Genomic DNA, 144179 nt, shown 5'->3' with positions numbered 1-144179 from the left:
GCTGTCTTTCGGAATACTTAATGCAAATCCTATTGAATCGCGATTTTAAAAATCCGGGGATATGTTTATTAAGCTTGCCTTTGGTGAAATGAGTCATATGGGTCCTTACATGCAGCCTGCCCTTCCCGTCCCTCGCTCTAGCCACCGTAGTTTCCCCGCCATACACAAGAGGTGCAACTCGCTTACCTTGAGCCACCAGGGCGACCTTGTTTTCACTCGATACTTTCGCGGGCTTCTTCAATCCACCCCTTCAAAGTTTTTTTTTTTCTCGTGAAAATTATAATGTTAAATGAAGTAACATCGAGCTGCTTTATGTGTTTCGTGTGATGCTGATATTACGTGCATGTTCCTTAGGGTTTAATGATCACCCAGAAGCTTTTGTATTCCGACACAACTCAACTGATCGTTAAAACACACACACATAGCCGAGGATGGGGGAGGCAAGAATGGCTACCACCCAAGATTAAAATATCTTGTATCATATGTGCATACAACAGGCTATATGTTTACCTTTGCACAAGTATATTTTGTTTGTGTTTATGATTTGTCTTGACGGCAGAAACTTATACTTTAATTCTAAGAAGGGAGTTTTCAGACCAAAGCGGACAATAATTTTGTAGTTAATTAAAGCAAGACTGCTCAGCTATTGAAAACAAAAATTCTTGCGTCAATGTAATCATTATTTGTAAGTAAATCATATAGTAAATAAGGTGTGGACCCGTTCCACGCCTCAGCATGGAGCACAATATAAGGAAAAATAGCAACGGGTTCCCTCCCTCTATAGCTTATATGAAATAATTCAAGCTTTCTACCCTTATCTTTCTTTTTCTTCCGGTTTTAAACGCTGGACAATTGACGTTCTAAAGCGGCCATTCATCTCGAGGGCTTCGTCAGCCCCTGACACGTGTCTCACCATCGCCTTGACGTTTTCGTGGTCACGCTTAGCGACATCTGAAGCACCGACGCCGATCGTGGACACGTGCACCTTCATGACAAGTACTTGAGTGAAGTGAGGCCATTGTGCCGTCAACAGTTTGGGTGGGAGCCCAACGACGGCCCAGTACGGAGAGCTATTGTGGTATTTGCCTCACCAATGAAAAGTACGGCGGGTGAATAGAAAAAAAAAATGCAAGATGAGTTCTATTTAGGGCGTGGCATAACTCCTTCCATGTTCATTGAAGTGAACAGTATTTCCACCTCAATGCCAGTTTGGCGACAAGTTGCGCTTGTTTCAACTGTGACTCGCTCTGTTACCTCATGTATAAAACATGTCTGAAACTATTCTGTTATCTGCGACAATGTTGCAGGATAGCGGTTGGTTATAACTGTCGTCCGTCCTAATGGTGCTACATGTTGCCCACTGGTTTCTGTTGATTTTTTTTTTTTCATGTTCAAAGTTTCAATCAAGATGGAATCAAAAGCCACCTAAGTTGTGGTTCATTTGTTATAATGGCTCCCATATGTTACATTTAGCAACCAGTCAAGTTAAATTTTCTTTCTCGAAATTCACTGCATCTTAGAAGTAGTTTAATATAAAGTGCCGACAAATAATTATTTAAAAAACAGAGCTATTACCATTTCCGCTTAACTCTCATTAATATATTCATAAGAAAAAAAATGAGTTTGTTTTTCATACTGAATACTATTTTTGTGGTAACAACAACATCTTAATATTCCACCCCAACAGCTAATTTAGCCCTACATAGAGCTATTGAATGTTTTAAGGTAACATCTTAATTTTTTTTTAAATCGATCCATAAGTTAGATAATAATACTATTGATATCGTTAAAATAAAATACTTAAAAAAAACTTTTTAAAAAACCACGTTTTTCTTGTGGACTAAAAAGTAGAAAATAACTATTTACATACATTTGATGACAAAAAACGTGGGTACGTTCACCATCAAATTTCCCGACCCATCTGCCCGACCCACGTTTTTTGTCATTAAATGTATGTAAATAGTTATTTTCTACTTTTTAGTCCACAAGAAAAACGTGGTTTTTTAAAAAGTTTTTTTTAAGTATTTTATTTTCTCCTTTTTAGTCCGTTGCTACACATGAAAAACGTGTTTTTTAAAAAAAGTTTTTTATATAGTTTATTTTCTACTTTATCCAATGACTTGATTAAGTATGACTTGACTAAGTATTTATAAATACACGGACTAAAAATCTTGAGCGACCAGGATTCGAACCTGGGTTGTCGCGGCCACAACGCGAAGTACTAACCACTATACGATCACGGCCAGCGCGCTCACATCGATTGGGGCCGAAGTAACTGTGTCAATAGGCCTTCAGTCTTGTCGGTATCTTTAGAAATCATGTCCTCAATTTTATGGTCCGTAGGGCGTAATTAAATTAAGCTAATTACGGTCTCTAATTGCTAGTTTTTATGATTGCATCTGAAATTGTTAGGCGAAAGTAGCCTGCATGCCAAATTTCAGATCTATAGAGCAATCAGAAGTGGGCTAATTTTCGATGTCAATTTTAACAACAAACATCCAAACAACCAAACAAATAAACGCGAAGCTGAGTTAAGAAAAACGTGTTAATGACATTTGGTGTTGCTAATTTTATAAGAGTACACAAAACCGTTTGGTGAATCAGCTAACAGTAGTCCGGAAACTTAAATGGATGGACATTTATTTAGCTGAAGCCTAACCACACCTTCCTATTTTCATCTCTCTCACACACACATGCACCCACATACGCGAAACTCTGAAAATGGATTGGTCACACGTTTTGCTAGAGCCTTTGCTGATATAGAGTCGAGGGTGGCCCACAGCATGGACATTGGATGTCTTGCAAAAGTAAGGAGTAGTTTGGCGTCTTGTAAATGAAAACGTTTGGTCTAAATCTTGCGGTATAGCTACTCCCCTTGTTTTCTGCAACCAGCTTTAATCCAACCGTCGTCATCCCACATTTTTTAAACATTGGCTAGCGGCGATATTTTCTAGCTTCCAATATATTTCTTTTATCTTCTGTAACCTTAAAACTTTGGCTAGTGTTTGTAGTTTTGTCGAGCGTTAAAAAACACCACCGCCATCTATGCATAGAACATCTAATTACGCTGCATCTTACATAACATGTGGATTTGCGACTGCAATTGGTAAGTCCAAGTGGAGATAGCTACCATTGCCTACACAGGGGAGATAAGCTACTAAAGATTAACAATAACTTTGTTGCCACATTTTATAGGTCAAGTGCCAGCTCTAATACAGGGGCAGGGAGTGGAGAAAAGGATATCGCCAGGTCCGTAACGCCATGTAGTATCGGTGTGAAGCCGTAGTATCGGTGTCTATGGATTTTATTTAAAGGAAGGTATCGACATGACACGTAATCGTTTCGATCAATTATTTCGCTGCCTTTTCGTTTTAATTGATATTTGACCCTTGCAGTTTCTACGCTTCGCCGTACACACCCCACCACGATAAGAATCTCTTCATATTATGTTCTACTTTTATTTTTTAGCCCGTATTTTTCGCCCACCGCTTCCCTCCCCTGGAAGTGAAAGAAAAACTTGTCAATGAATGTATTACAAAGCCGATACACTCGAGGAGAGCGGCCCATTTTGATCGTCTGCTGATATGTGTGTGTCCCCTCCCGCTACCCATCAAAACTGTACCACAGTCTTCTTACAAAAAGCACGTTTTTTTTTCTTTCTTTTTAGTTGTGCAACCTCTCTGCTTGTATTGAACAACCCCCCGCCCTCCCCCCAACTCTAACACGTTTTCGAAAGTTATCGTTATATGGGAAGGGGAGAGGGGGGAATGGGTAGACACTGGTTTCTACCTTTACACGCTTTTCTTGTTGGTTAAAGCGTGTCTGAATGAATTAAATTATATGACCTTGACATTCAGTTAAAACGTCTTGGGCATCACCAGCTGCTATCGTGTGCTGTCGTTTGCTGACTTGTAAAAAAAAAAATTAGATCTAGGTGAGAGATGTCTGTTTTTCACGCGCGTGTTACAACGTTGTCGTTAATTTCATGTATCTAAGACAAAGATCGCTGTCTTTATTGCTGTTACAACATTTCGTTAATTTCATGTATCTAAGACAAAGATCGCTGTTTTTATTGCTGTTACTTCCATCTGTAATGGTCTAGAGATTGGAGACAGGATGTTTCGACTTTTCTTCAACAATAGTTTATGCAATAAGGCGAACTCATGTCGTCACATATCTCTATTCTAAAAGCTTTTCGGTTGTGTTTCTTGTTCTGCTGTGTAGAGTGTTATTTAAAGTACTTTTCAGACTAATATTTAAAGAAAACACTGTTCGTAGATCAGACTATGGTCTAGTAAAAACACATGGACGAATTCAGTCTATAGGTCCTTACCATCTGGGCTACACTTCGAATAGAAAGAAATCACTATCTCACCAAAATTTCTCTTCACCATGTGCGATGAAAAGTTGACTGAAAGTGTTTTTGGTATGCTTTAACAAAAACATATTAAGTAAATCTAGTCCTATATACTTTATGTACAGCAGTGGTTCTTAACCAGGTTTCGATCGAACGCCAGGGGCTCGGTTCGTCGGTGAGTCAGTCTCAGGGGTTCGGTGCGTCGGTGAGTCAGTCTCAGGGGTTTGGTGGAGGTCAAGACACACCCGACTTTAATGATCCATGGTCGGATTTTGTCAGTGAGGAATAGAGAACTATTAAGGAGGTTTCGGTGAATACCGGCTTCTCCGAAAAGGTTAAGAACCACTCATCTAGAGGTCGTGAGCCTACTATTGGAATGATGATTTAGAGAATAGGTGGGCCAACTGTTAGAATGATGATTTAGAGGATATGTACGTCTACTCTAAGCACGGTGGTTTAACGATTGTGTGCTATTGGAACCAGTCTTACCGCCTACTTCTAGCACCTGGGTCGTCAGGTCGTCACATGATGAAAGCCTGACTCACGTTGTCGATCCCAGCTTTCTTTGTTCCAGTTTTAACGTTGTTTTTCAACGCCACAAAGAAAACGGACTTGACCATCCTGATAATGAATTCTTTGATTCCGTCACCCCGTCGCTGTGTTAATAATTAGATTGTATTGATTCTCTGACTAGTCAGGGGTGGCCATTCACAATGGCAACAATGAACACCTGAAATACATTTGCTAAAACGTATTTCATCCGGTGAGTAAAAAGTGATTCATCATGACGTCATCGTATGCCTGTCATCAGTGTTTCTTTCAGACCTTTTTCTCCGGGGGTAGGGTGCACTGTCGTGTTTCACGTCTCTTGTACAATGAGTGGGAAGGGGGGTTAGGGTGCACTGTCGTGTTTCACGTCTCTTGTTCATTGAAGGGGGGGGGGGGGGGGTAAGGGTGCACTGTCGTGTTTCACGTCTCTTGTACAATGACTGGAGGTGTTTTAGGGTGCACTGTCGTGTTTCACGTCTCTTGTACAATGACTGGAGGTGTTTTAGGGTGCACTGTCGTGTTTCACGTCTCTTGTACAATGACTGGAGGTGTTTTAGGGTGCACTGTCGTGTTTCACGTCTCTTGTACAATGACTGGAGGTGTTTTAGGGTGCACTGTCGTATTTCACGTCTCTTGTACAATGACTGGAGGTGTTTTAGGGTGCACTGTCGTATTTCACGTCTCTTGTACAATGACTGGAGGTGTTTTAGGGTGCACTGTCGTATTTCACGTCTCTTGTACAATGACTGGAGGTGTTTTAGGGTGCACTGTCGTGTTTCACGTCTCTTGTACAATGACTGGAGGTGTTTTAGGGTGCACTGTCGTGTTTCACGTCTCTTGTACAATGACTGGAGGTGTTTTAGGGTGCACTGTCGTATTTCACGTCACTTGTACACTGACTGGAGGTGTTTTAGGGTGCACTGTCGTATTTCAACAAATCAAGTGTTAATGACCGTGGTGAGCGGAGATGATTAAACTGGGGGAGGGGGGGGGGGGGATCTAGCGTGGGAACTATTCTCATTCATCTCTCTAGTTCTATATTTTACATGTGTCGCTTACTCTGGTGTACGCCGTGGATTTTAGAACTTCATTTATTTTCTCTCAAACCTCCCCATTTACGCAGTATTGAAATTTCGAAAACAGATTGTTAATGGGCAAACATTGGTGGTTCTGTTTACATCAGTAGCATTCAAAGAAGTATTTTTAAAACACATAAAAAAATAATATTTAAAATAATGAAAGATTTTAATTTTGACGAGAAAACTAAACTTGAGGCTAAAGTTACGGCGCGAGAAAGCTTGATTGGACATAAAGACTTAGATTATGAATAATATATATATATATATATATATATATATATATATATATATATATATATATATATATATATATATATATATATATATATATATATATATATATATATATATATATATATATATATATATATATATATAACTGAAAACACAGTAATAAACGTACATTGGATGGTCTGTGTGTCCCCCTTTAAAAGTCATGTTTTATTGTTCTGTTATAGATCGCTGCTGGGTGATAAAAGCGAGTGAGAGGCCGCTGAGAGATAAAATATAACTACGTTTTTATGCAGACGTTATTGTTATCTCTTTTGTTATCTTTACATTTAACAAAGTTTACTTTTGAACCGAAAGTTGCTTGTGACTGAGTTTACAACTGCTCGAGTCAACTTAAGAATAAAATATTTATTTCCTAAAAAAAAAGCTTCTCCCATTCATTCGCTGGTATGTTATAATATTGCAACAGAGATTTTTTTACAAACACATTTCTGTTTTCACCAAAACTATCACTTTTCGTGATCATTGCCGTACTACTATCACCGAAATCTAAGTCAAAATTGTTAAATCGCTGAGCTTTGAATGTCTCCTAATACACATGTACAAATACATGTGTAAAAAAAACGTTATAGTAATAAGCCTTTACAGACTCTGCAAAATAGGAAAATAAATTTTCTCTCTTTATTGAAAGCATCTGTGGTCGAAATGCGTGACATTTCACGAGCGATCAATGCTTTTATCTAAGAACGCAAATTTATCTGATTTTCAGGCCATTTAAAAGTTAATATCTATTAAAAGTTTTTTTTTTAACTTGTTTTATTTTTCACTTTTCAGTAATTATTTCACTAAATGGTGTTGACATAACATATGACCAAACTATTTGCTTTAAAACCAGATCTCCAAAAGACAGTTATTTGCCCCTTCTTAGTCCGTGGTCGACGCTCAGACAAAAAAAAAAGCGGGAATAATCTCCCCTAAACTTTCACGTATATTCTTATACCCTCACCCTGCCTCCCCACCCCCACCCGTGAAAACAGCCGTCCGTGACGACAGTTTACAAACGACGATGAAAAGATCAAGCAGAACTTGTTACTTCCCCTACGTAGCGATATCGCCTGTTGCGCATGCTTTGAGAGCGAGGGAGGGTGAGGGTCAGCGTGCGTACGTGGTGGTGGTGTCCCACATGGTCCCACGTAGAAAATTATATATAGAGATAACACTTCGGGAGTATTCGGGACATGGACATGCTTTTTAATCAGTTTTTACATACTTAGCTTTTTTAAAATAGAATACAAATTACTAAAAATGTGACGGAAGGCAGAGAATTAAATCTTTTACTTATAGATCTATGTGAAATTCCGTTTATCTATCTGAAACAGTACTCAAGTTTTAGGCTTTTGAAAAACCAAAAGTAGAATAAGTTCCACTTCCTGTTACTGGATATTGCTGAAAAGTTGATACAGAACTATAAATTTAATATTCTACTTACATATGACATTTCATCAACCTAGCTATAATGGTACTCAAGTTATCGTGTTCCGAGACATACATACATACTTACATATACACACATATACACACATATATACATACAATCATACACACCCACAGACATACAGACAAAAATTGCAAAACTATATTTTTCCGACTCATGGAGGTGTAAAACGTCGAGATTTGTTGTGAATATCTGTTTCGATTTTTTGCACGATTGCAATACTTCCTATGCACTTCGTATACGAGATAGTAAAAAACTACCAGCCGTTAAAAACAGTTCATCGAACGATAGCTTTTAGAACAATCGCTAGAATATAATTTTCTCCTCTTTAATCAATGAAATTAGTAATCTTTTAATTAAATTTTAATTAGGGATCAAATGTCTATTAAGATTAAAATAAATGAGATATTCTTACATTGCCAAACTTATCTAGAAATCGCTGTATTAGAAGTGGGTCGAAACTGAGCTTTGCCACACATCCACAAATAATCAAACAAGCAGACATAGTAAACTAAAGAAAAGCTTTTAATACTATATATACTTGTGTTTGTAAATTTAGAATTGACCATTTTTCTGGGTCAAAATAAAAAACTAAAAAAATAAACCCAAAAATATCAATTAAGTCGTTGACGGCGTAGCAGGGTGGTAGAGTGCTCGGCTGCTAACACTAAGTCTCGAGTTTGTATCCCAAAAGTTAACTGTCTCATGATAATTCTTTTCATATGCGGCCATGGTCACAAAAACGGGTGAACTCTACTTCATTTGCTCCGTAGACCGCCTTGTTTGAGAGGATAACTTAATATAAAGAAAACAACAATTTTCTTCTTTTTAGTGTATTTAAAAGTGAGCTATTACAAATGCTTTTAAAGTCAGTATTTTTTCGTTCTGCTTTTTAGTATCTAAAGATTTTAATGGTTAGTTTAATTACATTGAAAATAATATTTCATTGGTTTTTTTTTGTGTGTGTGTGTCGGAGATGCACTTATCTACAAAGTTTTAAACAATTGGCTCCATCAGAAATGAATGGAAAGTGAGTTCTGGTGCATGAGTTTGACCTTGAGCTTACGGACACTGTGAAGTCCATAGGTTGTTAAAACAATGAACGTATCATACACGCCGTTAGCCTCGCCGAAGTAAAACCTACTCGATGAAGTGTTGTACGTCAGACTTGCTGTCAGTGAGCCTTGTTCATTGATGGATGGCGGAGTCCAATCGTGGGAAAATATTTGACCATCAGCATTCGTTTGGCGGTGTTTACCTAGGTACATTTAGGCGGTAGGTTATAACAACCTATGTTATCTCAGGTTAATATTCATAGCTTGTATGTTTTGTCAACCTGGGACTTCAGATTGCATAACATTTTAATTTTTTTTTTGGTACTTGGATAGTTAGCATTTTAATAGCTAATAGGGGAACTCGGGAAATTTTAATTACAAGTCAAATAAACTGGCCATCCTACGGAATTTCGCACTTCTAATTTGAGTAAAACAAACTAATTTGAGTAAAACAAACGTAAAAAACAACTTTATAATGAGATACACTGAAAGTAATAAAAATGAATAAAAATTTCTTACTTTTATAAAAGCATTGGACGCTAAAATGAATAAGAGATTTCAGAAGCAATCTATACTTTTATTGATTTAAGCAAATGTTGTATATTTATTTATTTCGGTGCGTTTAAAAGCTTATTGTTGAAACGTTTTATATATTTGTTTAATTTTCTACTTTTTAGTAATTCTTTGTAAAATTAAGCGACACTACTTGTAGAAGTATTTTGCTTAACCCGATCAGTGGCTCGTCTAAAAGGCAGAATCTGCCCCTTCTTATTAACTCCCGTGAAAATTTGTTAACACGCTGATCTAGTATTCTCTTGAGATTAATTAATTCTGTTATCTCCCTTTTCAGTATTGAATATACAAAATGTATATTAATTTTTTATTACTAATTTAATATATAATTAAACTAAAAACTAGATATTTTTGCATTGTCATATCACCCACCAAAGACAAGCATGTTTTAAGAGTTTGAACGAAACCGCCGCATTAGAACTGGGTTACAAGATTCGCCACAAACAGGCATTGAGTACTAAAGCTTCTAATAAAAAATAACTGGCTTTACTCGATCTAGTCACCCAAAGACCTGGTGTTGAAAACACAAGAGATGACAATAGCCACCTCAACTATTACTAGTGCAGTACTACTAACACACATGAGCCAACAAGACGTGTCACTTTACTGTTACAACGAAGCCATGATTTCAACAAAGACGTGCCGATGCATGTGTCTTGATGGTTCAACTAGGTAATAAATTAAATTCTTTTAAAAGGACATACAGGTGGCAGTGCACTGCAGTCACAACAACTGGTATATACAAACATGTATATACATATACCTAATAATGATAGATAGATAGATAGATAGATAGATAGATAGATAGATAGATAGATAGATAGATAGATAGATAGATAGATAGATAGATAGGTAGGTAGGTAGGTAGGTAGGTAGGTAGGTAGGTAGGTAGGTAGGTAGGTAGGTAGGTAGGTAGGCAGGCAGGCAGGCAGGCAGGCAGGCAGGCAGATAGATAGATAGATAGATAGATAGATAGATAGATAGATAGATAGATAGATAGCTATGTAGGTAGGTAGGTAGGCAGGCAGACAGACAGATAGATAGATAGATAGATAGATAGATAGATAGATAGATAGATAGATAGATAGATAGATAGATAGATAGATAGATAGATAGGTAGGTAGGTAGGTAGGTAGGTAGGTAGGTAGGTAGGTAGGTAGGTAGGTAGGTAGGTAGGTAGGCAGGCAGGCAGGCAGATAGATAGATAGATAGATAGATAGATAGATAGATAGATAGATAGATAGATAGATAGATAGCTATGTAGGTAGGTAGGTAGGCAGGCAGGCAGGCAGACAGATAGATAGATAGATAGATAGATAGATAGATAGATAGATAGATAGATAGATAGATAGATAGATAGATAGATAGATAGATAGATAGATAGATAGATAGATAGATAGATAGATAGATAGATATTATGATGGTCCTTATTTTCGAAATTTTGATTTTTTTTAATGGGGCACCTCTAATTGGGTTCTATTTTGTGAAATAAAAACTTCAGTTAAATTTTTATTTTGGATCGGGTTATATTTGAGGGTCACTACTTGAGTCATCATATATTCGCATACATTTATCAAATAACATGTTTTTATTATTAAACCCAGTTGAGATTGTAGAAAAGTTCAAGAAATCATAAAATAATATAAAATGTGATCAGCATATATTTTTCCCATTACTTTCGGTTTTGAAAAACAATGTCATATATTAATCTTTTTTATTTTTTATTTATTTATTTTATTTTTTTATAAACCAAATAAAATTGTGTTTCTGTTGAACTTGGTTAATACTATTCTTATTCTTGGTGAGTATAGAAGTGCTATTTTTAGAAAATTATATCGTTGTTATTTAAATCTTTTAAATCTTTCAAAGATGATGACTAGCGTTATTCATTTTTCGAAAATAAAAATAAGATAAGTAGCTATAGGCAAACAAGTTTTTGTCTGATTATAAGCGGTATTAACCGTTTGTTTTACACAATTGCTATCAAAATATCGATATGATGTTGTTATAATTATGACGTGACAAAATAATCTCTCCAGACAATAGAGTTTTTTGACAAACGGACACCGGACAATACTCTAAATAGATCACCCACATTAACAAAATACACAAAAGGAGCTAAGTATACGGCGGGACCTAAAGTACGGAAGAAGCTTAATGTAATGCGAGTTCTAGCGAGAGTAAATTGGTAGGGATTCTTAATGCTGTGGTAGTGTTGATTGAAATAAGGCACTTATCACCATTTGAGCCGGTAGATTTGTCATGGCTTTGAAATCATTCTGTTATTTGTTTAGTAGACAAACTAGTATGTGAGTGTTGTTACATATGTAACATTGTTACAAATGTATATGTTATGGCAATAAACATTGTTGCAAATGTATGTGGCTACAACAGTTCGTGCCAATATATATATATATATATATATATATATATATATATATATATATATATATATATATATATATATATATATATATATATATCAGTCAGTTATCTTTAAAGATTTTAGAACCATTTAAGTACACACACACATGTGCTTTTTACTTGCATCGCAGTGACTTATTATAAATGGATAGGATTTATTTATATAACGACTTAAATTTTGTATATAGTTGGCACTGTTTTTACTTTTTCACATAACGTGAATAAAATATTAAATACACGCACATTGCTAAAACATATTTAACGGATCAATATCAAATAATACTTTCGCTTAGATTAATAAAAAAATCGGATACATTTTAATAACAGTAGGGTAAAAAAAACTAATTAATTAAAATATTTTATAATTTTTCCAAGGGAGGTAATTTAAAAAGAAATTCAACTCACGCTAATTAAAAAAATTGTGAATGCAAACTCTGCGGACGTTCAAGAGGACATTATTGTTAGAATATTATAATTAGCATGTACCGTGGTAGGTAAAATACGGATATTTTAAATATTTCCTTTTGTTTATTTTATAGATACGTTGGGTATTATAGTCGTTTATCAAGTTGAATCTGGCGGTTCCGCCGGATGCAATTTAGCGCCCCAGGCTAGACTGTGAGCACTATGTGTTTATATTTGCATTTAAGTTGTGTTTATGTTTTTTTGCCTTTGTATTTGGTTTGTGTTTTCGTTTGTGTTGTGTTTGTGTTTTCTTTTGTGTTTGTGTTTAGTTTTGTTCTGTACCCAAGTTGGTACATTTAAAAAAAGATTCACCATGGAGGAGCACGGGTATGCAGCTAGTGTATATATATATATATATATATATATATATATATATATATATATATATATATATATATATATAATTGGACTGTATAATTAATCAATACTGTTTAAAAGTTCATAAATTCATTCACACCATGCACGTGGTGTGAATACTTGGTACAACGATTGGACGAAGGTGGAGGAGGGAGGCTGAGTCGATAAAATTAACCGAATCTAACTCTGTGACCCGAGAATCTTCCCTGAAAACAAATCCACAGCTGCATGGTCATGGTGGTAATATTGTTGGTTGAATAACTACATCTGCATACTTGCCCTTTTGATAGTGTTGTACTTGTAGACGAAATCTGCGTTCATTGTCAGGTTATTAAAGTTACAACGATTTTTGCCTAAATTGTTCTGTTTCTGTTTGATAAAAGTGAACTCGTCTTTTTCCTTTTGGATGTCGATACCTCGACCAGCCACACCTGATGGTGTTACCTCGACCAGCCACACCTGATGGTGTTACCTCGACCAGCCACACCTGATGGTGTTACCTCGACCAGCCACAGCTGATGGTGTTACCTCGACCAGCCTCACCTGATGGTGTTACCTCGACCAGCCACACCTGATGGTGTTACCTCGACCAGCCACACCTGATGGTGTTACCTCGACCAGCCACACCTGATGGTGTTACCTCGACCAGCCACACTTGATGGTGTTAACAACTTGATACCTCCCTTTAAATCTCACCGTGCACAACTGTCCTTGTTACCTTCTGTCACACCCACGGTGCCCGTCTAAATTATGCTGCGCAGTGCTAAGACTTTGAACACCTGTGTATTTCTCTCCCCCCCCCCACGTCTAGTAGGCCACACTGTTATATAGGTCTAGCAGGCCACATTGTAATGTGGGTCTAGTAGGCCACACTGTACTGTGGGTCTAGCAGGCCACACTGTTATGTGGGTCTAGTAGGCCACACTGTACTGTGGGTCTAGTAGGCCACACTGTACTGTGGGTCTAGTAGGCCACACTGTACTGTGGGTCTAGTAGGCCACGCTTATGTGGGTCTAGCAGGCCACACTGTACTGTGGGTCTAGCAGGCCACACTGTACTGTGGGTCTAGCAGGCCACACTGTACTGTGGGTCTAGCAGGCCACACTGTACCGTGGGTCTAGTAGGCCACACTGTACTGTGGGTCTAGTAGGCCACACTGTACTGTGGGTCTAGCAGGCCACACTGTACTGTGGGTCTAGCAGGCCACACTGTTATGTGGGTCTAGTAGGCCATAGAGTACTGTGGGTCTAGTAGGCCACACTGTACTGTGGGTCTAGCAGGCCACACTGTACTGTGGGTCTAGCAGGCCACACTGTACTGTGGGTCTAGTAGGCCACACTGTTATGTGGGTCTAGTAGGCCACACTGTACTGTGGGTCTAGTAGGCCACGCTTATGTGGGTCTAGCAGGCCACACTGTACTGTGGGTCTAGCAGGCCACACTGTACTGTGGGTCTAGCAGGCCACACTGTTATGTGGGTCTAGTAGGCCACACTGTACTGTGGGTCTAGTAGGCCACACTGTACTGTGGGTCTAGCAGGCCACACTGTACTGAGGGTCTAGCAGGTCACACTGTTATGTGGGTCTAGTAGGCCATAGAGTACTGTGGGTCTAGTAGGCCACACTGTACTGTGGGTCTAGTAGGCCACACTGTACTGTGGGTCTAGTAGGCCACACTGTACTGTGGGTCTAGCAGGCCACACTGTACTGTGGGTCTAGCAGGCCACACTGTTATGTGGGTCTAGCAGGCCACACTGTACTGTGGGTCTAGTAGGCCACACTGTACTGTGGGTCTAGTAGGCCATAGAGTACTGTGGGTCTAGTAGGCCACGCTTATGTGGGTCTAGTAGGCCACACTGTACTGTGGGTCTAGTAGGCCATAGAGTACTGTGGGTCTAGTAGGCCACGCTTATGTGGGTCTAGCAGGCCACACTGTACTGTGGGTCTAGTAGGCCATAGAGTACTGTGGGTCTAGTAGGCCACACTGTACTGTGGGTCTAGTAGGCCACGCTTATGTGGGTCTAGCAGGCCACACTGTACTGTGGGTCTAGTAGGCCACACTGTACTGTGGGTCTAGCAGGCCACACTGTACTGTGGGTCTAGCAGGCCACACTGTACTGTGGGTCTAGTAGGCCACACTGTACTGTGGGTCTAGCAGGCCACACTGTACTGTGGGTCTAGCAGGCCACACTGTACTGTGGGTCTAGTAGGCCATAGAGTACTGTGGGTCTAGTAGGCCACGCTTATGTGGGTCTAGTAGGCCACACTGTACTGTGGGTCTAGCAGGCCACACTGTACTGTGGGTCTAGCAGGCCACACTGTACTGTGGGTCTAGCAGGCCACACTGTACTGTGGGTCTAGCAGTGGGTCTAGCAGGCCACACTGTACTGTGGGTCTAGCAGGCCACACTGTACTGTGGGTCTAGTAGGCCACACTGTACTGTGGGTCTAGTAGGCCACACTGTACTGTGGGTCTAGCAGGCCACACTGTTATATGGGTCTAGCAGGCCACACTGTACTGTGGGTCTAGTAGGCCATAGAGTACTGTGGGTCTAGCAGGCCACACTGTACTGTGGGTCTAGTAGGCCATAGAGTACTGTGGGTCTAGTAGGCCACACTGTACTGTGGGTCTAGTAGGCCATAGAGTACTGTGGGTCTAGCAGGCCACACTGTACTGTGGGTCTAGTAGGCCATAGAGTACTGTGGGTCTAGTAGGCCATAGAGTACTGTGGGTCTAGCAGGCCACACTGTACTGTGGGTCTAGTAGGCCATAGAGTACTGTGGGTCTAGTAGGCCACGCTTATGTGGGTCTAGTAGGCCACACTGTACTGTGGGTCTAGTAGGCCATAGAGTACTGTGGGTCTAGTAGGCCACGCTTATGTGGGTCTAGCAGGCCACACTGTACTGTGGGTCTAGCAGGCCACACTGTACTGTGGGTCTAGTAGGCCACACTGTTATGTGGGTCTAGTAGGCCACACTGTACTGTGGGTCTAGTAGGCCACACTGTATTGTGTAAGCTGTCCTTAATCTTTAAATTTCTATCTAAACTAGACTTCGTTTCTATAGATACAGGATCTAGTTGCTTGAACCATCTGTGCCGGTCTGACCACTTCTGTACAACTAAATAAACCTTGTTGTTTTGAATTGATGAGAACCTTAAGTGGTGTGGATATATATTTTTATGACAGTTTTTGTTACAGCTGTAGTACTAATCACGATTAAACCTGTCATGATACATGGACTTCATTTAGTCAATGCAGGTGATTTAGGCACCACAGGGGTATAATAAGCGGCCCTCGTGTTATAAAGTATATGTTTCGTCTGATATGTATATCTGTATCTATGTTCGCAGATATATGGAAACCAGTATTTCTTTTTGACTGACAATAAAGATAAAATAAAAACGACATGCATTTAAAAGATATTGAAGTGTTTTTTTAGATGGATGGACAGATAGACCAAAATAGAAACTGTGTATTTGTGATTGACACACTCAAAGACAGAAGACAGAGCCTGAGTCTTAAAGTATGCAAGTTCAACAAACCGTGTTTGCGTTACGGTCTTGTTTACATTTACGAATTGGACAAGGGTCGCATGTTTGAAGCGAGGGTGGCATACTGCTAGCAGGCCACTCTTGTCAGCCACCTTGTGGAAGAAAAATACTACAGACCCAGTTTACCGTCTGATCAAAGGGACCACAAACTAAATCCTCCCGCCGTTTCTCTGGTTAATGCTGACCTTTTCACCAGTCTCATGGACCGCATTACACGCCAAGGACATTTTGTGTTTGCGCAGTTTTCTCTGGCGTGTTGATCAAGATATCGTCTTTTTTTACAGTCTAGTTTACCATGCGTATATTGGCCTATGTATATATATTTATATTGATTTATATGTACGGCAGCATAATTACTAGACCTACATTATTTTAACATATCCATTGTGTTACAACATTTTAAAGTTCTGTTGTTTTTTTTTAAATGGAAAAAGAAGATTGCCATTTACTGGCAAGTAATGACGTCACTTTGCGTAGATGGCCAGTTACTGGCAATTGATGACGTCACTTTGTGTGTGAAAATGGTCGATCGAAGTAATCGACAATCATGATTAGGTTGTAAAATAATGTAATGGCTAACATCAAAAACCAAAAAAAAAAGCTTTTGTAGCTGTTTTATTTCCACAAAGCTGTCTATACCCTGATATTATTACTTACTATAGGCTTTTAAATGGCATCCGCAGAGTTCAACGAGAAGCCCCCTCCCCCCCCCCAATCATTTTGTTGACAAGTATTTTTAAACGATGTGCCTTTGTTAATTTTGTCTTCAAGCTGCCTTATAAACTTTAAGAGTCAAAAGCTTGAAAACTTGAAAATTTAGTATTTTAAAAAAAAATTTAGAAAATTTGTAAATTCAGAGAACTTGATTTTTTTTTTTTTTTTTTTTTTTTTGCCATTTGAGGCTCCATTTATATTTATTTACATTAACGCGACATTTGAACCTGAAGTTTGACTTGAGTAAGACAAACTTGGACTGGCGATATCATAGATCGTGGACTTAAAAATGAAGCATAACCTTTTACTCTAAGCTTTTGCGGTAAATGTTTTTTAAGGGTCATCCATAAATGACGTCACGCTTTTTTTGACGAATTTTACCTCCCCCCTCCCCTCCGTCACACGTCGTCACAAAAAGTCAGACACCCCCCCCCCCCCTTAAAATGACGTCACACCTCAACCTACAACCCCCCTCAAAATTGCAGTTGAATTTTTTTTAAACATCGATATTTTTCCAAAATCTTGTCTAAACTATTACAATTTATTAAAACAGTTATCTAAAACGCGAAATAACGTCTAAAATTCGTTTTCTAACATTGCTTTTTTATAATGCAAAAATGTGACGTCGCAACATCTGAACCCCCCCCCCCTCCCCCTCATCACACATCGTCACAAAATTTTGGACCCCCCTCCCCCCCCCCTACGAGTGTGACGTCATTTATGGATGACCCCTTAATCAACTTCAACTTTTGAAGACAACGTGACTTTGTTTACATTTTCCGTGTGAAAATGAGAAAACACATAAAAAAAAAAGTATCCTTTTTTTTAAAAAATTGTTAAGTAACCGAAAATAGTAAACATGAAATACGTCCAATCGTCAGTCTTACAAAAACGACACGATTAAGTTTTTAAAAGAACGTCTATTTAAATACCACAGAGCTGGAGGTTTAAAATATTTAGAGTAAAGCCTCCTGCGAGACATTTTTGATATCACCAGAATCATTGGGTCATTTTTATTGATTAATCGGAATGTTTTCAATGTTTTTAACTAGCTATTTCTTATGTGAATGGGATAGGTGAGTTGTGTTCGGGCATGGGACGTTGTGTTGCCCCCGCTAGCTTGATGTCTATATATAGCTACAAAACTTGTCAATCTCTGAGACAACTGCCATGTTGAGTTTGACAAGAATGGATGGGGATGTTGACAAGAAGTATTTTTAAAGTCTTATTTTAAATGTTACGCTGATGGTTACAAGTTGAAGTTCCCACTGAACGTTAAGAAACTATCGTTTGGTATCGCTCTAGAATACTGCGTGAAGTATAAAAAGAACCTCACCCCTACAGTTCCAACAGCGTGCTTCTACTGTTTATCTCAGCTTCCGTTTTACTCTGGAGCTGTTTAAATTGTATTCATTAGATAACCTTGATTTAATTATCTTTGTTTTTGTTATTCTTGTCTTTCATTTCCTGTACATTCCTTGACGTTGATTGCGTCACAACATACCAGAGCATTTTTTCCCCGACCTTATAGTTTGTTTATGTAATGACGTAAGTAAACATATACTAGCCAGCCTGGCAAGTGTTAATGCCTTCAACGTCGCCAACTGATGTTCTTCTCTCAAATCGTAACATAACTGCACTGACTTCTTGATTTAACCTACTTTATCAATGTTTCAAATGGACACGATTTTTCTTGTATTTATTGCTTATTAAAAAGTCCATTTAGAATCTAGTAACGTGAGCAGGGCTAGAGGGTTTAAGGAGCCTTGTACATAAACTGTTCACTCAAGGAGAAATATGTTAAGAGCAGAAAACTGTTGCTTTTTCTCTGATTAATTTTATGTAACGTCGTAAATAAATGTTTGTAAGTGGCATTCCTACATTAATCTATTTGTATTTAAAGGCAGCAATGAGATCTAACCCCAGACATAAAAACTCACATATGTTTTCTAACCACAGACATAAAATCTTCCATGTTTTATAACATCATTCTTAAAATCTCACATGATATGTTTGTCTCCTCACAGAGGACATTCAAGTTGGTTGTCGTGAACTTCGTGCCAGACGTTACATCTCAGATGGTTTCTGTACATCAGAGACGCCCATCTTGGAGGTTGTGTGTACAGGCAATTGTTTACCTATAAAAGAATTAGAATGGTGAGTAATACAGGCAATTGTTTACCTATAAAAGAATTAGAATGGTGAGTAATACAGGCATTTGTTTACCTATAAAAGAATTAGAATGGTGAGTAATACAGGCAATTGTTTACCTATAAAAGAATTAGAATGGTGAGTAATACAGGCATTTGTTTACCTATAAAAGAATTAGAATGGTGAGTAATACAGTCAATTGTTTACCTATAAAAGAATTAGAATGGTGAGTAATACAGTCAATTGTTTACCTATAAAAGAATTAGAATGGTGAGTAATACTGTCAATTGTTTACCTATAAAAGAATTAGAATGGTGAGTAATACAGTCAATTGTTTACCTATAAAAGAATTAGAATGGTGAGTAATACAGTCAATTGTTTACCTATAAAAGAATTAGAATGGTGAGTAATACAGTCAATTGTTTATCTATAAAAGAATTAGAATGGTGAATAATACAGGCAATTGTTTACCTATAAAAGAGTTAGAGAGGAGAGATATACAGGCAATTTTATTATGACTTGTAACCTCTTTGTGCCGTTTAATTTTGTTTACTCCAGGTTTACTGCAAGTAATTTTTTTTTAATTTGTTCCAGGTATGCAGAGTTCATCAAGACTATTGGAACGCAAAAGCTTCAAAATTTCAATTGTGTGGATGATGTAGTGACCAAGAAGAAAGTCAAACTGTTATGTCAAGATGGCTCTCTTCGCGAGTACAGAATAAAAGTCGTCAAAAGCTGTAAATGTAAAAAAATCAAAAACATTCACAACCGGACCTCTCAACAAATAAAAGAAAAAAAGAAAAAAAAGAAAGCAGAAAAGGGTTCATGACATTCTAGAATTAGACGCTTAGCCTTTGCTTAAGCCAGTTCTTGACTTGCATGTAAATATTATAAATACTGCCTCGTCCACGTTCCAATGTTGCACACTACTTAGCTTGAGAATGGTTATGATTCAGTTATTTCACCATGATACTATTATGGCCAAGAAAAACTGTAACACTGTTATGGTCATATTACTACAACATTCCTGAGGCTATAGTGCTACAACATTCCTATGGCCATAATACTACAACATTCCTATGGCCATAGTACTACACGATTCCTGAGGCCGTAGTACTACAACATTCCTATGGCCATAATACTACAACATTCCTGGGGCTATAATACTACAACATTCCTATGGCCATAATACTACAACATTCCTATGACCATAATACTACAACATTCCTATGGCCATAATACTACAACATTCCTATGGCCATAATACTACAACATTCCTATGGCCATAATACTACAACATCTCTGAGGCCTTAATATTACAACATCTCTGAGGCCTTAATATTCCAACATGCCTGTGGCCATAAAATGTCAAAATTCCTGAGTCCATAATACTACAACAGTTGTGAGACTATAAAACTTCAATGTGCTAATAAGCTCAAATCCTTGGCCAACCACTTCCATATTTCTAAGGAAATACCTCAAGGTACATTTAGCACCAATAACACCAACTTGACTCATTTCCAATAACTTACAACACCAACTCACCAAATGCCAACAACACCAAATGCCAACAACACCAACTCACCAAATGCCAACAAAACAAACTCATCAAATGCCAACAACACAAACTCACCAAATGCCAACAACACCAACTCATCAAATGCCAACAACACAAACTCACCAAATGCCAACAACACCAACTCATCAAATGCCAACAACACAAACTCACCAAATGCCACCAACACCAACTGACACCTAATGACACCAATACCAACTGACCAGAGTGCGATATATACCATCTTGTTAACATAACCATACATTTCTCTTACATAAAAAAAAATCAAGCTCATCTCCCAGTTCTCTCCCTTGTTGGTTCAAGGAATATCCAGTTCTAAATGGCCCGCAGTCTTCTACATCAAGTAACGTGGGCTGACGTAAAAATCAGATGAAAAATGTTTTTAAACTTATCTGGACTGAAGTACCTAGACGGATAAACAGAAGAAGAAAAACTTTTGTTTCTTGGAAACTTGCGTGCCAAATTCTTTTTCTTCATTCCCCCAAAAAGGATACATCGAGGTTTTCTTTTGACAAAACGGGGCATTCATTTCTTTTTCTCAAGCTGGTCACTCTTTCGGGCAGCACTTAAGATGTACAGCACTTGCTAGGTTGCGAAGATCTGAAATATGTAGCTTAGATGTTAGCTCTACACTGCCATGTTCTCTAGTTTGGACCCAACATCGTGACGTCCCACACAAAGCATAGCGAGGTTTTTACTCCACACACCGGGTGTACCTGAGCTTGTGGTGATATACCTACCTGTAGGCAAACTGGCTAGATTTATACAGGTAGGCTATACAACACATACGTTACTCCAACAGTTAAAATTTGAATTATGACGTCGGCAGCTAAGCTCTGAACTATGACGTCAGTAGTAAGATGTTGAACTGAAACGCAAAAAGATCGGATTATATTTTTAACTGTTGGCCTGTGACGTCACATGAGCTATATGACGCGGACATCAGCAGGCAGGATATGTGAGATTTTGGCGGGTATGCTATGGCTACAAGAAGTCTGATAGGATCAGCACATTGTGAACGACAATAGAGCAGGAACGAAGGTTTCATAGACGGATGTGTTTCGGATTTGAGAGTAAGATGCGGAGAGGCGCTGAGACCTCGGCTACTAGATGGGCTAGACGTGTGTGACACTAGATGAGCACTGCTTTAAGATGGATCTGTGCTGCTTGTGTATGGACACTCAGAACCGTTCATCTTACATCGTTCTCACCAAGATATGAACAGCGCCTGTTATGTGTATGAGCATGTGTGTGACATAGTTTTTATGTATATTATTTATTGATTCCATGTTGATGGAAGAAGGCGTGCTTGTAGTCCCCGTGTTGTTTCTAGAGTTCCTGGCGATAGCAAGCACTACTTCCTTCTTTGTCTATGTTACTGCAGCTAATTTGTACCCATTTTTTTTTCAATTCCTTTTGCTAGTTTCGCTTGGTACACAGTATGATTGTAATCCAGTTTCTAAGCACATCAATGGGCATGTGTACATACTACACTTTGATGGATTCATATCGCCCCCACCGTCCCCTGCTCCCCTCGGAGCATGCAATTGCTACTCCACCACCGACCCACGGGACTGTAGTGGCCCACGGTAAGGGTAAGCGGTAGGGTTCGACATTTTGGAGCTGCTAAAAAAACGTTGAACTAATGGTCTCCAGGTTTGACCATTCCAGCAGATGTGCCAAAAATCTTTTTCTTGTTGCTTGTTGCAAACTCAAATGTTTACAGTTCTTATTGCCACATTATATATATATATATATATATATATATATATATATATATATATATATATATATATATATATATATATATATATATATATATGTCCAAAAAATGTCGCCAGCATAACTGTTTTTTAAAGAATCAATATTTTTACCAACAAAAATCAAGTGATGAAATGTGTATTATAAAAACGTTTCAGTTGTTTAGAGTGGTTAGGCTTAAAAAAAAACAACTGCTACTTGCAAACATGTAATACAGTGGAATCTCTTGTTGTTTTTATTTTAATTACACCCCCCCCCTGCTTTTTTTTCTCTCCTCCTTTCGTCGGTGGTTTGTGTCCTCCGTGCTTTTTGTCCTGGATTTCATCTAAGCTTAATGTTATTAACAATTTTATCATGTCTCAACCACCACAGCCATTGCTGCCTCTGTTGAACAATGCAGCTTCCCCCCCCCCCCCCATACTTTTATACTGCTGCCTCACCACCTCCTTCCCCGTTTCTCTGACTTAACAAATCGCCTGGAAGAGGTTTTTAGTCACCTGTTTCATACAACAGTGTCAAATTTTATCGAGCACAGTATTGATTCAATGGAAGCCTCGATAGCATGTTCGAGTGTAAGGAATAAAATATAAAGGATCCGTGTGGACAAACACATTACAAACCAGTTCCAATGGAACAATGGCACCTCCCAGCAGAGAGATTCCACTGTATGCTAGGGGGGGGGGGTTACTAAATATACTGTCGTCAGCTTTAAAACGGATTAGCAACTAGAAATATTTTGAATGAGTAAAAAGCTGATCTGGCATGTGTTTATGGATTAGCAACTAGAAATATTTTGAATGAGTAAAAAGCTGAATTGGCATGAGTTGATTAATGTTTTAAATACTGTGATGCTTTATGTTAAATCTTGTTTCATAGCACATTCCCTACTGTACAGAGTTATATAGAACCTGGAGACGTATATATGTACATTTTAACGCTTCTATGTTTAAGTCGATGTCTTAGTAATTTTTAACGCTATAAACATTTTTCTACAGGTTACACAATTAGCATTTACGTATAGTTTAATGTTCAAGCATAACTACAAGTATTAATATTCAGCACTATAACTGTAATATATTATAATAACTTGACAGATGATGCTGAAAAAGTGTAAAAATAAAAACTTAAATACAGGAAATACTAATAGGGTAATAGTGGTAGTATCACTTAGACTACTTAAAGATATCTAGTTTAAGTAGGTTCGACTATTATGGCATTTAATAAGGTTGTAAGTTACTAACAAAACGTGACCTAGTTAATGAAATGTAATTGTTTGAACAGTTACTGCCGTCTAAATAGATCCAAACCAAAGAAACACTGAATCACTGGAGCAGTAGATAAATAAACGTATCCTTGTTTTAAAAAAACGAAACGGTTTCATCTCTCTAAGATACAACTTCTGCCAAAGGTTGCTCCACCAGTGACGTCAGAGGGAGAAATCGTCCAGACATTTGTCCAGGTGTTCTCGGTGGGCTTCGACTGTATTACAATTTGAATATGTTGTACATGTGTTGTTTAGAATATGCTGATTCGTTGTGTGGATACTGGCAACTCATTTCTTTTATTAAAATATGAATTATTAAATGCATATGTGATTTGGTTTCTTGTATAGTTCGGTCTCAGTTGTTTGTGAGTTGGTTCTCTATCATTTAACTCCTGATTATTCGACTCTAATCGAATCCCCCAAAAATATGGTGGGATCCTTTTGTCGGGGCCATTTTGTCAACGGCTATCATAACGTTGGTTTTACTGATGAACATCCACCTTCAAGTCCACTGGTGTAAATCAAATGAAGACTTGTATTTCAACCCCTAACCTAATCTAACGGCTGCATCAAATAATTAAATAATCGTCATGTACTAAAACATCTAAGATCAAGAAAAATGTGCCAGACAGCGAGTGTTCCCCCCCCCCCCCGCAGACATGACCTCACAACTGTCCACCATGTTTTACCATGACCTAACGACCAGAGGCGTAGCGACCCTTCCCGGCGCCCGGAGACATACTTTCAATTTGGCGCCCCCCTCGGGAGCAAATTTTCGATTTGCACCCCCCCACCCCCTCAAACTTTCGATTTGCACCCCCCCTCAAACTTTCGATTTGCACCCCCCCCCTCAAACTTTCAATTTGGCGCCCCCCCCCTAAGGTCGGCGCCCGGGGACATATGCCCCGCCCCCTCGCTACGCCTCTGCTAACGACTGACCACCGTGTTTTACCATGACCTAACGACTGACCACCATGTTTTACCATGACCTAACGACTGACCACCATGTTTTACCATGACCTAACGACTGACCCCCGTGTTTTACCAAGACCTAACGACTGACCCCCGTGTTTTACCATGACCTAACGACTGACCACCATGTTTTACCATGACCTAACGACTGACCCCCGTGTTTTACCATGACCTAACGACTGACCATGTTTTACCATGACCTAACGACTGACCACCGTGTTTTACCATGACCTAACGACTGACCACCATGTTTTACCATGACCTAACGACTGACAATGTTTTACCATGACCTAACGACTGACCACCATGTTTTACCATGACCTAACGACTGACAATGTTTTACCATGACCTAACGACTGACCCCCGTGTTTTACCATGACCTAACGACTGACCCCCGTGTTTGTTTTACCATGACCTAACGACTGAACACCATGTTTTACCATGACCTAACGACTGAACACCATGTTTTACCATGACCTAACGACTGACCCCCGTGTTTTACCATGACCTAACGACTGACCATGTTTTACCATGACCTAACGACTGACCATGTTTTACCATGACCTAACGACTGACCATGTTTTACCATGACCTAACGACTGACCATGTTTTACCATGACCTAACGACTGACCATGTTTTACCATGACCTAACGACTGACCATGTTTTACCATGACCTAACGCCTAGCTTGGCCACCCTGTTTCCAGCCCACAGATTCTCAAATTTCCCCGCCATATTGACAACCACGGTTTACATCCAACCGGAAACGGATTATTGCGAGAATAAATTATGACATGGGCTATAAAAAGTGATGTTTTATGAAACGGGTTGTGAATGCAGTAAATAGTGGAACAAGCCTTGGCCTGGAAGATTGAATACATTAACCTGCGTTTTTTTAAAAACCACAGCGTGGAGGGTGGTGGTGTGGTTTGATACGTTCTAACAGTTGGACTTATCGCAGTCTAAAGGTTCTCAGCCAGCACTACGAGAACCCTAGTTGTGTCACTGTCAGCACTAAGAGAACCCTAGTTGTGTCACTGTCAGCACTAAGAGAACCCTAGTTGTGTTCGGCACAGAATAGCTTTGTTAAAGGATGTGAAACGTGTATTATGTTGCTAACAGTTAACAATTTGACTTACTTTATCACATATGGGGTCAACAGTACGGAAACATGGAGGGGGGGGGGGTTAGGTCTCGCATCCGGCATCTACCAACCCGTAGATCCGGCAGACACCAACCCGTAGATCCGACAGACACCAACCCGTAGATCCGGCAGAAACCAACCCGTAGATCCGGCAGACACCAACCCGTAGATCCGACAGACACCAACCCAACCCGTAGATCCGGCAGACACCAACCCGTAGATCCGGCATACACCAACCCGTAGATCCGGCAGACACCAACCCGTAGATCCGGCAGACACCAACCCGTAGATCCGGCAGACACCAACCCGTAGATCCGACAGACACCAACCCGTAGATCCGGCAGACACCAACCCGTAGATCCGGCAGACACCAACCCGTAGATCCGGCAGACACCAAACCGTAGATCCGGCAGACACCAACCCGTAGATCCGGCAGACACCAACCCGTAGATCCGACAGACACCAACCCGTAGATCCGGCAGACACCAAACCGTAGATCCGGCAGACACCAACCCGTAGATCCGGCAGACACCAACCCGTAGATCCGGCAGACACCAACCCGTAGATCCGGCAGACACCAAACCGTAGATCCGGCAGACACCAACCCGTAGATCCGGCAGACACCAACCCGTAGATCCGGCAGACACCAAACCGTAGATACGGCAGACACCAACCCGTAGATCCGGCAGACACCAACCCGTAGATCCGACAGACACCAACTAAATAAAAAAAACTATGATACCAACTCAACCTGCCCGCCCCCCTCCCCACACAACCTTTCTTATTGAATGCATCCTGTTGAAGGTTTCTATTGTCGATGTTGACTGAGATATCTCCAGCCACTATGGGTTCATCCAAAATGGTTGTATGAATAGCAAGTGGGTGAGGTCACTGGAGCGTGCAACGAGCCATTCACCCGTTGTCAGGGTGTTAAAAGCGCCCCACGGAGAAAAACAAAATGATGCGTCCTCTTTCATTTGAGTAGGTGCTTGTGGGATTCGGGTTCGCTTCTTGGTTCGGTGATAGTTTGTTAGTGGGCAAGGTGGGGTTCGGTCACAGTCACGTGCCTTGGTCAGTCATCTGGACGGGTTCATTGCTCAAGTTTTGGCTGGTGTAGTCTTCATTGCCTAATGCTGGTGTAGTCTTCATTGCCTAATGCCTGATATAGTCTTCATTGCCTAATGTCGGTGTAGTCTTCATTGCCTAATGTCGGTGTAGTCTTCATTGCCTAATGCCTGATATAGTCTTCATTGCCTAATGTTGGAGTAGTCTTCATTGCCTAATGCCTGATATAGTCTTCATTGCCTAATGTTGGAGTAGTCTTCATTGCCTAATGCCTGATATAGTCTTCATTGCCTAATGTTGGAGTAGTCTTCATTGCCTAATGCCTGATATAGTCTTCATTGCCTAATGCTGGTGTAGTCTTCATTGCCTAATGCTGGTGTAGTCTTCATTGCCTAATGCCTGATATAGTCTTCATTGCCTAATGTTGGAGTAGTCTTCATTGCCTAATGCCTGATATAGTCTTCATTGCCTAATGCTGGTGTAGTCTTCATTGCCTAATGCCTGATATAGTCTTCATTGCCTAATGCTGGAGTAGTCTTCATTGACTAATGCTGGAGTAGTCTTCATTGCCTAATGCTGGAGTAGTCTTCATTGCCTAATGCTGGAGTAGTCTTCATTGCCTAATGCTGGAGTAGTCTTCATTGCCTAATGCTGGAGTAGTCTTCATTGCCTAATGCTGGAGTAGTCTTCATTGCCTAATGCTGGTGTAGTCTTCATTGCCTAATGCTGGAGTAGTCTTCATTGCCTAATGCTGTTGTAGTCTTCATTGCCTAATGCTGGAGTAGTCTTCATTGCCTAATGCTGGAGTAATCTTCATTGCCTAATGCTGGTGTAGTCTTCATTGCCTAAAGCTGGTATAGTCTGCTGATGTACTATGCATTTCTCCAGTGCTCCAACCAGAAGCCCCTTTATTCATCTGCACCAGCAAAAATCTGCTGTAGCATATTAAATTATACTCAGCTCTGTCCCCTGGCTCTTCTAGTAGTAAGGAACACGTGTCAGAGACAGCCACACAGTGCAGTTTCCACAGTCCGCCCCCCTCCACGACCCCCACTAGGCGGTGTCGCCACGTCTTTATTATTTGATGCCAGAACGGAAGTACGCTTGGTTGGTTGAATAAGCAACAACGGCGCCCCCTAGCGAAAAAAAATTAGTTCATTTGTAAAAATTTGCAAGTTTCTCTAATAAATAATGTCGCGGTCTAGGCAACATCACCTCGACATTAAAGGTCTACTATCCAGGCACCCCCAGCTTACCATCCAGCCACCCCTGGTCTACCACCCAGCCACCCCTGGTCTACCACCCAGCCACCCCTGGTCTACCACCCAGCCACCCCTGGTCTACTACCCAGCCACCCCTGGTCTACCACCCAGCCACCCCTGGTCTACCACCCAGCCACCCCTAGCCCCCTCCCCACCCCTGGTCTACCACCCAGCCACCCCTGGTCTACCACCCAGCCACCCCTGGTCTACCACCCAGCCACCCCTAGCCCCCTTCCCACCCGATCTACCATCCACCACCTTGCTAGTCACCACTATGAACCCACCACACGACAACCCAGATCCAGATGTTGACGTTGTCCGACGGCTTTCCGCAACCTCTCCCCCCCCCCCCCACTTCTTCCACCACCCACACCCACCCCCTTCTACCACAACCTACTTCCCAAACCCCACATCCTGTACCGAGTCCTGAATCTCATTCATGCCCATTAGCTTCAAGCAGACACATTTACTCTCGATCAAATTCACAAACCGACATTTTCAGTACTCGATTTCTGACAGGACCGTATCGAGTTCCTGTGTACCCATGTCGCCCTCACCCCCCCCCCCCCTTTCTGGCCACTCCCAGATTTAGTCAAGAGCTGTTGGATAATGACATGGCCAGCTCAGCCTGGTTGAACCATTCAACGGATCTGAGAGCAGCGGTTGCGTCAAAATGAAACCAGAAAAAAATTGTCACAAACTTGCCATACTGTCAGAGCCACACAAAGTCACAAAATTGTCACAGTGTCATAAATTTGAGGCGTCACAAAGTTGTTATAGTTCGTACAATGTATTAATCCCCTCCTTCCCCCATTCTTCATCTTGGGTTACTCTTAACTTGGTGCACACATTGGAATATATTTTAAATTACAATTAAGTGGACACTAATTAACACAAAATCACATTGATACTTAGCGATAAAAAGTTTCATGGAATGCTAATAAAAAATTTGTATGGGACACATCAGATTCTATTCACCGGAAACATCACTTATACACCGGACAAAATACCCGGTCAAAATATCCAGAGGTAAACACATATTCGGGGACCCGACTATGGTCTATGGTAGGACAGTAGTCGTTGTTGGAAAATTCGGAGGACAATTTAATGTGCACGATAGGACATGTAGGACACTGCGGGGCGCAGCATGTGAGTCACTGTAGGACATTTTCTATATGACACGATATCTAGAGGCAGTTTCAGGACATTTTAAGTAGGACTTGCTGTCGACAGGTCATAGTAGGACATTTTCCGTAGGACACGCTGTCTACAGGTCATAGCAGGACATTGTCTGTGAACCCCGCTGTCTGCTGCACGGTGTCTGTTGGCGGGTCTATTGTCGTATTATCCGCCTGATATTTTTTCAACGTAAACATTACCGTCAAGCCTAGCGGAAACAATTTAAAGTAGTCGAGTACAACAGAGGTCATTGAATCAGGTGGGTAGTCGAATCCGCCCGGCAAACCTAGACACGGCGATATGCGCGCCACTCCAGTTGAAACGTACACTTACCTTTAAAATAGGTCAAACCGCAACAGGCTCTTTATGAATGGGGCTCGTACTGATAGCGCTGGCTATACCGTACAACTTGTTATTACGGTACAACTATATGTTTATTATTACCAAACTGACTTTTTTAACGCGGCAAGTCTAAGATTTTTAAAAATAAGGAAAACAGGAAGTTGGATAATCTTCACCTGCGTAGTTGGAGTATACTTGTAGTCTGTTGGTTGTTTAGTGTGTCCTCTGTTGGTTGTTTAGTGTGTCGTCTGTTGGTTGTTTAGTGTGTCGTCTGTTGGTTGTTTAGTGTGTCTCCTCTGTTGGTTGTTTAGTGTGTCCTCTTTTTGTTGTTTAGTGTGTCCTCTTTTGGTTGTTTAGTGTCTCCTCTGTTGGTTGTTTAGTGTCTCCTCTGTTGGTTGTTTAGTGTCTCCTCTGTTGGTTGTTTAGTGTGTCCTCTTTTGGTTGTTTAGTGTGTCCTCTTTTGGTTGTTTAGTGTGTCTCCTCTGTTGGTTGTTTAGTGTGTCCTCTGTTGGTTGTTTAGTGTGTCTCCTCTGTTGGTTATTTAGTGTCTCCTCTGTTGGTTGTTTAGTGTGTCCTCTTTTGGTTGTTTAGTGTGTCCTCTTTTGGTTGTTTAGTGTCTCCTCTGTTGGTTGTTTAGTGTGTCCTCTTTTGGTTGTTTAGTGTGTCTCCTCTGTTGGTTGTTTAGTGTGTCCTCTGTTGGTTGTTTAGTGTGTCTCCTCTGTTGGTTGTTTAGTGTGTCCTCTTTTGGTTGTTTAGTGTGTCTCCTCTGTTGGTTGTTTAGTGTGTCCTCTTTTGGTTGTTTAGTGTGTCCTCTTTTGGTTGTTTAGTGTGTCCTCTGTTGGTTGTTTAGTGTGTCTCCTCTGTTGGTTGTTTAGTGTGTCCTCTTTTGGTTGTTTAGTGTGTCCTCTTTTGGTTGTTTAGTGTGTCCTCTGTTGGTTGTTTAGTGTGTCTCCTCTGTTGGTTGTTTAGTGTGTCCTCTTTTGGTTGTTTAGTGTGTCCTCTTTTGGTTGTTTAGTGTGTCTCCTCTGTTGGTTGTTGAGTGTGTCCTCTTTTGGTTGTTTAGTGTGTCCTCTTTTGGTTGTTTAGTGTGTCCTCTTTTGGTTGTTTAGTGTGTCCTCTTTTGGTTGTTTAGTGTGTCCTCTGTTGGTTGTTTAGTGTGTCTCCTCTGTTGGTTGTTTAGTGTCTCCTCTGTTGGTTGTTTAGTGTGTCCTCTTTTGGTTGTTTAGTGTGTCTCTTCTGTTGGTTGTTTAGTGTGTCCTCTTTTGGTTGTTTAGTGTGTCCTCTTTTGGTTGTTTAGTGTGTCTCCTCTTTTGGTTGTTTAGTGTGTCTCCTCTGTTGGTTGTTTAGTGTGTCCTCTTTTGGTTGTTTAGTGTGTCCTCTTTTGGTTGTTTAGTGTGTCCTCTGTTGGTTGTTTAGTGTGTCTCCTCTTTTGGTTGTTTAGTGTGTCTCCTCTGTTGGTTGTTTAGTGTCTCCTCTGTTGGTTGTTTAGTGTGTCCTCTTTTGGTTGTTTAGTGTGTCTCCTCTGTTGGTTGTTTAGTGTGTCTCCTCTTTTGGTTGTTTAGTGTGTCCTCTTTTGGTTGTTTAGTGTGTCCTCTGTTGGTTGTTTAGTGTGTCTCCTCTTTTGGTTGTTTAGTGTGTCCTCTTTTGGTTGTTTAGTGTCTCCTCTGTTGGTTGTTTAGTGTGTCCTCTTTTGGTTGTTTAGTGTGTCTCCTCTGTTGGTTGTTTAGTGTCTCCTCTGTTGGTTGTTTAGTGTGTCCTCTTTTGGTTGTTTAGTGTGTCCTCTGTTGGTTGTTTAGTGTGTCTCCTCTGTTGGTTGTTTAGTGTGTCCTCTTTTGGTTGTTTAGTGTGTCCTCTGTTGGTTGTTTAGTGTGTCTCCTCTGTTGGTTGTTTAGTGTGTCCTCTTTTGGTTGTTTAGTGTGTCTCCTCTGTTGGTTGTTTAGTGTGTCCTCTTTTGGTTGTTTAGTGTGTCCTCTTTTGGTTGTTTAGTGTGTCTCCTCTGTTGGTTGTTTAATGTGTCCTCTTTTGGTTGTTTAGTGTGTCCTCTTTTGGTTGTTTAGTGTGTCCTCTGTTGGTTGTTTAGTGTGTCACCTCTGCTGGTTGTTTAGTGTGTCTCCTCTGCTGATTGTTTAGTGTGTCCTCTGTTGGTTGTTTAGTGTGTCATCTGTTGGTTGTTTAGTGTGTCACCTCTGTTGGTTGTTTAGTGTCTCCTCTGTTGGTTGTTTAGTGTGTCTCCTCTGTTGGTTGTTTACTGTGTCCTCTGTTGGTTGTTTAGTGTGTCACCTATGTTGGTTGTTTAGTGTGTCCTCTGTTGGTTGTTTAGTATGTCACCTCTGTTGGTTGTTTAGTGTGTCTCCTCTGTTGGTTGTTTAGTGTCTCCTCTGTTGGTTGTTTAGTGTGTCCTCTGTTGGTTGTTTAGTGTGTCACCTCTATTGGTTGTTTAGTGTGTCACCTCTGTTGGTTGTTTAGTGTCTCCTCTGTTGGTTGTTTAGTGTGTCCTCTGTTGGTTGTTTAGTGTGTCTCTTCTGTTGGTTGTTTAGTGTGTCCTCTGTTGGTTGTTTAGTGTGTCACCTATGTTGGTTGTTTAGTGTGTCCTCTGTTGGTTGTTTAGTATGTCACCTCTGTTGGTTGTTTAGATTGTCTCCTCTATTGGTTGTTTAGTGTGTCCTCTGTTGGTTGTTTAGTGTCTCCTCTGTTGGTTGTTTAGTGTGTCCTCTTTTGGTTGTTTAGTGTGTCCTCTGTTGGTTGTTTAGTGTGTCTCTTCTGCTGGTTGTTTAGTGTGTCCCCTTTGTTGGTTGTTTAGTGTGTCTCCTCTGTTGGTTGTTTAGTGTGTCTCCTCAGTTGGTTGTTTAGTGTGTCGTCTGTTGGTTGTTTAGTGTCTCCTCTGTTGGTTGTTTAGTGTGTCTCCTCTGTTGGTTGTTTAGTGTGTCTCCTCAGTTGGTTGTTTAGTGTGTCCTTTGTTGGTTGTTTACTGTCTCCTCTGTTGGTTGTTTAGTGTGTCTCCTCTGTTGGTTGTTTAGTGTGTCTCCTCTGTTGGTTGTTTAGTGTGTCCTCTGTTGGTTGTTTACTGTCTCCTCTGTTGGTTGTTTAGTGTGTCACCTCTGTTGGTTGTTTAGTGTGTCCTCTGTTAGTTTTTTAGTGTGTCTCCTCTGTTGGTTGTTTAGTGTGTCACCTCTGTTGGTTGTTTAGTGTGTCACCTCTGTTGGTTGTTTAGTGTGTCTCCTCTGTTGGTTGTTTAGTGTGTCTCCTCTGTTTGTTGTTTAGTGTGTCCTCTGTTGGTTGTTTAGTGTGTCTCCTCTGTTGGTTGTTTAGTGTGTGTCCCTTCTGAGAATCGGCGTGGTCGAGTCGGTAAAGCTGATGGTTGCTTAACCGAAACGTCTCGAGTTCGAACCTCTGGGCACATGAGGCTGGATAGCTGGGGACAGCCACTCTTCTAGGAGAGACAACTCCAAAATCAAACAACTGCTGCCTTGTAGTTTGTTCTTGGTTGGATGAGGCTATGGAAGCAAATCCAAAAAGAAAAGCATACATCTTGTCTGGCAGGTTTGATGTGCCATTAGGACATATCCACACGCTTGTGTTGAGTTCATGCGTGCTGTGACTACAGGACATATCAACACGCTTGTGTTGAGTTCATGCGTGCTAGTTGGGTGACTACAGGACATATCCACACGCTTGTAATGAGTTCATGCGCGCTGTGACTACAGGACATATCCACACGCTTGTGTTGAGTTCCTGCGTGCTAGTTGGGTGACTACAGGACATATCCACACGCTTGTGTTGAGTTCATGCGTGCTGTGACTACAGGACATATCCACACGCTTGTGTTGAGTTCATGCGTGCTGTGACTACAGGACATATCCACACGCTAGTGTTGAGTTCATGCGTGCTAGTTGGGTGACTACAGGACATATCCACACGCTTGTGTTGAGTTCATGCGTGCTGTGACTACAGGACATATCCACACGCTTGTGTTGAGTTCATGCGTGCTAGTTGGGTGACTACAGGACATATCCACACGCTTGTGTTGAGTTCATGCGTGCTGTGACTACAGGACATATCCACACGCTTGTGTTGAGTTCATGCGTGCTAGTTGGGTGACTACAGGACATATCCACACGCTTGTGTTGAGTTCATGCGTGCTGTGACTACAGGACATATCCACACGCTTGTGTTGAGTTCATGCGTGCTAGTTGGGTGACTATAGGACATATCCACACGCTTGTGTTGAGTTCATGCGAGCTAGTTGGGTGACTACAGGACATATCCACACGCTTGTGTTGAGTTCATGCGAGCTAGTTGGGTGACTACAGGACATATCCACACGCTTGTGTTGAGTTCATGCGTGCTGTGACTACAGGACATATCCACACGCTTGTGTTGAGTTCCTGCGTGCTAGTTGGGTGACTACAGGACATATCCACACGCTTGTGTTGAGTTCATGGGTGCTGTGACTACAGGACATATCCACACGCTTGTGTTGAGTTCATGCGTGCTAGTTGGGTGACTACAGGACATATCCACACGCTTGTGTTGAGTTCATGCGTGCTGTGACTACAGGACATATCCACACGCTTGTGTTGAGTTCCTGCGTGCTAGTTGGGTGACTACAGGACATATCCACACGCTTTTGTTGAGTTCATGCGTGCTGTGACTACAGGACATATCCACACGCTTGTGTTGAGTTCATGCGTGCTAGTTGGGTGACTACAGGACATATCCACACGCTTTTGTTGAGTTCATGCGTGCTAGTTGGGTGACTACAGGACATATCCACACGCTTTTGTTGAGTTCATGCGTGCTGTGACTACAGGACATATCCACACGCTTGTGTTGAGTTCATGCGTGCTAGTTGGGTGACTACAGGACATATCCACACGCTTTTGTTGAGTTCATGCGTGCTGTGACTACAGGACATATCCACACGCTTGTGTTGAGTTCATGCGTGCTAGTTGGGTGACTACAGGACATATCCACACGCTTGTGTTGAGTTCATGCGTGACTACAGGACATATCCACACGCTTGTGTTGAGTTCATGCGTGCTGTGACTACAGGACATATCCACACGCTTGTGTTGAGTTCATGCGTGCTGTGACTACAGGACATATCCACACGCTTGTGTTGAGTTCATGCGTGACTACAGGACATATCCACACGCTTTTGTTGAGTTCATGCGTGCTGTGACTACAGGACATATCCACACGCTTTTGTTGAGTTCATGCGAGCTAGTTGGGTGACTACAGGACATATCCACACGCTTTTGTTGAGTTCATGCGTGCTGTGACTACAGGACATATCCACACGCTTGTGTTGAGTTCATGCGTGCGGTGACTACAGGACATATCCACACGCTTGTGTTGAGTTCAAGCATGCTAGTTGGGTGACTATAGGACATATCCACACGCTTGTGTTGAGTTCATGCGTGCTGTGACTACAGGACATATCCACACGCTTTTGTTGAGTTCATGCGTGCTAGTTGGGTGACTACAGGACATATCCACACGCTTGTGTTGAGTTCATGCGTGCTGTGACTACAGGACATATCCACACGCTTTTGTTGAGTTCATGCGTGCTGTGACTACAGGACATATCCACACGCTTGTGTTGAGTTCATGCGAGCTAGTTGGGTGACTACAGGACATATCCACACGCTTTTGTTGAGTTCATGCGTGCTGTGACTACAGGACATATCCACACGCTTGTGTTGAGTTCATGCGTGCTAGTTGGGTGACTACAGGACATATCCACACGCTTTTGTTGAGTTCATGCGTGCTGTGACTACAGGACATATCCACACGCTTGTGTTGAGTTCATGCGTGCTAGTTGGGTGACTACAGGACATATCCACACGCTTGTGTTGAGTTCATGCGTGCTGTGACTACAGGACATATCCACACGCTTGTGTTGAGTTCATGCGTGCTAGTTGGGTGACTACAGGACATATCCACACGCTTGTGTTGAGTTCATGCGTGCTAGTTGGGTGACTACAGGACATATCCACACGCTTGTGTTGAGTTCATGCGTGCTGTGACTACAGGACATATCCACACGCTTGTGTTGAGTTCATGCGTGCTGTGACTACAGGACATATCCACACGCTTGTGTTGAGTTCATGCGTGCTGTGACTACAGGACATATCCACACGCTTGTGTTGAGTTCATGCGTGCTAGTTGGGTGACTACAGGACATATCCACACGCTTGTGTTGAGTTCATGCGTGACTACAGGACATATCCACACGCTTTTGTTGAGTTCATGCTTGCTAGTTGGGTGACTACAGGACATATCCACACGCTTGTGTTGAGTTCATGCGTGCTGTGACTACAGGACATATCCACACGCTTGTGTTGAGTTCATGCGTGCTGTGACTACAGGACATATCCACACGCTTGTGTTGAGTTCATGCGTGCTGTGACTACAGGACATATCCACACGCTTGTGTTAAGTTCATGCGTGCTAGTTGGGTGACTACAGGACATATCCACACGCTTGTGTTGAGTTCATGCGTGCTGTGACTACAGGACATATCCACACGCTTGTGTTGAGTTCATGCGTGCTGTGACTACAGGACATATCCACACGCTTTTGTTGAGTTCATGCGTGCTAGTTGGGTGACTACAGGACATATCCACACGCTTGTGTTGAGTTCATGCGTGCTGTGACTACAGGACATATCCACACGCTTGTGTTGAGTTCCTGCGTGCTAGTTGGGTGACTACAGGACATATCCACACGCTTTTGTTGAGTTCATGCGTGCTGTGACTACAGGACATATCCACACGCTTGTGTTGAGTTCATGCGTGCTGTGACTACAGGACATATCCACACGCTTTTGTTGAGTTCATGCGTGCTGTGACTACAGGACATATCCACACGCTTGTGTTGAGTTCATGCGAGCTAGTTGGGTGACTACAGGACATATCCACACGCTTTTGTTGAGTTCATGCGTGCTGTGACTACAGGACATATCCACACGCTTGTGTTGAGTTCATGCGTGCTAGTTGGGTGACTACAGGACATATCCACACGCTTTTGTTGAGTTCATGCGTGCTGTGACTACAGGACATATCCACACGCTTGTGTTGAGTTCATGCGTGCTAGTTGGGTGACTACAGGACATATCCACACGCTTGTGTTGAGTTCATGCGTGCTAGTTGGGTGACTATAGGACATATCCACACGCTTGTGTTGAGTTCATGCGTGCTGTGACTACAGGACATATCCACACGCTTGTGTTGAGTTCATGCGTGCTAGTTGGGTGACTACAGGACATATCCACACGCTTGTGTTGAGTTCATGCGTGCTGTGACTACAGGACATATCCACACGCTTGTGTTGAGTTCATGCGTGCTGTGACTACAGGACATATCCACACGCTTTTGTTGAGTTCATGCGTGCTAGTTGGGTGACTACATGACATATCCACACGCTTGTGTTGAGTTCATGCGTGCTGAGACTACAGGACATATCCACACGCTTTTGTTGAGTTCATGCGTGCTGTGACTACAGGACATATCCACACGCTTGTGTTGAGTTCATGCGTGCTAGTTGGGTGACTACAGGACATATCCACACGCTTGTGTTGAGTTCATGCGTGCTGTGACTACAGGACATATCCACACGCTTGTGTTGAGTTCATGCGTGCTGTGACTACAGGACATATCCACACGCTTGTGTTGAGTTCATGCGTGCTAGTTGGGTGACTACAGGACATATCCACACGCTTGTGTTGAGTTCATGCGTGCTGTGACTACAGGACATATCCACACGCTTTTGTTGAGTTCATGCGTGCTAGTTGGGTGACTACAGGACATATCCACACGCTTGTGTTGAGTTCATGCGTGCTGTGACTACAGGACATATCCACACGCTTGTGTTGAGTTCATGCGTGCTGTGACTACAGGACATATCCACACGCTTTTGTTGAGTTCATGCGTGCTAGTTGGGTGACTACAGGACATATCCACACGCTTGTGTTGAGTTCATGCGTGCTAGTTGGGTGACTACAGGACATATCCACACGCTTGTGTTGAGTTCATGCGTGCTAGTTGGGTGACTACAGGACATATCCACACGCTTGTGTTGAGTTCATGCGTGCTGTGACTACAGGACATATCCACACGCTTGTGTTGAGTTCATGCGTGCTGTGACTACAGGACATATCCACACGCTTGTGTTGAGTTCATGCGTGCTAGTTGGGTGACTACAGGACATATCCACACGCTTGTGTTGAGTTCATGCGTGCTGTGACTACAGGACATATCCACACGCTTGTGTTGAGTTCATGCGTGCTAGTTGGGTGACTACAGGACATATCCACACGCTTGTGTTGAGTTCATGCGTGCTGTGACTACAGGACATATCCACACGCTTGTGTTGAGTTCATGCGTGCTGTGACTACAGGACATATCCACACGCTTGTTTTGAGTTCATGCGTGCTAGTTGGGTGACTACAGGACATATCCACACGCTTGTGTTGAGTTCATGCGTGCTGTGACTACAGGACATATCCACACGCTTGTGTTGAGTTCCTGCGTGCTAGTTGGGTGACTACAGGACATATCCACACGCTTGTGTTGAGTTCATGCGTGCTGTGACTACAGGACATATCCACACGCTTGTGTTGAGTTCATGCGTGCTGTGACTACAGGACATATCCACACGCTTGTGTTGAGTTCCTGCGTGCTAGTTGGGTGACTACAGGACATATCCACACGCTTGTGTAGAGTTCATGCGTGCTAGTTGGGTGACTACAGGACATATCCACACGCTTGTGTTGAGTTCCTGCGTGCTGTGACTACAGGACATATCCACACGCTTGTGTTGAGTTCATGCGTGCTGTGACTACAGGACATATCCACACGCTTGTGTTGAGTTCATGCGTGCTGTGACTACAGTACATATCCACACGCTTGTGTTGAGTTCATGCGTGACTACAGGACATATCCACACGCTTGTGTTGAGTTCATGCGTGCTAGTTGGGTGACTACAGGACATATCCACACGCTTGTGTTGAGTTCATGCGTGCTGTGACTACAGGACATATCCACACGCTTGTGTTGAGTTCCTGCGTGCTAGTTGGGTGACTACAGGACATATCCACACGCTTTTGTTGAGTTCATGCGTGCTGTGACTACAGGACATATCCACACGCTTGTGTTGAGTTCATGCGTGCTGTGACTACAGGACATATCCACACGCTTGTGTTGAGTTCATGCGTGCTAGTTGGGTGACTACAGGACATATCCACACGCTTGTGTTGAGTTCATGCGTGCTGTGACTACAGGACATATCCACACGCTTTTGTTGAGTTCATGCATGCTGTGACTACAGGACATATCCACACGCTTGTGTTGAGTTCATGCGTGCTAGTTGGGTGACTACAGGACATATCCACACGCTTGTGTTGAGTTCATGCGTGCTGTGACTACAGGACATATCCACACGCTTTTGTTGAGTTCATGCGTGCTGTGACTACAGGACATATCCACACGCTTGTGTTGAGTTCATGCGTGACTACAGGACATATCCACACGCTTTTGTTGAGTTCATGCGTGCTGTGACTACAGGACATATCCACACGCTTGTGTTGAGTTCATGCGTGCTGTGACTACAGGACATATCCACACGCTTGTGTTGAGTTCCTGCGTGCTGTGACTACAGGACATATCCACACGCTTGTGTTGAGTTCATGCGTGCTGTGACTACAGGACATATCCACACGCTTGTGTTGAGTTCATGCGTGCTGTGACTACAGGACATATCCACACGCTTGTGTTGAGTTCATGCGTGCTGTGACTACAGGACATATCCACACGCTTGTGTTGAGTTCCTGCGTGCTAGTTGGGTGACTACAGGACATATCCACACGCTTGTGTTGAGTTCATGCGTGCTGTGACTACAGGACATATCCACACGCTTGTGTTGAGTTCATGCCTGCTAGCTGGGTGACTACAGGACATATCCACATGCTTGTGTTGAGTTCCTGCGTGCTAGTTGGGTGACTACAGGACATATCCACACGCTTTTGTTGAGTTCATGCGTGCTGTGACTACAGGACATATCCACACGCTTGTGTTGAGTTCATGCGTGCTGTGACTACAGGACATATCCACACGCTTGTGTTGAGTTCATGCGTGCTGTGACTACAGGACATATCCACACGCTTTTGTTGAGTTCATGCGTGCTGTGACTACAGGACATATCCACACGCTTTTGTTGAGTTCATGCGTGCTGTGACTACAGGACATATCCACACGCTTGTGTTGAGTTCATGCGTGCTAGTTGGGTGACTACAGGACATATCCACACGCTTTTGTTGAGTTCATGCGTGCTAGTTGGGTGACTACAGGACATATCCACACGCTTGTGTTGAGTTCATGCGTGCTGTGACTACAGGACATATCCACACGCTTTTGTTGAGTTCATGCGTGCTGTGACTACAGGACATATCCACACGCTTGTGTTGAGTTCATGCGTGACTACAGGACATATCCACACGCTTGTGTTGAGTTCATGCGTGCTAGTTGGGTGACTACAGGACATATCCACACGCTTGTGTTGAGTTCATGCGTGCTAGTTGGGTTACTACAGGACATATCCACACGCTTGTGTTGAGTTCATGCGTGCTGTGACTACAGGACATATCCACACGCTTTTGTTGAGTTCATGCGTGCTGTGACTACAGGACATATCCACACGCTTGTGTTGAGTTCATGCGTGACTACAGGACATATCCACACGCTTTTGTTGAGTTCATGCGTGCTGTGACTACAGGACATATCCACACGCTTGTGTTGAGTTCATGCGTGCTGTGACTACAGGACATATCCACACGCTTTTGTTGAGTTCATGCGTGCTGTGACTACAGGACATATCCACACGCTTGTGTTGAGTTCATGCGTGACTACAGGACATATCCACACGCTTTTGTTGAGTTCATGCGTGCTGTGACTACAGGACATATCCACACGCTTGTGTTGAGTTCATGCGTGCTGTGACTACAGGACATATCCACACGCTTGTGTTGAGTTCATGCGTGCTGTGACTACAGGACATATCCACACGCTTGTGTTGAGTTCATGCGTGCTGTGACTACAGGACATATCCACACGCTTGTGTTGAGTTCATGCGTGCTGTGACTACAGGACATATCCACACGCTTGTGTTGAGTTCCTGCGTGATTGTTGGGTGACTACAGGACATATCCACACGCTTGTGTTGAGTTCATGCGTGCTGTGACTACAGGACATATCCACACGCTTTTGTTGAGTTCATGCGTGCTAGTTGGGTGACTACAGGACATATCCACACGCTTTTGTTGAGTTCATGCGTGCTGTGACTACAGGACATATCCACACGCTTGTGTTAAGTTCATGCGTGCTAGTTGGGTGACTACAGGACATATCCACACGCTTGTGTTGAGTTCATGCGTGCTGTGACTACAGGACATATCCACACGCTTGTGTTGAGTTCATGCGTGCTAGTTGGGTGACTACAGGACATATCCACACGCTTGTGTTGAGTTCATGCGTGCTGTGACTACAGGACATATCCACACGCTTGTGTTGAGTTCATGCGTGCTAGTTGGGTGACTACAGGACATATCCACACGCTTGTGTTGAGTTCATGCGTGCTGTGACTACAGGACATATCCACACGCTTGTGTTGAGTTCATGCGTGCTGTGACTACAGGACATATCCACACGCTTGTTTTGAGTTCATGCGTGCTAGTTGGGTGACTACAGGACATATCCACACGCTTGTGTTGAGTTCATGCGTGCTGTGACTACAGGACATATCCACACGCTTGTGTTGAGTTCCTGCGTGCTAGTTGGGTGACTACAGGACATATCCACACGCTTGTGTTGAGTTCATGCGTGCTGTGACTACAGGACATATCCACACGCTTGTGTTGAGTTCATGCGTGACTACAGGACATATCCACACGCTTGTGTTGAGTTCATGCGTGCTAGTTGGGTGACTACAGGACATATCCACACGCTTGTGTTGAGTTCCTGCGTGCTAGTTGGGTGACTACAGGACATATCCACACGCTTGTGTTGAGTTCATGCGTGCTAGTTGGGTGACTACAGGACATATCCACACGCTTGTGTTGAGTTCATGCGTGCTGTGACTACAGGACATATCCACACGCTTGTGTTGAGTTCATGCGTGCTAGTTGGGTGACTACAGGACATATCCACACGCTTGTGTTGAGTTCATGCGTGCTGTGACTACAGGACATATCCACACGCTTGTGTTGAGTTCATGCGTGCTAGTTGGGTGACTACAGGACATATCCACACGCTTGTGTTGAGTTCATGCGTGCTAGTTGGGTGACTACAGGACATATCCACACGCTTGTGTTGAGTTCATGCGTGCTGTGACTACAGGACATATCCACACGCTTGTGTTGAGTTCATGCGTGCTAGTTGGGTGACTACAGGACATATCCACACGCTTGTGTTGAGTTCATGCGTGCTGTGACTACAGGACATATCCACACGCTTGTGTTGAGTTCATGCGTGCTAGTTGGGTGACTACAGGACATATCCACACGCTTGTGTTGAGTTCCTGCGTGCTAGTTGGGTGACTACAGGACATATCCACACGCTTTTGTTGAGTTCATGCGTGCTGTGACTACAGGACATATCCACAAGCTTGTGTTGAGTTCATGCGTGCTAGTTGGGTGACTACAGGACATATCCACACGCTTGTGTTGAGTTCATGCGTGCTAGTTGGGTGACTACAGGACATATCCACACGCTTTTGTTGAGTTCATGCGTGCTGTGACTACAGGACATATCCACACGCTTGTGTTGAGTTCATGCGTGCTAGTTGGGTGACTACAGGACATATCCACACGCTTTTGTTGAGTTCATGCGTGCTGTGACTACAGGACATATCCACACGCTTGTGTTGAGTTCATGCGTGCTGTGACTACAGGACATATCCACACGCTTGTGTTGAGTTCCTGCGTGCTAGTTGGGTGACTACAGGACATATCCACACGCTTGTGTTGAGTTCATGCGTGCTAGTTGGGTGACTACAGGACATATCCACACGCTTGTGTTGAGTTCATGCGTGCTAGTTGGGTGACTACAGGACATATCCACACGCTTTTGTTGAGTTCATGCGTGCTGTGACTACAGGACATATCCACACGCTTTTGTTGAGTTCATGCGTGCTGTGACTACAGGACATATCCACACGCTTGTGTTGAGTTCATGCGTGCTAGTTGGGTGACTACAGGACATATCCACACGCTTGTGTTGAGTTCATGCGTGCTAGTTGGGTGACTACAGGACATATCCACACGCTTTTGTTGAGTTCATGCGTGCTGTGACTACAGGACATATCCACACGCTTGTGTTGAGTTCATGCGTGCTAGTTGGGTGACTACAGGACATATCCACACGCTTTTGTTGAGTTCATGCGTGCTGTGACTACAGGACATATCTATAATAGATTGACGACAGAAGCCTGTGGTTGTATATAACACGTTTAATTGGGTCTAACTACCTCATGATGGTAACACCAGAGAGGACGGAAGGAAGTACCCAAGGGACATCACTCAAGATAACAATATTATAAATATAACTAATACAGAAGAGTGAGTTCCCTTGACCTCACAATTATTTCAATCTATTACATCCCTTTACCCTTAGAACACAATAACACATCTCTCAATAGAACAATTGATAGTATCCTAAAATCACCAATTATATTGTAACATGAACATTATGGTAGATTACATCCTTACAAACAATGCACAATATGCCACAACATAATCAAAATACAAAACAATAATGTCAAAGTCCTTTTGACCTTTAGAATCATAGGTCTAACTTATTTGGGACCTTGATTGTCCTGTTTGACCTTCTCAGTGGCTTCTGATTTGGTGACTCAATATTCTGACCATCTGGATTCTCTATCTCAGGAGGTCTAGGATTTAAATCATTAACTCCAGAATTTACATTTTCTGACTCCAGACAACTTGGTTCACTCATATCAACAGAACTTGGTTGTGGAACAACTGAGTTGGTGTGAACTGTTCAGATTTGGTGGGATTGATAGATTCACACTTATTATCTGCACAAGTTATTTTTAACTTTATAAGACACAGGTCCTGTACATTGAACAATTTGACCTGATATCCATTTTTCCTTTCTCCCATAATTTCTTAGATACACATTCTTATTAACACCAAATTCTCTTTCAATGAATGTCTTGTCATGATTTAATGGAACTATTTTTGAATTGGCATCTGAAAGTATTATGCTGTTATTCAGATCCTTAACTGACATAGATTTCTTTGATTGATCAATTTCCTCAGGTAATCTGATAGTGCTTTCCTGGTAATCAAAAATACTGTTTAAAAGTAATATTCTGGACCATATCACTTTGCAACTGTGATCCAGTATTTGAAGTGGGTGTATTAAATTGCAAAAATCTTTTTCTTCTTTTGATGTTACCCTTTTAGTTTCTGTAAGTGCTAATGATGTTAGCAAAGTTGTTTGATGATCACATTCCTTCTTACTTAAAGCATTCTCTTTAAAACATTTGAAATTGCCATATCATCATAATCATTTATTAAGTTACAAATACTTTGTTTAGGCAACTCTGACTGATAATGGACTGCATCTTCTCCATCTTTTATATTATCTTCACAAAGGGTTTTATTTCTTATTTAATATGGCTTTAAGTCATCATTCACAGACTCTTCAGGCCAACCATTCTTACAGTACTCATATACTTTTATTAAGCACTCATCTTTTTGTGTTTCTCTTTTAATATCATTCACATTTATATTGGAGTTATCCATGATAGTGAAGAGAACAAATACATCTTCTGGTACATAGCTCAGGCTTTGGTTTTTTAAAGGTAATCTACTAAGACTATCTGCACTATTCTCAGATCCAGGTTTGTATTTCAATTCATAATTGTATGCAGTTAGTGTGATAGCCCATCTTTGAATTCTTGGTGAGGCATGCTCAGGTAGGGTTTTGTTTTCTCCAAATAAACCTAGCAATGGTTTATGATCTGTAAAGATGGTGAACTTCCTACCAAACAGAAACTTATGAAATTTCTTAACACCAAAAATGATGCCTAAGCCTTCCCTATCTAACTGAGAATAATTTTTCTCAGCCTGGTTCAAAGATCTACTGGCAAAAGCAATGGGTCTGTCACCCTTCTCATCCATGTGGGACAAGACTGCTCCTACACCATCTGGTGAAGCATCACATGTTAATATAAGTCTTTTCCCTGGGTCATAGTGAGTTAGTAAGGTGTCAGCAGACAAAGCCTCTTTTGCTGTATTAAAAGCAGCTTCTTGTTGTTTACCCCAGTGCCAAGTTGCATTTTTCTGTAGCAGCTTGTACAGTGGTGATAGTTTACCAGACAGATTCCCTATGAACTTTGCATAGTAATTTATCAAGCCCAAAAAAGCTCTTAGTTGTTGGGTATTTTCAGGTTTGGGTGCTTCTTTAATGGCTTTTGTTTTCTCAGGTTGAGGTCTGATGCCTTGTTTGCTTAATATATAACCAAGAAAACTAATTTCTGTCAGCATGAATTGACATTTATCTTTGTTTATCTTTAAACCTTTTTCACCAACAATTTTCAAGACTTTATCTAGTGTTTTAAGATGTTCAGTGTCATTCTTACCAGTTATGTACACATTGTCAAAGTACACACAAACATTTGGAATGTCCTTAAAAATACTGTCCATGACAGCTTGGAAAATTCCAGGGCTGGATGATATGCCAAAACATAGTCTTTCATATTGGTAGAGTCCTTTATGAGTGTTTATTGTCGTATAGACTTTTGAATCTGGATGCAGTTCTAGTTGAGTGTAAGCATGACTAAAGTCTAATTCAGTGAATTTGTCTCCTCCTGCCAAATTCAAAGAAATTTCCTCAATGTTAGGTATAGGGTACCTATTTAGCTCTATTTGCTTATTCAGTGTAGTTTTATAATCTCCACAAATTCTTATAGAACCATCCTTCTTTAACACTGGCACAATGGGTGTCGCCCAATCGGAATAGTCTACCTTCTTTATAATGCCATTAGATTCCAATCTACTTAGCTCATTTTCAATTTTATTCCTCATTGCATAAGGTGGAACTCTAGCTTTGCAGTATCTTGGATTTGTATCTTTAATGCTTAACTTCACTGTTCTATCATTTAGTAAACCTGAATTACCAAAAACACATTTATTTTCAGATATAACTTTATCTAGTGAAGTAAGACTAGATTCTTTTACATTCTTCAATGAACAAATACTCTCCCAATTTAACTTAAGATCACTTAACCAGTTCCTACCTAGTAATGGCGGTCCATTTCCTTCAACCACAAGAAGAGGAAGTTTAACACTTTGACCATTATAACTTACATGAACCATACACTCTCCTATTACCGGAACATTGTCACCAGTGTATGTTGTTAGACACTTGTGACATGGCTGTAGAGGCACTGATCCTCCTGTGACAGCGTCAAAATCTTTCTTTGTTATGACTGTTAGAGATGCTCCAGTGTCAAGTTGGAAGCTTATGCTCTTACCGTTGATATTAACTTGTACATTGATGGGAGCATGACTTATTGATTTCACAGAGAACAGGTTGAAATCCGGCTGCGAATCAGTTTGAGCATTTTCACAGGTAGAGTGGTTCATTGGTTGGGTTAGGTAGTCTTGGTGAGAGTTAACATAGTGCTGCTTTTGGTTGCGGTACTGTCTTGACTGGCTAGATTTAGCAACAGACGAAGACTTTGCAAAGCAGGCCTTGGCAATGTGACCTTGCTTACCGCACTTATAACAAGTTGCAGACTTGAACTTGCACCGATGAGATGCATGGGGACCTTTGCATCGATGACATTTTTGATAATTATTACTAGATTTAGATCTAGGATTTGAACGAGCAGGCTGTTTAGCATAAGTTGGAATGCTCTGATGGGGTTGATGTTTATTGACTAACCTGCTGTTTACTGCATGGATCTCTGAAGGTGCTAAAGATCTCGCCGCATCTGATGACTGCTGGATTGAAGTTGCAAGTTGTATTGCTTTTTCCAATTTTAGATCTGTCTCGAGCAGCAACTTTCTTTGAATATCAGGGCTGTTTACACCTGTCACAAACTTTTCACATAATCTGTCAGACAGCGTGTCTCCGAATTCACAAAATTCACTTAAATGACGTAAAGCAGCAACATATTCTGATATTGACTCGTTTGGTTGACGAGTCCTACTGTCAAATCTAGCTCTACATAAAAACTTTGATGGGGTAGGCGCATGGTGGTCTGTTAGCAATTTGCTCAGCTCGTTAAAGCTCTTGGTAGTTAGACTGGCTGGTGCGCATAAGTCTTTTAGTAGCCTAAATTGTTGAGGCCCTATGACTGTTAACAAAACAGCTCTCTTTTTGGCTTCTATCGTCACGTCGTTAGCTTCTAGGTAAAAGCTTAACCTCTCTAGGTAATCTTGAATGATTTCATCATTCGCATCAAATTGATTTATTTGGCCATACAGCGCCATTATTCTAGAAATAATTAGCTAATAAGCTCTAGCAAACCTCTTTTTTGCGTAATTAGGTGCTCTTTCTAGTAGATGTTTATCCTTCGTCGCCAGTTATAATAGATTGACGACAGAAGCCTGTGGTTGTATATAACACGTTTAATTGGGTCTAACTACAGCACGATGGTAACACCAGAGAGGACGGAAGGAAGTACACAAGGGACATCACTCAAGATAACAATATTATAAATATAACTAATACAGAAGAGTGAGTTCCCTTGACCTCACAATTATTTCAATCTATTACAATATCCACACGCTTTTGTTGAGTTCATGCGTGCTAGTTGGGTGACTACAGGACATATCCACACGCTTGTGTTGAGTTCATGCGTGCTGTGACTACAGGACATATCCACACGCTTGTGTTGAGTTCATGCGTTCTTGTTGGGTGACTACAGGACATATCCACACGCTTTTGTTGAGTTCATGCGTGCTGTGACTACAGGACATATCCACACGCTTGTGTTGAGTTCATGCGTGCTGTGACTACAGGACATATCCACACGCTTTTGTTGAGTTCATGCGTGCTAGTTGGGTGACTACAGGACATATCCACACGCTTGTGTTGAGTTCATGCGTGCTGTGACTACAGGACATATCCACACGCTTGTGTTGAGTTCATGCGTGCTGTGACTACAGGACATATCCACACGCTTGTGTTGAGTTCATGCATGCTAGTTGGGTGACTATAGGACATATCCACACGCTTGTGTTGAGTTCCTGCGTGCTGTGACTACAGGACATATCCACACGCTTGTGTTGAGTTCATGCGTGCTAGTTGGGTGACTACAGGACATATCCACACGCTTGTGTTGAGTTCATGCGTGCTGTGACTACAGGACATATCCACACGCTTGTGTTGAGTTCATGCGTGCTGTGACTACAGGACATATCCACACGCTTTTGTTGAGTTCATGCGTGCTAGTTGGGTGACTACAGGACATATCCACACGCTTGTGTTGAGTTCAAGCATGCTAGTTGGGTGACTATAGGACATATCCACACGCTTGTGTTGAGTTCATGCGTGCTAGTTGGGTGACTACAGGACATATCCACACGCTTGTGTTGAGTTCATGCGTGCTGTGACTACAGGACATATCCACACGCTTGTGTTGAGTTCATGCGTGCTAGTTGGGTGACTACAGGACATATCCACACGCTTGTGTTGAGTTCATGCGTGCTGTGACTACAGGACATATCCACACGCTTGTGTTGAGTTCATGCGTGCTGTGACTACAGGACATATCCACACGCTTGTGTTGAGTTCATGCATGCTAGTTGGGTGACTATAGGACATATCCACACGCTTGTGTTGAGTTCATGCGTGCTGTGACTACAGGACATATCCACACGCTTGTGTTGAGTTCATGCGTGCTGTGACTACAGGACATATCCACACGCTTGTGTTGAGTTCATGCGTGCTAGTTGGGTGACTACAGGACATATCCACACGCTTGTGTTGAGTTCATGCGTGCTGTGACTACAGGACATATCCACACGCTTGTGTTGAGTTCCTGCGTGCTAGTTGGGTGACTACAGGACATATCCACACGCTTTTGTTGAGTTCATGCGTGCTGTGACTACAGGACATATCCACACGCTTGTGTTGAGTTCATGCGTGCTAGTTGGGTGACTACAGGACATGCTGACTTTTGATACTTTCTGTATTCAAATAAACACTTTAAAAATACTGAATTATATTGATACATCATTTAGGTGTGTGGAAATAGTGAGGAATTTCAAGTGTGGGATCGGCAGTTCACCCATAGGTGTGTGGGAAGAGGTGGGGGGGGGTTAAACTTTTTTAAAAGTGTGGGGGGGGGGGGGGGGGGGAGGTTGTCTGCTGTGAGAATCTGAACATGCAGGGAGCAAGATTCACACACGCAGGGAACAAGATTCACATGGGCAGGGAACAAGATTCACATGGGCAGGGAACAAGATTCACATGGGCAGGGAACAAGATTCACATGGGCAGGGAACAAGATAGTTACAATCGATACGCTCTGTTGGGCAAAGGACAGTTGGAAAATCAATACGTTACAGATATTGTCTATCGATTACTTATCGATCATGTTGCAAATAATGGCTGACTATATGAGGTTAGCACCAGTAGAGGCCTCAAATAATGGCTGACTATATGAGGTTAGCACCAGTAGAGGCCTCATATGATGGCTGACTATATGAGCACCAGTAGAGGCCTCAAATAATGGCTGACTGTATGAGGTTAGCACCAGTAGAGGCCTCAAATAATGGCTGACTATATGAGGTTAGCACCAGTAGAGGCCTCATATAATGGCTGACTATATGAGCACCAGTAGAGGCCTCAAATAATGGCTGACTATATGAGCACCAGTAGAGGCCTCAAATAATGGCTGACTATATGAGCACCAGTAGAGGCCTCAAATAATGGCTGACTATATGAGGTTAGCACCAGTAGAGGCCTCATATGATGGCTGACTATATGAGCACCAGTAGAGGCCTCAAATAATGGCTGACTATATGAGGTTAGCACCAGTAGAGGCCTCAAATAATGGCTGACTATATGAGGTTAGCACCAGTAGAGGCCTCAAATAATGGCTGACTATATGAGGTTAGCACCAGTAGAGGCCTCAAATAATGGCTGACTATATGAAGTTAGCACCAGTAGAGGCCTCATATAACGGCTGACTATATGAGGTTAGCACCAGTAGAGGCCTCAAATAATGGCTGACTATATGAGGTTAGCACCAGTAGAGGCCTCAAATAATGGCTGACTATATGAGGTTAGCACCAGTAGAGGCCTCAAATAATGGCTGACTATATGAGGTTAGCACCAGTAGAGGCCTCAAAAAATGGCTGACTATATGAGCACCAGTAGAGGCCTCAAATAATGGCTGACTATATGAGGTTAGCACCAGTAGAGGCCTCAAATAATGGCTGACTATATGAGCACCAGTAGAGGCCTCAAATAATGGCTGACTATATGAGGTTAGCACCAGTAGAGGACTCAAATAATGGCTGACTATATGAGCACCAGTAGAGGCCTCAAATAATGGCTGACTATATGAGGTTAGCACCAGTAGAGGCCTCAAATAATGGCTGACTATATGAGCACCAGTAGAGGCCTCAAATAATAGCTGACTATATGAGGTTAGCACCAGTAGAGGCCTCAAATAATGGCTGACTATATGAGGTTAGCACCAGTAGAGGCCTCAAATAATGGCTGACTATATGAGGTTAGCACCAGTAGAGGCCTCATATAATGGCTGACTATATGAGCACCAGTAGAGGCCTCAAATATATATATTTGAGGCCTCTACTGGTGCTAACCTAATATAGTCAGCCATTATTTGAGGCCTCTACTGGTGCTAACCTCATATATCCAGCCATTATTTGAGGCCTCTTCTGGTGCTCATATAGTCAGCCATTATTTGAGGCCTCTACTGGTGCTAACCTCATATAGTCAGCCATTATTTGAGGCCTCTACTGGTGCTCATATAGTCAGCCATTATATGAGGCCTCTACTGGTCCTAACCTCATATAGTCAGCCATTATTTGAGGCCTCTACTGGTGCTCATATAGTCAGCCATTATTTGAGGCCTCTACTGGTGCTAACCTCATATAGTCAGCCATTATTTGAGGCCTTTACTGGTGCTAACCTCATATAGTCAGCCATTATATGAGGCCTCTACTGGTGCTAACCTCATATAGTCAGCCATTATTTGAGGCCTCTACTGGTGCTAACCTCATTTAGTCAGCCATTATTTGAGGCCTCTACTGGTGCTAACCTCATATAGTCAGCCATTATTTGAGGCCTCTACTGGTGCTAACCTTATATATCCAGCCATTATTTGAGGCCTCTACTGGTGCTCATATAGTCAGCCATTATATGAGGCCTCTACTGGTGCTAACCTCATATAGTCAGCCATTATTTGAGGCCTCTACTGGTGCTCATATGGCTGACTATATGAGGTTAGCACCAGTAGAGGCCTCAAATAATGGCTGACTATATGAGGTTAGCACCAGTAGAGGCCTCAAATAATGGCTGACTATATGAGGTTAGCACCAGTAGAGGCCTCAAATAATGGCTGACTATATGAGCACCAGTAGAGGCCTCAAATAATGGCTGACTATATTAGGTTAGCACCAGTAGAGGCCTCAAATAATGGCTGACTATATGAGCACCAGTAGAGGCCTCATATAATGGCTGACTATATGAGGTTAGCACCAGTAGAGGCCTCAAATAATGGCTGACTATATGAGCACCAGTAGAGGCCTCAAATAATGGCTGACTATATGAGGTTAGCACCAGTAGAGGCCTCAAATAATGGCTGACTATATGAGCACCAGTAGAGGCCTCAAATAATGGCTGACTATATGAGGTTAGCACCAGTAGAGGCCTCAAATAATGGCTGACTATATGAGGTTAGCACCAGTAGAGGCCTCAAATAATGGCTGACTATATGAGCACCAGTAGAGGCCTCAAATAATGGCTGACTATATGAGCACCAGTAGAGGCCTCAAATAATGGCTGACTATATGAGGTTAGCACCAGTAGAGGCCTCAAATAATGGCTGACTATATGAGCACCAGTAGAGGCCTCAAATAATGGCTGACTATATGAGCACCAGTAGAGGCCTCAAATAATGGCTGACTATATGAGCACCAGTAGAGGCCTCAAATAATGGCTGACTATATGAGGTTAGCACCAGTAGAGGCCTCAAATAATGGCTGACTATATGAGCACCAGTAGAGGCCTCAAATAATGGCTGGCTATATGAGGTTAGCACCAGTAGAGGCCTCATATAATGGCTGACTATATGAGGTTAGCACCAGTAGAGGCCTCAAATAATGGCTGACTATATGAGGTTAGCACCAGTAGAGGCCTCAAATAATGGCTGACTATATGAGGTTAGCACCAGTAGAGGCCTCATATAATGGCTGACTATATGAGGTTAGCACCAGTAGAGGCCTCAAATAATGGCTGGATATATGAGGTTAGCACCAGTAGAGGCCTCAAATAATGGCTGACTATATGAGGTTAGCACCAGTAGAGGCCTCAAATAATGGCTGACTATATGAGGTTAGCACCAGTAGAGGCCTCAAATAATGGCTGACTATATGAGCACCAGTAGAGGCCTCAAATAATGGCTGACTATATGAGGTTAGCACCAGTAGAGGCCTCAAATAATGGCTGACTATATGAGGTTAGCACCAGTAGAGGCCTCAAATAATGGCTGGCTATATGAGCACCAGTAGAGGCCTCAAATAATGGCTGACTATATGAGCACCAGTAGAGGCCTCAAATAATGGCTGACTATATGAGGTTAGCACCAGTAGAGGCCTCAAATAATGGCTGACTATATGAGGTTAGCACCAGTAGAGGCCTCAAATAATGGCTGACTATATGAGCACCAGTAGAGGCCTCAAATAATGGCTGACTATATGAGGTTAGCACCAGTAGAGACCTCAAATAATGGCTGACTATATGAGCACCAGTAGAGGCCTCAAATAATGGCTGACTATATGAGGTTAGCACCAGTAGAGGCCTCAAATAATGGCTGACTATATGAGGTTAGCACCAGTAGAGGCCTCAAATAATGGCTGACTATATGAGCACCAGTAGAGGCCTCAAATAATGGCTGACTATATGAGGTTAGCACCAGTAGAGACCTCAAATAATGGCTGACTATATGAGCACCAGTAGAGGCCTCAAATAATGGCTGACTATATGAGGTTAGCACCAGTAGAGGCCTCAAATAATGGCTGACTATATGGGCACCAGTAGAGGCCTCAAATAATGGCTGACTATATGATGTTAGCACCAGTAGAGGCCTCAAATAATGGCTGACTATATGAGGTTAGCACCAGTAGAGGCCTCAAATAATGGCTGACTATATGAGCAACATAGAGGCCTCAAATAATGGCTGACTATATGAGGTTAGCACCAGTAGAGGCCTCAAATAATGGCTGACTATATGAGCACCAGTAGAGGCCTCAAATAATGGCTGACTATATGAGGTTAGCACCAGTAGAGGCCTCAAATAATGGCTGACTATATGAGGTTAGCACCAGTAGAGGCCTCATATAGTGGCTGACTATATGAGGTTAGAAATAGTAGAGGCCTCAAATAATGGCTGACTATATGAGGTTAGCACCAGTAGAGGCCTCAAATAATGGCTGACTATATGAGGTTAGCACCAGTAGAGGCCTCATATAATGGCTGACTATATGAGGTTAGCACCAGTAGAGGCCTCAAATAATGGCTGACTATATGAGGTTAGCACCAGTAGAGGCCTCATATAATGGCTGACTATATGAGGTTAGCACCAGTAGAGGCCTCAAATAATGGCTGACTATATGAGCACCAGTAGAGGCCTCAAATAATGGCTGACTATATGAGCACCAGTAGAGGCCTCAAATAATGGCTGACTATATGAGGTTAGCACCAGTAGAGGCCTCAAATAATGGCTGACTATATGAGCACCAGTAGAGGCCTCAAATAATGGCTGACTATATGAGCACCAGTAGAGGCCTCAAATAATGGCTGACTATATGAGGTTAGCACCAGTAGAGGCCTCAAATAATGGCTGACTATATGAGGTTAGCACCAGTAAAGGCCTCAAATAATGGCTGACTATATGAGGTTAGCACCAGTAGAGGCCTCAAATAATGGCTGACTATATGAGGTTAGCACCAGTAGAGGCCTCAAATAATGGCTGACTATATGAGCACCAGTAGAGGCCTCAAATAATGGCTGACTATATGAGGTTAGCACCAGTAGAGGCCTCAAATAATGGCTGACTATATGAGCACCAGTAGAGGCCTCAAATAATGGCTGACTATATGAGGTTAGCACCAGTAGAGGCCTCAAATAATGGCTGACTATATGAGGTTAGCACCAGTAGAGGCCTCAAATAATGGCTGACTATATGAGGTTAGCACCAATAGAGGCCTCAAATAATGGCTGACTATATGAGGTTAGCACCAGTAGAGGCCTCAAATAATGGCTGACTATATGAGGTTAGCACCAGTAGAGGCCTCAAATAATGGCTGACTATATGAGCACCAGTAGAGGCCTCAAATAATGGCTGACTATATGAGGTTAGCACCAGTAGAGGCCTCAAATAATGGCTGGCTATATGAGCACCAGTAGAGGCCTCAAATAATGGCTGACTATATGAGGTTAGCACCAGTAGAGGCCTCAAATAATGGCTGACTATATGAGGTTAGCACCAGTAGAGGCCTCAAATAATGGCTGGCTATATGAGCACCAGTAGAGGCCTCATATAGTGGCTGACTATATGAGGTTAGAAATAGTAGAGGCCTCAAATAATGGCTGACTATATGAGGTTAGCACCAGTAGAGGCCTCAAATAATGGCTGACTATATGAGGTTAGCACCAGTAGAGGCCTCAAATAATGGCTGACTATATTAGGTTAGCACCAGTAGAGGCCTCAAATAATGGCTGACTATATGAGGTTAGCACCAGTAGAGGCCTCAAATAATGGCTGACTATATGAGGTTAGCACCAGTAGAGGCCTCAAATAATGGCTGACTATATGAGCACCAGTAGAGGCCTCAAATAATGGCTGACTATATGAGGTTAGCACCAGTAGAGACCTCAAATAATGGCTGACTATATGAGCACCAGTAGAGGCCTCAAATAATGGCTGACTATATGAGGTTAGCACCAGTAGAGGCCTCAAATAATGGCTGACTATATGAGCACCAGTAGAGGCCTCAAATAATGGCTGACTATATGAGGTTAGCACCAGTAGAGGCCTCAAATAATGGCTGACTATATGAGCACCAGTAGAGGCCTCAAATAATGGCTGACTATATGATGTTAGCACCAGTAGAGGCCTCAAATAATGGCTGACTATATGAGGTTAGCACCAGTAGAGGCCTCAAATAATGGCTGACTATATGAGCAACATAGAGGCCTCAAATAATGGCTGACTATATGAGGTTAGCACCAGTAGAGGCCTCAAATAATGGCTGACTATATGAGCACCAGTAGAGGCCTCAAATAATGGCTGACTATATGAGGTTAGCACCAGTAGAGGCCTCAAATAATGGCTGACTATATGAGCACCAGTAGAGGCCTCAAATAATGGCTGACTATATGAGGTTAGCACCAGTAGAGGCCTCAAATAATGGCTGACTCTATGAGCACCAGTAGAGGCCTCAAATAATGGCTGACTATATGAGGTTAGCACCAGTAAAGGCCTCAAATAATGGCTGACTATATGAGCACCAGTAGAGGCCTCAAATAATGGCTGACTATATGAGGTTAGCACCAGTAGAGGCCTCAAATAATGGCTGACTATATGAGCACCAGTAGAGGCCTCAAATAATGGCTGACTATATGAGGTTAGCACCAGTAGAGGCCTCAAATAATGGCTGACTATATGAGGTTAGCACCAGTAGAGGCCTCAAATAATGGCTGACTATATGAGCACCAGTAGAGGCCTCAAATAATGGCTGACTATATGAGGTTAGCACCAGTAGAGGCCTCATATAATGGCTGACTATATGAGGTTAGCACCAGTAGAGGCCTCAAATAATGGCTGACTATATGAGGTTAGCACCAGTAGAGGCCTCATATAATGGCTGACTAAATGAGGTTAGCACCAGTAGAGGCCTCAAATAATGGCTGACTATATGAGCACCAGTAGAGGCCTCAAATAATGGCTGACTATATGAGGTTAGCACCAGTAGAGGCCTCAAATAATGGCTGACTATATGAGGTTAGCACCAGTAGAGGCCTCAAATAATGGCTGACTATATGAGCACCAGTAGAGGCCTCAAATAATGGCTGACTATATGAGGTTAGCACCAGTAGAGGCCTCAAATAATGGCTGACTATATGAGCACCAGTAGAGGCCTCAAATAATGGCTGACTATATGAGGTTAGCACCAGTAAAGGCCTCAAATAATGGCTGACTATATGAGGTTAGCACCAGTAGAGGCCTCAAATAATGGCTGACTATATGAGCACCAGTAGAGGCCTCAAATAATGGCTGGCTATATGAGGTTAGCACCAGTAGAGGCCTCATATAATGGCTGACTATATGAGCACCAGTAGAGGCCTCAAATATATATATTTGAGGCCTCTACTGGTGCTAACCTAATATACAGCCATTATTTGAGGCCTCTACTGGTGCTAACCTCATATATCCAGCCATTATTTGAGGCCTCTTCTGGTGCTAACCTCATATAGTCAGCCATTATTTGAGGCCTCTTCTGGTGCTCATATAGTCAGCCATTATTTGAGGCCTCTACTGGTGCTAACCTCATATAGTCAGCCATTATTTGAGGCCTCTACTGGTGCTCATATAGTCAGCCATTATATGAGGCCTCTACTGGTGCTAACCTCATATAGTCAGCCATTATTTGAGGCCTCTACTGGTGCTCATATAGTCAGCCATTATTTGAGGCCTCTACTGGTGCTCATATAGTCAGCCATTATTTGAGGCCTCTACTGGTGCTCATATAGTCAGCCATTATTTGAGGCCTCTACTGGTGCTCATATAGTCAGCCATTATTTGAGGCCTCTACTGGTGCTAACCTCATATAGTCAGCCATTATTTGAGGCCTCTACTGGTGCTCATATAGTCAGCCATTATTTGAGGCCTCTACTGGTGCTCATATAGTCAGCCATTATTTGAGGCCTCTACTGGTGCTCATATAGTCAGCCATTATTTGAGGCCTCTACTGGTGCTCATATAGTCAGCCATTATTTGAGGCCTCTACTGGTGCTAACCTCATATAGTCAGCCATTATTTGAGGCCTTTACTGGTGCTAACCTCATATAGTCAGCCATTATATGAGGCCTCTACTGGTGCTAACCTCATATAGTCAGCCATTATTTGAGGCCTCTACTGGTGCTCATATAGTCAGCCATTATTTGAGGCCTCTACTGGTGCTAACCTCATATAGTCAGCCATTATTTGAGGCCTCTACTGGTGCTCATATAGTCAGCCATTATTTGAGGCCTCTACTGGTGCTCATATAGTCAGCCATTATTTGAGGCCTCTACTGGTGCTAACCTCATATAGTCAGCCATTATTTGAGGCCTCTACTGGTGCTAACCTCATATAGTCAGCCATTATTTGAGGCCTCTACTGGTGCTAACCTCATATAGCCAGCCATTATTTGAGGCCTCTACTGGTGCTCATATAGTCAGCCATTATTTGAGGCCTCTACTGGTGCTCATATAGTCAGCCATTATTTGAGGCCTCTACTGGTGCTAACCTCATATAGTCAGCCATTATTTGAGGCCTCTACTGGTGCTCATATAGTCAGCCATTATTTGAGGCCTCTACTGGTGCTAACCTCATATAGTCAGCCATTATTTGAGGCCTCTACTGGTGCTAACCTCATATAGTCAGCCATTATTTGAGGCCTCTATGTTGCTCATATAGTCAGCCATTATTTGAGGCCTCTATGTTGCTCATATAGTCAGCCATTATTTGAGGCCTCTACTGGTGCTAACCTCATATAGTCAGCCATTATTTGAGGCCTCTACTGGTGCTAACCTCATATAGTCAGCCATTATTTGAGGCCTCTATGTTGCTCATATAGTCAGCCATTATTTGAGGCCTCTACTGGTGCTCATATAGTCAGCCATTATTTGAGGCCTCTACTGGTGCTAACCTCATATAGTCAGCCATTATTTGAGGCCTCTACTGGTGCTCATATGGCTGACTATATGAGGTTAGCACCAGTAGAGGCCTCAAATAATGGCTGACTATATGAGGTTAGCACCAGTAGAGGCCTCAAATAATGGCTGACTATATGAGGTTAGCACCAGTAGAGGCCTCAAATAATGGCTGACTATATGAGCACCAGTAGAGGCCTCAAATAATGGCTGACTATATGAGGTTAGCACCAGTAGAGGCCTCAAATAATGGCTGACTATATGAGCACCAGTAGAGGCCTCAAATAATGGCTGACTATATGAGCACCAGTAGAGGCCTCAAATAATGGCTGACTATATGAGCACCAGTAGAGACCTCATATAATGGCTGACTATATGAGCACCAGTAGAGGCCTCAAATAATGGCTGACTATATGAGGTTAGCACCAGTAGAGACCTCATATGATGGCTGACTATATGAGCACCAGTAGAGGCCTCAAATAATGGCTGACTATATGAGGTTAGCACCAGTAGAGGCCTCAAATAATGGCTGACTATATGAGCACCAGTAGAGGCCTCAAATAATGGCTGACTATATGAGGTTAGCACCAGTAGAGGCCTCAAATAATGGCTGACTATATGATGTTAGCACCAGTAGAGGCCTCAAATAATGGCTGACTATATGAGCACCAGTAGAGGCCTCAAATAATGGCTGGCTATATGAGGTTAGCACCAGTAGAGGCCTCAAATAATGGCTGACTATATGAGGTTAGCACCAGTAGAGGCCTCAAATAATGGCTGACTATATGAGCACCAGTAGAGGCCTCAAATAATGGCTGACTATACGAGGTTAGCACCAGGAATGGCTAAAGGTTAGGGAAGAAATAATCCTCATATAAATTGCGCAGTTAAGCCGACCACTCCTTACCCGACTACAACAATTACGTCATACACAGCTCACATGTTTCATCACTGTCATCTTTGTTATGTTATTGTCAAACTGTCAAATCTTGACAAAATCGTCACCTTGTTATGTTATTGTCCAACCGTCAAACATGTTCTGGACAAAATGAAATTGTTGTCTTACTTTTCCTCCCTCACACAATGCTTACCCACAGACGTAGGCCTACTCAGACGACAGTTTATTGACAAATCTTACCACTACACTATAGCAAAAATATCTGTAACTGAAAAAAAATAATTCAAACTTACAAAAAGATTTTATGACCTAAACTTAGTCATCGAATTGTTACTCAATCTATTTCGCTTCGTAGTTTATGTAAATATAATTTCTGTAGGCAATTTTCACATTTTTAATGCTTTTTAAAATGAATATCTTCAATATGCTGTTTTATTCATGTCTCTAATATCCTTGTTACCAGCTGCCCATGTGAAAAATGTGCTAGTGGACTCTGTAATGGTTAGGGCCTACAAGATGCAGGCCTATACAGCGTCACAAGGCGGGGCGGGGTGGGTGCGGTCTGTACCAGGTGACCCAGTTTAGGGGGTGACACCAATTAGAAAATTTTTCTGTCAAGACAAATGTTTTCTCTAGCTAAAATAATAAGCTTGTAGTAGGCGTGTGGAAAACTCAGTTACAACAACTAGTGGCGCCCCTGTGTGTGTATGTATATGTTCATATATATATATATATATATATATATATATATATATATATATATATATATATATATATATATATATAGCCTAAATATTTTAGATGTTGACACATATGTATATATAATATAGGGCCTACACATTTTCAATGCTAACTACAAAGTAATAACGCAAATAAGGTTTCAGCTTAAAGTATAAATGATTAATCTGTAATAAACCTTTAGAAGCTTTCCCCTCAGTATGTTTATAAACCCTCCTTTTAATAATCTAGAGTTCACTGTATGGATTGGATAAGGCCTGTCTGATTGCTTTCCATATTTTCAAATATAAATAATAAACGATACTTGATAGTCAATATTCTGCGTAGTTTGGACAAATCATTAGTTAAAGAAAGATAACCTAACATTTATTTGTAAATTTAAAATAGTATGGATTACAGCCCTTGGACTATAAAAAACGTAAAATTGATTTTTATAAAAAAATTTATAATAGTATTTAATAGGCCCTATAAATTAAACCAAGTTTAAAAATCAGCAGATGGGCAACATCAGTCACACACCACCAGTCACACAGACATGAGCAGAACAACTAAAAAAATAAACATGTAGAACAAGCCTTCACTTGGGTGACAAAAAATTTATTTTAAAAAAATCCATTTTCATGGAATGTTTGTATTTGAACCCTATTTGACTAACCCATGTTTGCAAGTTGGGTGTTCAACATTTGTAAACATTTTTGGCATTGTTTTTTTTTTCTCATAAAATCTCCACAATTATCTCTCACAGTAAACATCAAGAGTACGCACTAGAACAAAAAAAAAAACTGGAACCAACACAACAGCAATAAACACCACCAATAATACTGGGAGTTCTAGCAACAACATGGAAATTGTGTCATAGCACAAATATGTACAAGAAATATTGGTCCACTTTCTGTTCACCAAACCATACAGCTCCATTACCACAAAGTTTAAACTACACGCACAAAAATTGTCTGAATGAAACAGGCCACTATACAGTGGCTAAATGAGATTCCTGGCTTTTTTATTTTAAAAAATGTAAAATAATAATTTAAAAATGCTTTGCAACAAAGATATAATAATATACCTGAGGTGTTTAAAATATTGCAACATTAAAAAAACTTTTTAGGATTATTGTCATGTGTGAGGGCATAGTTAAACAATTGCCAGCTGATTTATTTGCTGTCTGGGGAGGAGGGCTGGTGCTTGGTCTCATGAGAATCTCTGTCACTGCCAGGACCTGTGGGCAGATTGGGCAGGTTTTAATGGTACATTCAGTTCTCTAATACACCTCTATACTCAATTTAATTTTGTTTCCTGCTAGTTATGTGTGAATGGTGCCCCAGTCCCGCTAGTTATGTGTGAATGGTGCCCCAGTCCTGCTAGTTATGTGTGAATGGTGCCCCAGTCCTGCTAGTTATGTGTGAATGGTGCCCCTGTCCTGCTAGTTATGTGTGAATGATGCCCCAGTCCTGCTAGTTATGTGTGAATGGTGCCCCAGTCCTGCTAGTTATGTGTGAATGGTGCCCCTGTCCTGTCCCGCTAGTTATGTGTGAATGGTGCCCCAGTCCTGCTAGTTATGTGTGAATGATGCCCCAGTCCTGCTAGTGAATTAGACTTACCAGCAAACTGACTGTAAGGTTCATAAAGTGCATGACTTTCTTGCTGGTTTCCAAACTGTCCCATTGTTGGCTGACCATACTGACCCATGGGTGGTGCAGACAGGAGGGGGTAGGGATGGGGGTGGCTCATGTAGGGAGGGAAGTGAGGCATGGGATTACCCCCATACTGCTGAGGTGGGACATCCCCAGGGTTGGGGTGGGCAGGTAGGCATGGATGTATAGCTGGTCCATGTGTGGGGGTGGGGGGGTCTTGGCTTGTGAACTGGGGCAGGCTGGGGACCTGTTGTGAGAGGGGGTGGGGGTGGTCCTGGCTAGCTGCTAGCTGACCAGCATGGCTGTCAGGTGTGGGGGCATCAGCTGCTGAGTGGGGTGATGGGCTGGGTGTGGAGGAGGGGGCAGAGGTTTGAATTGTTTTCACTTCTGCCGTAGAGGAGGAGGGTACAGAACAGGGCATGGAATTAGGGGTAGGGGAGCTGGGATGTGGGGTGGGGGAGTTTTGAGATACTTGAGTGGCTTGAACCTGGTGGAAGTTAAAATTTAATGTAGTTGCATTAAAAAATATCCTACACGTTTTATTGTCCATATAATTTTTTTAATAAAGCAGCTACTCTGAAGAAGCTCCCCCCTCCCCTGTGCTTGTCTGGCCGGCAGAAGACGCAAAGCGCAATGACCTTAATAGATGCGCCATTGGCTTAAATTAAATATTATTGATAGTCTCAAGTTAACAATATTATTCTTTAAAGCTGCGCAATGGGATCAATTTTCCTTTTTAACCTTATTCTTCTGACAAAACTAGCAGTACCATGTGTTCGAGCAGTTACACTTCAGGCGGGTCATCATGGGATGAGGTTTATAGTATAGTTATAGTATATCTAGTAGAGAGTTCTAGTCTATAAGTTAAGTATAAAAAAAAAAAATCTATTTGAATAGCCAATTTAAATCTACTATTTAAGTATTTAATGAGTTAATCCCTGTCTCATCAAGACAACACAGAGGCCTAAACACCAAACATTTAGATAATAAGAAACAACAGGTCATTGTAACGTTATGTGCATCTTCCGGCTAGAGTCTGCCAAATGTTAAAGGTAGGTAAACTAACCTGAGGTCCTTGTGGTGGCATGGGGGAGCCATGCATGACGTAGTTCTGGCTGACCTCCGGCTGAGTGTGGGACCCCAGGATGCTGGCTATGGAATGTGGTCCCTCAGGGTGGTGCTGCCTGGTGTCCACCAGCTGCTGACTGGCCACCTGTCTGGCTCTGTACTCCGCTGCACGCATCTGCTCCATGTGGAACTGTTGCCTCTCCTGCAGCAGTAGCTGGCGCTGGAGCTCCAGCTAAGACATGAACCAAGTTACAAGTGGGAAGACAACATACAGTACACCTGTCCCACCCAACACAGGACACACCCACCTGTCCTATCCAGTACAGAACACACCTGTCCTACCCAACACAGGACACACCTGTCCTACCCAACACAGGACACACCTGTCCTACCCAACACAGGACACACCCACCTGTCCCACCCAACACAGGACACACCCACCTGTCCCACCCAACACAGGACACACCTGTCCTACCCAACACAGGACACACCCACCTGTCCCACCCAACACAGGACACACCTGTCCTACCCAACACAGGACACACCCACCTGTCCCACCCAACACAGGACACACCTGTCCCACACACACCTGTCCTACCCAACACAGGACACACCTGTCCTACCCAACATAGGACCCTACCTACCCAGCAGATAAAAAAACAACTTACAGACTCCCTCTCCTTATCCATGATGGACTCTATCTCCTCAAAGTGTCTGAGCTTAATCTCCAGCTTCTTCATCTGAGTTTCCACCAAGAGGGCGACCAGACCTTTAATCTTCCTCTCCTCCACGGCAGCCAGGTGCTGGGGGAAAACATGTCAGTCAGTCACCAGATGATGCTTGTTGGTTCAGCTTCACAGTGCTACCTGTTACATAGTGCTAACTGTCCTGTCACAAAGTGCTACCTGTCAACTACTTGTCCTGTCACACAGTGCTACCTATTACATAGTGCTACCTGTCCTGTCACAAAGTGCAACCTGTCAACTACATGTCCTGTCACACAGTGCTACCTGTTACATAGTGCTACCTGTCCTGTCACACAGTGCTACCTGTCTTGTCACACAGTGCTACCTGTTACATAGTGCTACCTGTCCTGTCACAAAGTGCTACCTGTCAACTACTTGTCCTGTCACACAGTGCTACCTATTACATAGTGCTACCTGTCCTGTCACACAGTGCTACCTGTCTTGTCACACAGTGCTACCTGTTACACAGTGCTACCTGTCCTGTCACACAGTGCTACCTGACCTGTCACACAGTGCTACCTGTTACACAGTGCTACCTGTCCTGTCACACAGTGCTACCTGACCTGTCACACAGTGCTACCTGTCCTGTCACACAGTGCTACCTGACCTGTCCTTTCACACAGTGCTACTTGTCCTGTCACACAGTGCTACCTGACCTGTCCTTTCACACAGTGCTACCCATCCTGTCACACAGTGCTACCTGTCCTGTCAAACAGTGCTACCTGTCCTGCCACACAGTGCTACTTGTCCTGTCACACAGTGCTACTTGTCCTGTCACACAGTGCTACCTGTCCTGTCACACAGTGCTACCTGTCAACTACCTGTCCTGTCACACAGTGTTACCTGTCCTGTCACACAGTGCTACCTGTCAACTACCTCTCCTGTCACACAGTGCTACCTGTCAACTACCTCTCCTGTCACACAGTGCTACCTGTCCTGTCACACAGTGCTACCTGTCCTGTCACACAGTGCTACCTGTCCTCTGCCCAGTGCTACCTGACCTGTCACACAGTGCTACCTGTCAACTACCTCTCCTGTCACACAGTGCTACCTGTCCTGTCACACAGTGCTACCTGTCATCTACCTGTCCTGACACACAGTGCTACCTGTCCTGTCACACAGTGCTACCTGTCCTGTCACACAGTGCTACCTGACCTGTCCTTTCACACAGTGCTACCCATCCTGTCACACAGTGCTACCTGTCCTGTCACACAGTGCTACCTGTCCTGCCACACAGTGCTACTTGTCCTGTCACACAGTGCTACCTGACCTGTCCTGTCACACAGTGCTACCTGACCTGTCCTGTCACACAGTGCTACCCATCCTGTCACACAGTGCTACCTGTCCTGTCACACAGTGCTACCTGTCCTGTCACACAGTGCTACCTGTCCTGTCACACAGTGCTACCTGTCAACTACCTGTCCTGTCACACAGTGCTACCTGTCAACTACCTGTCCTGTCACACAGTGCTACTTGTCCTGTCACACAGTGCTACCTGTCCTGTCACACAGTGCTACCTGTCAACTACCTGTCCTGTCAAACAGTGTTACCTGTCCTGTCACACAGTGCTACCTGTCAACTACCTGTCCTGTCACACAGTGCTACCTGTCAACTACCTGTCCTGTCACACAGTGCTACTTGTCCTGTCACACAGTGCTACCTGTACTGCCACACAGTGCTACCTGTTTACTACCTGTCCTGCCACACAGTGCTACCTGTCAACTACCTGTCCTGTCACACAGTGCTACTTGTCCTGTCACACAGTGCTACCTGTCCTGCCACACAGTGCTACCTGTCCTGCCACACAGTGCTACCTGTCAACTACCTGTCCTGCCACACAGTGCTACCTGTCAACTACCTGTCCTGTCACACAGTGCTACCTGTCCTGCCACACAGTGCTACCTGTCAACTACCTGTCCTGTCACACAGTGCTACCTGTCCTGCCACACAGTGCTACCTGTCAACTACCTGTCCTGTCACACAGTGCTACCTGTCCTGCCACACAGTGCTACCTGTCAACTACCTGTCCTGCCACACAGTGCTACCTGTCAACTACTTGTCCTGTCACACAGTGCTACCTGTCCTGCCACACAGTGCTACCTGTCCTGTCACACAGTGCTACCTGTCCTGCCACACAGTGCTACCTGTCCTGTCACACAGTGCTACCTGTCCTGCCACACAGTGCTACCTGTCCTGTCACACATTGCTACCTGTCCTGTCACACACAGTGCTACCTGTCCTGTCACAGTGCTACCTGTCACTGACCTTGGCCTTGACAGCAGCTGAAGCTAGAGCTGCAGCAGCTGCTGTGGAGACAACAGAATCTTCTGATCCAAAGCTCTTATCTTCTGGCTGTGTCTTGTCCTCTTTTGGCTCTTCAACAACCTCTACCTCGTTATCCTGCATCAGTTCAGGGAGAAAATTAATTGTTTAGATTAGAAGGATTAACTCCATTAGGACTGATGGATCAGATAGTAGATTAACTCCATTAGGACTGATGGGTCAGATAGTAGATTAACTCCATTAGGACTGATGGGTCAGATAGTAGATTAACTCCATTAGGACAGATGGGTCAGATATTAGATTAACTCCATTAGGACAGATGGGTCAGATAGTAGATTAACTCCATTAGGACTGATGGGTCAGATAGTAGATTAACTCCATTAGGACAGATGGGTCAGATAGTAGATTAACTCCATTAGGACTGATGGGTCAGATATTAGATTAACTCCATTAGGACTGATGGGTCAGATAGTAGATTAACCCCACCAGGGGTAATACCTGAGGGACTATTTAAGCAGACATGAACTAACCTGGGTCTTCTTTTCTTCTTTCTTAGAATCTTTTTTCTTGTCTTTCTTCTTATCTTTCCCTTTCTTTTCATCCTTTTTGGTTTGAGTACCATCAGTTTCCATGGATTCCTCCTGGTAATGCAACAGGTGAATAGATCGTTAGCCAGGTGTCTCATTAGTACGGGATTAATAATGTCATGCAATTTTATGTAGATTGTTACAATAAGTCACAAATATAGCAAGTAATGTATCACAAACATGACAGTCCCATCCCACCAAGAAAACTTACTTTATCTTCTTCATTTTTCTCATCTTTGTCATCATCCTGTTCATCGGTCTCATCACACACAACTTCTGAAGGGAGATAAAACATTTCCAACTTCAGTACAGAAAATAAAAATATAATAATACAAATATAATTCATATTACATTAACATTATTAAATCAATTTTTTTTAGAATGTTTAAATAACACTTAACATGAAAGACTTGAAAATGAAAAAGACAGTCAACAAACCAACTAACCTGTGATGCCACAGTCAACAAACCAACTAACCTGTGATGCCACAGTCAACAAACCAACTAACCTGTGATGCCACAGTCAACAAACCAACTAACCTGTGCCTGTCAACAAACCAACTAACCTGTGCCTATCAACAAACCAACTAACCTGTGCCTGTCAACAAACCAACTAACCTGTCATGCCACAGTCAACAAACCAACTAACCTGCGATGCCACAGTCAACAAACCAACTAACCTGTGATGCCACAGTCAACAAACCAACTAACCTGTGATGTCACAGTCAACAAACCAACTAACCTGTGATGCCACAGTCAACAAACCAACTAACCTGTGATGCCACAGTCAACAAACCAACTAACCTGTGATGCCACAGTCAACAAACCAACTAACCTGTGATGTCACAGTCAACAAACCAACTAACCTGTGATGCCACAGTCAACAAACCAACTAACCTGTGATGCCACAGTCAACAAACCAACTAACCTGTGCCTGTCAACAAACCAACTAACCTGTGCCTGTCAACAAACCAACTAACCTGTGCCTGCGATGCCACTTTTCTCCAGCCCAAAAGTTGGTTCAACGACCTTTCCATCTTTGCTGGCACTGACAACAGTTTTGGTATGAGCGTCCACAATAGAAGGTGGGATCTCATCTTTTATTTTAGAGAATTCCTCTGGAGAAAGTTTACAGAAGCCACTTAAGAATTAGATGTTTTTCATTCAATTTGTTGTATTTAAATACAAACTAGCCTGTCATATAATTTCTCAGTAGAACTTTTACATAAGATATGTATTTCCTAACTTAAACTTAAGTGTTGAAGAATTTAATGAGCTAGCATAAAACCTTGTAACTAATTTTCTATTGATGAAATAATCAATTTTATTTTACTACTAATGAAAAAAGATTCTATAATAAAAGATTGAAATTAAAATGATTCATCAAGCAAATGGAATTAAAAGGTAAAATATTATTGGACCCCAAGTATGTAGTTATGATCTTAAGAGTTAATAAAACACTTATTTTATCAGTTATGGGTTATGCAAATGATCAACATATCTTTAAAATAATAATTCAGCTTAATACCCGGAAAGTCAATTTTAGCAAATGAGTTTATCCATAAATAGAACCTGACAGAGAAAAGAAAGAGAACAAACCTAAGGCTGCCTTAGCTGCTGCACTAGCTACTCTAGGGTCAACAACTGATGCCAGGAATGCCACCGTGGACATGATAGGGTTGCCACTTTTTGAGAATGGGATCGGCTGATACACCAGGGGACCTGCAAAACAATCACGGTCAGATAGACATTTAATTTTTTAAATCTTTTAAAGGTAGCCATTTTTCAAAAATTTACTTTACAACATTAGAATTTAAAAAAAAAAAAAAATCAAAACACTATAAGCACAAGATGGTATATTTCTAAAAAAGCTGTACCTGCGTTATCGTTGATGTCAAGGTATGGATCCTCTATTGGCAACCTGAGGAAGTGTAGGATACACTCGTCCTGCGTCCTGCTGCCCACATGCTCACACACCTTGTTCCAGTCATCTTTGTACAGCTCTAGAGCCTCCAGCATCAGGAGGGTCTCTTGGTCAGACCATTCACGGCTTCGCATGGAAGAATTCTTATCCTGTCCAACATTGTTATAGGGAGATGAAACACAACAAATGTTAGAAGATTGTGGGGGCTGTGTTGGGGTCTGTCAAAGCACTAGGAAAAAAAGATGCTAAAACAATATCAGTCTAAGCCTACACTTACCTTGACTGGCTTCTTGCAATAGATGTCTGTCTTTAACCCCAATGAACCCAGTTCTCGCTTCTCATCTTCCTCTGGCTTTTTCTCTGGAAATTCACAGATTTCTTGGGCAGCAGAGGGCTAAAAATATAATTGGAAAATGTTAGTGTATTAATATTAGTTGTAAGGAGATTAAAAAAATATTTTAGGAAAATATAGGATTGATTTTTTTGTAACACCCTTGAAAACGTATTAAGATTTTGACTAAAATAGATGTATAAATGTTGTAGCCTTTGATATAAATGTCTTCGGGGATAAGAATACGGACCTGGTTAAGTCGTGGTGGGTTGACTGGTGCAATGCCTGATGGTGTGTCTGCCAAGATGTGGAAATGTGAGGTGGAGGGTGGGCCCATAACTGTTGGGTGACTCTCAGAGTCCACCTGGTAGTTGAGGAGGCCCCACTGTTCCAAAAATGCATGAACACTAAGGGAAAAAATAACATCAGGGTTTATTATTGAACATAATGGTACACACATGAGTACATCTGTACATGGCTTCATGCTATGCTGACTTATTGCACACAACGGTACACAGATGAGTACATCAGTAAGTGGCTCCATGCTATTGTGACTTACCGCAAGAGACAGCACACATCTCCAGCCAGATTCCTCCTTACAGCTGTAGATGTCAAATATTCTGTTGGGTTCAATCTGTATGTGTCTATCATAAAGTTACGATAGGCAACATATCTGAAAGGTTCAAATAATTTAATTGAATCAGATGAATTAGAAGTTCAGGTACATTCAAATGACAACTATCCAGAGATTATTGAAATAAATGATACAGATTTAAAAATATAAAAAAGAAGAAAACAAACATTTCAGGTGTCTTTGATTTGTTCTTGCCATTGAAAAACTCTGGCATTGCTCTCCTCTCAATGGCATGGATAGAATTATAGTCAAACCAAGCCGTGTAGCTGGGCACTATGATGTGATGTGTTTGTTCTGTCAACGTATCATCCCCTGCCTCCACTACGTATGTCTTCTCCTCCTCATCTTTTACCGGGGTCGACTCAACATCTTCTTGTCTGTCTTTGTCAGCCTGTTCATACACACACAGAATTAACCGTGAAAATAAGGACTGTTTAAACATACAAACTTACTAGGAAAATAAACAATGAATGTCTTGATCACAAACAAACTACAACTCAGGATGGGAGCAGAACCTTGTACAGATGTCATGGCACTACAACTTAAATCTGGCACAGCAAACTAGACTGACCTTCTCACTCTGTTGCTCATCTAAATCCATCATGGTCCCTCCCTTTAGTGGGGTGAACTCATCTTTACCATTCTTTGTTGAACAACCTGTGGGACAAAACATTCAAGCATGTCGAATTTTATTTGATTAAAACTAGCGAGGCTTATTAAAAATCAGCCAAAGTAGTGAGTAGAGTAGACAGCACATTTAAATTATTTTTTTAAATTACGTGTAAATACCTTGCTTAGGATTGTGGACCTCTGGGATGCTAATCTCTGACTGAATATCATCCATATCTTTTGTGCTGTCTTCATCATCTTCTTCCCATTTTTTCTTCTTGCTGGCTACAATAGCTGCAGTCCTTGAACTGAAAACAAGAATATTTTTCATGCTTGAAATGTAGCTTTAGTATCATATCACCATAACACTACATACCAGTATTGCTATAGAATCACCACGAAACTACAGATCTCTATAGCTATATATTCACAATGAACAACATACCTTTTTCTCTTGGACTTTTCTGGAGGAGGGGAGGGTGACCTTCTAGTTTTAGAGGCTTTGACTTTACTTCCACTGCCCTTTTTAGGACGAGGAGTTTTCTCAGCATCATTTGGCTCACGATTCTGAAAGATTGAGTTAATGGTTATGGAAATTTTCCCCCCTCCAGTATCATCATTATCATGTCAATTTAGTTGCACAACTTTGCAGACATCTTTCAAAAATAAGCATTTCTTTCAATAAATTTAGATGAGCTTATTAAAATAAAATTTCAATCAAACAACAAAACTAAAATTTAACTCTGCTTCTACTACCAACTTTTCAAACTAGATCTAACTAATAACTAAACTAAATCTAGACTTAGGCCTACATTTAACTACATTACAATCTAATATCAAGATTTTTAAGACTCAGATTTGCTATTTGTTAAACTAACTACCCTTGTATATTGCTCAGTGTGTGTTGCTGCACTACGAATGTTATTATTATAATATTAGTTCTAGATTCTAGTCTTCTTTGACTTTACACTACTAACACTAGGACTACTATACTACTATGACAGACACTCGGTTTTTGTGATTAACTACTGTTTATTTCAAACTCAAACTAACTTACTAGATCTAACTATTAACTAAGTTACTAGGCCTAACTAAACTAAAAAAAAAACCTTTGGGTAGGCCCTAGCCCTAGTACTAGATCTAGGAGTAGTAGTTAGGTACTTAACTAAAAAATTATAAATGCTAGTCAATATTACCAAATGCATCTAAGTTTTTAATTAGCAAGATCGGTAATCACAACGTAGCGTTATTCAATCAAATTGTCTAGCTAGAGGCTCTATCGTACAGATCGACACAAGTTTTCTTTCTTATGAGAGTAACTATTAATAGATATGTTGAAGAGGAGGGGAGAGAATATGGTGCAAAAATGTACTTGTTGGATATTCGTTACTGCTGAATTGATTACTCCATACATAAATTAAATGTACATTTATTATAACATGAAACAAAATATTAAAGCAAACAATTACCTTTTTGCTACTTTTAGGTTGCGAATTACTGACAGAACTGAAATGGCCTGCATTTTCTTGAGGATGAGACTCAAAATATTTACCATCATGAGTTCCTTCTTTCTTTTTTTGGAGCGCCATTTTGACTACAATGCGGCGGTCGCTCCTATTGCCAAAAGGAAACATTAAAATAAAATCACTGTTATTACCTTTTTTTTTCGGGCAGTCTTGTTATCCCATTTTAAAAATCTTTGCATTAAAAAATATAATGATTTTTAATCTCTTGATTCCGTCGTATACTTTAAAAACTATAGGTTTATAAAATAAACAGATTTGTTGATAAACCTATTACTGAGTATTATAGGTCTACTTGTTTTATGAATAGGCTTACCGAAAGAGATAGGCCTACACATTGTTCGAGATATGTACAGTATTGTACAGGGTCTTAATAGCGAATATTTGATTAAAATAAATAGATGCTTTCTAATTAACGCAGCTTTATTTGAAAATAACGTTTTATAACCTGACTAAAACTATAAGCCTAGCTTACTTATATACTACTTGAGGGTGTGGTTGGGTGGTAGATGGCTCGACGCCCCCCCCCCCCACACACACACGTTAGGGAAAATTTGAGGCGACAGGCCATAGTTTTCAAGGGCATAGTGGTCAAGAAACATGAACTCTACTTTTTTATTTGCATAGAAAGTGTTAAATGCACAAAATTACGTCTCGCTGCACGCTCTTTGCATTATCAGGAACTAATTCGTTATCTAGCTTATTATTTCAGGGCGCAACTTGTATCATCTTTTTAACAAGTTATCTAGGCCCTACTTATCCTACTGCTCCTTTTGGCGTTGTACTAATGGGGGTGGTAGTGAGAAGGGTCGATCAGGGTTTGTCTGTTAATGGCGGCAAACACCCAAAATTTGAGTTGTGTTTATCATGACGCTGAGCGACGTGTGACTAGAAATTCTGCTAGTTTTTGTTTCATTGTCAACATTTTAGTAGTCTGGTGTAAATGGGACATTATAAACATCGCGAGATTCTTTCATTAGCTAAACATCAGCATTGTGTTATAACGGTAGGATGGTGCCTTCTGATTTGTTTACAGCTTTGACGTCATAAGTGATGCTATCAATCCAAGTGGTCAGGAACACGATCTTCACGTTCAGTTAAATGTGTTTTTGTTTATTTCCTACCACATTGTCACAAAACGTCATCAACACCAACAAAAGTGAAGTACAGAACTTAGTTGAGATCCTAATAAATACACCCTAGGAAACGTTCAGTCTCCATCTAAAATTAACTGAGTTGTTTCCCTTCAACCTTGGGCTTCATGGTGAAAAGAATCAGGAGCTTAAGGATATCCTCAGTAGAATGGAAGGACCAGGAGTGTGGATGACTGTGACATTATACATATATCTCAACATATATATACCAATAACAATAAAAAGAAAACAAACACATTTTTTTTCTTCTTCTCACAAAGAAAAGTTTATAAATAAATGTAATAATCAAATATGTGTTAGTAAGAACCATATCAATTGCTCATAAAACACCATACAACACCAATTGAGTGAATAAAAATATATTTTTAAATCAAACAGAACATGAAACATTGTATCAATACTTGACCTGATGAACACACCATTGGAAGATACTAAAAAGATCTAATACAAACAGAATAATAATTATTCATTTAATATTCTTATATGGAACTATTAAATCATTTTCTCTTCAGCTGTAACATACAGTCTCAGTCACTGATCAGTCTTGAGGTTTTTCAAAGCATTGTTGTTTCATGAACTGTTCTCAGAACTGAATCACAATTGATTGGATTTCATTAAATTGGAAAATTTAAACTACACACCTTTTCCATTTTTTTAAATATATAATGGTCAATTGCATTCAACATACACACACTCATTTTAGTTGCACTCAAAATACATAAATGTATTTTTTTAATTGGACATGAAAGTAGTCTGTAAATGTTTAGTTAAACTTGTGAGTTACTGATAGTATTTGTTAACAAAATGTGTAGTCTGCAACAAAAAATTGTGTGCTTGATAAGAAATGAGAATGGCAACCAAAATGTTAGAATAATGTTCCCGTCTTAATGCAAGATACCAACAAGTGTTTTGTAAATATGAAATTACTAACACGATCGCGAAAGGTTACCTTTGTTTAATACTTTTGAACAGCGGTTTCCAAACTTTTTGTCACTGCGTCCCCCTACAAAAACCAAAAAATCATGGAACCTCCATACTCCACATTATTCTACTAAATGTCTGATTTCTACCCATGTTATTTTAGCTTTTACTACAGAATTTTAAAAAAATACAGATTGTAAATTTCTGTAAAACCTGTTGTGTCTTTTCTAGTCTGCACTTACCCCGAGTTTGGAATCGGCTGTTTTAGAAATTTACTAAGAAAAAATGTCTGAATTAAAAATACATTGTAGTGAGATATATATATATATTTCAACACTGAAAATTTGATCATGGTATAAATGCAACAAACAACAAAACCATTAGCTTCTAAGTGTAAGGCTTCCAATGACATTGTTTGTAGTTCTAGTTCTATCGAAACATCTGTAAAATGCAAAACAAAAAGTCCTCAAAATGTGATGAAAAATGCTCGCCTGCGAGATTATCTTTGTGATAGTTGAGCACATAATAAGCAATGGTAAATTGAATACAAAACTAAGGAATGGAGTAGCTCCTCCAAACACTTCTCTGACATGGTAGACAGTGTTTTTAGATCAAATAAATCAGTAAGGGACTTGTCCCACAAAATAATTTTATTGATTTTTACATTTTCTGGTATTTAGAGAAACCAAAGCAAATTTTATAACTAATTCTAAATGTTAACTTGAATGAATGAGCATGATCAACTCAGTGGCTTCACTATTGGTGCAGGGCTGAAACCATTTTTATTTTTTGCTATCTTGAAAATGTAGCTTGACAAAATAATTTAAAAAAAAAAAAAAATGTTGTACTTAAGAAAAAAAAAGCGTCTTATTTTTATTGAAAGTGTGAGTGGATTCATGACACTTCAGTTGTGATGCTAATCACTTAGTGAAGCCACTGAGTTAAAATAAATCTTTGATTGTTCAGGCACATAAGAACAGCACAATTAGCCTAAAAACCAGTTGAGCCACCAGAAAATGCAACTGTGTCAATATCATACATGTGCAATGCAGGTTACCATGTGGTATCACATCTATTCAGTTCTTAAATATTTCATTTAACACATAGTAGAAGTAAAAAAACAACATTAAAAACTTTGAAATATAAATAAATTATTGTTCATGTTACAAAATGGTTATGGCAGACTAAACAATTTTTTGAAAAATTCAAATTTTTAAACCATAAATTAAATACTAATTTTAAAAATTTGGAATTGTTTATAATTTTAAAAAATGGCAGCGCACATGCTTAAAGTCATGATATATTAAAAAAAAAACAACTAGTTTTTGTTGATTAATAAGAAGTGAGAAAAAAAATTACATCCAATCTGTAACTACTGACACTGACAGAAAGCAATGGACTAACAAGAGCTTTTCAAAAATAAAGGCACATGAAATGGTTCATCTAAATATCCTAACACTGGCAGACATAATGTGTCAAACATGCACAATTAAAGTTATAAAATAGCATAAATTGATGAAGAAATATATTTGTATGGATTATTATGGCTTAAAAAATAAAAAACTCCTATTGTATTGCAATGTTTACAACGTAAAAAAAAACTGTTCTAACAAATGGAAAATAAATCTTTTTCAAAATTTTAACATTTACAGCATAAGATGAAGAAAAACCTGATCAGCTTACAACTGGAAGTGATTTGTTGAACACATTAAGATGAAACTCATCAATGAAAGTATTTTTTTTTTAGATACAAACATCTTACACATGACATTTATTCTGTATCAACTAAGTGGGCAGTGCCAGACACTGATATCAAATCTACATACAGAGCTCTTGTGTATCAACCATCCTGTCAAATGGAGTGGATATTGCAAGTGTTTGCTGTTGAGTACCCTTGAGTTTATTACTTCTAAAGGATTACCTACTCCTACAGCCCTAGAGAACGGATGTGGCTTCAAGTTATTATAGAAAAAGTTGGCTGACGAAGAATCCAACCCTGAAAACAAAATTACTATAAAACTCTATTTGTTACTATTGAACCCGTACTTTGCCATGAGATGTACTCTACCAATATAAAATCGAAAGATAAACATAACCCTAGTGCTCTGTGTGACAAAAAATAAGAATGTTCCCTAGTGAATGGTTTCCTTTCTCATGACACATTTTAGGTATTTAGCGAAACCATCTGAGAAATGGGAGTAAGAAAGATGAATTTAATGTTTAAAAAACAGCATGGTATTCTTAAAAAAGGTGATTCTTAAAGAGAGAAAAATAGTCTTGCATATAATTTAGCTTGACTTATGCTACTCATATTCAAGAAATGGCACATGACCTAAGCATTTCCCTGTACTGGATGTTGTCTCATTTTAACTGCATTGTTTTCTTGTGTATATATATATTCAGGTTGTCTCTAAGTTTAAACATTTATTTAGAGCTATCTTACACATATTAACAGCTAAAACAAAAAATATAACAAATTAAAAGACACAATACAAAAACTAATCAACCAAACTTGGCCAAACACATTGTCAAAAAATATAATTTTCTTCAATTTTTTTTTCATTGTCCTAATGTTAGAAATGACATCCATACCCAGGAATCCTAAAAAATGATCACAAAATAAATTTCTAAACTGAATCTGGGCAACCAGTCCCATGCAAAAATGCAGAAAAAAATAGGCTCACAAATAAGGCAACATCTATCTTCAGCACCTGGCCAGTGCAAGATGAAAATCACATGACAAGTCACTAGCTAAAAGTACTGGGCTCTTTCCTGCTTGCCATTGAAATATTCCTTATCAACTATGTGAATGGAATTTTGTGGCTTCAAACATCTAACCAATAAGGTGTGTTCACACACCATTTTTGTCTGGATACAAAAATCAAATGAGCTCGCACAGTTTACATCAATACACTAATTAGTACCTTTTGATTGAGTACTTCTCTCGTCTGTTAACATATCAAGACAAAGCTTAACTTAAAATGATAGAAAAGCCTGGGAAAACAAATTTTCTCATGCATATCCCAAACTCTGAGCCTGACCACTGTGATGAGCATTTCTCAAAACATGTTTCTTTCATTTCCATTTCAAACTTCACATTTGAAAGTTTTGAAATGACTTGATCAAGTTTAATTGTTTTCTTTAAAAATGAGTAAAAAATAATAATAAAAAGGCCAATACCAAAGCCAAAACTATTGATCAACAATATTGATATATTTGTTTGTAATTGACAAAAATACTTAAAGATTCACAATGTAATACAGACTGTAATAAATAGTCTTAAAGCCATTTGTATTAGTTTACCCTGATGGAGTTAACACATTCTGAATACACCAAAGAGCTAAATATAGCTATTAGAAATACATTTTGTATATTTAATTAACTAAACCATTTTTATTTTGACATTTTTAACTGGACATTTTTAGAATAAAATTTAAAAAGAAGTTGCATCAAGCTGAGCAATATACAACAACTTACAGCTAACACTAAGTTGGTGAATAAAATAGGATAATTTTAACAATAGAGTGTGCTGCTGTCTGTTTATTGAAGAAAAATCCCTAACCTACAGTTAAGAAATTTGAAAAGTCTGTGCTACTCTCTGTTTATTGAAGAAAAAAATCCCTAACCTACAGTTAAGAAATTTGAAAAGTCTTTGCTACTGTCTGTTTATTGAAGAAAAAATCCCTAACCTACAGTTAAGAAATTTGAAAAGTCTTTGCTACCGTCTGCTTATTGAAGAAAAAACACTAACCTACGGGTGGAAAAATTTGAACCTGAAGATCTAGTGTACTGACAGTTTGTTCATGAAGAATCTTTTCAGCGCAATTGAAACAAGCATGCAGGAGGTGACAAGCATAAGGTATGAAACATCAGACAACAGGATTGTTGTGGTCAAAGGTTAGATTAGAAGGTGTTAGTGTCGTCAAAATTGTAGGAATGTCTTTAAGTGTAACATAACAGGGTTTGAAAAGGTGGGAGTCGTACAGGGCTATCATTGAATGGGACCTCAGAGGGTCACTCTACTACTGATGCAGTCTAAGTGCTTGTTGATGGGGTCAGGTTGACTTCTTATTTAGGGGTCAGTATTCTATGGATGTAGTCTGACATGGGGTCGCTATTATGTCCAAGCTGGGACCAGGGTTCGCAGCTGATGGGGTCAGGTTGTATGTTAACAAATCAGGTTGTATGTTAACAAAGCAGGCTGTATGTTAACAACAAAAAAAAAGCTGAGATGTAAAGGGTTAAATGCTGTCTACTGGAACACCTCTATACATTGGAAAAATTTGGTCAGAAGAACACGACTTTGTTTTATTAAGGCACTCATGCACAAAGTTAACGGTAGCAAGCTAGGGTAGCCTGTTCTGGGGTAGCAAGGGAGGGTAGCCTGTTCTGGGGTAGCCTAATGTTAGGGTAGACTATGCTGGGGTAGCTAAATATTAGGGTAGCCTTACACTGGGTTGCCTTCAGCTGAGTTAGTCGTCATTTGTATTTCTAATGTAAAACTAGTCCGTTGGTGCTAAGTATTGTCTGTGCTTTAAATGTTAGGAATAAACTAAGATTTTCTATTGTTTTAATCCACTGACAGTATCTGCGCTATAACTGAGGTAATACATGCAATGTCATCTAGATGTATACACTTAATGACATCTAGATGTATACATGCAATGACATCTGGATGTGCTTGTCCTTTTTTTATTTTTACACTTTTGGCCATATAGAAAACATAAAAATGCCCACAATAGCAAACATATTGAAACGTAAATTATTCTTCAATAGATTTGTAAAAAAATATCGAGTAACATGTATAGTATTTGCAATAAATTTGAAATATAATAATTTAATAATGAACCTTAAATATGGAAGTAAACTTCTCTGATAAGTAAATTAGTCTAATTAAAAAAAAACCATAATATTTTCAATTAAATAATAACAAAACTTCTCTATGGTAAGTACTTTAAGGTTTTAAAATATAAACAGCTAGCATTTAATTTATAGTAATTTAATGAGCTTAAAGCTGACATTATAAGCTTTGATTATTCATATAAATGATCTATAATTTGTGACCCTCCAAGACAATTAGAGAACACATCAAGCTGAGCCTGAGTTTTTCAATCAGCCACAAATTTGCATTTTCAAAGTCTATATAACAAAATCTGCATTTTCAAAGCCTATATAACAAAACCTGCATTCTCAAAGCCTATATAACAAAACCTGCATTTTCAAAGCCTATGTAACACAAATAACTATTATTATTATTTTGAAAGAAAATTTAAATACTTTGCTGATAACTTTTTAACATTGCCATCACAAACGTGTGCACATTTATGAATGAATAATTAAAAAAAAAAGTTCCCAAAATGACCCCCTCGCACTTTCTCCAACCAAAACTAGCAGGAGATGCAGCAAGCAACTGATTTTGCCGCGGAGGATCACATTTAGTTGAACTATACGACATGTTAGGAAGACAGACAACAAGCCCTTTAGAATATCACCCAGGTTTTGACAAGTTTTGACAAGTCTCAATAGCAATTGCAACTAAGAAAATTGCTAGACTCTGCCCTACTACAGATAGGAAAATGGCTAATATTAAAGGGGGTTAGACCACCTGAAACATTTCTGGAAAGACTAAACTAATAACATTTTGTCGTGGCATATTGGCTTAGTTTGACTCAGTCCATTGATGGGACAGCTGTACTTTTATTGTCACATTAGCCAATTATTACTATGTTAGCCTATCTTAGGCGGGGTATCTTTATTTACTCATGTTTTTAAACATTAACAAAATACAAATTCTAAAAATATATTTTCTCTGACTGCCCCAATCTTATTTGATTGAGACAGTTAAAGCTCAAATTGATTAAAGCAACTTTTGTTCTTCATATTGTAATCAACTGTAATATGTTAATGTTTCCCAGAAGTGATTCCATCCTTCCCTATATTCCACTACTGCTAAGGGGTGAACAGGATCAGTGGTGTAAAATAATGACAATATCTAGATTCTAATTCATCTTTAAACAAACACACGTATACATATAAATATTTGAATAAAATATAACATTTATCACTGGGAGGTTAACAACATAATTAAAACTTTGATTACAAGGGCAATAACTACTACTGTGTACACACACTGGGGGGAGGTAAAAACTTCTAAATCTAGAGGAGGGTGGGACATCTAAACTTAAAAACAAAGAGGATTAGTGAAGAAAAAATGTTACTGGGTACTGAACCTTTTGTTTTTAAAAGGTGATAGCAACAGATTGGTGGAAGGGTAAGGTAAATGTCTGCATGACTTCCTGGCTAAGAGATCACATGACATCCAGGTTAGAGATCACATGACTTCCAGGCTAGAGATCACATGACTGTAGATGACAAATCACAACCTTTGAGATGGGAGCAGCTGTCCAATGCTTTTATTCTACTGTGTTCTTGGCTTTAAGTTTTATTTAATTAAGGCTCTAATTAAAAATAAATTATTCTAACAATAAACACCAGCAATAATTTAAATATAATACAATAACAGATTGTATAGACATTCAAGTAAAAAGTTTTAACAAAAAAAAAACAACCTATTATTTTTTTTACAAAAATAACTCACCTGACATATTTACATTTCAATTATAAAATAGTTCAAATTTAAAAAATTAAATATACAGTTCAATTATATTATTGATGACATGGATAGAAATGGAATATAAAAGGGAAGTTAAAGACTAGATGGTTGATGGGATATCTACTGTTTGATTTTCTTGGCAGACGTGAGCTCAGTGTGTAGGGGTGGATGTTGCTGCTTGCTTGATGAAAGTAAAATGGTATCGCTGCTTGACAAAATTTTTTGTAAGAAATCCATTTAACATTCTGGCTTTGTTGATTGGTGTAGACAAATTAATGACAACATTGGAAGAATCCGTGCAAATAAATAATAAAATTTGATACTAGAATTAAAACACAGTGAAGTGTAGACGTGTCTCATGGTTTGAACAGGTGGGTAGCTTCCCCTTTCAAGTTGTCTCCCTTGACTGAGGTGCTGTAGGACCTGGAATAAAGAACAGGTTTCACCCCCTTAGGTATGTGACAGTGGTCTCAGGTGGTGTGTGTTGTGACAGTGGTCTCAGGTGGTGTGTGTTGTGACAGTGGTCTCAGGTGGTGTGTGTTGTGACAGTGGTCTCAGGTGGTATGTGTTGTGACAGTGGTCTCAGGTGGTATGTGTTGTGACAGTGGTCTCAGGTGGTATGTGTTGTGACAGTGGTCTCAGGTGGTATCTGTTTGTGTGTGTGGGGGGGGGGGGGGGGGTGAGGTTAGTACAACAACAAACTGACTTTGTGAAAGATGATTGATGAAGATTTGTACCATGTCAACAAGCACACACACAGTATGTCGAGCTCCATAACATTAATTCAACTAATCTTTACCAAAAGGTAACGAGGGTAAGAGAAGTAATTGATCCAGTCCCAGTCGGTCTGGCTAATGTGCAAAAGTTTGAGCCATTAATGAGTGTATGCAAATGGGTGTTGCTCTCTATCTTGTTGACAGTGGTCTAATAACGGAAAGGTGTCACGTAGTGCACAAGTAACTCAGGGTAGTCCAATATAAAGTTAACAACCTTTCCAATCATACGGTCAAACAGTGTGCGGCTGTACTACACTGGGCTGCACATAGTTATATATTTTGTTGAGGAACACTCTCTATTTATTGCTGCAGTGCGAGACAACTAACCTAGCTATATAATTAGTAATAAACAAGATACCATGTGAGACTTACTATTTTTTACTTACTATTTTTTGAAGATTTTAAACAGCTTCGATTTTTTGCTAGAGGGTGGAGCCATGAGCATGGGCACCTGGTTGTGGTGGCTGATGTAGATCTGGGGGGAAAGTTTTGCATGGATTAGATTAAACTGATTAATGGATGATGTAGATCTGGGGGGGGGGGAGGAAGTTTTGTATGGATTAGATTAAACTGGTTAATGGATGATGTAGATCTGGGGGGGGGGGGAAGTTTTGCATGGATTAGATTAAACTGGTTAATGGATGATGTAGATCTGGGGGGAAAGTTTTGTATGGATTAGACAAACTGGTTAATGGATGATGTAGATCTGAGGGGAAAGTTTTGTATGGATTAGATTAAACTGGTTAATGGATGATGTAGATCTGGGGGGAAAGTTTTGCATGGATTAGATTAAACTGGTTAATGCATGATGTAGATCTGGGGGGAAAGTTTTGCATGGATTAGATTAAACTGGTTAATGGATGATGTAGATCTGGGGGGAAAGTTTTGCATGGATTAGATTAAACTGGTTAATGGATGATGTAGATCTGAGGGGAAAGTTTTGTATGGATTAGATTAAACTGGTTAATGGATGATGTAGATCTGGGGAGAAAGTTTTGTATGGATTAGATTAAACTGGTTAATGGATGATGTAGATCTGAGGGGAAAGTTTTGTATGGATTAGACAAACTGGTTAATGGATGATGTAGATCTGAGGGGAAAGTTTTGTATGGATTAGATTAAACTGGTTAATGGATGATGTAGATCTGGGGGGAAAGTTTTGTATGGATTAGATTAAACTGGTTAATGGATGATGTAGATCTGAGGGGAAAGTTTTGCATGGATTAGATTAAACTGATTAATGGATGATGTAGATCTGGGGGGAAAGTTTTGTATGGATTAGATTAAACTGGTTAATGGATGATGTAGATCTGGGGGGAAAGTTTTGTATGGATTAGACAAACTGGTTAATGGATGATGTAGATCTGAGGGGAAAGTTTTGTATGGATTAGATTAAACTGGTTAATGGATGATGTAGATCTGGGGGGAAAGTTTTGTATGGATTAGATTAAACTGGTGTGTTAAACCATTTTAAGTGGAACATAAAAAGTTTAATCAAGAAATAAAAGAAACAAATGAATGTGTGGGGAAAGTGGGAGGAAAGTTTTGCAGGGATTAGATTAAACTGGTGTGTTAAACCATTTTAAGTGGAACATAAAAAGTTTAATAAAAAAAATAGAAACAAATGAATGTGTAACTTACTGTACATGGAGGCTGCATCCAAGGTTCCCCATCTATCTGCATGGGAAATCTTTTCCTTGTTCTGTAATACATTGGTTAAATACTTCAGTAGTTGTAAGTCAGACATTACAATGGTTAAATACTTTAGTAGTTGTAAGACATTACATTGGTTAAATACTTCAGTAGTTGTAAGCCAGACATTACAATGGTTAAATACTTCAGTTGTTGTAAGCCAAACATTACAATGGTTAAATACTTCAGTGGGTGTAAGACATTACAATGGTTAAATACTTCAGTAGTTGTAAGCCAGACATTACAATGGTTAAATACTTCAGTAGTTGTAAGCCAGACATTACATTGGTTAAATACTTCAGTAGTTGTAAGACGTTACAATGGTTAAATACTTCAGTAGTTGTAAGCCAGACATTACAATGGTTAAATACTTCAGTAGTTGTAAGACATTACAATGGTTAAATACTTCAGTAGTTGTAAGCCAGACATTACATTGGTTAAATACTTCAGTAGTTGTAAGCCAGACATTACAATGGTTAAATACTTCAGTAGTTGTAAGCCAGACATTACAATGGTTAAATACTTCAGTAGTTGTAAGACGTTACAATGGTTAAATACTTCAGTAGTTGTAAGCCAGACATTACATTGGCTAATTTCTTCAGTAGTTGTAACCCAGACATTACATCGGTTAAATACTTCAGTAGTTGTAAGCCAGACATTACATTGGTTAAATACTTCAGTAGTTGTAAGCCAGACATTACAATGGTTAAATACTTCAGTAGTTGTAAGCCAGACATTACATTGGTTAAATACTTCAGTAGTTGTAAGCCAGACATTACATTGGTTAAATACTTCAGTAGTTGTAAGCCAGACATTACAATGGTTAAATACTTCAGTAGTTGTAAGACGTTACAATGGTTAAATACTTCAGTAGTTGTAAGCCAAACATTACATTGGTTAAATACTTCAGTAGTTGTAAGCCAGACATTACATTGGTTAAATACTTCAGTAGTTGTAAGCCAGACATTACATTGGTTAAATACTTCAGTAGTTGTAAGCCAAACATTACATTGGTTAAATACTTCAGTAGTTGTAAGCCAGACATTACATTGGTTAAATACTTCAGTAGTTGTAAGCCAGACATTACATTGGTTAAATACTTCAGTAGTTGTAAGCCAAACATTACATTGGTTAAATACTTCAGTAGTTGTAAGCCAGACATTACAATGGTTAAATACTTCAGTAGTTGTAAGCCAGACATTACATTGGTTAAATACTTCAGTAGTTGTAAGACATTACAATGGTTAAATACTTCAGTAGTTGTAAGCCAGACATTACAATGGTTAAATACTTCAGTAGTTGTAAGCCAGACATTACAATGGTTTTATGGTGGGCTAATCAAAAGCCAGCAGTTTTAAATGGGTTTATGGTGGGCTAATCATTCAAAAGCCAGCAGTTTCAAATTTTTTGATGGGTGAAGAATTATATGATGTTATAAAGGGCAACATGAACACAGAGAGACAGGTAAGGTTTCACTATGGAGAAACAGATACTGAGATGACTGAATGACCTACCTTACAGGTCAGATTTCACTAAGGAGAAACAGAGATGACTGAATGACCTACCTGATGACAACCTGTGAACACTGAGCTAGCCGTTTGCCAGATGACCTAAGTCCAGCATAGACTTGACCCACGTGGAATATGTTTTCTAGTCCCACCACCTCGATCATGGAGTCACCAACATCTGAAATAGTTGCTGTCTGTTAGTAGGGGGACTAGGTACATGGAGGGTCATATATCAATGGGGGGTGGGTGGGGGTGGGACTGACAGGCTAGTTATATTTACTATTATATAACTCTGGGGGTAACAATTAATATGTGGGAAGGGGGTTGTAACTAAATTAGCTGACATCTCCAAACCGTAGAGCGCTTTTATTGAAGTCATATAAAAATAATGTTTTTTTACACTTTAAAAAAAATAATTCTTTTTAGTGTAGCCTATATTTAAAAAAGCCTTTTTTAACATTCATTTATACATGTATTTATAAAATTTATATTTTATTTGACAAAAATCCAGTAAGTTATCTCTTACTTTGTACTTCTATGGCCAGTAAAAATGTTATCGATTACTTTGAACTTCTATGGCCAGTAAAAATGCTATCTCTTACTTTGTACTGCAATAGCCAGTTCTGCTGAAGACATGCTGCTGGTGGAGAATTCCCTGTCCTTGTCCTTCTTGGCTTTCTGAGCTTTCCGTCTCTTCTTCTGACTTGGGTTATCTCCCCACAGGTTTGTGCCACCGTAGATGGAGGGGATGTTTAGAATGGCAATACCTTCCAGGCTTGGCCCATTGGCCAGATCCAGTGAACAGCCATCACACTAAGTAGACAGGAGAGGACTATCAGCTTCATACAAAACTAAACTGTTTACATAGTTACCCGTATAATAACTGGAGCTAACTTATAATTATAATACAATTTAAAAGATTTTTTTCTTAAGTAGCAGTATCAAAATATAAATAGATAAGACAGAGGAAAAATGTAAGATAATGTAATTTTAAAAATGGAGAAAAAGATGTAAGATAATGTAATTTTTTTTTTAAATTGAGAAAAAGTATACCATAATTTAAAGAAATAGAGAAAACTGTAAGATAAAGTAAGTAAAAAAAGAATGAGAATTAATGATGTACCATAATGTCGATGTCCTCATGTAGATTCTTGCAGGTGGAAGAGAAAAACTGCTCCGATGTGCTGAACTCAAAGTACCACAGCTTGTTTTTCATCCTGGATAGGACCACACCCAGAGTTATTGCATGTGATTATAATTTATTTACACTAATAAACCTTACAATGAATCATAAAAAAAAATTATTATGAGAAAACTAAACCACTAACAACAACGAGATGGTTACCCTTGTCATGAAATAAAATGTATGATTACTTACTCTCTTTTACAAAAGATTCTGCCTAGATCATGTAAAATGAACAAATGAAATAGACAAACTTACCGGCTGTTAAATTTTTCTGGATGTTTTTCTCTCATGGCATGAAATCTGTGACAAATGGAGGCATCCTGGAGACAAAAATTACATTTTAAAAATGGGACTTTAAATTTGTTGAAAATTTACTGTAACAATTCCCTATTAACCACTCTAATGAGTCATCTGTGATCTGTAAATAATTTACAATGTAACAGTAATAACCTATGCTATAAAAAATTATAGGGATGCTCTAGCTAGGGTAAGGTTGAAATTCTGGGTAGAAAACTCTACAACAGTGAACCATGAACATTGAGGATAGAAAACTGCCCTAAAACACTGACCTACACACCAATAGAGAAGTAGTTATTGGTGATGTTGTATAGAATCTACAACAGTGACCTACCACACCAATGGAGAAGTAGTTATTGATGATGTTGTAGATATTGATGATGTTGTATAGAATCTACAACAGTGACCTACCACACCAATAGAGAAGTAGTTATTGATGATGTTGTAGTTATTGATGATGTTGTATAAAATCTACAACAGTGACCTACCACACCAATAGAGAAGTAGTTATTGATGATGTTGTATGGAATTGGGTCACCTTCCTGCTCATCCCCATCCTCTGGTTTACTGAACTCAATCTTCCACCTGAAAACACAAGAGATTTTAGTACAACAGTTTTATCAGTCTCTTATACAACAGTCACTGCAGTCTTTTATTGACATGACTTACTACAAACATGACCTACCTGTCCACTACAAACATGACCTACCTGTCCACTACAAACATGACCTACCTGTCCACCACAAACATGACCTACCTGTCCACTACAAACATGACCTACCTGTCCACTACAAACATGACCTACCTGTCCACTACAAACATGACCTACCTGTCCACTACAAACATGACCTACCTGTCCACTACAAACACGACCTACCTGTCCACTACAAACATGACCTACCTGTCCACTACAAACATGACCTACCTGTCCACTACAAACATGACCTACCTGTCCACTACAAACATGACTTACCTGTCCACTACAAACATGACCTACCTGTCCACTACAAACATGACCTACCTGTCCACTACAAACATGACCTACCTGTCCACTACAAACATGACCTACCTGTCCACTACAAACACGACCTACCTGTCCACTACAAACATGACCTACCTGTCCACTACAAACATGACCTACCTGTCCACTACAAACATGACCTACCTGTCCACTACAAACATGACTTACCTGTCCACTACAAACATGACCTACCTGTCCACTACAAACATGACCTACCTGTTCACTACAAACATGACCTACCTGTCCAACATAACAGCAGTGCTGTTCTCTATCTTCTTGAGCACCTTGAGCAAGTTCTCCCCTTCATACCCCCCTCCCCAGCACAAACAGCGGGCCATGTCATTGCCCGTCCCCAGGGGCAGCACGGATACAGGTGGTCTTTGAGCAAAGTTTACTTTATCTGTAACATAATCATACGCGGTCAACTTTATCTGTAACATAATCATACGCGGTCAACTTTATCTGTAACATAATCATACGCGGTCAACTTTATCTGTAACATAATCATACGTGGTCAACTTTATCTGTAACATAATCATACGCGGTCAACTTTATCTGTAACATAATCATACGTGGTCAACTTTATCTGTAACATAATCATACGTGGTCAACTTTATCTGTAACATAATCATACACTAAAGTGATGACCTACCCATAGTATCAAGGAGCCATCCCACAGACCCGTCACCTCCACACACTAGCACTCTAGCATTAGGCACATCTTTGAAAAACTGTAACCTGAAGTGGACAGAGGTCAGTATTAGGCTTGGAATGATATGAAAGCACATAGGACTCCCCACAAAAAGGCTGAAGACAAATTGACCTCTAGTATGAGTTTAATCTACAGTGGAGCTTACTATACGCAAGAGATTCGTTTTTTAGTGAGGGTCATTTTGTCAAAGCACTTTTTACGGGGGTCTATTTAGTTAATTTTTTTTATATTTGTAAAGAATTGAAATGAGCCATTTTGTTAGGGTTCTTAAATTGCAAGATCCATATTGATGGGGCCCTTTTATAACAAGCCATTTTTGCCAGAACATATTGATGCATCATGAAAACCCACAGAGTATAAAAATGGTCTGTACATCTCTAAATACTTGAGAAAATCACGTATACATTTAAGGGGGTCTTTTATTACAAATGTGTACATTCAAGGGGGTCTTTTACTACAAATGTGTACATTCAAGGGGGTCTTTTATTTTAAGTGTGTACATTGAAGAGGTCTTTTATTCTAAGTAAATAAACTGTTTACCCAACCAAAGGGCCGTCCTTGACCATGTTGTAGACTTGTCTGGGATTCAGCAAGTATTGAAACTTGCGCAACAGCCTGAGAATGTAGAGGAATGGGAAGTTTAACATTTTTATAAAGTACTTCATGGCCTTATAGGCAACCAGTGAAAGTTATTATTTGTTTACTACTGAATTGAATGCCTGGTGTTTCCCTTGAAATTTGTCAAGTTTACAGCTAAAGTTATTGTATTAAAGTTTCTCAAATTAAGTTTTCAGTTAAAACTGTTGATTCAAAGGTTCTCAAATTAAGTTTACAGCTAAAACTGTTGATTCAAAGGTTCTCAAATTAAGTTTTCAGCTAAAACTGTAGATTCAAAGGTTCTCAAATTAAGTTTACAGCTAAAACTGTAGATTCAAAGGTTCTCAAATAAAGTTTACAGCTAAAACTGTTGATTCAGAGGTTCTCAAATTAAGTTTTCAGCTAAAACTGTTGATTCAAAGGTTCTCAAATTGACAGCTGAGCTCACCTGGCGCCTTGCTTGCCTCCACTTTTTGGGTTGATGAAAATTAACAAAGGATGAGTTCCATCTAAGGGTGTAATTTGAAATGAACTTTGACCCTTTAAAACAAAATATTTTTTAATAATATTTTTGAAAATTGAAAAACGATGTTTTTTTTTTTTAATAAAGGCAAATTCTTTTATCTTTATAAAAATTGTGTTTCTAAGAAAAGAATAATAAATGCAAGTCAAAACAAAGAATAATTTTAGAATTAGCTTGCCTCTGATGTCTTTTTTAGGAAATGTTAAATTTAAAAATAGACCAATTGTTGAAGTAGGGAAAAACAGACTAATTACCGGACTGACTGGTCCATCCAATTGAGCACTCTCTGAAAGTGGCGTTAAAGATTTTCCATCATCACTTCTCTCTCGCTCCTTCTCCAAGGTGTTTTTACCGCTCCCTCCCCCGCCTCGCCCCCGCTCCTAGAAAAGACAACTTTTTTTTAAAACCAATTTCCTGTCATTTAGTTAGCAATTGGGGACTGCCATGAATAGCAAAGATGATTAAAAACTACCAGCTATAGCACCCATGTTTTTACCAGCTTAAAAACTTACAAAACAAATTTCAATCAAAATAAATTTGTCTTGAAAAATAATCAGAACTGAAATGATCAAATCACACTTTTTTTTTTAAATTACACAGAAATAAAATTACATTTTAATTTTTAAGCTTCTAATTAAATAAATCTGGTTAAACTTAGAAAACCCCAGCTAAAAAACAAACACATACCCAGCTATTAAAGTTCAAAAAAATTAAATCAGTTTCCATTGGTGAGTAGAGTATTTTAAAACTGTAATCAACAAAGTGGTCTACTTGCGCGGGTGATAGATGGATATAGTCAGAAAATCAAGACAGTTTTTTCAAGCACAAAAGATCAACTACTACAAATTTAAACAGAATTGTGCAACTGCATTGATGTGTACAAGTACATGTTTGTTTTCTTTACAAGGCGTGTACATGTGCAGGCGATTGTATTTTGTACATGCATTTGTGTGTTGTGTACATGTACATGCATGTTTTGTACACTGTGTTATGTAAGTGTTCATGTGTCTGTGTGTTTTGTACACATAGTTCTGTGGCAGTTGTTGAACGGCAGCATAAAGTGGTCTAAGCAGAAGAAGCCAACACAAAGCAAGGGGCAGTAACATTTCTACAGTGGTCATGGATGACATGTATTTAGATTAACAGACTTTAGCCTAATAGAGATTAGTCTGTTATTGAGGTGTGTCTAAGACAGACTTTAGCCTAATAGAAATTAGTCTGTTATTGAGGTGTGTCTAAGACAGACTTTAGCCTAATAGAAATTAGTCTGTTATTGAGGTGTGTCTAAGACAGACTTTAGCCTAATAGAAATTAGTCTGTTATTGAGGTGTGTCTAAGACAGACTTTAGCCTAATGGAAATTAGTCTGTTATTGATGTGTGTCTAAGGCAGACTTTAGCCTAATGGAAATTAGTCTGTTATTGAGGTGTGTCTAAGACTTTAGCCTAATGGAAATTAGTCTGTTATTGATGTGTGTCTAAGGCAGACTTTAGCCTAATGGAAATTAGTCTGTTATTGATGTGTGTCTAAGGCAGACTTTAGCCTAATGGAAATTAGTCTGTGTAAAAAAAAGTGTATAAAAAAGTTGACAAAACAAACAAAATGTTAATGTGACAAAACAAACAAAATGTTAATGTGACAAAACAAACAAAATGTTTACGTGATGAAACAAAGTGATGTGTTAAGCTGCTTGAATATTTGCAGTAAAACTTGAGTGCTATTAGAAAATTTAATTAATTAATTGTATCAAATCAGTTTAAAATCCATATAAATATAAAATAATGCTCTAAAGAAGCAAATTAATTTTGGATAGAAATGAGCTAAAATACATTTGCAAAGGAAATTTCTTTCATAAAATGTCCTATCAATATATAAATTTATTTTTCTAAATTATCTTAAAATAGGTTAAAAGTAAACATTTGTTAGACTAAGATTCAAGGCCAACTAATCAAAGAATTGAAACAAAATGTATTAATGTACAGAGTTAAAGGTCAGATTATAAGCTAGTTAATTAAAGCAAGACGGAGTTGTGCCAGTATAACTGAGAGATGGATGAAAAGGTTAGTTATGAAGCTAGAGAGTTTAGATAGTGGCATGAGAGTTGAATGAAAGAGTTAGTTCTTTAAGCTAGTTTGGGTTAACTACTCCAGTAGCCTCTGGTTAAAGGCACATGTTTGCTCTCAGTTAACTAGCATGTCTGATTTTTATGTGTAACCGTAACGTCTGCATTAGCAGCAAGTCAACATTAAACTCAGAAACTACATTTATAAAAATTCTACATCAACATTTGTAATATACACATTGAAATTTCAAAACATGATCAGATGAAAATGGTATACACTAAAATAGAAAATTTAACATGAAATATTTGCTAGGCAAATGTGATACAAATATAAGAACACCAAAATGTTAATTTGACAAAAATAGTACCTAATAGAGTGTTGACACAAAAATGTTAGACTTATAAAATGTTGACATAATATTAGCTGAGAGAAACTTGTGCTAGAAAAATTATGTCACCTTTTTGAGCCCCCTGGATTTCAGGAACTAAGGAGAAATAGGCAAGCGTTTTTTTTCTGTGTCAACAGTACAATCATAAGGAGAGAAACAGGCAAACAATTGTCTGTGTCAACGGTGACAGGACAAATGATCTCAAGGACAAAATATATCAGGACAAATGATATCATGGACAAATGATCTCAGACAAAATATCTCAGACAAAATATCTTACGGACAAATGATCTCAAGACAAATGATCTCAGGACAAATGATCTCAGACAAAATATCTCAGACAAAATATCTCACGGACAAATGATCTCAAGACAAATGATCTCAGGACAAATGATCTCAAGGACAAATGATCTCACGGACAAAAGATACCAGGACAAAATATATCAGGACAAATGATCAATTGTCCTGAGATCATTTGTCTTGAGATCATTTGTCCGTGAGATATTTTGTCTGAGATATTTTGTCTGAGATCATTTGTCCTGAGATCATTTGTCATGGAACCGTGTCAACAGTACAATCATAAGGAGAGAAACAGGCAAACATTTGTCTGTGTGTCAACAGTCAATCATTTCTCTACTGCCAGTAATCATGTGGCTTCTCAACTACTAGTGTTAAATGCAAACATTGAGCAATGAATCTATCAGCTGTTGTGGGAAAGTGTGGGGTGAGAGAGTGTGGGGTGGGAAAGTGTGGGGTGGGAAAATGTGGGGTGGTAAAGTGGGGGGTGGAAGAGTGGGGTGCAATGGGAAAATTCCTTAAAATAAAAATAAAAATGTTTACTTTGAAATTTGAAAATAAAACCTACTAATTTTTCTCTCTAGAGGCTACATTCTACTTTAACTATTTAGGCCTAATAATACACATTATAGAAAATATTCAAGGCATGAATCAGTAAATAGGTACACAATACATGTCACTGATTAAAAGTAACTTGGTAGTAAATCTTGAGAGATCTATTAAATTTTTGTGGACGTCTACAATGGGGGATCCCGGTTGAAAGAGGATGAGTGTGGAGGGGGAAGGGGGGAGGGGGGGGGTCTGAAATCCGAAAAAAAATTTCACGTCTTAAATGGATGACCCCCCAACACCACAAAGATAATACAACACCACACAGATAACACAATACTTCACAGATAATACAACAAAAAGACAATACAATTAAACTCTTCAGTCAAAGAAGTCTGTGTTCTATTAGAACAAAGTTGTGTACATTGGTCTTGTGTATGAGTAGTTCTCATTCAACCACAATCACAAATCTCAAGTCTAACAAGGTTTAAGTGAACCTATACAAATCTCAGGTGTGACAAGGTTTAAGTGAACCTATACAAATCTCAGGTCTGACAAAGTTTAAGTGAACCTATACAAATCTCAGGTCTGACAAGGTTTAAGTGAACCTATACAAATCTCAGGTCTGACAAGGTTTAAGTGAACCAATACAAATCTCAGGTGTGACAAGGTTTAAGTGAACCTATACAAACCTCAGGTGTGGGAAGGTTTAAGTGAACCAATACAAATCTCAGGTGTGACAAGGTTTAAGTGAACCTATACAAATCTCAGGTCTGACAAGGTTTAAGTGAACCTATCACAATCTCAGGTCTGACAAGGTTTAAGTGAACCTATACAAATCTCAGGTCTGACAAGGTTTAAGTGAACCTATCACAATCTCAGGTGTGACAAGGTTTAAGTGAACCTATACAAACCTCAGGTGTGACAAGGTTTAAGTGAACCTATACAAATCTCAGGTCTGACAAGGTTTAAGTGAACCTATACAAATCTCAGGTCTGACAAGGTTTAAGTGAACCAATACAAATCTCAGGTGTGACAAGGTTTAAGTGAACCTATACAAATCTCAGGTCTGACAAGGTTTAAGTGAACCTATCACAATCTCAGGTCTGACAAGGTTTAAGTGAACCTATACAAATCTCAGGTCTGACAAGGTTTAAGTGAACCTATCACAATCTCAGGTGTGGGAAGGTTTAAGTGAACCTATACAAATCTCAGGTGTGACAAGGTTTAAGTGAACCTATACAAATCTCAGGTCTGACAAAGTTTAAGTGAACCTATACAAATCTCAGGTCTGACAAGGTTTAAGTGAACCTATACAAATCTCAGGTCTGACAAGGTTTAAGTGAACCAATACAAATCTCAGGTGTGACAAGGTTTAAGTGAACCTATACAAACCTCAGGTGTGGGAAGGTTTAAGTGAACCAATACAAATCTCAGGTGTGACAAGGTTTAAGTGAACCTATACAAATCTCAGGTCTGACAAGGTTTAAGTGAACCTATCACAATCTCAGGTCTGACAAGGTTTAAGTGAACCTATACAAATCTCAGGTCTGACAAGGTTTAAGTGAACCTATCACAATCTCAGGTGTGACAAGGTTTAAGTGAACCTATACAAACCTCAGGTGTGACAAGGTTTAAGTGAACCTATACAAATCTCAGGTCTGACAAGGTTTAAGTGAACCTATACAAATCTCAGGTCTGACAAGGTTTAAGTGAACCAATACAAATCTCAGGTGTGACAAGGTTTAAGTGAACCTATACAAATCTCAGGTCTGACAAGGTTTAAGTGAACCTATCACAATCTCAGGTCTGACAAGGTTTAAGTGAACCTATACAAATCTCAGGTCTGACAAGGTTTAAGTGAACCTATCACAATCTCAGGTGTGGGAAGGTTTAAGTGAACCTATACAAATCTCAGGTCTGACAAGGTTTAAGTGAACCTATACAAATCTCAAGTCTGACAAGGTTTAAGTGAACCTATACAAATCTCAAGTCTGACAAGGTTTAAGTGAACCTATACAAATCTCAGGTCTGACAAGGTTTAAGTGAACCTATACAAATCTCAAGTCTGACAAGGTTTAAGTGAACCTATACAAATCTCAGGTCTGACAAGGTTTAAGTGAACCAATACAAATCTCAGGTCTGACAAGGTTTAAGTGAACCTATACAAATCTCAGGTCTGACAAGGTTTAAGTGAACCTATCACAATCTCAGGTCTGACAAGGTTTAAGTGAACCTATACAAATCTCAGGTCTGACAAGGTTTAAGTGAACCTATCACAACCTCAGGTGTGGGAAGGTTTAAGTGAACCTATACAAATCTCAGGTCTGACAAGGTTTAAGTGAACCTATCACAATCTCAGGTGTGGGAAGGTTTAAGTGAACCTCTAGCCCAGCATCCTAGGTGAGTACACACATGCTGTTGAAAGGTAAACAGTGGCTCATGCCCTAGAGGTAGCACAACAAATGGACTAGTTGTATGATAACAAGTACGCTGGTCAAGTGATAACAACACATATGCCATGTGATGACAACACATATGCTAGCCACCTAGTTACATGTGTGCTAGTTAATACATATGGTATGCACCTAACACTGCATTCCTAATTGACTTGGGTCAGTAAACCTAACATTTCTCACCAATAGAATAACAAACTATCCTTTGCTTTAAATCCTAATTTTAAAAAATATTCCAGTTATAAAATGGTATTTGGAATCCCTAATATAAATTTCCTTTTTTTTAAATCAATAAAAATTTGGAAATCATCAATCTTCTCTCAACATGCTTAATTAGAAATAAAAATGAATATCTTAAACACTTGTTTTAAGGTTTTTATATTTGATTTCTTGAAGGTTTTTTTTTAAGTGTGACTCTTTAATAATTTCTTTAATTAATTAGTTTGTTAAGATAAATTTATTTTTGTGCAAGAGTTACATGGACACTGTGAACCTACACAAAGTGAAATGGTGAGGAAAATAAACTTCAGGATGAGAGAGTCCCACAAGTGCATGCAGAGAACCACCACTGCCAAGCCACATGCCCTGGGGAATTGAGGGGGATGGAGGGGGTGGGGGGGGGGCTCAAGCAATCAGCAAGGCTTCCTTTTTAGGTCATAATTAAGGTAGAGTTGCACAGGTCTTCAGTGAACTGGCCGTGTAATTAAGATGGGCCAGGTGTGACTGAGTCCAGTCCACCAGATGACCCAGACCACAGAGGGAGCTTGGCAGTCAGGGTAAAGCACACTCACGCCTAACACTTCAGCTAAAGACTGGCCTTTCCACAAATACCTTCAGCTCCTGCAGACCTTTGTACTTGTAAGTTAAAAATGTTAAAAACATGGATTGGATTGAAGTGTGTCCCCAGGAGGAACAAAGTATTTGTGAAAAGCCAGTGAAAAAAGAATTGGATTACTAACGTGAAGTCCCTCATGGCTCTCGGAGTCCGACATAAACTGTCGGCAAAAAGGGTTAGAGCAAGTTAGGTATTCATTGATTCAATCTAACATCTCTACAACTTTTTTTACAATCTGGCTTTACAAAGGTACAAACTTGTAGTCTTATTGTATTGAAGCAATAAGCCAGCTCTTAATGAAAACCAAGCTAACCCTATCATATGGCAACTAAAGTAAAAATGTCATGATAAAACTGCCTTTATTAAATAGTGCTAGGATAATTTAAAAAGTTGATAGCTTAGTGTTACAAGATTGTCAGTGTTTTATGATAATGATCAAATAATTCTCTAACACCTGGGCTAGCTGAGCCATGATCTGTGTGCGCTAAGTGAATACGTTTTAAAACAACTTATACTTACAAACTATGGATAGAATTTTAATGGCCAGAGAAGAGAAGAAAAAACAGCCACTCATGTATTAAATCTTAGCCAATCAGGCATGTCATCATGAGGTAAAAGAAAGTTGTGGGCATAAGGTAAAAGAAAAAAGTTGTGGGCATAAGGTAAAAGAAAGAAAGTTGTGGGCATAAGGTAAAAGAAAGAAAGTTGTGGGCATAAGGTAAAAGAAAGAAAGTTGTGGGCATAAGGTAAAAGAAAGAAAGTTGTGGGCATAAGGTGAAAGAAAGAAAGTTGTGGGCATAAGGTAAAAGGAAAAAAGTTGTGGGCATAAGGTAAAAGAAAGAAAGTTGTGGGCGTAAGGTAAAAGAAAAAGTTGTGGGCAGAAGAACTTACCAGAACAGCTGGGCAGACAGCAGTAGGGGGCAGCACGTGGTCTCTGTATTCACCCAGGTCACATTCTGGCTTCATCTGGCTGGCACATTTGTTGTGGAGCTGAGGAAACAAATTGGGAGCTTAAGTCAACAAATGGGGAGCTTAAGTCAACAAATGGGGAGCTTAAGTCATCAAATGGGGAGCTTAAGTCAACAAATGGGGAACTTAAGTCAACAAATGGGGAACTTAAGTCAACAAATGGGGAACTTAAGTCAACAAATGGGGAGCTTAAGTCAACAAATGGGGAGCTTAAGTCAACAAATGGGGAACTTAAGTCAACAAAAGTTCCATAGGAATAAGATAAATTGTGTAGTAATGCATGAATGACAAACATACATTTATTTATATATAGAGATAAAAATGGTAAGCAACTAATGGAATGATAGACATGACAGTCTGACATGACAAAAGATGCACCTGTCTGTTATACTTACTGTGACGTGACAGTCTGACATGACAAAAGATGCACCTGTCTGCTATACTTACTGTGACATGACACTGACATGACAAAAGATGCACCTGTCTGTCATACTTACTGTGACATGACACTGACATGACAAAAGATGCACCTGTCTGCTATACTTACTGTGACATGACACTGACATGACAAAAGATGCACCTGTCTGTCATACTTACTGTGACGTGACAGTCTGACATGACAAAAGATGCACCTGTCTGCTATACTTACTGTGACGTGACAGTCTGACATGACAAAGATGCACCTGTCTGCTATACTTACTGTGACGTGACACTGACATGACAAAAGATGCACCTGTCTGTCATACTTACTGTGACGTGACAGTCTGACATGACAAAAGATGCACCTGTCTGCTATACTTACTGTGACGTGACAGTCTGACATGACAAAAGATGCACCTGTCTGCTATACTTACTGTGACATGACACTGACATGACAAAAGATGCACCTGTCTGCTATACTTACTGTGACGTGACACCAGCGACAGTGTAAGCCAGTGACACCATTGTAAGACTTGATGGACTTCTTACAACGATCACATTTGCCGGCACAGTTCCCTTCCACCCAGTGATGATTCATTACCTGCACAGAAGATTGCATGCTTCATTAGTCTATCAAGCTACAGTACAATGATAATTCATTACCTGCACAGAAGATTGCTTGCTTTATTAGTCTATCAAGCTACAGTACATCTATGGTTCAAATAGCTTTTCAACCTGTTTTCATACCTACGTGTGTAGCTTTAAAAAATAACCTCATTAAATATGTTTAACTTTTTTCTTATTAAATTTCAATTTTGAAATCCATTGCAATCTTATGTTATGATACTGAACTTAAAAATAAATTTTAAAAAATGGTTTGAACAACAAAAAATGACATGAGCATTGACATTGTTAAATAAACTGGGAGTGATCTCCCCTAAACTTTCTCGAATATTCTTTTATAAAACAACAGGGGATGGGAACTCGGGATATAGTTATGATTTTTAATCCATTTTAAATACTTAAACTTTTAAAAATAGAATAGAATCTCATAGAAAAAATAATTGCGCACCAAGCAAACGCCGAATAAAGATGTGTATAATAGTGCGGAATATCATTAATACTTTATAAATTCACATGTGTTTTTTGAGAAATCGGAAATAGCGTAAATTACTACTTCTGGTCAACGGAAATTACTCAAAATTTGACAGAAGGTAGAGAATTAGATCTTTTACTTACATGTGAAATTTTATTTATCTATATGAAATAGTACTCAAGTTATAGGCTTTTGAAAAATTCAAAGTAGAAAAAGTACCACTTCCGGTTATCGGAAATTGCTCAAAAGTTGATACGGATCTACAATTTTGATAAAATACTCATATATGAAATTTCATCAACCTAGCTGTAACGGTACTCAAGTTATCGTGTTTACACACACACACAGACATACGGAGATTGTAAAAATCTCAAATTTTTTTTTTTGCACGATTACAAGACTTTCTCTATACTTCGTATATACGAGAAAGTAAAAAGGTTTGAACAACAAAAATGACTTGAGTGTTGAGATTGTTGAAAAAATTGCAGCAGTACCTGAGATGTTTTCTTTGACTTGACGTAGGTTGTGATACAGGATGCTGGCGCCCTCTGCACACATCGTTCATGGACTGTATATTTACAAACTGTACAAGAGAGATGGCATGAGAAACTCCCAGGAGATGCTCACAGGAGATACAAGCACCAATGTTTACAGCTAAGTGACTTGTTTCATCACACAGACTTACAACACACTTTGTCAGACAGACATCAACTTTGTCAGACAGACATCAACTTTGTCAGACAGACATCAACTTTGTCAGTCAGACATCAACTTTGTCAGACAGACATCAACTTTGTCAGTCAGACATCAACTTTGTCAGACAGACATCAACTTTGTCAGACAGACATCAACTTTGTCAGACTGACATCAACATTGTCAGTCAGACATCAACTTTGCCAGTAAGACATCAACTTTGTCAGACAGACATCAACTTTGTCAGACAGACATCAACTTTGTCAGTCAGACATCAACTTTGTCAGTCAGACATCAACTTTGTCAGACTGACATCAACATTGTCAGTCAGACATCAACTTTGTCAGTCAGACAGACATCAACTTTGTCAGTCAGACATCAACTTTGTCAGACAGACATCAACTTTGTCAGTCAGACAGACAACTTTGTCAGACAGACATCAACTTTGTCAGACAGACTTCAACCTTGTCAGACAGACATCAACTTTGTCAGACAGACATCAACTTTGTCAGACAGACATCAACTTTGTCAGACAGACATCAACTTTGTCAGACAGACATCAACTTTGTCAGACAGACATGAACCACTTACAAGAACAACAGAGCCCTTGCTTGCCGAGGCCAACAAGTAGGTTAAGACACAAGTTGCAGTAGGCAGGACGGTTAAAGTGTTTCAGTCTCCACACGTGTGTGCCGTCATCTTGTACATTCTGGGGAGACCATCACAAGATCATAAGATCATTACAAGATCATCCAAACATTACAAGATCATCCAACCATCACAAGATCATCCAACCATCACAAGATCATCAGACCATCACAAGATCATCCAACCATCACAAGATCATCCAACCATCACAAGATCATCAGACCATCACAAGATCATTAGAACTTACAAGATCATCCAACCATCACAAGATCAACCAACCATCACAAGATCATCCAACCATCACAAGATCATCAGACCATCACAAGATCATCCAACCATCACAAGATCATCCAACCATCACAAGATCATCAGACCATTACAAGATCATCCATTAATCAATTCTGTGAACTACTATGAATTCACATTTTGTTGTGATCGATTAAATTCATGTGTTTTTAAATGAATCCAATAGTTTGGTTGGAGAAACAAATCTCTAACCATGGCTGAACACCTCTAATAATAAACCGGGAGTGATCTCCCCTAAACTTTCTCGAATATTCTTATATAAAATAACAGGGGATGGGAACTCGGGCTATAGACATGATTTTTAATCCATTTTAAATACTTAAATTTTTAAAAATAGAATAAAATCTCGTAGACAAATTAATTGCACACCAAGTGAACGCCAAATAAAAAAGCGCATAATAGTGCACAATATTATTAGTACTTTTAAAATTTACATTAGTTTTTTGAGAAATCGGAAGTAGCGTAAATTACTACTTCCGGTCAACGGAAATTACTCAAAATTTAACAGAAGGTAGAGAATTAGATCTTTTACTTACATGTGAAATTTCATTTATCTATCTGAAATAGTACTCAAGTTATAGGCTTTTGAAAAATTCAAAGTAGGAAAAGTACCAGTTCCGGTTATCGGAAATCGCTCAAAAGTTGATATGGATCTACGATTTTGATAAAATACTTATATATGAAATTTCATCAACCTAGCTATAACGGTACTCAAGTTATCGTGTTTACACACGGACACACACACAGACAGACAGACAGACAGACACACAGACATACGGACAAGATTGCAAAATTATGTTTTTCCGTATCAGTGAGGTGTAAAACGTCGAGATTTGTAAAAAATGAGATTTGTAAAAATCTCGATTTTTTTTTTTTGCACGATTACAAGACTTTCTCTATACTTCGTATATACGAGAAAGTAAAAATGTAAAGAAAAGAATCCTCTTTAGACCTAGCCATCCATTTGGCAGATGAAGCAGAGTTCATTTGTTGCTTGACCTCGGCATTTGAAGGGAATGTGTGGTCAGCACTTTGCCCAGCCGTCTTTACTTTACCTAACATGAGTTAGGTACCCATCAGAGCTGGGTGGACTTAGGGACGCTCTACTGACTTGGACCCATATTTGAACTCGAGATCTTTGGGTTAGCAGTCTAGTGCTCTACTGCTTAGTCCATGCCATCCCATTTTTAAAAATGTACAAACTAGTCAAATGGTCAAGTGAAGAGAGAGAATTTTAAATTGACACCATCTTTCCACAGAAAGAGAATGTAGATGAACCAACTTACAATATCCAGCCCCAGTAAGACCAACAATGGTATAGTTGTCATGCCCCCCTTCTTCCACTCCTCCAAGGAAACTGTACCATCAGAGTCATAGTCTATCTCAATCATCATATCCTGGAGTATCTATTCAAATAAAAAATCCTCATAACATAGACACAAGTTCAAGCCATGTTTCCTTTGTTAAGTCCAACTCTAAGTTTTGAAAGGTTTTGGATGACAGTTTCCAATAACAAATAAACAAAGCCAAATTAGGTAATCAATCAGTCTAATCAAGGGCAGATAACAAGTGGGTATCATTATCTGCTATAAGAAATGTTAGCCACACTTTTTCCAGTTGAAAGCAAACTTTTTAGATGGATCTTGACTTCAGATCAATCAGCTTGATAAAAAAAACTAAACTACTAAAACTTAACTATCCTTAGTATGATATTTTTACAATACCTACATTAACATAAGAGAAAAAAAAACATTCTATATTACTCAGTTTTTAAATGCTGTAGCTGAGAAAAATCAACCAACACAATCTCAAGCTGTGAAGTAAAAAGTTGATAGCTAGTAATGAGCAGATTTCCAAGGTAACCAACAATTTTTCTTCACAGTTCAAGAATGTGTATGCCAGTTTTCTTATTATTGACCAATTTAAAAACTTGCTAACATAATGTTTTATACATAATGTTTTATAAATGTACGTATAAGAGGTAAAATATTTATAAGATGGGCACACAAAATCTATGCGTGTAGAGCAAGCATAAACAACCTACTGGTTTAAGTTCTGACACGTCCCAGCCCAAGTACTCTGCAACTGACATCATTTGATTGACAATACAGTCTATTTCCTGTCCGCAGAAAAATTAAAACTTGGTTAGGTTTAGTATATAACACAGTTCAATTATATTGCTAAATAAAGAACTAAACTTGAGTGTTGAATTGCATATTAAATAGATGTATTCATATACAAAAATGAAAATTAATACATATATATAATCGTAAACATACAGACAAATAAATAGATAAAGAGTATAAAACCTTACTGAAATAGAAAACTGACTTACGCAAGCATCTAAGAGGCCGTTACCATCAGAGTCATACAGACGAAACATAACTGAAATATCAAGTTCGTATATCTACTAATGTTGTAACATAACTGAAATATCAATTTTGTACATCTACTAATGCTGTAACATAGTTGAAATATCAAGTTCGTATATCTACTAATGTTGTAACATAACTGAAATATCAAGTATGTATATCTACTAATGTTGTAACATAACTGAAATATCAAGTATGTATATCTACTAATGTTGTAACATAACTGAAATATCAAGTATGTATATCTACTAGTGTTACAACCTATCTGACATGAAACATCTGCTCTTACATTCTAATTTATCCTCAGGTCGCCCCGCCTCCAACAAGGACAGGTAACTTACATTCTAATTTATCCTCAGGTCGCCCCGCCTCAAGCAAGGACAGGTAACTTACATTCTAATTTATCCTCAGGTCGCCCCGCCTCCAACAAGGACAGGTAACACACCAGGTCCTTCAGGTAGATGTGGCCAGCTTTGATCTCTAGGCTCATGGAACGATTGCGCACAGATTTGATCTCGTTGGCGCGAAGCAAGGAGGAGTTGGATTGCCGTATCCAAGGATCAGTACCGTCCAGCAAGGGACCTAAAAATGACAAGTATAGTGTAGTCTCAAACTAAATCCAAGGATCAGTACCGTCCAGCAAGGGACCCTAAAAATGACAAGTATAGTGTAGTCTTAAACTAAATCCAAGTATCAGTATCATCCATCAAGTGACCTAAAAATTACTATGTATCAGATGACCTACCATGGCTGTGGATACTGTGGTTTAACTTTTTGCAATGTATCAAATAAATTGTGACCTACCGTTGTTGTGGACGCTGTGGATGCTGTGATTTGACTTTTTGGAAGATGACCGAGAATGATTCGAAGCATCAGGTGGGGTGGAGTCATCTGGATGGTTCTTGTCCAGCGAGGAGGTGGCCGCCACAGCAAGGGACGGGTGACTGGCAGCTGAACCTGAACCTACGGTGGGAAAAGTTGTTCATGTTAGCCAGATTTTTTAAAATTTTCAGGTGCACATTGTTTTATGTTAGCCAGATTTTTTTTTATTTTCAGGTGCACATTGTTTTATGTTAGCCAGATTTTTAAAAATTTTCAGGTGCACATTGTTTTATGTTAGCCAGATTTTTAAAGAATATGTTGTTTAATGTTTGCCAGATTTTTTTACATTTTCATTTGAAATCAATATCATTCATAAATGTACTTGGATAATACCTTTCAATACAGGTATTATAATTTTGCACTATGAATATGTTAATAAAATATCTCACATCTCATAAATAACCTGGTTTAAAATTTTAAAGTGTGTGTTTTATCCACATTGTAAAGTTATTAATCTAAATAACTATTGATAAATATTTATAAAAAAATTTCAGCTTTCAACTAAATTAAGCATCATAAATTTTTATACTAGATTAGAGTTAAAACAGTAAAATAAGAGATAACTTCAAAATTCATAATAAAGATCAAATGCATAAACACTGTAGTGGATACATTTTTTTTAAAATCTTGAAACAGAAACAATAGAACAAATAAAAAAAAATAGAAATAAAACAAGCAACAATAGACAAATAAAGCATGCAGAGACAATCATCCTCTCAGCTCACTCCCAATATAATATGCCTCAATGCAACTGTCACAATATAACAAAACTAAACAGCCAATCAACGCATGGCTCTTAATGCAACTATCACAATATAACAAAACCAGCTTGTAACAGCCAATCAATGAAGAGAATGCATACAACAATAATAAAAATGTTTTTTGTAAATACACAAGAGCAGCTAGGTATGGGCTACCACATTCACTCATCTAGACAATCCCACAAGTGCAGCTTGGTATAGGCTTTCACATCCATTCATTCATTCAATAACAAATTCAACAATAGCAATTCACTACGCTAATATTTTTTAACTGCATCAAGAGCTTAAAAAACTAATAAATCAAACATAGCAAATGTTTGTGGTAATAGTGCTTGAAATCTTACATGATTAACTGACCAGCTTTTAGATACAACTAATGAACTTGTATAATGATGTTTTCAGGTCTAACCCATACACTGTTATCTAAACATCTGGATGATGTTTTTTTTGAATTAGAGAAAAATCATCTTCGTTTCCTGATGTACAATTTTAAAAGTGTTAAAAAGAGGATATCTGATGTAAAAATTTGTTGAAGGGGGTAGGAACTCAGTTCTTTACAATACTTCTAAAAAATCTTGTTGATAAACAAATTTGTTCCAAACAAATAGTTTTTGGATGACAGTCACCTGATCTGCACCAAACTAGACTTACACAATAAAAGTTGATTGTTGTTTCAAATTTAACCAAACAAATAGACTCACACAATAAAAGTTGATTGTTGTTTCAAATTTAACCAAACAAATAGACTCACACAATAAAAGTTGATTGTTGTTTCAAATTTAACCAAACTAGACTTACACAATAAAAGTTGATTGTTGTTTCAAATTTAACCAAACTAGACTTACACAATAAAAGTTGATTGTTGTTTCAAATTTAACCAAACTAGACTTACACAATAAAAGTTGATTGTTGTTTCAAATTTAACCAAACTAGACTTACACAATAAAAGTTGATTGTTGTTTCAAATTTAACCAAACTAGACTTACACAATAAAAGTTGATTGTTGTTTCAAATTTAACCAAACTAGACTTACACAATAAAAGTTGATTGTTGTTTCAAATTTAACCAAACAACTAGACTCACACAATTAAAAATGATTGTTCTTTCTGACTAAACTAAACTGCACTTTATTTACAAACTAGAAAACTTTTCAATATTAAAATGAACTTTTGAAAAAGTTGTAACAATTATTCTGCCAAGACAAATTAGTTTTATTTTACATGTACATAATGACAATTAAATATGATAGTGTTATTCACTAATAGAAATTACGAAAGTATGTATCATACAAAAACTGTGATGTAATAATTACATATAAAAAGAATGATTAGAAAATTGTACAACTGCTGATATAAAAAGATGTTTTGATATATTTATAAACTTCTGGTAAAGGTTGTCCATCAAAGACATCTCTCACACAACAGAGGGGGGAGGGAAAGAGGGGGGGTGGAATAAAGTATATAAAATTGGGTACCAGAGGGTCATTTAAACATTATTGTTTAAAAATATTTAAATAATAATAAACTACATTTGTCTACATTTCAATTGATACCAAGTTTAATTATTAAAATAAATTGTTGGCCATGAAAATGCTACATTAAAAAGGGATGTTATTAAATGGTCTCAAAACTAAAAAGTATTCCTTTTGTAATTGCTTGAATTTCCCCCCTTCCCCTGTTTTGGGCATAAGTTGTATTTACAAAATATATCTACAGGAGTTGGTGACATTGTCAAGTAATAATTTGATATAAACTCTAATTAAGTCATTAATTAAAACATGCACTACGCTTCCACCCTTAAAAAGAGTTATAACCTTCTGAACCAAATTAGCAAAAATATTGTTTTCATGACTGAGCTGTACATTTTCAAAATTTGGTTAGAATTAGAAGAATTTATTTGGATGCAGGGGTGAAGGGGTGAGACAGTAGAGGGTAGGGTAGTTTGTTAAGTCAGGGTGGGGGGGGGGGCTTTTAACATGGGATGATGGTACACTGTGGGGGTAGAAAAAATTATTTCAAATATTGCCTGCTCTCATTTATGAACAACACCTTTCAAATATTACCTGCTGTCATTTATGGACAACACCTTTCAAATATTGCCTGCTGTCATTTATGGACAACACCTTTCAAATATTGCCTGCTGTCATTTATGGACAACACCTTTCAAATATTGCCTGCTGTCATTTATGGACAACACCTTTCAAATATTGCTCGCTCTCATTTATGAAAAAACACCATACTAAAAATATAACTTGAACATTACAATGATGGTCTATTGGTTTCTAGTGAGCAAAGGTAAACACAAGTTTAAATGGATCAGTGAGTCGACTGTGTTTACAGCAACTGATCCAGTGATGGTGTTTTCTGATAACAACAACTCAGAATAGGGCAATTCTAACATCTTACTGCTATCTTTGGCTGGTACACCAGTTTAGAAACAAATTCAATTTAAATTTTAAAAGAAAACAAAAATTAACACCTTAAATATAAATATTTGCAAATGTTTAACTCCTATTTAGAAAAATAAAATTAGAAAACCAATAAATATTTGTAATCAGATGTGATTTTTTAAAAATGTATATTGTTACAATACCACAACATGTTACTAACTTTACTTACAGAAGAGGTTCACAAATGGGGAAAATGTATTTTATACCATTTGGAAAGGGGAAGACTAGAGATCATGCATTTGAAAAAAATGAGTATAAAAACATAAAGGGAGGGTCACAAAAAAAGGGGGTTAAGTAAGTACGCATGCAGCAAGCAATATAATTTATGTTGTAAAACACTGTATAAAGTATTCAGTACATTAGGGAGTCTACAAAATAGTTTTTTGACAAGTCTGATACAAAAATAGGAAAATAAATTGACTCAATGAATTGTCAAGTAAGTTTTATTGTAAGAGATGTGTATTTTCCTGACATACCATCTGCAGGACATTTTGTAAGGACACTAGCAGGACATTTTGTAAGGACACTAGCAGGACATTTTGTAAGGACACTATTGGACATTTTGTAAGGACACTAGCAGGACATTTTGTAAGGACACTAGCAGGACATTTTGTAAGGACACTATTGGACATTTTGTAAGGACACTATTGGACATTTTGTAAGGACACTAGCAGGACATTTTGTAAGGACACTAGCAGGACATTTTGTAAGGACACTAGCAGGACATTTTGTAAGGACACTGGCAGGACATTTTAGTTGGCCATATACCCAGTTGATCACATGTGAAACAGGCAGCAAGGTATATAAAAAGAGTAGGCACATAGTTGTAATTACGGAATACAAAAGAAAATATGAAAATAGATACGTCCAAACTGCCTTGAATTGTTTGAAAACAACACAAATATTTTATAAGAATTTTTTGCTAAGATTATAAATACAAGAGCAGAATGAAAATGAAAAAACTCAAAGAATTATTTATATCACTCATCTGAGAGTATCTCCAACATTTTCAAATAAACATTCAAAACTCTAATTACCATTCAGAGGACATTAAGATAGTTTGTCTACACCGAACTGAAAAGTATTTAAACTTTATCAAAAGACTGCGCCTGCGTGATAAAGTATGTACAATTTTTCAGAGAGAACTTTGATTCTTGAAAATTGAACAACAAAGAAAGGGTGGGGGGTGTAAAATAAAGCAATGCACTGAATATATTACCACCACTGCACAAGATGCTGAACTGTACACTACAGAATATAAAGGGATGTAAAAAAACATATACAGTACACAACCAGCAGAACCTCAAGAAAATAGATCTGTCCACCATCTACCTGCCCGGCTTCTCTTCCCAGAATCCCCTGCATTGCTGTCAGAGCGGGCGTGGCCCAGCCCGTGGAGCTTCTCTGTGAGACCGTGGAGTTTCTCCGCCAGCAGACTGTGATGCCTGCCATCCCCGGGGGCGGGGGAGGTTTTGCTGTCAATGTGGATCTCTGTGGACAAGGGGGCACAGATAGTCTGAGACGCTACCAGGGCCATGTCCTTGACATGAAAATCCTTACCCGAAGCTGTGAGGGCGGCTGCGGCTCCGGCTGCAGCCTTCTTCATGAAGGACAGGAACAGATGTTTGCATAAGTCTTCTGGGATCTCTGCCTCAAGGTACGTCTCCATGAACAGCTTAAAGCCAGCATAGTCGATGGGCTGGTCACACATATGGGGAGAGAGGGGAGATGTATTACTAACAAATGGGAGGTAATCTCAGAGGATCTATCCAAAATCTAACAAGACCTGTAAGGGGAGTTAACCATCATTAAAATGAGGAAAGAAAACATCTAGTAACTAATAGAAGCTGGTCATCGTGTGATGGAGGTACCCAGTATCTACAGTGAGGTTAAGGGTTAACACTGGGGGTCATGGACAAGGTCAAGGCTGGTCTATGGTCAGGGTAGTAATACTAACCAAATAAACAGCTTCAAGCTATTAAATTTGTTTACCTAAAATTTAAATTCGTTGAGTCTTATTACAGACATTAAAAACCATTTAAAAACTACGTTTTTGTGAGTTGTAAGGGGAAGTAAGTGAAAAGCCAGAAGTTACCTCCTCTGGGTTATACTTGCTGAGGACACCGTCTCCATTAAACTCTTCCAAGACATCTTTCAGCTTCTTGGAGGAATCTACAGATCAAGGACAGTATTAATGACATCTGGTTGACGTGTGCATGGTGTAGCTCTAATTGTAATAGCTAATTAGATTGGTAGGTAGAGAAACAAACTCAAAGCCATGTTTTATTGTTATCTTGTGCACTAGATCAAAATGACTGTCAGAAAAACACATAAAATTACATACAAGTAAATTATATATATATATATATATATATATATATATATATATATATATATATATATATATATATATATATATATATATATATATATATATATATATATACACGCACACACATAATTACAAGTCAAAGGTCTGAAAGTAATTAGCCTAAAACATTTAGCCTAAAGTATTACGCCTACACCTTTTGCTCAACGAAAAGGCTGGGGCAAGCAAGGCTAGGTTACAGCTATTGCGTAATCAAACACAAAATGGAGGGTAACGGCTTCATTAGTACATGGACGATAACGGCTCTATTATGGGGGGGGGGGAGTGGACATATAACCATAACGTTATTTTCTTAATTTTAACTACTGTAAATTGTAACGATGAGGGATTAATCTCAACTCCGTGCAGATAATTAATGTAAGATACAACAACAGATGTAATCTCAGAGTTGCTTCAACACAGGGCTAACTTGATCAAATCTTCCTGGCATCCAAAACACGTTCATCGTCTCCTGCCAACGTCATAGAGTTGTCTTCTACGTCATAACCGCTCGCAGCCGCGTCATTCTCACACTACACATAGCTTATTACAGCAAACACAAACTACTCTCCAACCCAATCTGATTGACACATCAGCTAATCAGCTGTCTAATAATTAGTGATTCATTAGTCCCTTCGTGTTGATAAACTGACCTAAACTTTTAGTGATTCATTAGTCCCTTCGTGTTGATAAACTGACCTAAACTTTTAGTGATTCATTAGTCCCTTCGTGTTGATAAACTGACCTAAACTTTTAGTGATTCATTAGTCCCTTCGTGTTGATAAACTGACCTAAACTTTTAGTGATTCATTAGTCCCTTCGTGTTTATATACTAACCTAAACTTTTAGTGATTCATTAGTCCCTTCGTGTTTATATACTAACCTAAACTTTCAGTGATTCATTAGTCCCTTCGTGTTGATAAACTGACCTAAACTTTTAGTGATTCATTAGTCCCTTCGTGTTTATATACTAACCTAAACTTTTAGTGATTCATTAGTCCCTTCGTGTTTATATACTAACCTAAACTTTTAGTGATTCATTAGTCCCTTCGTGTTTATAAACTGACCTAAACTTAGCCACACCGTGACCTTAGACCTACGTTTCAAACAAAAATTGACAACTCGTCAAACAGACGATTGGTGGACTGTCAACAACACCTAAACACACTCAAAGTGTTTTCCTGTCATAATTTAACAACAATCACAATGGGCAGGTCCAGACCACACATTCATTAGCCCCACACATTCATTAGCCCCACACATTCATTAGTCCCACACATTCGATAGCCACACACATTCATTAGCCCCACACATTCATTAGCCCCACACATTCATTAGCCCCACACATTCATTAGCCCCACACATTCATTAGCCCCACACATAGGTGGGCAGGTCAGACCACACATTCATTAGTCCCACACATTCGATAGCCACACACATTCATTAGCCCCACACATTCATTAGCCCCACACATTCATTAGCCCCACACATTCATTAGCCCCACATATTCATTAGCCCCACACATAGGCGGGCAGGTCCAGACCACACATTCATTAGCCCCACACATTCATTAGCCTCACACATTCATTAGCCCCACACATTGGCGGTCAGGTCAGACCACACATTCATTAGCCCCACACATTCATTAGCCCCACACATAGGCGGGCAGGTCCAGACCACACATTCATTAGCCCCACACATTCATTAGCCTCACACATTCATTAGCCCCACACATTGGCGGTCAGGTCAGACCACACATTCATTAGCCCCACACATTCATTAGCCCCACACATTGGCGGTCAGGTCAGACCACACATTCATTAGCCCCACACATTCATTAGCCCCACACATAGGCGGGCAGGTCCAGACCACACATTCATTAGCCCCACAAATCGGCGGGCCAGTGACTCATTTATGTCGTCATTTTACTCCAGAATAAATTACTGGCAGAGGTGTATAGAAAATGTGGATATTTAATGCCAGTATAAATTACTGGCAGTGGTGTATAGTAAATGTGGATATTTAATTCCAGTATAAATTACTGGCAGTGGTGTATAGAAAATGTGGATATTTAATTCCAGTATAAATTACTGGCAGTGGTGTATAGAAAATGTGGATATTTAATTCCAGTATAAATTACTGTCAGAGGTGTATAGTAAATGTTGAACTAAAATATCATGACAGCTGCCGATGCTTAGCTCACGTGACAAAACATGACAATCACCCATTTTTTTCGTAGGGGGAGTGGGGGACATATTTCTGGGGTGGGGTGGTTGAAGTATAAGTTGTGTGTGTAAATTCTACTTCCTTCTGAGTAGTGGGGGGGCATAACGTGACATCTCACTCGTGACACATAACGTGACAACTTACACGTGACAACTTACATGTGACACATAACGTGACAACTTACACGTGACAACTTACATGTGACACATAACGTGACAACTTACATGATGTGTACTCCTGAAGTTGATGAAACTCTGTCGGGCTGAGCTTTTGCCATTGTAGTAGAGACATGGTAGTTCCCACCTATCCAGGTAGTTGCCACCTATCCAGGTAGTTGCCACCTATCCAGGTAGTGCCACCTATCCAGGTAGTGCCACCTATCCAGGTAGTGCCACCTATCTAGGTAGTTCAAGTCGTTCAGGAGGTGGAGGGGCGACCAACACTGGAAAACTGATGAGTTAACCCCCTCTTATGATTAAACTCACTGCTGCCATTGTGATTTAGAAACGATTATCTCCCTTCTAAAATTGGGGAGTTATTCCGTTTTAAGCGTTGTAGCTTGTTGGAGTTGGTAATGGATAGCACTGTGTAAGGTGTGTCACTGTGTAGGGGGCAGCACAGTGTAGTGTGTAGAGGGCAGCACAGTGAAGTGTGTAGGGGGCAGCACAGTGTAGTGTGTAGAGGGCAGCACACAGCTCACAGGGCTTCCAACTTGCGACAGCGAGAACCGGCCTTATCCCATGATCGCTGGCCCGAGTGTACACGTCATAGAGCGTACACCAAACATGTACACAGACGTTCGGTCAGGCCAATCTGAGAAGGTAGATAAAAAAACAGAATTAAAGTCAGAATATACTAGCTAGCCTATCCGGTGACAGAAAAAAGTGTGGCGAGTAGAATCTACCAGACCATCGTGAAGAGTGTATTCAGCTAGATGCTGAACTAGACACAAACAGGCCAGGAACAATGGCTATTGATTCAACTATTGATTTCATGTTGAGAACACCTCCGTGTTACTCAACTCTAGAGTGAGCTGTAGGTACAGTAGAGTTGTGCTGAGTGTAGGTACAGTAGAGTTGTGCTGAGTGTAGATACAGTAGAGTTGAGCTGAGTGTAGGTACAGTAGAGTTGTGCTGAGTGTAGATACATTAGAGTTGTCCTGAGTGTAGGTACAGTAGAGTTGTGCTAGTGTAGGTACAGTAGATTTGTGCTGAGTCTAGATATGTAGGTACAGTAGAGTTGTGCTGAGTGTAGGTACAGCAGAGTTGTGCTGATTGTAGGTACAGTAGAGTTGTTCTGATTGTAGGTACAGTAGAGTTGAGCTGAATGTAGGTAGGTAGGTACAGTAGAGTTGTGCTGAGTGTAGGTACAGCAGAGTTGTGCTGATTGTAGGTACACACATATTTTAAAAAACTAAACAAAAGAAAAGACTATTAACACTTGTTGACGTGTACAGCCCCATTTCAAGTGGCCCAGGCCTAAACTGAGGTGTACATCCCCTCTTTAATAAGTACATCTTTAACGGGTACCTCTGATACGGTTACCTCTGTAATGGGTAGCACAGACGGAAAACGTAATGAAATGTTCACTGAAGTTTGTATCTCATGAACGGGGCACACTACTCTACCTCATCGTCACAGAATGTAAGCCCCACCCCTTCGCTCTCTTTTAAACTGACCCCCCCCCCCTTTCCACACGCACACATAATTTCAATATTTAAAAAAGCCGTTTATTTCTAGGTTAGTTGAGTTCTTTCCCTTTGGTATGGACATTCCAGTGTGCTAACTTGGTGAATTCTTGAATTCTGACCAAAACATGGATAATCTCTATACAATCCTGACAATTTCAGCACAAAATTAGGTGCATTAATCCATATTACAATAGAAATAGCTTTGTTCGACTTGTCTCGATACACACGGGGAAAAGATTCCGTTTAGTGACACGTACACAGTGTTGCTATCCATGTCCACATGTATCCATATCCACATGTATCCATATCCACATCTATCCATGTCCACATTTATCCATGTCCACATCTATCCATGTCCACATCTATCCATGTCCACATCTATCCATGTCCACATTTATCCATGTCCACATTTATCCATGTCCGCCACATGTCCATCTCCCCATGTATCCATGTCCACATCTATCCATGTCCACATTTATCCATGTCCGCCACATGTCCATCTCCCCATGTATCCATGTCCACATGTATCCATGTCCACATCTATCCATGTCCACATCTATCCATGTCCACATCTATCTATGTCCACATCTATCCATGTCCACATCTATCCATGTCCACATCTATCCATGTCCACATCTATCCATGTCCACATCTATCCATATCCACATCTATCCATGTCCACATCTATCCATGTCCACATCTATCCATGTCCACATCTATCCATGTCCGCCACATGTAACCATCTCCCCATGTATCCATATCCACATCTATCCATGTCCACATTTATCCATGTCCACATTTATCCATGTCCACATCTATGCGTGTCCACATCCACATGTATCCATATCCACATGTATCCATGTCCACATCTATCCATGTCCACATTTATCCATGTCCACATCTATCCATGTCCACATTTATCCATGTCCACATCTATCCATGTCTACATTTATCCATGTCCACATTTATCCATGTCCACATTTATCCATGTCCACATCTATCCATGTCCACATCTATCCATGTCCACATCTATCCATGTCCACATTTATCCATGTCCACATCTATCCATGTCCACATTTATCCGTGTCCACATCCACATGTATCCATATCCACATGTATCCATATCCACATCTATCCATGTCCACATCTATCCATGTCCACATCTATCCATGTCCACATTTATCCATGTCCACATCTATCCATGTCCACATTTATCCATGTCCACATCTATCAATGTCCACATCTATCCATGTCCACATTTATCCATGTCCACATCTATCCATGTCCACATCTATCCATGTCCACATCTATCCATGTCCACATTTATCCATGTCCACATCTATCCATGTCCACATTTATCCGTGTCCACATCCACATGTATCCATATCCACATGTATCCATATCCACATCTATCTATGTACACATCTATCCATGTCCATATCCACATCTATCCATGTCCACATCTATCCATGTCCACATCTATCCATGTCCACATCTATCCATGTCCACATCTATCCATGTCCACATTTATCCATATCCACATCTATCCATATCCACATCTATCCATGTCCACATTTATCCATGTCCACATCTATCAATGTCCACATCTATCCATGTCCACATTTATCCATGTCCACATCTATCCATGTCCACATTTATCCGTGTCCACATCCACATGTATCCATATCCACATGTATCCATGTCCACATCTATCCATGTCCACATCTATCCATGTCCACATTTATCCATGTCCACATCTATCCATGTCTACATTTATCCATGTCCACATTTATCCATGTCCACATTTATCCATGTCCACATCTATCCATGTCCACATCTATCCATGTCCACATCTATCCATGTCTACATCTATCCATGTCCACATTTATCCATGTCCACATCTATCCATGTCCACATTTATTCGTGTCCACATCCACATGTATCCATATCCACATGTATCCATATCCACATCTATCTATGTACACATCTATCCATGTCCATATCCACATTTATCCATGTCCACATGTATCCATGTCCACATCTATCCATGTCCACATCTATCCATGTCCATATCTATCCATGTCCATATCTATCCATGTCCACATCTATCCATGTCCACATCTATCCATGTCCACATCTATCCATATCCACATCTATCCATATCCACATCTATCCATATCCACATCTATCCATGTCCAAATATATCCATGTCCACCGGCTGAAGAAACCCCCACCGGTACTCGCGATCACGTGACTAATGTTGCCAGCTGTTCCACTGGCCACCAGTCGCTGGACTTGTGTCGACTGGTCACGGTACGTCACCGTGAATCACGTGATGAGTTCTGAAGCAAGAACCAGCACCGACCCGCTGGACCGTGAACACAGACCGTGCATGTTGGGTACTCACACTCAACGAGGAGAGAACACATACGATGTGAGCTGTGAGATTTTCAAAACCTGCCGCAACGGTTTGAGATTGGAATGATTTTAATTCTCCCGTATGCGATGTGTTTGGGCCCAGATAATGGCAAGTTGAGAAAAGCCAGGTGTATCATCCGCCCACTCCCCCGTCCCACGCCTCCACGCCTTGGGCCTTTCTACAGTCACGTGCCAAATAGTCAGCAACAGCCCAGTGGTGTGATGTTGTGTACAGCCAACAGCCCAGTGGTGTGATGTTGTGTACAGCCAACAGCCTACTGATGTGATGTTGTGTACAGCCAACAGCCCAGTGGTGTGATGTTGTGTACAGCCAACAGCCTACTGATGTGATGTTGTGTACAGCCAACAGCCCAGTGGTGTGATGTTGTGTACAGCCAACAGCAACAGCCCAGCGGTGTGATGTTGTGTACAGCCAACAGCCCAGTGGTGTGATGCTGTGTACAGCCAACAGCCCAGTGGTGTGATGTTGTGTACAGCCAACAGCAACAGCCCAGTGGTGTGATGTTGTGTACAGCCAACAGCCCAGTGGTGTGATGTTGTGTACAGCCAACAGCAACAGCCCAGCGGTGTGATGTTGTGTACAGCCAACAGCCCAGTGGTGTGATGTTGTGTACAGCCAACAGCCCAGTGGTGTGATGTTGTGTACAGCCAACAGCCCAGTGGTGTGATGTTGTGTACAGCCAACAGCAACAGCCCAGTGGTGTGATGTTGTGTACAGCCAACAGCCCAGTGGTGTGATGTTTTGTACAGCCAACAGCCCAGTGGTGTGATGTTGTGTACAGCCAAAAGCAACAGCCCATTGGTGTGATGTTGTGTACAGCCAACAGCAACAGCCAACAGCAACAGCCCAGTGGTGTGATGTTGTGTACAGCCAACAGCCCAGTGGTGTGATGTTGTGTACAGCCAACAGCAACAGCTCAGCGGTGTGATGTTGTGTACAGCCAACAGCAACAGCCCAGTGGTGTGATGTTGTGTACAGCCAACAGCCCAGTGGTGTGATGTTGTGTACAGCCAACAGCCCAGTGGTGTGATGTTGTGTACAGCCAACAGCCCAGTGGTGTGATGTTGTGTACAGCCAACAGCACAGTGGTGTGATGTGTACAGCCAACAGCACAGTGGTGTGATGTGTACAGCCAACAGCCCAGTGGTGTGATGTGTACAGCCAACAGCCCAGTGGTGTGATGTTGTGTACAGCCAACAGCCCAGCGGTGTGATGTTGTGTACAGCCAACAGCAACAGCACAGTGGTGTGATGTGTACAGCCAACAGCACAGTGGTGTGATGTTGTGTACAGCCAACAGCAACAGCCCAGTGGTGTGATGATGTGTACAGCCAACAGCACAGTTGTGTGATGTTGTGTACAGCCAACAGCCCAGTGGTGTGATGTTGTGTACAGCCAACAGCCCAGTGGTGTGATGTTGTGTACAGCTATTAGAAACAGCCCGCCAACCACTCGATATTTATTTACACGCTCGTGTTTTCAGCGACCATTGACTGACACCGGCTCTGCAGGTTTTACACCCCACAGGCATCACTTCCGGTGTTAAACTACATCCGGGCGAGGGGGCAACATTCTATTCCCGCCCCGCTCCCAGCACTGAGGAACATAAACAGACTAGACTGGGTCGCCACTGGGTACACAGTCGGGGCGAGTGTTCCGCCGACATTAGCGCTAGTTTTTACTGCCAGTTGAGGGAAGGTTAACAACGCCGTCAAGATGTCTTCATTAGACCGGAAGTTGAGCTACAAATTTAACGAGCAGACGAAAGCTGGGATACACATAATTAATGAATCCAATCAGATTGATCCGCTGGCTAACGTCTAGTCAAGGCCTAATTGGCGTGTTACCTGCTGACGTGCACGGAACGTTTACACGGATGCCGGGAGAGGACGACACCTTGGATACAGGTGTTCCACAGGTACCCAGAGGTATTAGTGATGGACAAAACACCAGGTATGGACAAAACACCAGGTACCCACAGTAATTACTGATGGACAAAACACCAGGTACCCACACGAATTACTGATGGACAAAACACCAGGTAAAGACAGGAATTACTGATGGACAAAACACCAGGTACCCACAGTAATTACTGATGGACAAAACACCAGGTAAAGACAGGAATTACTGATGGACAAAACACCAGGTACCCACAGTAATTACTGATGGACAAAACACCAGGTAAAGACAGGAATTACTAATGGACAAAACACCAGGTACCCACAGGAATTACTGATGGACAAAACACCAGGTAAAGACAGGAATTACTAATGGACAAAACACCAGGTACCCACAGGAATTACTGATGGACAAAACACCAGGTACCCACAGTAATTACTGATGGACAAAACACCAGGTAAAGACAGGAATTACTAATGGACAAAACACCAGGTACCCACAGGAATTACTGATGGACAAAACACCAGGTACCCACAGTAATTACTGATCGACAAAACACCAGGTAAAGACAGGAATTACTGATGGACAAAACACCAGGTACCCACAGTAATTACTGATGGACAAAACACCAGGTAAAGACAGGAATTACTAATGGACAAAACACCAGGTACCCACAGGAATTACTGATGGACAAAACACCAGGTACCCACAGGAATTACTGATGGACAAAACACCAGGTACCCACACGAATTACTGATGGACAAAACACCAAGTAAAGACAGGAATTACTAATGGACAAAACACCAGGTACCCACAGGAATTACTGATGGACAAAACACCAGGTACCCACAGGAATTACTGGGAGGCAGTAGCCGGGGCCACACGTGTAATGGGAGGCAGTAGCCGGGGCCACACGTGTAATGGCAGGCAGTAGCCGGGGCCACACGTGTAATGGCAGACAGTAGCCGGGGCCACACGTGTAATGGCAGGCAGGCAGTAGCCGGGGCCACATGTGTAATGGCAGGCAGTAGCCGGGGCCACACGTGTAATGGCAGGCAGTAGCTGGGGCCACATGTGTAAAGGCAGGCAGTAGCCGGGGCCACACGTGTAATGGCAGGCAGTAGCCGGGGCCACATGTGTAATGGCAGGCAGTAGCCGGGGCCACACGTGTAATGGCAGGCAGGCAGTAGCCGGGGCCATATGTGTAAAGGCAGGCAGTAGCCGGGGCCACACGTGTAATGGCAGACAGTAGCCGGGGCCACACGTGTAATGGCAGGCAGGCAGTAGCCGGGGCCACATGTGTAAAGGCAGGCAGTAGCCGGGGCCACATGTGTAATGGCAGGCAGTAGCTGGGGCCACATGTGTAAAGGCAGGCAGTAGCCGGGGCCACACGTGTAATGGCAGGCAGTAGCCGGGGCCACATGTGTAATGGCAGGCAGTAGCCGGGGCCACACGTGTAATGGCAGGCAGGCAGTAGCCGGGGCCATATGTGTAAAGGCAGGCAGTAGCCGGGGCCACACGTGTAATGGCAGACAGTAGCCGGGGCCACACGTGTAATGGCAGGCAGGCAGTAGCCGGGGCCACATGTGTAAAGGCAGGCAGTAGCCGGGGCCACATGTGTAAAGGCAGGCAGTAGCCGGGGCCACATGTGTAAAGGCAGGCAGTAGCTGGGGCCACATGTGTAAAGGCAGGCAGTAGCCGGGGCCACACGTGTAATGGCAGACAGTAGCCACACGTGTAAAGGCAGGCAGTAGCCGGGGCCACACGTGTAATGGCAGGCAGTAGCTGGGGCCACACGTGTAATGGCAGACAGTAGCCGGGGCCACACGTGTAATGGCAGCCAGTAGCTGGGGCCAGCCCTGGAAGCCCCTCCACTTTTCGCAACGACAAATTGCATTAGCGCATAATGATGACTGGCAGTCAGAAGGTGATTAGTGCTTCACGCGCTGGACTTTAGGCTGGGGAGTGGGGGGGGGGGGGGGGACACGGTGACATGTATGCTGGACGGCAGGGCTCGTGCTAGGGGGTCAGGGAGGGGAGGCACGTGAAACTGACAATTGAGGGGGGGGCAATGTTTCCTACAGCTGACATTCGATCAGGACAGTATGACCGCAATGGATATCGCTTGTTAAGTCAATAGTAACATACAAAGTCTTTAGATACTATCATTTAGCGAATAACCTCAGATACTATCATTTAGCGAGTATCCTTGGATACTATCATTTAGCGAATAACCTCACTATCATTTAGCGATTATGCTTAGATTATCATTAGATTATCCTACATAGAGAGGCAGATTAGGAGAATATAAACATACTAAGTTCATATACCGAAGTGTATCTGTGTTAGAGAATGTAAAAATACTACTACTGGAGTGTATCTGTGTTACAGAATGTAAACATACTACTACTGGAGTGTATCTGTGTTACAGAATGTAAACATACTACTACTGGAGTGTATCTGTGTTACAGAATGTAAACATACTACTACTGGAGTGTATCTGTGTTACAGAATGTAAACGTACTACTACTGGAGTGTATCTGTGTTACAGAATGTAAACATACTACTACTGGAGTGTATCTGTGTTACAGAATGTAAACGTACTACTACTGGAGTGTATCTGTGTTACAGAATGTAAACATACTGCTACTGGAGTGTATCTGTGTTACAGAATGTAAACATACTACTACTGGAGTGTGTCTGTGTTACAGAATGTAAACATACTACTTCTGGAGTGTATCTGTGTTACAGAATGTAAACATACTACTACTGGAGTGTATCTGTGTTACAGAATGTAAACATACTACTACTGGAGTGTATCTGTGTTACAGGATGTAAACATACTACTACTGGAGTGTATCTGTGTTACAGAATGTAAACATACTACTACTGGAGTGTATCTGTGTTACAGGATGTAAACATACTACTGCTGGAGTGTGTCTTTGTTACAGAATGTAAGTAGGGATAAAAAACATCGCCCACTATCGACCAGGCAAAAACCGGTAGATTGCCTACACCGACCATGATAACAGCAACTAACTGCCTATTTTAGGCACGGTAAAATGCCTCATTAGGCAGGAAAAAATGCCTACTTTAGGCAGGTAAAAATGCCTACTTTAGGCAGGTAAAAATGCCTACTTTATGCACGGTAAAAATGCCTCCTTAGGCAAGGTAAAAATGCCTACTTTAGGCACCGTAAAAATGCCTTCCACCACCCTGCTTAGGTTTCATCAATTTCGTATTGACTGTTAAATTGGCGTGTAAATGCCAATGCTTAGTTTGAGGCTATTTATAGCATAAGACATGCATTGATCGGATCAATGCGCACAAATTTGCAGCTTGCGTATTTGAAGGCTTTCTCTAAGGTTGGCTGGCATCAATGACAGGCAAACATTTTAAAATGTCACTCAGTTTTAACATGTCCGCCTTGTCTTATTTTCAAATGAGCTTTTAAGAAAAAACTTGAGAGACTAGTGATGCATTTTTTAAAAATCAGCATAGGATAGTTGGTCCCGTGGACACACTGACCGACACAATGGACAACAGACCGACACAATGGACAACAGACTGACACAATGGACAACACACTGACCGACACAATAGACAACAGACTGACCGACACAATAGACAACACACTGACCGACACAATGGACAACGGACTGACCGACACAATGGACAACGGACTGACCGACGGACTGACCGACACAATGGACAACAGACTGACCGACACAATGGACAACACACTGACCGACACAATGGACAACACACTGACCGACACAATGGACAACACACTGACCGACACAATGGACAACAGACTGACCGACACAATGGACAACGGACTGACCGACACAATGGACAACACACTGACCGACACAATGGACAACACACTGACCGACACAATGGACAACACACTGACCGACACAATGGACAACACACTGACCGACACAATGGACAACACACTGACCGACACAATGGACAACAGACTGACCGACACAATGGACAACACACTGACCGACACAATGGACAACGCACTGACCGACACAATGGACAACAGACTGACCGACACAATGGACAACGCACTGACCGACACAATGGACAACAGACTGACCGACACAATGGACAACGGACTGACCGACGGACTGACCGACACAATGGACAACGGACTGACCGACACAATGGACAACAGACTGACCGACACAATGGACAACAGACTGACCGACACAATGGACAACGGACTGACCGACACAATGGACAACAGACTGACCGACACAATGGACAACAGACTGACCGACACAATAGACAACACACTGACCGACACAATGGACAACAGCCTAATACAAATGACACTAGAATGACCACAACTAATGACACGAGAATGACTGACACACAGAACTAGGTTGGTAAAATGATAGACACGGAACTAGGTTGGTAAAATGACTGCCCTCTGAATATCGATCGAATGTTTCCTTGGCCCAAATAAAAGAAATAGCATCTGTTTTTTTTTGTCTCTCATGCGGCCGAGTTGTACTAGAATCTAGATCTCGTTGTTCTAGATCTCGTTGTTCAAGATCTCGTTGTTCTAGATCTCGTTGTTCTAGATCTCGTTCTAGATCCCGTTGTTCTAGATCCCGTTGTTCTAGATCCCGTTGTTCTAGATCTCGTTGTTCTAGTTCTGGTTGTTCTAGATCTCGTTGTAAAGCGTATGTAGTTTATATTCAATGATATATTTAACGTGTATGTAGTTTATATTCAATGATATATTTAACGTGTATGTAGTTTATATTCACTCAGCATGCCTGTAATTTTAAATATTTGATGTACTGAACGTGACTCGTTTAAATTAACAATAGTTGACCAGAACTGTTATAGTTACACAACTTATCTTGAACTGACCAGTACTCCAATAGCCCCAACTGTACCTTGTATGGTGTACTTAGTACCACGTCGGCCAATCAAATATCTGTACCGTGGTCTAGGCCAAATATCTGTACCGTGATCTAGGCCAAATATCTGTACCGTGATCTAGTCCAAATATCTGTACCGTGATCTAGGCCAAATATATGTACCGTGATCTAGGCCAAACGTGTAACGCCCCGCCCTCCCCACAGATTAGCGAATATTAATGACTAATTAGCCAGTGTATGACCAGCACGATCTAACAGGACAATAACCGGCTAATAGACGGACATTAACACCCAATGAAAAGAATGCTGATGACCACGTGTCATAAGGGATGGACGGTCGTCTCCACAATGACTCTCGTTAAACGATTTTTTGTTTAGATTGAGGCGGTTGGTCATTGTGGTAGTGTGGACCAAGTGGTCATTGTGTTAGTGTGGACCAAGTGGTCATTGTGGTAGTGTGGACAAAGTGGTCATTGGGGTAGTGTGGACCAACTGGACCAAGTGGTCATTGGGGTAGTGTGGACCAAGTGGTCATTGTGGTAGTGTGGACCAAGTGGTCATTGTGGTAGTGTGGACAAAGTGGTCATTGGGGTAGTGTGGACCAACTGGACCAAGTGGTCATTGGGGTAGTGTGGACCAAGTGGTCATTGGGGTAGTGTGGACAAAGTGGTCATTGGGGTAGTGTGGACCAACTGGACCAAGTGGTCATTGGGGTATTATGGACCAAGTGGTCATTGTGTTAGTGTGGACCAAGTGGTCATTGGGGTAGTGTGGACTAACTGGACCAAGTGGTCATTGGAGTAGTGTGGACATTGTGGTAGTGTGGACATTGGAGTAGTGTGGACCAAGCGAAAATAACGATGTATGCTAACAATCCCATAGCTAATGGAAGACACCCTATCACAAAAAGAAGATGCAGCAGTTTGAAAGAGTGTGAAAATGGAGCAGTTTAGGACTGCAATCTGCATGCAGTGGCTTCCGCCCCCCCCCCCCCCCCCCCCGAGACCAGACTAAATATTTGTACACAATAGGACGAGCGCAAGTCTCAACAATCGCACTCAGCGCCAAGTCGATTAGCGCTGTGACGAATTATACTGGTACATACACATACAACTGTCGGATATTACATAGGGACATACACATACAACTGTTGGATATTACATAGGGACATACACATACAACTGTCGGATATTACATAGGGACATACACATACAACTGTCGGATATTACATAGGGACATACACATACAACTGTCGGATATTACATAGGGACATACACATACAACTGTCGGATATTACATAGGGACATACACATATAACTGTCGGATATTATACACGGACATACACATACAACTGTTGGATATTACATAGGGACATACACATACAACTGTCGGATATTACATAGGGACATACACATACAACTGTCGGATATTACATAGGGACATACACATACAACTGTCGGATATTATACACGGACATACACATACAACTGTTGGATATTACATAGGGACATACACATACAACTGTTGGATATTACATAGGGACATACACATACAACTGTCGGATATTCAACAAGGGGGACACAATCCTGCAGAGCCCCCCCCCCCCCACCGGCGAATCAACTCTAGCATTTGTCCGGACGTCTGAACGAAGGTTGCTGGACATCAGATACTGATGGCTGTGGGTTAGATGACCTCTGGTTCACATGCAATTAACGGCGACAAGCCTTCGATGACCTTTAACCCGCGAGCGAAGTGCCACCAGCCCGTCACAAACCCAACGAAAAACAAGCGAGTGAATTATTAATGCCCAAAAGGATACCCCCACTCCGGGGGCCGGCCCGCAAACAGGGAGTCAACTTGGCTGATGGGCGGAAATTGGCCGAAGAAATGCATCAGTTAACGAATGCGCAGGATCGCGGTGTGGGCTGATTAATTAAACAAGCGATGGGTAACGCGCCCGAACTGATACAGTTGTTTCGCCAGCGGCTTCGTATGTCGAACGATGCAGTCGCTTGCTTCACAAGCAGAAGCTGACACTTTAAAAAAATGGAACGGGAGTTTCAAAACTCCACGCGAGAAAAGGGGTTAATGAGATCTTGTAGACTAAGAACTAAAAATGTTAACATCAGGATATGAAAGGGTTAACGCTCAGACCGTGGGTGGTCGCTTTATGGATGAGGTAAAACTGACCCCGTGGGACCCAACGATTGATGGTAAGATTTCACAGGGATTAACGTGAATAAATGATCGGACGCCAGCCAGGACCACTGATGCACGCTACCAACTAATGTTTATGGTCCATTATTGCAAAACACATAGTATTACTGAAAAGAACATCTACGGCAAAATAGAAAAACAACACGACATAAAAGAACCACTACGACAGAAAAGAACCACTACGACAGAAAAGAACCACTCGATATAAAGGAACTATTAGAATTACCATACAGACTTACCTTGAATGTATGCTAAATCAAACGTTATAAAAATCCAAGATATACTGTTGAGAAAATAAAATAAAAAAATGTAAATGTCTTGTTAACTATTCACAACTTAATTTGAAATTTTTTGACTAGGGGTTCTGGTTGTATGATATATGGCTGAGGAAAATATACTTCAGTATCAAACACACAAACAGAGAAACAAACAAATAAAGAAAACTATTGCAACCGTCAGCCTCACAACGACTGTCCATAGATCTACATACGTGCTGAGTATAGAAACAACGACTGTCCATAGACGTGCTGAGTATAGAAACAACGACTGTCCATAGATCTACATACGTGCTGAGTATAGAAACAACGACTGTCCATAGATCTACATACGTGCTGAGTATAGAAACAACGACTGTCCATAGACGTGCTGAGTATAGAAACAAGCACAAGTATTTTTTCCAACGAATTCCTCCATGCGGAACATCGGATATTTTTAATTGTTACTGTTGAGTTTAGTACTCTGATGCATTATGATTCCCGAAGTCGCGATACAATTTTCAGACCAGACGCCATCTCTGAACTGCGAGACATTTACACTCTGAACCGGACGCCATCTGAGAAAAAAATTGCGAGACATCTACGCTCTGAACCAGACGCCATCTCTGAACAGCGAGACATTTACACTCTGAACCGGACGCCATCTGAGAAAAAAATTGCGAGACATCTAAACTCCGAACCAAAGCCAACTGAGAAAAAATTGCGAGACATCTAAACTCCGAACCAAAGCCAACTGAGAAAAAACTGCGAGACATCTAAACTCTGAACCGGGCGCCATCTGAGAAAAAAATTGCGAGACATCTAAACTCCGAACCAAAGCCAACTGAGAAAAAACTGCGAGACATCTAAACTCCGAACCGGGCGCCATCTGAGAAAATATTGCGAGACATCTAACTCGGAGCCAATGCCATCAGAGGAAAAAAAAACTGAGACATCTAAATGTCTTTGAAAGATATTAAACAATGTTTAACAGACAAAACAAGGCGCCAGACAAATTGTTAAAAAGTATAATCAAAACAGGGGAAACAAAACGCATTCAGTTGGTTTTATTCCTGCGTGAAACGTTTTGATTCTAAACACCAAGTTTACATACAACACTAGATAAACGTGAAACGTTTTGATTCTAAACACCAAGTTTACATACAACACTAGATAAACGTGAAATGTTTTGATTCTAAACACCATGTTAAGTACAACACTAGATAAACAAGCCAGTAGTTTGATTAGGTTTCTTTCAATTCGATCACACGGAAATCATGCAGGTTAACGTGTGGGAACAGCAATAAAACAATGGCGGCCGGCTTCTCAACAGAATTAGTACAATTATTCCATTGTTCGGCGAGACTGTTTATCTGGTTTTTTAATACCAACTGAGCTACTCAGAAGCTAACGTTATTTTTATATTTAATTTGATGCAGTTATGGAGTTTTGATGCAGTTATTACGTTAGCCTTGTTTGTCTATAACATAGGTTGTATCTAAACTGTATCCGCCTGTATGTAACCTATGGTGGGTGGTGATCAAATGCCACACTATAACATCTTTGTAGTCTGTTTTCATTCATGTATTTTTTTTTCACAAATGTGAGCTACTTGTTTCCTGATTAAACGTGTCATTTCCCCAAGACCTCACCAACTACAGCTAGACGTAGTTTCTGGGCCGGGTACCAGAAACATTGTACCGGAAACATTGTACTTTACATGCTCATGGCTTTTCCATGTGTGTACACACTTGTATATCAGCGATGTGTACACACTTGTATATCGGCTATGTGAGTACACACGTGTATATCAGCGACGTGTGTACACACGTGTTTACCACTACCAGCGACGGTCAACTGGTCATCTAATTTAGAGAAGTCAGCCACAGAGTGTAGATAAAAGCCATCAAGAAAATGTCAGGCTCTTGCTCGTGATGACCTTGAAGTAACATGAAGTCACAATCATGAATGATGGAGTCACAATCATGAATGATGGAGAAACAATCATGTATAAAGTAGACTTTAGACACAATCATGTCTAAAGTAAAATGTAGACACAAACATGTCTAAAGTAGAATGGAGACACAAACATGTCTAAAGTAGAATGGAGACAATCATGTCTTAAGTAGACTTTAGATACAATCATGTCTAAAGTAAAATGTAGACACAAACATGTCTGAAGTAGAATGGAGAAACAATCATGTCTAGAGTAGAATGGAGACGCAATCATCTCTAAAGTAAACATGTAGATACAATCATGTCTTTTATCTTGGTAAGCCAGTCAGATGTTCTATTTTTAGCCACAAATCTTTTACTTCCGGGTTGAGAGGCGCACAAAGAACCCATCAAAAATCAATAACCCTTTAAAACAAAACGCCTACACATAATGGCGGTTAAGTTCAGCAATTGGGAGACATAAGGTAGTTAGTACAATTTTTTTTAAAGGGGGGGGGGGGGAAGGGTGGTTGTAGTGTGGACAGTGTCTGTTGGTTGTACTGTGTAGGTTGTACTGTGTAGGTGGTAATGTGTAGGTGGTACTGTGTAGGTTGTACCGTGTAGGTTGCACTGTGTAGGTTGTAATGTGTAGGTGGTACTGTGTAGGTTGTACCGTGTAGGTTGCACTGTGTAGGTTGTAATGTGTAGGTGGTAATGTGTAGGTGGTACTGTGTAGGTTGTACCGTGTAGGTTGCACTGTGTAGGTTGTAATGTGTAGGTGGTACTGTGGGCAGTGTGTGAAGGTTGTACTGTGTAGGTTGTACTGTGCAGGTTGTACTGTGTAGGCTGTACTGAGTAGGTTGTACTGTGTAGGTTGTACTGTGTAGGTTTTACTGTGGGCAGTGTGTGTAACGAGCGACCATAGCAGACCTACTGTAGATTGTTGTAGGTATGTTGCCATGGCAACTCAGTGGTGTCAATATGAAAGTACCAATGTTTTTATTTTACAGTATGTTAGAAGGACATGTTCGCAATGACCAACTAAAATATATTACTTTATTTTAGACTTTCAATGATACGATGGATGGGCGGGGGGTGGGGGGGGGTCTCTGATTTCAACAAACGCAATGACAAAGTAAAAGCGGCGTGCACTGTTTAAATGAGCTACACACAGGTCTGCTTAGTTACGTGATTAAGTGTCGGGTGGCTCCCCCTACAGAAGGTGGCTCCCCCTACAGAAGGTGGCTCCCCCTACAGAAGGTGGCTCCCCTTATATAGGATTGCTCCCCCTAAAGAGGGTGGCTCCCCCTACAGAAGGTGGCTCCCCTTATATAGGATGGCTCCCCCTAAAGAGGCTGGCTCCCCCTACAGAAGGTGGCTCCCCTTATATAGGATGGCTCCCCCTAAAGAGGGTGGCTCCCCCTACAGAAGGTGGCTCCCCTTATATAGGATTGCTCCCCCTAAAGAGGGTGGCTCCCCCTACAGAAGGTGGCTCCCCTTATATAGGATGGCTCCCCCTACAGAAGATGGCTCCCCCTACAGAAGGTGGCTCCCCCTAAAGAGGGTGGCTCCCCATAAAGAGGGCGGCTCCCCCTCAAGAAGGTGACTCCCCTACAGAAGGTGGCTCCCCTTATATAGGATGGCTCCCCCTAAAGAGGGCGGCTCCCCCTACAGAAGGTGGCTCCCCCTACAGAGGGCGGCTCCCCCTAAAGAGGGTGGCACCCCCTAAAGAGGGTGGCTCCCCTTACAGAAGGTGGCTCCCCCTACAGAAGGTGGCTCCCCCTACAGAGGGTGGCTCCCCTACAGAAGGTGGCTCCCCTACAGAGGGTGGCTCCCCTACAGAAGGTGGCTCCCCTACAGAGGGTGGCTCCCCCTACAGAGGGTGGCTCCCCCTACAGAGGGTAGCTCCCCTACAGAAGGTGGCTCCCCCTACAGAGGGTGGCTCCCCCTATAGAGGGTGGCTCCCCCTACAGAAAGTGGCTCCCCCTACAGAGGGTGGCTCCCCCTACAGAGGGTGGCTCCCCTTGGCGAGGGCGCCTGATGTAATGTTGCCTGGCAACCCTTTCGATCCCCGCTGATGTCCCCAATAATATGTTAGTAGCATCAAGGGATGGCACACGACATTGATTTTACCATTAGGATAAGACGGCTATGTCGATTTCATGAATGACGTCTGTCCAAGTTCACCCGACCGCAGTCGTGTCAGATAGGCGCGGTTCACAGGATGTAGACAGGTAGGTCTAGTCAAGTAGGTATTGACCACAGGATGTAGACAGGTAGGCCTGTTGGTCAAGCAGATATTGACCACAGGATGTAGACAGGTAGGTCTTTGGTCAAGCAGGTATTGACCACAGGATTTAGACAGGTAGGTCTTTGGTCAAGCAGATATTGACCACAGGATGTAGACAGGTAGGTCTTTGGTCAAGCAGGTATTGACCACAGGATTTAGACAGGTAGGTCTTTGGTCAAGCAGGTATTGACAACAGGATGTAGACAGGTAGGTCTGTTGGTCAAGCAGGTATTGACCACAGGATGTAGACAGGTAAATCTATTGGTCAAGCAGGTATTGACCACAGGATGTAGACAGGTAAATCTATTGGTCAAGCAGGTATTGACCACATGATGTAGACAGATAGGTATGTTGGTCAAGTAGGTATTGACCACAGGATGTAGACAGGTAGGTCTTGTCAAGCAGGTATTGACCACATGATGTAGACAGATAGGTATGTTGGTCAAGCAGGTATTGACCACAGGATGTAGACAGGTAAATCTATTGGTCAAGCAGGTATTGACCACAGGATGTAGACAGGTAAATCTATTGGTCAAGCAGGTATTGACCACAGGATGTAGACAGGCAGGTCTGTTGGTCAAGCAGGTATTGACCACAGGATGTAGACAGGTAGGTCTTTGGTCAAGCAGGTATTGACCACAGGATTTAGACAGGTAGGTCTTTGGTCAAGCAGGTATTGACAACAGGATGTAGACAGGTAGGTCTGTTGGTCAAGCAGTTATTGACCACAGGATGTAGACAGGTATGTCTGTTGGTCAAGCAGGTATTGACCACAGGATGTAGACAGGTAGGTCTATTGGTCAAGCAGGTATTGACCACAGGATGTAGATCGGTAGGTCTAGTCAAGCAGGTATTGACCACAGGATGTAGATCGGTAGGTCTAGTCAAGCAGGTATTGACCACAGGATGTAGACAGATAGGTCTGTTGGTCAAGCAGGTATTGACCACAGGATGTAGACAGGTAGGTCTAGTCAAGCAGATATTGACCACAGGATGTAGACAGATAGGTATGTTGGTCAAGCAGTCATTGACCACAGGATGTAGACAGGTAGGTCTTGTCAAGCAGGTATCAACATGTCTTTTAATATCTTTTAAAATCACTGGTCAATGCGATCAATAAATCGCCCTGAACGTGTACAATGGTAAAAGAAATAGAAACCTGTGAACTCAACAAGGGTTGAACAATTCCAACGCTCCCAATGGTAACAAGCTCCCAAGTGGTTTGATTTATATCCATAAGTATAACAATCTGTCTCACGTGTATAACAATAAGTCTCACATGTATAACAATAAGTCTCACATGTATAACAATAAGTCTCACATGTATAACAATAAGTCTCACATGTATAACAATCTGTTTCACGTGTATAACAATCTGTTTCACGTGTATAACAATCTGTCTCACGTGTATAACAATCTGTTTCACGTGTATAACAATCTGTTTCACGTGTATAACAATCTGTTTCACGTGTATAACAATCTGACTCACATGTATAACAGTCTCACATGTATAACAATCTGTCTCACATGTATAACAATCTGTCTCACATGTATAACAATCTGTCTCACATGTATAACAGTCTGTCTCACGTGTATAACAATCTGACTCACATGTATAACAATGTCTCTGACATAGCCCATACTTACATCATCCGGGGTTAGAAAATGACATGCTATGACGCCAGTTTCCACAACAACTATTTAAAGACACCACATCATTCAGCAGTTAAAAAAACTGTGTATTCTAATTGAAGCCGGCTGACAGAGCTGGATGGCAGGCCCGACATCCAGCATAGACCTCCTTACCGATCCTCTAGCGCATCTACCAGCACGATAATGGAGGAAGGGCGTGTCTCCATCAACGGTCTAATTACCCCCTGCTCAATAAAGAGCTGCTGACTAGAATGTCACTAAAACACAGGGGGGGGGGGGCTGCGACAGATAAGCGGCTCACGACGACCCTACCCCCCCCCCCCCCCCCCCCCCCGGAGGACGAACTGAGTAAATAAATAAAGATGAACCTATTCGGCGCTGTCACTCAATAGCGGGTAAGCCGAGTGATCACGCCAAATGTTCGGCGGCCGCAGACAGGAAATCACGCGCACCACAATGGCGACTGTTGCGAGACAGGCAACTTTATTGGTTTTAATATATCATGAGAATATGTATACATTAGGGGCACTATAAATGATGATAAACATAGACACTTTATTGTCATGGGCTACCATAGATGATGATAAAAGTCCGGTTTTAGTGATATAGGCTGCCATTTACAACTTGTAACAAATATTTTGATGAAAGATTTACTAAATACGTACAGGAGTACTCTGTCAAGGGGCTATCATTTTAAACAGTCCATTTACCCTGCGCCATGCCCCACCCATGTTACTCAATCTATCTATATATATATATCCATAGTATATATATATATATATATATATATATATATATATATATATATATATATATATATATATATATATATATATATATATATATATATATATATATATATATATATATATATATATATATATATACTAGCCGTCCCGGCCAGGCCCTGCTCTGGCTTCTGTGAAAAACCTTTCTGTTAAAGACCATTACCTGTGTGTTTAGTAATCATCATAAACCCGGCATTGCACACCCAAACCAAAACCAAAACAACAAAACGCAAACATGACGCTAACACAATTACAAATACAAACGAAAACAAAAACCTAACAACTAACCCAACCACAACCACAAACACCAATACGAACACAAAGAAAAAAACAAACGAAAAAGCAAACGAAAACAAACCAAATCCAAATGCAAAACCAACCAAAAACCCAAAGAAAAAAACACAAACGAAAAAACAAACGAAAACAAACCAAATACAAACGCAAAACCAACCACAAACACAAATACAAACGCAAACGCAAAGAAAATAAAACACAAACGAAAACGAAAAAAGAAAGAACAAAAACGAACCAAATCAAAACGCAACCACTAACGCAAACCCAACCTAAACACAAAGAAAACACTAACGCGAACATAAACGCACAGTGCTCAGAGTCTAGCCCGAGGCGGAATCGCCTGTTTCAGCTTAATAAACGACTATAGTACCCCAACTTATTCATAGTCTTTTGCACTCACTTTAATGAACGTAGGCGCGAAACCGAACACGGGAGGCCCGGGACCCCAAATAGCACCCTGTCTGGGCGCCAGAGGACGCACCATGACGTCACCGCCTGATTGAACTTAGTAAACGACTATAGTACATAACTTATTCATAGTCTTTTGAACTCACGCGAACGTATATACCATAGCGTGCACCGGAAGGCCCGGGGCGCCAAATAGCACCCTGTCGGGGTGCCGGAGGACGCCCGGATTTGATTCACTTAAAGACTATAGTAACCTTTCTTACCCATAGTCTATCGCACTGTTAAAAACAAAACTATGCAGCATAGCGCTCACATGATAGCCCAGGGTGCCAAATCGAACCGTGCAAGGGCGCCGGCGGACGCGCCTGTTTCAATTTAGTGAACAAAAATGATAATACTCCAAGCTTATCCGTAAATGGAAAGAAATAAACATATAGGATTTGTAGGACCTGGCTTATTAAATGTTATTGATTTAAAAAAAAAATATTGAACAGTATGTTCAGTGTATAGAATAAATAAAAGGCAGTGTTAAAAATACCTAACGACATTGCACTTAATCAATCCCCGCTAATTATGTAATTATTTTTTTTTTCTTAACACCAAAAACAAAGTAATAAAATGTAAATTCTTTCTTCTTAAGAATTTTTTTTATTAAAGGGAAGTAACTGTGCAGTCAATACATTTCCGACACAATTTTAGAAATTTTGTAAACGTCGATACACTTTTTAAAAATTTTATGTCGCGTTCATAATTGAAAATTATTCTTCTAAGTAAATAGAATGAAAATTGTTTTTAAAGACTTTCAATGGTAATTTTTTGACTCGTACATTTAGACTATGAGCACGATAAAAAATCTAACACTTAAATCCATAGAATTGTCAACGACAAACTTTTTTGCCACACGTTACAGAACTGAGCTTTATATATTAGATATATATATATGAAGCGACGAATGGTCCCGTGCGAGAGCGGAGGGTGAGTACTGTCTAAAGGTTCTAGACGATTAGCCAGCCCACAGGTAATACCTTTACCGGAGTTGATCAGTGCTGATGTAACGATCTAGCACGGCAGCGCGCGCATTGCGTCACAGACCGTAATGACGTTGGAGCTCCTGCGATCCCCGCGTCGTTGGCTGTGGCGGTATTGACCGACCCACGGGATCAATGCATCGGGGGGTGGGGGTGGGGGGCACACGGAGGTAGGAGAAGATATTAGCTGTCAGAATAGTCCATTGCATTACGTGTGCATAGAAGTGTATATGTCTATATATATATATATATATATATATATATATATATATATATATATATATATATATATATATATATATATATATATATATATATATATATATATATATATATATATATATATACCTTTACTTCAAAAAAAAACAATCTATAAACCTATGTGTGTGATTAACATATACACGCTAAAAAGATGGCGTAAAAAAAATGAAATAGTTTAGAGTTTAGAGGGTTCTACTGACTAGCCTTTATAGGTATCTGCTATCTGCAAACATGGCCGCCACAAAGGGAGGAAATAAGACGAAATGAAAGAGCCGGGATGAAATACAACTAATGATATAAAGATACACAATTTAATACCGTCGCATTTAATGCTCTTATCTGTGCTCATGAGACGGGTATTTTTATCAATCCAACGTATGGCGTGGGTACCGGGGGGGGGGGGGGGCTGTGGGAGTTATGAAAGAAAATCCTATTTGAGCCTCTCACTGTAACCGATTTAAGCGGGAGAAAAAAGATTTATCTGAGGGAAATGTCAGCCGGTGTTAGCGAGTCAACAGCTCCCTGCTCGGTAGCAGGACACGAGGACTGCTCGGTAGCAGGACACGAGGACTGCTCGGTAGCAGGACACGAGGCCTGCTCGGTAGCAGGACACGAGGCCTGCTCGGTAGCAGGACACGAGGCCTGCTCGGTAGCAGGACACGAGGACTGCTCGGTAGCAGGACACGAGGCCTGCTCGGTAGCAGGACACGAGGCCTGCTCGGTAGCAGGACACGAGGACTGCTCGGTAGCAGGACACGAGGACTGCTCGGTAGCAGGACACGAGGACTGCTGCTACAGCCGGGACACGAGGGCTGCTACAGCCGGGACAAGAGGACTGCTACAGCCGGGACACGAGGGCTGCTCGAGGTCTCCAAGAATTGAGTACCATTATTCCCTTGCCAGGACAGGACGAGTAGACCCGACTAGCGGAGACAACGTTTTATTGTGGCCGTGTAGGTCTGCGCGTGATGACAGCCGGAGACCTGCTTCATTGTATCCGTGTAGGTCTGGTAGGTGATAAACTGGGAATGGTCTGTACAGTCTATGACGTAACCTTCTACACGGAAAAGGAGGGTCGGTGAATGGCACCTGACTGACGTCACAGCCCGTGATGCCAAGATCGCCCCACGCTGCGTCATATCAGGCCGGCGCGGGAGGGCGAGCACACAGCGCCCTGATTAGTGCGGCGAACGTGTGTTTTAAATGGGAGTTTGTTAGGGAACTTTTTTTTTTAAATCTTCATTTATCTAGGGCTGCTTCGACGTGGGCAAATGTTTGGGAAATAGTAGATTGTTACATCCGGCTGTCGGCTCGCACAGGGGGCGATGGCTAATATATGCACACATAGAGGTACATGGGAATAACAAGAATGTTCCGTTCTAATGGTCACTCAACCTATTCTGGTGGTCACTCAACCTATTCTGATGGTCACTCAACCTATTCTGATGGTCACTCAACCTATTCTGGTGGTCACTCAACCTATTCTGGTGGTCACTCAACCTATTCTGGTGGTCACTCAACCTATTCTGATGGTCACTCAACCTATTCTGGTGGTCACTCAACCTATTCTGGTGGTCACTCAACCTATTCTGATGGTCACTCAACCTATTCTGGTGGTCACTCAACCTATTCTGGTGATCACTCAACCTATTCTAATGGTCACTCAACCTATTCTGGTGGTCACTCAACCTATTCTAATGGTCACTCAACCTATTCTGGTGGTCACTCAACCTATTCTGGTGGTCACTCAACCTATTATGGTGGTCACTCAACCTATTCTAATGGTCACTCAACCTATTCTGGTGGTCACTCAACCTATTCTATTGGTCACTCAACCTATTTGAAGGTCACTCAACCTATTTGATGGTCACTAAACCTATTCTGGTGGTCACTCAACCTATTTGATGGTCACTCAACCTATTCTAATGGTCACTCAACCTATTCTAATGGTCACTCAACCTATTCTGGTGGTCACTCAACCTATTTGATGGTCACTCAACCTATTTGATGGTCACTCAACAAATTCAGTGTTACATTTTATCACAGTCTATGGATATACCTGCGGTTATTTACTTGCATTGCGCCTAATGTGTCCAGGTATACCACAGTGGCCCAACTTTACAGAGACAAGAGGACATGCCTAGGTGGCCCAACTTTACAGAGACAAGAGGACATGCCTAGGTGGCCCAACTTTACAGAGACAAGGGGGCATGCCTAGGTGGCCCAACTTTACAGAGACAAGGGGACATGCCTAGGTGGCCCAACTTTACAGGGAAAATTCTTTGTGGGGCCATGTCTGGTCATTATGAAGGGGGGGGGGGGCGAATTGTTCTTGATGTTATTAGGCAATTCGTTTACTTAGGCTATTCAATGTAAAACGGACAATGACGAGTTGTCGACATTTGGCATTGTCCACACCCTCTACCCTAACCCTTTACCCTAACCCTCTACCCTAACCCTCTATACTAACCCTAACCCTCTATACTAACCCTAACCCTCTATGCTAGCCCTATACCCTAACCCGCCACTGTACAAGAAGTTAAAATAATCCAAAACTACCCAGAACATTCGCTTCTCCAGCCCCTAACCCGCTAGTGAAGGAGACAGGAGAGCTAAGCCTAACCCATACTCCCAAGTCTAGCCTATTCGCCGGATACCAAACATGACTACCTAGCCCATACTCCCCAGCCTATTCGCCGGATACCAAACATGACAACCTAGCCCATACTCCCCAGTCTATTCGCCGGATACCAAACATGACAACCTAGCCCATACTCCCCAGTCTATTCGCCGGATACCAAACATGACTACCTAGCCCATACTCCCCAGTCTATTCGCCGGATACCAAACATGACAACCTAACCCATACTCCCCAGTCTATTCGCCGGATACCAAACATGACAACCTAGCCCATACTCCCCAGTCTATTCGCCGGATACCAAACATGACAACCTAACCCATACTCCCCAGTCTATTCGCCGGATACCAAACATGACAACCTAGCCCATACTCCCCAGTCTATTCGCCGGATACCAAACATGACAACCTAACCCATACTCCCCAGTCTATTCGCCGGATACCAAACATGACAACCTAACCCATACTCCCCAGTCTATTCGCCGGATACCAAACATGACAACCTAACCCATACTCCCCAGTCTATTCGCCGGATACCAAACATGACAACCTAACCCATACTCCCCAGTCTATTCGCCGGATACCAAACATGACAACATAACCCATACTCCCCAGTCTATTCGCCGGATACCAAACATGACAACCTAACCCATACTCCCCAGTCTATTCGCCGGATACCAAACATGACAACCTAGCCCATACTCCCCAGTCTATTCGCCGGATACCAAACATGACAACCTAACCCATACTCCCCAGTCTATTCGCCGGATACCAAACATGACAACCTAACCCATACTCCCCAGTCTATTCGCCGGATACCAAACATGACAACCTAACCCATACTCCCCAGTCTATTCGCCGGATACCAAACATGACAACCTAACCCATACTCCCCAGTCTATTCGCCGGATACCAAACATGACAACATAACCCATACTCCCCAGTCTATTCGCCGGATACCAAACATGACAACCTAACCCATACTCCCCAGTCTATTCGCCGGATACCAAACATGACAACCTAGCCCATACTCCCCAGTCTATTCGCCGGATACCAAACATGACAACCTAACCCATACTCCCCAGTCTATTCGCCGGATACCAAACATGACAACCTAACCCATACTCCCCAGTCTATTCGCCGGATACCAAACATGACAACCTAACCCATACTCCCCAGTCTATTCGCCGGATACCAAACATGACAACCTAACCCATACTCCCCAGTCTATTCGCCGGATACCAAACATGACAACCTAACCCATACTCCCCAGTCTATTCGCCGGATACCAAACATGACAACCTAACCCATACTCCCCAGTCTATTCGCCGGATACCAAACATGACAACATAACCCATACTCCCCAGTCTATTCGCCGGATACCAAACATGACAACCTAACCCATACTCCCCAGTCTATTCGCCGGATACCAAACATGACAACCTAGCCCATACTCCCCAGTCTATTCGCCGGATACCAAACATGACAACCTAACCCATACTCCCCAGTCTATTCGCCGGATACCAAACATGACAACCTAACCCATACTCCCCAGTCTATTCGCCGGATACCAAACATGACTACCTAACCCATACTCCCCAGCCTATTCGCCGGATACCAAACATGACAACCTAACCCATACTCCCCAGTCTATTCGCCGGATACCAAACATGACAACCTAGCCCATACTCCCCAGTCTATTCGCCGGATACCAAACATGACAACCTAACCCATACTCCCCAGTCTATTCGCCGGATACCAAACATGACAACCTAACCCATACTCCCCAGTCTATTCGCCGGATACCAAACATGACAACCTAACCCATACTCCCCAGTCTATTCGCCGGATACCAAACATGACAACCTAACCCATACTCCCCAGCCTATTCGCCGGATACCAAACATGACAACCTAACCCATACTCCCCAGTCTATTCGCCGGATACCAAACATGACCGCCAACATGCACAGTCTTCACCCGGTGGATCTAATTTATCCTGAGCTCTACACCCACTAAATAATGATCCACTGCAATCAACCCCGCTGGGCTCCCCCCCCCCCCTTAAAACAAACGACACGAACATTCAACAACGACAAAGGTCACGGCCGTTGCTCCAGCACGGAGCGGGATAACTCCAGGCGCCTGTGTAACCGCAATTAGGGCAGCTCAATCTGCCGCCATCAGTGGCCCGTGTCTCGGGTTGCCTGACAATATTTACTCCAGACTGACAAAAAATCAGGTGTTCCATATCAATTGGGAGATCATTCAGGGTACTCACGCGCACACAACACGATTTTAGACACGCACACAAACTAATTGTATTTATAGACTGTAACTATAAAAAAAAGGCAACGCGTTTTATTTTTGTTTGATGAAGAACGCGAATATGTGTTCGATACTTGCAGATAGTATCTTTGTCTCTCTACAGCCCAGCACAGATAGTATCTTTGTCTCTCTAGAGCCCAGCACAGATATTATCTTTGTCTCTCTAGAGCCCAGCACAGATATTTTTGTCTCTCTACAGCCCAGCACAGATAGTATCTTTGTCTCTCTAGAGCCCAGGACAGATATTTTCATATCTCTAGAGAACAGATCTCCGTGTGTGATCTTTACAGTTCGGCGATGTGGGTGGAAAATGCAGTGCGGTCTAAAATTTCGGCGATGTGGGTGGAAAATGTAGTGCGGTCTAAAATTTCGGCGATGTGAATGGAAAATGTGGTGCGGTCTAAAATTTCGGCGATGTGGGTGGAAAATGTGGTGCGGTCTAACATTTCGGCGATGTGGGTGGAAAATGTGGTGCGGTCTAACATTTCGGCGATGTAAGTCAACATCTAATGATGCTACCCATATAAGTCAACATCTAATGATGTTACCCATATAAGTCAACATCTAATGATGTTACCCATGTAAGTCAACATCTAATGATGTTACCCATGTAAGTCAACATCTAATGATGTTACCCATGTAATTCAACATCTAATGATGTTACCCATGTAAGTCAACATCTAATGATGTTACCTATGTAAGTCAACATCTAATGATGTTACCCATGGAAGTCAACATCTAATGATGTTACTCATGTAAGTCAACATCTAATGATGTTACCCATGTAAGTCAACATCTAATGATGTTACCCATATAAGTCAACATCTAAGCACACAGGTTGACATCTGATTTATGTTAATTTTAGCTACTAATTTTTTCCTGAAGCAGCACAATAAGGACAAGAATCAACAAAAGCACTTACAGACCAAAAAGCAGAGTTTTTTAAAAAGCAAATCTCACTCAAACAAAACAAAATCAAACCCCTAGTTATTATCTCCCTCCAACAGGGAGGATTATTTCAACGTTTTTCAAAATGCAAATGGCAACATCTTTAAAAGATAAAATATTGAAATTCAAGAACAAGATTTTTCAACATGTCAAAACTGATTTGGCATAAGATAACACTATTTTTTGTTTTGTTTTTATTTTCTGCATACTTGAAAAGGTTCAGCAAATATCTTTTTTAATCACAGACAGCAAAGACACATCATTCAGAAAATAAAGAACATCTTAGACACATCATTCAGAAAACAAAGAACATCATTTTAGACACATCAGACTGACAAACACTGTATCATAGATGCCAACACCAAATAAACGTAAGCCTAGACTGGACTATAATTACACAAGAGCATATAAATATAAGTACTTTACTTGTCTACTGTAGACACTGGCAGAATTATAGAATGCACAATGCATTCACACCATTTATTCAAATTACTTCCCCTACATTAACTACATACAGATGTGCTGCTGAGTCAGCACATTTATTTAAATTACTTCCCTTACATATAAATAATTGTGGCCTAAAACAAGCCCTTTCTGTGCTTTGTTAAATTACTTCCCCTACATAGAAGTAAATGTAAATGGGTGGTCAGCACAATTTATTTTATGCTTAAGTCTTATGTAAATTACTTCCCTTGCATATAAAAAAATAATATTTAATTAAATTATATCCCATGCAAATAAACAACTGAGTGGTCAGTTTACCCAGAATTGTGTCAGCTGTAGCTGACTAAAGTCAGAGACAACTTAAAGATACCAATCTATTACTTTTAGGCTCGTAATTATTACAAACAGTAGGTATTCTCTTGGGTTGATTAATAAATAAGTTTGTTAGGGCTCGTCTTTGTAACCAAAATTAAATCTATTATAACAGCAGTTTAATTAAGATCAGACCGGCCCAACCACCAATATTTGCCATACCAAATAATTTGCTAATCTATTTATTAAGTCCATCAAAACATTTTTAAAATGGAAGATACAGTGTAGCACATACAGCTGTTACTAATCTTTATCGTTGTTATTATGTACAGTTTGCATTGTAGCTTAAATTTTAGCTGTAACAATATAATAAAGGATTGAATCAAAAATTGCAAAAATGTAAAGTAAGTTATGTTGCACCATAGAGCCATCTCTAGAAGGGTACTTAAATTCAATTTTTAGTATAGTAGTAAGTAGTACTATATTTGTATCACTAGTACTTAGAGGTTTTTTTTAAGGGTGAGCTTATTTTACTAGTACTTGGTAAAATGGTAAAAACTAAAAGATAAATAACTTTCAATGAGTACTAAAATGCACAAAAAATTAGCTCACCAAATAATTTTAATTTAGGCCTAGATTTAATACTTAGTTTAATAGTTAGTGGTCTATTTATTTTACTATAACTATAGACTATAGAATTACTATACTATAGATAGATAGAGTCAATAGACTAATGAATATCCTACAGTACACGTTATGATTAGTTTTAAATACAAAGGAGTCAGTAACAGTACAGTCAAGTACAGACAGTGTAACTGTAACGTGCACACGAAGTGTATTAGTATTATTAGTGTAACAACTAGGCCTACTTAATAACTTATTTTTACATTTTATATTTTATTTATATTAAAAATATTATTAATCAGAATCTAATCTAGATCTAGATTCTCTTGATCTAGGCCTATAATTATTAAATAATTAATAATTAAGTAGAGCCTACTTACCAGTTTCAGTTAAATACTAGGTAACTAGATCTAGATCTAGATCTAACTAAGCAATGTAACACTTGCTCACTGATGTTAATTCTAACGGAGCTATGGACCTCAAGTGAAACTAGTCTAGAATCTAGCATAGATCTCGTAGTACGTCCACAACTGACAACAACCGAGCACTCAAATCTCCAGTCTACACAGCCCTCCGCCTCCGGGTGATATTGCACATTTCATGATTTGGAGGCTACAATACCATTACACTAGATCTAGATCTACTATATTTTTACTACACACATGACATATTTAAACAACATTTACATGTTCTTTGATAAATTAATTTTGTTACGAATAACTTAATAATAGCATTTGAGCTGTAGGTTGTTGGTATTTACAAACATACATTTTAAAATGGGCTAATTTAAATAAAATATTTATCTCAAGCTACTCACAAAATAAAAAGCGAAAATTGATCTGGCGTCTGCGCCTCGGTTTCTAGTTTTGAGGTTATAAATCCAAGATGGCTGAGAAACATTGGGAAATCCTCTTCAATTCTAAATTTAGAACATAAACCTATTTTTATCCAATGGTGAAAAAAAACTGCGACCAAATTTTAATACTATTTTTTAGGCTGGAATAAACTATTTCAAAAAAAAATTAATTAATAGCAAGTTGTTATATAATTCTGCACTTTAAAAAAGGAGAAAATGAAAAGATTTTCTTTATATATAGCCTATAGGGCTAATAATGGATCACTATTTAAATAATTATTCAAATAAAAGAAAAGTGTGGGTCGCCTCCTAAAATTATCGGAAAAGTATTCAATGGGGACCTTCGCTTTTCTTTATACTTTATAGTTATTCAAATAATAGTACATTATTTTATTTTTTAATTATTTATTTTCTCCTTTTTAATGCATAATTATACAAAAGTTTGTTAGTAAACGTTTTTGTTGTTTGTTTGCTTTTTTTTTAATTTAATTTATTTTCAATAGACCCTACTTTAAAATGGATTTTATATAGTAAACATATCTTTTACTAGTGTCCGCCCCCCCCCCCCCCCCGAAAAATGTTGACCCCCCCCCCCGAAAATTTCAAAAGCCCCCCCCCCCAGAGGCGTAGCGATGGGGGGGGGGGGGTGGCAGATGAGTACATATGTCCACGGGTGCCAACCTTAGGGGGCGTCAACATGGGTTGTAAAAACAAATTAAAATGTCATTTTAGCTGCATTTTAGCATTATCAAAACAGTTTGATTGGGGGTGCAAATCTAAAGTTTGCTCCCGAGGGGGGCGCCAAATTGAAAGTTTGTCCCCGGGCGCCGGACTATGCTCCCCCCCCCCCCCCCGGAGAAAAAAGTCGGGAAGAAACACTACATAAATGACGTCACATTCGTAGGGGGGAGGGGGGTCCGTAATTTTGTGACGGTGTGTGATGAGGGGGAGGGGGGGGGGTCAGATGATGCGACGTCACACTTTTGCATTGTATAAAAGCAATGTTAGAAAACGATTTTTATACGTTATATCGCCTTTAAGAACACTGTTTTAATAAATTGCAATAAGAATTGATTAAAATACTCGGATGTTGACAGAGTTCAGACAAGATTTTGGAAAAACATCGATGTTTTAAGAAAAATTCAACTGCGATTTTGAGGGGATTTGCAGACTGAGGTGTGACGTCATTTTAGGGGGGGGGGGTCTGGCTTTTTGTGACGATGTGCGACGGAGGGGAGGGGGGAGGTAAAAATCGTCAAAAATCGTCATTTATGGATGACCCCTTGTAATAAAATTAACTATAAACATAGTTTATAGTAATAAACTTTTAAATGAGTTAAAACAAACTTTATTTTGTGAAAGTGTTTGGTAGCTTTTGAGACACATTTTTAAAACACTTTTAGCGACCCAAAGTAAAAAAAAAAGGTTTTTTTTTTGTAACAAGAATTATTTTTTGAAAGTCGATATTTTAGTTTTAAAAAAATTATACTACGCCCTGTCGCCTTTACTTTCCCTGACAATGTGAAAAAGAAACTCTGCTAGGGAAGCCGCAATGCGTAGTGGTCAACACTATCATGGCTTTATGAAACATTCAAAACATAAACGTCACATGGAGACTAAGCATTCATAATATACTACAAGGTTTAGGCGTTCGGCGTGACAAAACGGCCCCGACAAAACGGACCGACATAAGAGCCCTGTCAAATCGACCCCGTCAAAATGGCCAGCGACATATCGCCCCCCGTCTTATATGCTCCCGACAAATAGGCTCCCGTCATTTAGGCTCCCGTCATATAAGCCCTTCAAACGTGAGTTTTTATCTACCAATGCCCTACGAAAAAAAGAGCAACTAGCGCCAGCATTGATAAGAAAATAAAGTGTAAATCTACAAGACAAATATAGCATTCGTATTACATATTCAGTTCTGGAGAAAGCAAATGATAGTATTGGTACTGCTTTACGTGCGATGGGGACCTTAAAGAAAATATGATTTAATGTTTAATTTTTTTTTAATTGGTTATTATTTGATTGCTTATGTCTATTTTTAGTACAAGTGAAATTCTTTATACCATTTAGTACTGGTTGGACTCACTAGTGGTACTACTTCACCGCACGTGAGGGGAAATTAGTACCGTTTATTTTTCTGTCTTAATTACTCCGCCTTTATTTCAATATTTACAGATTGTAATCACGTATATTTTTTTTTTTTTTGGTTTTCAATAAAGTTTGCTGTTATGTTAACGCTTTACTTTTTTTTTTAACGCGGGAGTTGGCTCCCCTAAACTTTTTCGAATATTCTTATATAACACTACGGGGGATGGCAACTCGGGATATATACATGATTTTTAATTACTTAAACTTTTAAAAATAGAATAGAATCTCGTACAAAAAATAATTGCGCACCAAGTGAACGGCAAACAATATGTGTATAATAGTGCGGAATACTAGTACTTTATTCTATATAATAGTTTCGCTGTCTGTGTATCTATCTATCTGTGTATGTATGTATCTGACATGAACGCTCTAGAGAAAACACAAGCAATTTAAAAACATGCACAGTAAGACGGAAACGAAATATGACGTCGTATTGAGCATAGAGTAAAAAATAATCTCAAGCCGGAGTGTGCACACAGTAATATGACGTCATTGATTCTCGAGTAAACATTGAATAAAAAGGCAATTTTGTCTAATCTAAATGGTTTGCGTGAAGAGTTTCTTTCATACAATTCTTCGGGTAGGGGCGAAGCCCCACCCCTGCGTAAGAACGTCTGAGCCCCCCCCCCTCCCCAACTCAAAAGAAATTTCTTCATCGATACTCTATAATAAAATTACCGCCTAATTAATGTGTCTAATCTAAAATGTGGTTTTCTTGCAATTTCTTTAATGCAATTCTTCGGGTAGTGGCTAAGCGCGACACCAGTGTTTCTTTCAGACTTTTTCCTCTCTTCCGGTAGGGGCGAAGCCCCGCCCAGATTCTTCCTTTAGTTTGTATGATCTACAAATGCGACCAGTGTTTCTTTCAGACTTTTTCCTTCCCGGAGAGGGGTGGGGGTACTTGAAATTTTCGAGGGCGGGGGTAGAATTTTCTGGGAGGGGGCGGACACTGGAAAAATTATATAATTATATTTCGTTGAATGGGACGGTAGACATGTTTTGGGGTGTGTGTGTGGGGGGGGGGGGGGCGGAGCCCCCTCCTCCCAAGTAGAGTTGCCTGAAAGAAACTCTAAATACGACTTTTGTCATGAATGAGATTAGGTGCATGGTTTAGGGATATGCCTATGACTTTATTTTGTATAAATTAAAGTACCGATTCTGGATAAAAATCCGTTTTCAATGTCATTTTTCGTTTCCGGTTAAATTGAATAAAGGTGGTGATTTTGGTTTTGCTTTTAGTTTAGAGAAAAGAGACAGCACTATCAACCTAGCGCCCGTTGTATCCTTCCTCAACGGGCCATTTTTCTCGTAAATTAATATGCGTTTTTTTTTTTTTTTTTTTTTTTTTTTTTGGAAATTGGAAATATCGTAAATTACTACTTCCAGTCAACGGAAATTACTCAAAATTTGAAATAATACAATATAATACCAAATGAACGCTAACAATGTGCGAAAATAACGCGTAAAATTAATTAAACATCCAATTAATTGAAATTTCGCTCGCATGTTGGTGTCTTCCATAAATGATGTCATGCGTTTTTGGCGATTTTTACCTTCCCACCCCCTCATCACACACCATAACAACCTTATGGACATCTCCCCGAATGCGTGTGACGTCATTTATGGTCAACCCCCTTGACCCATGACGAATCACGACAGACCAGAGGCGTAGCGACCCTTCCCAGCGCCCGGGGACATACTTTCAATTTGGCGCCCCCTTGGGAGCAAATTTTCGATTTGCACCCCCCCTCGAACTTTTCATTTGCACCCCCCTCAAACTTTCGATTTGCATCCCCCCCCCTCGAACTTTTCATTTGCACCCCCCCCCCCCTCAAACTTTCGATTTGCACCCCCCCTCGAACTTTTCATTTGCACCCCCCCCCCTCAAACTTTCAATTTGGCGCCCCCCCCCCTAAGGTCGGCGCCCGGGGACATATGTCCCCCCCCCCCCTCGCTACGCTACTGCGACAGACGCGCGCTTGTAAGACTTGTAAAATTTTCGTTTTAATTTTCCTTATTTAAAATACCTTTTTAAATTGCAGTGTCACGTACAAAGTTTGGAACCTGTAAAAAAGTGTAATATGACATAAAGAAGCCTAGCTATTAAAAGTATTACGCTCTATTCACTTTACAATAGAGAAGAGGCGTATTACTAAGGGGTCATCCATAAATGACGTCACGATATTTTTGATATTTACCTCCCCCTCCCCTCCGTCACACGTCGTCACAAAAAGCCAGACCCCCCCCCCTAAAATGACGTCACACCTCGATCAGCCTACAACCCCCTTCAAAATTG

General features: G+C 40.6%; 6 protein-coding genes across 10 annotated transcripts in view; 4 read left to right on the top strand and 2 right to left on the bottom strand.

Moving 5' to 3' along the window:
- The window catches only part of LOC131927709 (sclerostin domain-containing protein 1), a 39547-nt gene extending 17191 nt beyond the window's left edge, over nucleotides 1-22356 (top strand). For all 3 annotated transcript variants that reach the window (XM_059283478.1, XM_059283479.1, XM_059283477.1), the window contains exons 4-5: nucleotides 18877-19006; nucleotides 19595-22356. In XM_059283478.1, the coding sequence (XP_059139461.1) occupies nucleotides 18877-19006; nucleotides 19595-19829 (365 nt within the window). In that variant the 3' untranslated portion in view covers nucleotides 19830-22356. The remainder of the gene's footprint in view (nucleotides 1-18876; nucleotides 19007-19594) is intronic.
- Nucleotides 22357-59987: 37631 nt separating this feature from the next.
- LOC131927711 (SWI/SNF complex subunit SMARCC2) lies at nucleotides 59988-70832 on the bottom strand. Of its 3 annotated transcripts, none has more exons than XM_059283482.1 (18): nucleotides 70691-70832; nucleotides 69667-69788; nucleotides 69402-69529; nucleotides 69184-69269; nucleotides 68780-69003; nucleotides 68538-68651; nucleotides 68229-68385; nucleotides 67925-68041; nucleotides 67601-67796; nucleotides 67323-67445; nucleotides 66704-66841; nucleotides 65936-66000; nucleotides 65668-65778; nucleotides 65120-65254; nucleotides 62777-62911; nucleotides 62107-62340; nucleotides 61008-61527; nucleotides 59988-60625 (listed from the first exon to the last, which is right to left on the bottom strand). In XM_059283482.1, the coding sequence occupies exons 1-18, from the start codon at nucleotides 70808-70810 to the stop codon at nucleotides 60561-60563; spliced, it is 2790 nt and encodes a 929-aa protein (XP_059139465.1). In that variant the 5' UTR covers nucleotides 70811-70832; the 3' UTR covers nucleotides 59988-60560. The 3 variants fall into 3 exon arrangements, with proteins under 3 accessions (XP_059139465.1, XP_059139466.1, XP_059139467.1); XM_059283483.1 differs by having other exon boundaries at nucleotides 65668-65775; XM_059283484.1 differs by lacking the exon at nucleotides 70691-70832 and adding an exon at nucleotides 70418-70539.
- A 9761-nt stretch (nucleotides 70833-80593) lies between these two features.
- LOC131927708 (diacylglycerol kinase beta) lies at nucleotides 80594-110002 on the bottom strand. The gene is made up of 26 exons (XM_059283475.1): nucleotides 109925-110002; nucleotides 109746-109870; nucleotides 107023-107099; nucleotides 106260-106626; nucleotides 101640-101798; nucleotides 101229-101417; nucleotides 100799-100848; nucleotides 100508-100582; nucleotides 99750-99869; nucleotides 98101-98218; nucleotides 97311-97399; nucleotides 96205-96321; nucleotides 95223-95321; nucleotides 94456-94491; nucleotides 87999-88124; nucleotides 87670-87761; nucleotides 87165-87239; nucleotides 86565-86650; nucleotides 86153-86312; nucleotides 85380-85476; nucleotides 84850-84914; nucleotides 84532-84625; nucleotides 84011-84221; nucleotides 83466-83586; nucleotides 81850-81910; nucleotides 80594-80683 (listed from the first exon to the last, which is right to left on the bottom strand). The coding sequence occupies exons 2-26, from the start codon at nucleotides 109810-109812 to the stop codon at nucleotides 80594-80596; spliced, it is 2841 nt and encodes a 946-aa protein (XP_059139458.1). The 5' UTR covers nucleotides 109813-109870; nucleotides 109925-110002.
- A 9122-nt stretch (nucleotides 110003-119124) lies between these two features.
- On the top strand, nucleotides 119125-119904 carry LOC131927705 (papilin-like). The gene has a single exon (XM_059283472.1). The coding sequence runs from the start codon at nucleotides 119125-119127 to the stop codon at nucleotides 119902-119904; it is 780 nt and encodes a 259-aa protein (XP_059139455.1).
- A 6291-nt stretch (nucleotides 119905-126195) lies between these two features.
- On the top strand, nucleotides 126196-126937 carry LOC131927704 (basic salivary proline-rich protein 3-like). Its single transcript, XM_059283471.1, has 2 exons — nucleotides 126196-126290; nucleotides 126421-126937. Exons 1-2 carry the CDS (start codon nucleotides 126196-126198, stop codon nucleotides 126935-126937), a joined length of 612 nt encoding a protein of 203 aa, XP_059139454.1.
- A 6013-nt stretch (nucleotides 126938-132950) lies between these two features.
- Nucleotides 132951-133762, top strand: LOC131927703 (putative transmembrane protein DDB_G0289901). The gene is made up of 2 exons (XM_059283470.1): nucleotides 132951-133427; nucleotides 133679-133762. The coding sequence occupies exons 1-2, from the start codon at nucleotides 132951-132953 to the stop codon at nucleotides 133760-133762; spliced, it is 561 nt and encodes a 186-aa protein (XP_059139453.1).
- The last annotated feature ends 10417 nt before the right edge of the window (nucleotides 133763-144179 follow it).

Source organism: Physella acuta, unplaced genomic scaffold (genome assembly GCF_028476545.2).
Source record: "Physella acuta isolate Inbredline_101_S28 unplaced genomic scaffold, ASM2847654v3 ptg001433l, whole genome shotgun sequence".
NCBI lineage: Eukaryota > Metazoa > Mollusca > Gastropoda > Physidae > Physella > Physella acuta.
The sequence above is the reverse complement of the archived record's forward strand: the minus strand, read 5'-3'. Positions and strand labels throughout refer to the sequence as shown.

Coding starts and splice junctions, on each gene's coding strand:
- LOC131927711 (XM_059283482.1), bottom strand. CDS start 70,810: ATGGCGCTCCAAAAAAAGAAAGAAGGAACTCATGATGGTAAATATTTT. Junction 69,004..69,183: donor ATGAGCAACAGAGTGAGAAG/GTCAGTCTAGTT, acceptor GTGTATGAACAG/GCTGACAAAGACAGACAAGA. Junction 67,446..67,600: donor TGACATCAACGATAACGCAG/GTACAGCTTTTT, acceptor ATTGTTTTGCAG/GTCCCCTGGTGTATCAGCCG.
- LOC131927708 (XM_059283475.1), bottom strand. CDS start 109,812: ATGTCTCTACTACAATGGCAAAAGCTCAGCCCGACAGAGTTTCATCAA. Junction 101,799..106,259: donor TGGGAAGAGAAGCCGGGCAG/GTAGATGGTGGA, acceptor TTCCCACCGTAG/GTTCAGGTTCAGCTGCCAGT. Junction 84,915..85,379: donor ACTACTTCTCTATTGGTGTG/GTAGGTCACTGT, acceptor TTTTGTCTCCAG/GATGCCTCCATTTGTCACAG.
- LOC131927704 (XM_059283471.1), top strand. CDS start 126,196: ATGGCTCCCCCTAAAGAGGCTGGCTCCCCCTACAGAAGGTGGCTCCCC. Junction 126,291..126,420: donor GGTGGCTCCCCCTACAGAAG/GTGGCTCCCCTT, acceptor CTCCCCCTAAAG/AGGGTGGCTCCCCATAAAGA.
- LOC131927703 (XM_059283470.1), top strand. CDS start 132,951: ATGTTCCGTTCTAATGGTCACTCAACCTATTCTGGTGGTCACTCAACC. Junction 133,428..133,678: donor GTCACTCAACCTATTTGAAG/GTCACTCAACCT, acceptor TAATGTGTCCAG/GTATACCACAGTGGCCCAAC.
- LOC131927705 (XM_059283472.1), top strand. CDS start 119,125: ATGGACAACACACTGACCGACACAATAGACAACAGACTGACCGACACA.